The sequence below is a fragment of the Salvelinus fontinalis genome, chromosome 25 (assembly GCF_029448725.1).
Source record: "Salvelinus fontinalis isolate EN_2023a chromosome 25, ASM2944872v1, whole genome shotgun sequence".
NCBI lineage: Eukaryota > Metazoa > Chordata > Actinopteri > Salmoniformes > Salmonidae > Salvelinus > Salvelinus fontinalis.
Window position 1 is genome coordinate 2,008,252 of NC_074689.1, and position 144,179 is coordinate 2,152,430.

At 43.9% G+C, this 144,179-nt stretch overlaps 1 protein-coding gene across 1 annotated transcript; it reads left to right on the top strand.

The window, feature by feature from the left end:
* The first annotated feature begins 785 nt into the window (after positions 1-785).
* LOC129822742 (CYFIP-related Rac1 interactor B-like) lies at positions 786-64,029 on the top strand. The gene is made up of 12 exons (XM_055881114.1): positions 786-1,120; positions 20,128-20,219; positions 44,708-44,790; positions 45,146-45,267; positions 45,545-45,650; positions 52,346-52,485; positions 54,899-54,976; positions 57,091-57,207; positions 57,355-57,434; positions 62,295-62,421; positions 62,526-62,596; positions 63,243-64,029. The coding sequence occupies exons 3-12, from the start codon at positions 44,718-44,720 to the stop codon at positions 63,310-63,312; spliced, it is 984 nt and encodes a 327-aa protein (XP_055737089.1). The 5' UTR covers positions 786-1,120; positions 20,128-20,219; positions 44,708-44,717; the 3' UTR covers positions 63,313-64,029.
* Positions 64,030-144,179: the final 80,150 nt, after the last annotated feature.

Below are 144,179 nucleotides of genomic sequence, written 5' to 3' on the forward strand. Positions count from 1 at the left end.
TCGTTTTACTGTGGATATAGATACTTTTATACCTGTTTTCTCCAGCATCTTCACAAGGTCTGCTATTGTTCTGGGATGGATTTGCACTTTTCGCACCAAAGTACGTTCATCTCTAGGAGACACTCCACATGGCCAGACTTATAGTGGTTTTCTCCCCTTTTAATGCTCTTATGCTCATCCTTAAAAATGCCATAAAGTTTTAAATAGACACATCAACATACTATACAAACAAGAAATACAAATCACTTTTTTGATCTACTGCTCTGCTAACTAGCTAGCTAAAGATGTTTTATTTTTTTGTTGTAAATAGAGGCGAATATATTATCAAAACATCACGCCAAGTTAAGCCTCCACCAAACACATACTTAATTTGAAGTGTTTGTCAAATTCACTATGTTAAAAATGTATAGTGCAAAAACGATTGTAACCATTTTCGTGTTTGACCACTAGGTTTTATGGGTACTATGAGGTATCCATTGGCTAGCTAAGCGCATGCGCAGACATCTCGCCCCGAGCTGCGCAGGTGCAGGTCATCAACTCAAAGGCAAGCCTTCAATATAAAGTTGTTTTTGACGAAAATGAAAACGTGTCAGTTTGTCACTTTCACGCGGTTGGAGTAACAACATAATCAACTACTTATGAAAATAGCCCAAATCTAGGTTTTATCTTTAGATTTTTAGAAATTTAACAACTAAGGAAGAATGTTTCAGTTTGTCTTCTCTAACGCCTAACCCCAGCTGGGTCTGCTTGGTCTGCTTCAAAAGCTTCACCGGAAGTCTCGTGATTTCGCGCTTCTGGGTTTAGAAACTCTGTGTTGGCGAGCTCTGTAGTTACTCAATGTCGCCATAACATCGTCTACAAGCGTGATCGGGGATTTATATTGGTGAAGCAATTTCTACATATCGTCATACTAAATCATCCTTGCCTTAATCGTTTTTAAATGTCAATTTCAATGTGGTGACGTCAGAGTTGGGACGTCCCAAGGATCCCATTTAGATTTTTCCATGACGTTCCATTAACCGGAAAATAGCAGACAGCTGAAGCAACTCGTTATTCTTTGAGCTGCTATCGTGCAACCAGGTGGACGACGACTCCCTTTTCTCGTACTTCGAGCATCAAGGTAAAACCTTTATTTTTAATGATATTTGTTTAGATAGTCTCCAACACAATACTGTTTTGTTATTATTTATGTTGGCCAAGTAATTGTGCTGCTGTGATAGGAGTAGACAGAGTAGCCAACAGCAGGAGTAACATTCATTGGGGTCTGTGTTATTCTCTTTCTCACCGTTGTGTGTGAAAGTCATTGCCTGCAGTAGTCCAGAACATTGCAAAAATATAAGCATTTTGTTTCATGTAATATGGCTAAACATTTTAGTATGTGTCTGTTGGTGGTGATCGATAACTTCCTTCCTCTAAATTAATTCAACCCCCTGACCTTATGCATAGGCTGTTTTGCTCCATGAACGAAACTTATATGTGGAAGCACCTGCTTTCAATATACTTTGTATCCCACATTTACTCGTGTTTCCGTTATTTTACCTGTATGTAGCATGTCACGTTTGTGTGCAGATGCTGCTTCATCTTGTTGACAGAACATTCGTCGTAGTGCATTGTAGCCTAGCTACATTGCTAAAATATTACCGTATGTCTGGGTTTCTGAGCTATGTGCCAATACCTGGATATGATGTGATAAGCATTCATATGAATAATTTTCATCCTTTCTTAACCCCATTCCATGCCTTTGCAGTCTCATAGACTGAAAGTGCAAGTGAAAATGTTCAGAAAGTTAGTGTAATAATATCTTGCTGGTAATGTGACTAGGCTGTGGTATATTTACATGATGTTGAGGTCAACATCTGCTGTACAAATATCACATGCTTAATCTCAGTGCTCTGTATGTAGGCTATAGTGATATTACTTATAATAGCATACTTTCCCTAAAATGTTATACAGATCTGAGATGTTGTCTACAGAGACCCACAATGAAGTGTTATTATAAGTTACTAGCACATCTCAACAACCACATGATTCCTTTCACTTAGGAATGGCACTGTGATAGCGTAGCCTAAAGAGAGGGACACTGTGGTTCATTTTAAGACGTTGTCTCCATGGCTTACGAGAGGGTAAACAGGCTTTGCCAGCATGGCGCTTGTATGGGGCTAACACACCATTGCCTGTCCATTGTAGGAACAGATGCTGTAAATATAGGAATTCTCGCTGTGCTTTGTCAACCATGTGTTAGTACTTCTGTTACTACTGAGAGACATATAGCCCTAATCTTACTTTCATTTTCAGCAAGTTGAATCTAAAGTTACAAAGTGGGAGTTGTTCCTCTATGTGGGAACCCTGTGAATGAGTTATCACATAGCTGTAATTAATGGGTCATTAACCCAGAGTAAGATCATTTTAGATGAATCCCATAAGACCAATATACAGCCAGGCCCACAGTTAAGTAACAATGATGTGTGTTGCTCTGTCTGCTCAGCCTGGCTGGGTTTGTCTCCTTTATGTGAAATCACCATGAACGCCCCTCTGCAGTGGGAGCTCAGTTGAGTTGACCCAGTAAATTCTCTCACATGAATATCAATCTACTCATCCTGTATGGCACGATGACTCATATCTATGTGACTGCAATGCATTTCAGTTTAGTCTCAATCAATTCTGGAGCATCATTTCATAGTAATTTCTTTTTTTAGAAGATACACAGTATAGCCTACTCTACATACTCTGTATTCCCAGTATACAGTGCCTTCAAAAACTATTCATTACCACTTGATTTATTCCCCATTTTGTTGTTACAGCCTGAATTCAAAATTGAATGAATCAGTTTTTTTTCTTATCCGTCTACACACAATACCCCATAATAACAAAGTGAAAACATGTTTTGAGAAATGTTTGCCAAATGTATTGAAAATGAAATACAGAAATATGACAATTACATAAGTATTCACACCCCTGACTCAATAGTTTCGAGAAGCACCTTTGGCGCCGAGTACAGCTGTGAGTATTTTGGGGTAAGTCTCTAAGAGATTTGCACACCTGGATTGTACAATATTTGCCCATTATTCTTCAAATATTCTTCAAGCTCTGTCAAGTTGATTGTTGATCATTGCTTAACAGCAATTTTCAAGTCTTGCCATAGATTTCCAAGCCGATTTGAGTCAAAACTGTAACTAGGCCACTCGGGAACATTCAATGTTGTCCTGGTAAGCAACTCCAGTGAATATTTGCCCTTGTGTTTTAGGTTATTGTCCTGCTGAAAGGTGAATTCACCTCCCAAATTCTCTGTTGGAAAGCATACTAAACCAGGTTTTCCTCTACGATTTTGCCTGTGCTTGTGGCTGGATTCCGTTTATTTTTATCCCCCCAAAAACTCCATAGTCCTTGCCGATGAGCATACCAATAACATGTTGCAGCCACCACCATGCTTGAAAATATGAAGACTTGTAACGGTCCTGACCTGTTTTATGTTGTTTTTTATGTGTTTATGGTCAGGGCATGTGTTTTGGGTGGGCAGTCTATGTTATCTGTTTCTATGTTGGTTTTGGGTTGCCTGGTATGGCTCTTGATTAGAGGCAGGTGGTTTGCGTTTTCCTCTAATTAAGAGTCATATTTAGGTAGGGCGTTCTCACTGTTTGTTTGTGGGTGATTGTCTCCTGTGTCGTCGAATGTATGTACCATACGGGACTGTTTTGCTTTTCGTTTCGATGTCGTCTGTTTCCTGTCCGTGAGTTTACGTGTAGTTATGTAAGTTTATGTTCAGGTTTCGTTGACGTCGTTTTCTTGTTTTGTAAATTTGTAAGTGTTTTGTTTTTCGTGTTGCCATCATCGTCGTTGTAAATAAAAAGATGGCTTATTTCCCTACTGCTGCATTTTGGTCTGATGATCCTTCTCTCCTCTCCTCGTCCGAGGATGAGGAGAGAGACAGCCTTTACAGAATCACCCACCACGCTAAGACCAAGCGGCAAGGGAAAAATAAACGGAGTAAGGGACAGGAGAAGAAGGAGCAATGGACATGGGACGATTTATTGGACGGAAAAGGTGTCTACACATGGGAGGAGATCCTGGCTGGTAGAGATCGCCTCCCATGGGAACAGCTGGAGGCACTGAGGAGAGCAGAGGCTACCGGAGAGAGGAACCGGAGCTATGAGGGAACGCGTCTGGCACGGAAGCCCAAAAAGCCCGTAAGTAATTCCCAAAAATTTCTTGGGGGGGGGGCTAAGAGGTAGTGGGCCAAGGGCAGGTAGGAGACCTGCGCCCACTTCCCAGGCTTACCGTGGAGAGCGGGAGTACAGGCAGGCGCCGTGTTACGCAGTAGAGCGCACGGTGTCTCCTGTACGAGTGCATAGCCCAGTGCGGGTTATTCCACCTCCCCGCACTGGCAGGGCTAGATTGGGTATTGAGCCAGGTGTCATGAGGCCGGCTCAACGTGTCTGGTCTCCAGTGCGTCTCCTCGGGCCGGCATACATGGCACCTGCCTTACGCATGGTTTCCCCGGTTCGCCTACATAGGCCGGTGCGGGTTATTCCACCTCCCCGCACTGGTCGGACAACCGGGAGCATTCAACCAGGTAAGGTTGGGCAGGCTCAATGCTCAAGAGAGCCAATACGCCTCCACGGTCCGGTATTTCCGGCGCCACCTCCCCGCCCCAGCCTAGTACCTACAGTGTCTACACTACGCACTAGGCTACCAGTGCGTATCCTGAGCCCTGTTCCTCCTCCACGCACTCTCCCTGTAGTGCGTGTATCTAGCCGGGTGCCTCCAGTTCCGGCACCACGCACTAAGCCACCTGTGCGTCTCCAGAGCCCTGTACACACTGTATCTTCTCCCCCTACTAATCCTGATGTGCTTGTCCTCAGCCCGGTGTCACCAGTGCCGGTGCCTCGCATCAGTTACAGAGTGGGCTTTGAGAGTACAGTGTGCCCTGTCCCTGCTTCCCGCACTAGTAGGAAGGTGCTTATCCTTAGCCCGGTGCCTCCAGTTCCGGCACCACGCACCAGGTCTACAGTGCGCCGTATCCGGCCAGAGCCATCTGTCTCACCAGCGCCATCTGAGCCATCCGTCTCCCCAGCGCCATCTGAGCCATCCGTCTCCCCAGCGCCATCTGAGCCATCCGTCTCCCCAGCGCCATCTGAGCCATCCGTCTCCCCAGCGCCGTCTGAGTCATCCGTCTGCCAGGAGCCTGCAAAGCCGCCCGTCTGCCATGAGCCTGCAAAGCCACCCGTCTGCCATGAGCCTACAGAGCCATCCGCCAGACAGGAGCCGCTAGAGCCGTCGGCCAGACAGGAGCCGCTAGAGCCGCCGGCCAGACAGGATCCGCCAGAGCCGCCGGCCAGACAGGATCCGCCAGAGCCGCCGGCCAGACAGGATCCGCCAGAGCCGCCAACCAGACAGGATCTGCCAGAGCCGCCAGCGAGCCATGAGCAGCCAGAGCCGTCAGAGAGCCATGAGCAGCCAGAGCCGTCAGAGAGCCATGAGCAGCCAGAGCCGTCAGAGAGCCATGAGCAGCCAGAGCCGTCAGAGAGCCATGAGCGTCGAGAGCCGTCAGCCTGCCATGAGCGTCGAGAGCCGTCAGCCTGCCATGAGCGTCGAGAGCCGTCAGCCTGCCATGAGCGTCGAGAGCCGTCAGCCTGCCATGAGCGTCGAGAGCCGTCAGCCTGCCATGAGCGTCGAGAGCCGTCAGCCTGCCATGAGCGTCGAGAGCCGTCAGCCTGCCATGAGCGTCGAGAGCCGTCAGCCTGCATAGACCTGCCAGAGTCCCTCAGCCAGGATCTGCCAGAGTATATCAGCCGGGACATGCCCCTTGTCCCGGTGCTGGTGCTGCCCCTTGTCCCGGTGCTGCCCCTTGTCCCGGTGCTGCCCCTTGTCCCGGTGCTGCCCCTTGTCCCGGTGCTGCCCCTTGTCCCGGTGCTGCCCCTTGTCCCGGTGCTGCCCCTTGTCCCGGTGCTGCCCCGTCTCCTGGTGCTGGCCGTTTATTTAGGGGATGTGAGTTTTAGGGTGGTCATTGGGAGGGGAAGACAGAAGCGGGGAGTGACTATGGTGGTGTGGGGACAGCGTCCTGAGCCGGAGCCACCACCGTGGTCAACTGCCCACCCAGACCCTCCCCTGGACTTTGTGCTGGTGCGCCCGGCGTTCGCACCTTGAGGGGGGGGTTCTGTAACGGTCCTGACCTGTTTTATGTTGTTTTTTATGTGTTTATGGTCAGGGCATGTGTTTTGGGTGGGCAGTCTATGTTATCTGTTTCTATGTTGGTTTTGGGTTGCCTGGTATGGCTCTTGATTAGAGGCAGGTGGTTTGCGTTTTCCTCTAATTAAGAGTCATATTTAGGTAGGGCGTTCTCACTGTTTGTTTGTGGGTGATTGTCTCCTGTGTCGTCGAATGTATGTACCATACGGGACTGTTTTGCTTTTCGTTTCGATGTCGTCTGTTTCCTGTCCGTGAGTTTACGTGTAGTTATGTAAGTTTATGTTCAGGTTTCGTTGACGTCGTTTTCTTGTTTTGTAAATTTGTAAGTGTTTTGTTTTTCGTGTTGCCATCATCGTCGTTGTAAATAAAAAGATGGCTTATTTCCCTACTGCTGCATTTTGGTCTGATGATCCTTCTCTCCTCTCCTCGTCCGAGGATGAGGAGAGAGACAGCCTTTACAAGACTGGTACTCAGTGATGTGTGGTGTTGGATTTGCCCCAAACATAACACTTCGTATTCAGGACAAAAATACAATTTATTTGTCAATTTTTTTTTACAGTATTACTTAAAATACAAGTTATTTGTCTTTTTTTTTGTTGCAGTATTACTTAAGTTCCTTGTTACACACAGGATGCATTTTTTGGAATATTTTTTATTCTGTACAGGCTTCTTTCTTTTCACTCTGTCCTTTAGGTTAGTATTGTGGAGTAACTACAATGTTGTTCATCCTTAGTTTTCTCATATCACAACCATTAAATTGTTTTAAAATCAACATTGGCCTCATGGTGAAAATCCCTGAGCAGTTTCCTTCCTCTCCGGCAACTGAGTTAGGAAGGACGCCTGTATCTTTGTAGTGACTGGGTGTATTGATAAACCATCCAAAGCCTAATTTAATAATTTCACCATGCTCAAAGGGATATTCAGTGTCTGCTTTTTGTTTTACACATTACCAACCGGTGCCCTTCTTTGCGAGACATTGAAAACCCTCCCTGGTCTTTGTGGTTGAATCTGTGCTTGAAATTCAATACTCGATTGAGGGACCTTACAGACACAGATAATTGTATGTGTGTGGTACAGAGATGAGGTAGTCATAAAAAAATTGTTAACCACTATTATTGAACACGTAATCAGTCAATGCAACTTATTATGCGATAATTTTTTTTAAAGCACATTTTTACTCCTGAACTGATTTAGGTTTGCCATAACAAAGGGGTTGAATACTTATGGACTCCAGACATTCCAGCTTTAATTAAAAACAATTAATAAAAAAAAATGATTTACCACATGTGGTGTTGTGCGTGTGTGTAGATCAGTGACACAAAATCTCAATTGAATCTATTTTAAAATCAGGCTGTAACACATGGGTGTGAATACTTTCTGAAGGCACTGAAGGTCATTTAATTCATTATTTGTTTATCTGACATAACTTTATTACTTTAGAATAACACCACAATATACAGTCATCCCAGGAATCATAGCATTCCAAGACGAATATTTTAGACCTCTATGACTATATCATACCTGAGTTGGTTATTTTTACATTTAGATGTACATATCTTTATTACTATAGGCTACTGTTTTGTTGTTCAGTGCATTTTTAACAGCTGTACACTACTTTGTCTTTGACTTCAGCTTGGATTCGCAGGCTGTAAACCCATTTTCCATTCACTCCCTCAACAACTACTAAGCTATACTGGAATGGCGCCGGAGGGGTTCCTAACCAACCGTACTATTTTCTTAGTTTTTTCACATTGTTTATCTTATTTTGTACATACTGTTACCGTCTCTAATGACCGAAAATAGCTTCTGGACATCAGAACAGAGATTACTCACCTTGAATTGAACGAATCATTTTTCTTTAATGAGTCGGAGGAGAGGGATTTACTCCAGACACCCGAACAGGCCCTCATCCCCGTCATTTGCAAGAGAAAGAGAGGGAGATTTCGCGGATGGAAGATCGGGGTGCCTTGTGAGGATCCGGGTGGCTAATCTGCCTTTGCCATCGGTACTATTGGCCAACGTACAATCGCTGGATAATAAAGTGGACGTACATGTATATCCTACCAATGGGACATAAAAACTGTAATATCTTATGTTTCACCGAGTCGTGGCTGAACGATGACATGAAATCAAATCATATTTTATTTGTCACATGCAGATGTTAATGCGAGTGTAGCGAAATGCTTGTGCTTCTAGTTCCGACAATGCAGTAATAACCAACGAGTAATCTAACCTGACAATTTCACAACAACTACCTTATACACACAAGTGTAAAGGGATGAAGAATATGTACATAAAAATATATGAATGAGTGATGGTACAGAACGGCATAGGCAAGATGCAGTAGATGGTATAGAGTACAGTATATACAGTGGGGAGAAGAAGTATTTGATACACTGCCGATTTTGCAGGTTTTCCTACTTACGGACTTTCAGCTCCCTCCAAAGATTTTCTATTGGGTTCAGGTCTGGAGACTGGCTAGGCCACTCCAGGACCTTGAGATGCTTCTTACGGAGCCACTCCTTAGTTGCCCTGGCTGTGTGTTTCGGGTTGTTGTCATGCTGGAAGACCCAGCCACGACCCATCTTCAATGCTCTTGCTGAGGGAAGGAGGTTGTTGGCCAAGATCTCGCGATACATGGCCCCATCCATCCTCCCCTCAATACGGTGCAGTCGTCCTGTCCCCTTTGCAGAAAAGCATCCCCAAAGAATGATGTTTCCACCTCCATGCTTCACGGTTGGGATGGTATTCTTGGGGTTGTACTCATCCTTCTTCTTCCTCCAAACACGGCGAGTGGAGTTTAGACCAAAAAGCTCTATTTTTGTCTCATCAGACCACATGACCTTCTCCCATTCCTCCTCTGGATCATCCAGATGGTCATTGGCAAACTTCAGACGGGCCTGGACATGCGCTGGCTTGAGCAGGGGGACCTTGCGTGCGCTGCAGGATTTTAATCAATGACGGCGTAGTGTGTCACTAATGGTTTTCTTTGAGACTGTGGTCCCAGCTCTCTTCAGGTCATTGGCCAGGTCCTGCCGTGTAGTTCTGGCCCACGAGGTGAGATCTTGCATGGAGCCCCAGACCGAGGGTGATTGACCGTCATCTTGAACCTCTTCCATTTTTTACATTTTAAATTTTATCCCCCTTTCTCCCCAATTTTTCGTGGTATCCAATCGCTAGTAATTACTCTCTTGTCTCATCGCTACAACTCCCGTACGGGCTCGGGAGAGACGAAGGTCGAAAGCCACGCGTCCTCCGAAGCACAACCCAACCAAGCCGCACTGCTTCTTAACACAGCGCGCCTCCAACCCGGAACCCAGCCGCACCAATGTGTCGGAGGAAACACCGTGCACCTGGCCCCCTTGGTTAGTGCGCACTGCGCCCGGCCCGCCACAGGAGTTGCTGGAGCGCGATGAGACAAGGATATCCCTACCCGCCAAACCCTCCCTATCCCGGACGACGCTAGCCCAATTGTGCGTCGCCCCACGGACCTCCCGGTCGCGGCCGGCTGCGACAGAGCCTGGGCGCGAACCCAGAGACTCTGGTGGCGCAGCTAGCACTGCGATGCAGTGCCCTAGACCACTGCGCCACCCGGGAGGCCTCATTTTCTAATAATTGCGCCAACAGTTGTTGCCTTCTCACCAAGCTGCTTGCCTATTGTCCTGTAGCCCATCCCAGCCTTGTGCAGGTCTACAATTTTATCCCTGATGTCCTTACACAGCTCTCTGGTCTTGGCCATTGTGGAGAGGTTGGAGTCTGTTTGAGTGTGTGGACAGATGTCTTTTATACAGGTAACGAGTTCAAACAGGTGCAGTTAATACAGGTAATGAGTGGAGAACAGGAGGGCTTCATAAAGAAAAACTAACAGGTCTGTGAGAGACGGAATTCTTACTGGTTGGTAGGTGATCAAATACTTATGTCATGCAATAAAATGCCAATTAATTACTTAAAAATCATACAATGTCATTTTTCTGGATTTTTGTTTTAGATTCCGTCTCTCACAGTTGAAGTGTACCTATGATAAAAATGACAGATACACTGCCGATTTTGCAGGTTTTCCTACTTGTATCAAATACTTGTTCTCCCCACTGTACATATGAGATGAGTAATGTAGGGTATGTAAACATATAAAAGTGGCATTGTTTAAAGTGACTGAATAACATACAGGTGGCAGATTGTACACTGTATCGGCAGGATAGAACAGCAGACTCTGGTAAGACAAGGGGTGGCGGTCGGTGTATATTTGTAAGCAACAGCTGGTGCATGATATCTAAGGAAGTCTCAAGGTTTTGCTCGCCTGAGGGAGAGTATCTCATGATAAGCTGTAGACCACACTATCTACCTAGAGAGTTTTCATCTACATTATTTGTAGCTGTCTATTTACCACCACAAACCGATGCTGGCACTGGCGCTCAATGAGCTGTATATGGCCATAAGCAAACAAGAAAACGCTCATCCAGAGGCGGCGCTCCTAGTGGCCGGGGACTTTAATGCAGGGAAACTTAAATCCGTTTTACCTTATTTCTACCAGCATGTTAAATGTGCAACGAGAGGGGAAAAAACTCTAGACCACCTTTACTCCACACACAGAGACGCGTACAAAGCTCTCTCTCGCCCTCCATTTGGCAAATCTGACCATAATTCTATCCTCTTAATTCCTGCTTACAAGCAAAAATTAAAGCAGGAAGCACCAGTGTCTCGGTCAATAAAAAAAAGTGGTCAGATGAAGCAGATGCTAAGCTACAGGACTGTTATGCTAGCCCAGACTGGAATATGTTCCGTGATTCCTCCGATGGCATTGAGGAGTACACCACGTCAGTCACTGGCTTCAACAATAAGTGCATCGATGACGTCGTCCCCAGAGTGACTGTACGTAATATACCCCAATCAGAAGTCATGGATTACAGGCAACGTCCGCACTGAGCTAAAGGCTAGAGCTTCCGCTTTCAAGGAGCGGAACTCTAACCCGGAAGCGTATAAGAAAACCCGCTATGCCCTCCGATGAACCATCAAACAGGCAAAGCATCAATACAGATCGAATATTTTAACACTGTCAGTTCTGTAATATTTTAAGAGCATGTGACAATTAAGAGCTGCACTGTTAAGAAGTTACTGTGCATTTCACAGTAACTTAGTGGCAGTTAGTTGCCTGGAAGTTGCTGTGAATGTTGTATGCAATTTTTAATCACATTTGAGTCGCTACACATCATTGACCTCTGGGGGGGGGGGGGGGAACGCTGCAGTAAGGCCGTTTTGAATAGTAAAAAACATGCCCCCTTAGCTCATCTGACATAGTAAGATTGCCGGCCTTTAACCAATGGGGAGGAAGCGTTGCATCCACTCACTTTAATTATCAGTGATTACCTCAAGAAAAGGATATTTCAGTAGAGCCTAAAAATACACTGCTCAAAAAAATAAAGGGAACACTTAAACAACACAATGTAACTCCAAGTCAATCACACTTCTGTGAAATCAAACTGTCCACTTAGGAAGCAACACTGATTGACAATAAATTTCACATGCTGTTGTGCAAATGGAATAGACAAAAGATGGAAATTATAGGCAATTAGCAAGACACCCCCCAAAACAGGAGTGATTCTGCAGGTGGTGACCACAGACCACTTCTCAGTTCCTATGCTTCCTGGCTGATGTTTTGGTCACTTTTGAATGCTGGCGGTGCTCTCACTCTAGTGGTAGCATGAGACGGAGTCTACAACCCACACAAGTGGCTCAGGTAGTGCAGTTCATCCAGGATGGCACATCAATGCAAACTGTGGCAAAAAGGTTTGCTGTGTCTGTCAGCGTAGTGTACAGAGCAAGCAGGCGCTACCAGGAGACAGGCCAGTACATCAGGAGACGTGGAGGAGGCCGTAGGAGGGCAACAACCCAGCAGCAGGACCGCTACCTCCGCCTTTGTGCAAGGAGGTGCACTGCCAGCGCCCTGCAAAATGACCTCCAGCAGGCCACAAATGTGCACCTACAACTTGAGTGGAGTCCACCTGTGGTAAATTCAATTGATTAGACATGATTTGGAAAGGCACACGCCTGTCTGTATAAGGTCCCACAGTTGACAGTGCATGTCAGAGTAAAAACCAAGCCATGAGGTCGAAGGAATTGTCCCTAGAGCTCAGAGACAGGTTTGTGTCTAGGCACAGATCTTTAGCAGTCTTATGGCTTGGGGGTAGAAGCTGTTCAGGCTCCTGATGGTTCCGGACTTGGTGCATTGGTACCGGTTGCCGTACGGTAGCAGAGAGAATAGTCTATGACTTGGGTGGCTGACTGGAGACTTTGACAATTTTTAGGGCCTTCCTCTGACACAGCCTGTTATAGAGGCCCTGGATGGCAGGGAGTTGGCCCCAGTGATGTACGGTCAAATGCCAAGCAGTTCCCATACCAAGCAGTGATACTGTCAGTCAAGATGCTCTCAATGGTGCAGCTGTAGAACTTTTTGAGGATTTGAGTGCCCATGCCATATCTTTTCAGCCTCCTGAGGGGGAAGAGGCGTTGTCGTGCCTTCCTCATGATTGTGTTGTGTGTGTGTGGACTATGATAATTCATAACTTGAAGCAGTCGACCCACTCCGTTTCCTGCCTGTAGTCCACAATCAGCTCCTTTGTCTTACTGATGTTGAGGGAGGTTGTTGTCCTGGCACCACACTGCCAAGTCACTGACCTTCCCACAGGCGGTCTTATCGTCATTGGTGATCACTGTTGTGTCGTCAGCAAACTTGATAATGGTGTTTGAATTGTGCGCAGTCGTGGGTGAACAGGGAGTACAGGAGGGAACTAAGCACGCACCCCTGAGGGGCACCTCTGTTGAGGTTCAGCGTGACCGATGATTTGTTGCCTATCCTCACCACCTGGGGGTGGCCTGTTAGAAAGACCAGGATCCAGTTGCAGAGGGAAGTGTTCTGTCCCAGGTTCCTGAGTTTAGTGATGCGCTTGGAGGGCATTATGGTGTTGAACGATGAGCTTTAGTCAATGAACAGCATTCTCACGTAGGTGTTCCTCTTGTCCAGGTGGGAGAGGGCAGTTTAGAGTGCAATAGAGATTGTGTCGTCTGTGGATCTGTTGGGGCGGTATGAGAATTGGAGTGGGTCTAGGGTGTCTGGGATGATGGTGTTGATGTGAGCCATGACCAGCCTTTCTAAGCATTTCATGGCTACAGATGTGCGTGTTACGCGGCGATAGTCATTTAGACAGGTTACCTTGGCGTTCTTGGGCACAGGGATTATGTTGGTCTGCTTGAAACATGTTGGTATTACAAACTGGGTCAGGGAGAGTTTGAAAATGTCAGTGAAGACACTTCACAGGTCAGCGCATGCTCTGAGTACGTGTCCTGGTAATCCGTCTGGCCCCGCGGCCTTGTCAATGTTAACCTATTTGCAGGTTTTTACTCACATCGGCTATGGAGAGCGAGATCACACAGACGTCCAGGACAGATGGTGGATGGTTCAGTGTTGCTTGCCTCGGAGCGAGAACTGAGTGTATTCATTAGTTTTGCATCGAAACAAGATTTATTGGGAAAATTCAGCTAGTCTCTCCCCATTTTCGTCCTCTTGCGTTAGTTATGTTCCAACATTCCCTCTATCTCGTGCTAGAGTTATTAGCTCAGTTATTAGCTCAGTTATTTTAAAGTCTTTGTTCCAATAGTTTATATTTTTTTTCTATCTTTCCAATCAAATCAACATCTTTTTCTGACTCAAATAGGATTCCCTCCAGATTGCTCTGATGTCTAAAAGATTTCAAATAGAAATTTTGTGAAAATATCCACATTAGTTGGGTCAAAATGGCTTTTAAATTCTATGCCTGTATTTTTCCTGTGTGCACCAATTTATCGGTGAATTCTGTTTTTTAATTTTTTAAATATTTTTTCTCCCCTTTTCTCCCCAATTTTCGTGGTATCCAATCGCTAGTAATTACTATCTTGTCTCATCGCTACAACTCCCGTACGGGCTTGGGAGAGACGAAGGTCGAAAGCCATGCGTCCTCCGAGGCACAACCCAACCAAGCCGCACTGCTTCTTTAACACAGTGCACCTCCAACCCGGAAGCCAGCCGCACCAATGTGTCGGAGGAAACACCGTGCACCTGGCCCCCTTGGTTAGCGCGCACTGCGCCCAGCCCGCCACAGGAGTCGCTGGAGCGCGATGAGACAAGGAAATCCCTACCGGCCAAACCCTCCCTAACCCGGACGACGCTAGCCCAATTGTGCGTCGCCCCACGGACCTCCCGGTCGCGGCCGGCTGCGACAGAGCCTGGGGGCGAACCCAGAGACTCTGGTGGCGCAGTTAGCACTGCGATACCCGGGAGGCCCTTATCGGTGAATTCTGAAAGCTATCCAAGGATTGTTCCATAGGTTTAGGGAGTGACATTGGATCTTGAAGAATACGTTTCATTTGATTCCATATTGTTATAATGTTCATGACTATGATGTTGTTATTGTTCTTCGCTTTATCCTTGGGAAATAAAGAAGTAAAGATAAAGATTCTGGGGATGAGCATGCACATCTTCAATATGTACCTGCTGTTGCATTTTAACAATTAAAATCCTTGGGTGGCGAGTTGATGCCATTCCTAGTCTGGAAGGTTAAAACCCCCATCAGACTTAGGAAGATGTAAAACCTTCCTTTATATTCTGAGTTGTATTTTTCCTTGTAAAGTCTGTTATGACCGAGTATACTTTTTTAAAGGATGTATTTGGTGGGGTGATGGGTATTACCGAAAATACAGTACCAGTCCAAAATTTGGACACACCTACTCATTCCAGGGTTTTTCTTATTTTTTAAAAACTATTTTCTACATTGTAGAATAATAGTGAAGACATCAAAACTATGAAATAACACATATGGAATCATGTAGTGACCCAAAAATATATTTTATATTTGACATTCTTCAAAGTAGCCACCGTTTGCCTTGATGACAGCTTTGCACACTCTTGGCATTCTCTCAACCAGCTTCATGAGGTGGTCACCTGGAATGAATTTCAATTAACAAGTGTGCCTTGTTAAATTATTTGTGGAATTTCTTTCCTTAATGCATTTGAGCCAATTAGTTGTGTTGTGACAAGGTAGGGGTGGAATACAGAAGATAGCCCAATTTGGTAAAAGACCAAGTCCATATTAAGGAAAGAACAGCTCAAATAAGCAAAGAGTAACGACAGTCCATCATTACTTTAAGACATGAAGGTCAGTCAATCCAGAAAATGTCAAGAACTTTGAAAGTTCAGTCGCAAAAACCATCAAGCGCTATGAGGAAACTGGCTCTCATGAGGACCGTCACAGGAAAGGAAGACCCAGAGTTATCTGTTGCAGAGGATAAGTTCATTAGAGTTACCAGCCTCAGAAATTGCAGCCAAAATAAATGCTTCACAGAGTTTAAGTAAGACACATCTCACCATCAACTGTTCATAGGAGACTGCATGAATCAGGCCTTCATGGTGGAATTGCTGCAAAGAAACCACTACTAATGGACACCAATAAGTAGAAGAGACTTGTTTGGGCCAAGAAACGCAAGCAATGGACATTGGACCGGTGAAAAATCTGTCCTTGGCCTAATGAGTCCAAATTTGAGATTTTTGGTTCCAACCGCCGTGTCTTTGAGAGATGCAGAGTAGGTGAACGGATGAACTTCGCATGTGTGGTTCCCATCGTGAAGCAAGGAGGAGTGATGGTGTGGGGTGCTTTACTGGTGACACTGTCTGTAATTTATTTAGAGTTCAAGACACAATTAACCAGCATGGCTACCACAACATTCTGCAGCGATACGCCATCCCATCTGGTTTGCACTTAGTGGGACTCTCATTTGTTTTTCAACAGGACAATGACCCAACGCACCTCTAGACTGTGTAAGGGCTATTTGACCAAGGAGATTGATGGAGTTCTGCATCAGATGACCTGGCCTCCACAATCACCCGACCTCAATCCAATTGATATGGTTTGGGATGAGTTGGATCGCAGAGTGAAGGAAAAGCAGTCAACAAGTGCTCAGCATATGTGGGAACTCAACAAGACTGTTGGAAAAGCATTCCAGATGTAGTTGGTTGAGAGAATGCCAAGAGTGTGCAAAGCTGTTATCAAGGCAATTGGTAGCTACTTTGAAGAATCTCAAATATAACATATATTTTGAATTGTATAACACTTTTTTGGTTACTACATGATTCCATATCTGTTATTTCATAGTTTTGATGCCTTCACTATTATTATACAATGTAGAAAACAGTAAAAATAATGAACCTTGAATGAGTAGGTGTGTTCAAAGTTTTGACTGGCACTGTATATATCAACACTTTGGGAGAAATGCCATTCTGAAGAGATGTATTCTACCTGTAAGAAGATATTTCCATTTACTTGGATCCGTTTTCATTTTGTTGAGTAACAGGATAAAGTTATCTTCATACATTTGTTTAATTGTTTTCACTTATTAAACATCCTAAGTATTTTTTTTTTTTTTGTGGTCAACTTAGGTTTGCTGTAGATCATGAATTAAATTTTTTCCTATGTCCATTATTTCTTATTCCCCCCCCACGTAAATTTTATATCCTGAGATTTTAGAATATTCTGAAAACTATTTTTAGCAAGCTGGTGTCGTTTTCCATGTTGGATAAATCCTCAAATGGAAACTTAATTACGGGTTGTTACCATGGCAACAGCTTCCAGTTCCTTGTTGCGAGCGAGATGGGGCTTAGAGCTGAGGTAAACTGACTCACGCTTTTATACGAGGGAATGAAGATGATCATATTGAATCTAGAGCCGGTTATATAAGCCCCGGGGACAAAACGCAGCTTATCTCAACTAAGGACGGAAACTGAGGCAAATCTGTATGCATGGATGTGACAATTCAACATTCAATATGAAAACAAATTAGACAATGTGGAGAAGAATTGAAGCTCTGAGGCCGCCTCAATTCACAAAACAAGCTGGTGTGTGTGTGTGTGTGTGCTGCAGGGTTGTATTCACTAGGAACCTAACGGAAGAGATTACAGTTAACTCAAATGTACACTTAATTCAGTATAAACTAATGTATAGAATTGATTATACAACAGACAAAATTCACAAACGAGTCATGTCTTCAGTAGCGGTGCGTGGGTAAAATGACCGGGGAAGCCAAGCCATATTACAACCTATGTGTTGTGATACTTGCGTTGTTTGCTCGAGAACCTGTTAGTTCATATGCCTTGACACTGTGATGTACAGGCCTTAAGACAATAAGACAGTGGCATAATAAATTCAACCACACATGTTTCATTACAAAACCAAAGAGCAACATCTGTCTGAAGTCCACAAAACATATTGCACATAACAAACAGTTACATGACCTACAGCATGGTCAAGAAAGGTAATGTTTCTGACATTTTCGGTCTACTGAACAACTATTTATTTAGAACCATGGAGAGTTACTGCATGTCGCAAAGATAACAGGAGCTGCCTCCACTATTCCAGCACCATTTCAACATGATCAACAGTCATCTAATTACTGATGCTATGTCTAATACAGTGACAATTAAAAGATACCAAAAACAGTCCAATCCACGTAAGCTAAATATGTGGCTGTCCATGGTACTGATTTCTGTGTGTGGTGTGTGTGTGTGCATGCAAGTAGAAAAAATGTTGACTCACCCTAAACACCAATGCCATCCTCCACTTTCATCTTATCAAAACGGTATCTGACTGTCATACAATACACACTTTGTTTTTGTTGTGCTAGGCTACCTGGCTAAAATATTTGACAGCTAGTTAACATTAGCATACCACATCTAGCTACATGTTGAACTTCCATCTTCTCAGGCCAGGGGCATGATGTATTCATTTATGGTTGGATTAGGATCGCCGTTATAATCTTTGGCTAGTACAGAGAATGAAGTAAAACCACAAGTCCAAATCCCTATCACCTCCCATGTCTAATTTAGGAAAGGGACGATTTTAGCTAGCTAGCTAGCCAAAGGAGGACAACGACACAACGAGATGTAACAATACAATTTAATTTTTCTGTCAGTGACATTTGGCTTCTAATGTGATTGGTCTGAAGCCAAATCCAAACTGGCTTCCCTTTATACTTTTTTTTAGGGCACCAGGACCATTCACAGCTGAGCTCACTCAGTTTAGCTCAACGCTGATTGGCTATTATTTTATACATTTTCATCAAGGCAGCCTAAATGCTCGCTAGCTTCCCTTGAATTCAATGCTACAGGCGGCAACAATGTCATACTCTTTTCTTTTTACCAGACAGCATCAGATAGATACGCTACATATACTGAGACAGAGGGGCGCTGTTTCGTTCGCTCGGATGCATGATCCGGTGAGATACTGTACCTTCAGCCTTTTGCAAATTGAAGGAAATGTATTAAATACATAGAGACAAAAGATACATAATTTTTTATGTTTGTTTGTCTTGCCTTTTTTGTCATTTTGCTACTCTGACAGAATCGTCTCTTTCTGCTCATGAGTGAATCATTCTTATTCAGCATGATGAGGGAGAGGGAAGCTGCCACTGCTGTTGTTCCTCTCTAATACGCAACCTTACTTTGTGTCTTGTACTTACCATGTTCAAATTTCATACCCAGCCATTTTGAGTCTTGAGACCTCTTAAGACATATAAATGAAGACGTCTCGAGACATGTTTAAGACCTCTCCAGTGAGACCTACAGCCCCTTACAATGTTGATACGTCCCTCTTTAAAACCTACAGTGTATCATAAACAAATGGTTAAAAGAATGGTAGAAGAAGGGTATGACAGGGGTAATAAGGATATTCCATAGCCACCAGAGTAGTATTATGCAGGTATTTTTTTACCAGCCATCTCAAAGCCTAGATATATATATATATATATATATATATATATATATATATATATATGATGTTGACAGTTTGTCTCTACAGCTCAATCTTGGAGCGACTAGCTCGGTTGTTATAGGGGAAAGTCTCAGAGCTAGAAATCCAATCACGTTCATGCATGACCACCGGTAGTCCGTTATGGCAGGCCATTTGTTTGCAGCCTATTTGTATGCAGGCTGGTGTATAGTGGATAGTACAGCGTCCCAGTCCTAATCGCCTCGCAGTCTACTGAACCTGCACTCAACCACGTTCTGAAAAGCTGAAAAGGGCCAGAGAACTCAAAGGGGAGTGTGGTTGTGGTTTGTTTCAAGTAACCTTTTCAAATCCAAAATGGTAAAAATAAATAAAAAAAGATCAGGTTGAAGCGCATCTTGCCTTGAGGGTTCTCTTTACCAGTGATTATTTAAGGGTGACTATGCAAAAAACGTTTGTTGTGGACCATAGAACTAGAATTTATATTTCTAGAGTTGTGACAATGAAGATAGTTTCCCCCCATCTTGCACCTCAAACCATTGGCTGAGTTGATTGCAGTGAACACGAGTCTTGGTTCACTAACACTAAGGATGTTCTGTCGATTGTAGCCTCACAGGAGGTATGGACCAGGGAGTGTAGTGGAAAAGCCGAAGTGCACGCTAAATGAGAGGAAGTGTTGCACAATAGGAAGTGTTGTGTGTCTGTAGCCGCTGTGCCTCCCAGTTTCTATCAGACTGCTGCGACGTTGCCCTCAAGAAAACCCGTCTGCAAGAGAATCACGAAGGCCTGCACTTGTGACTAACTAGCCACCGTTGCTGTCCAACAAATTCTCAAACTCTGGTAACATTGTATTCATGTGGCCTCGAGGGTCAAAAGTGTTCGGTAAATCTATGGATCAGTGCGATGCATGGTCGATAAACAAGGTCCTAGAGGTTGGAAATGTGTGTTGTGGTCACGTGAATTGCTGGACCTGCTTACATGATGATTGGACTAAAGATAGACTGAGAGGAATAACTAGCGTTGAATATTGTTCAGGTGAAGTTTTGTCGTCAAAAGGTTTTGATTTTGAAGGAACAAGGAAATTAGATGTTGGACTTTATTGTATCTGTTTTGAGACTCAATGAACCTGTGTTTTCAGGACCCGATCTCCGCTGGAGGACTGTGAACTTGGCCACCTGCCAGGCTGGGCCTCCTTCCTCCTGACTGACACCTCCAGAGCTTCCTCTGCAGGTTAGTATCACCACAAAGTTGCCCGTAGACGCTGATCTCGGGTCAGTTTAGCATTTTCAACACTAATGGTTAATAGGAGGGGGAAGCCGATTCTACTGTAGTTCTGTGACTAGGGGAAACTTCACCCCGGAGCTATCAACACCTACCGCTGTCATGTCCTGACTCATCTAACCTGAGGTTTCAACTGCAAGACCACAGCAAAACATGCTATCTGCTACAAGGCCTTTCTATCTGATTCTTTATACCTCTCTGATTCTTTATACCTCAAGTGTAAAATAACTTAGTGGAACTTCAGCTCTAAGACGAGCATTGTCTTTTGAACTTTGGTCACTCTTAAGCATTGTTTTTCTCTTGATTTTAAGTTCCTTCAAGTTCCTGTTTGGATTATTTGGAGCTAGATGAATGCTTGTGTTTCACTTTTTCCCCATCAGGGTCACGATGTGTACGCTGTTTGTGTAATGCTGGTACGGAAATGAAGTGCGTTGTGGGCCGTGGAATGGGTCTGAGTAATGCGAGTGCCTCAGCTTCCTGCTCTATTCTCCAAGGCAGGGTGGCGGTGCTACTTATCTAACTAGGGTCGTCACAGGGTCACCGGCGATTGTCTGACCTCATAGAAGTGAAGCTGACCGCCAATTGTTTGAACGTGTTCTCGACCACAAACAAGAGCTTAGTCCAGGGGGCTTAGGTCTAAATGTTTTTCTGTCTGATTAATAGATACAGTTTGGCTGGGTTTCTGTCTGAACATTTGTGATTTAAACTGTTTATTTTTGTTATGCTAGTCTAGTCGATGTGAAATGACTAACTTGCTGTGCTTTAGTAGTGCTCAGTTGGTGAAGTCGCCCGCTCTGAGACAAAGTAGTTGTTGCAGCTTTTGTAGTTGTCGCGGCTTTTGTGGAGTAACAGGTAACAATGCTTTAGTGGGTGACTGTTGTCAATGTGTTCAAAGCGTCCCTGATTCAAGCTCAGGTTGGCAAGGAGAGGGACTGAAGCAACACTTTCACTTGGTTCCTGAACCGTTACACATTCAGTATTTTATATTCAAGGTAAACTGTTCTGATTTGGAGGCTTATGCGTGTGTTCGAATCTGGCTGTATCCAGATGGAGGATTTCACTGTTGTTTCCTTGTTTCCTCACCTACACAACAAGCTCTAGCCACATTTAAGCCTAGAATTTTCCACAGCTACACAACTAGCCTTAACCATATCTAAGCCTAGAATCTTCCACATCTCAGAGACAGTGGTACAGTCAGCATTAGAAATGGGTGTCTATGACTGAGTGACAACATCACTCCTGTCTTTATTAATTCCTGCATGTGGCATTTTCCCACCCCTTTTTATATTTTCCCTCTAGTCTCCTTGGAGACCGTTACGAGGGCTCAGTGGTGGAGCTGTCATTCTTGGGCCTAATCAGAGGTGTCATAGGATACTGTGACGTCACCTGCCCACCTCACCCACTCACCACAGCTTCCTACCTGTCTGTCTGATAAAGCTGCAGACAATCCAAGGCAAGCAGTCTAGGACTTAATAAGCAAATTTAATTTAATATGTTCTGTGTGGTGCCCTTAACCACCAAGAACAACACTTAAACGTGTCAGAAAATGACACCCAGTTTTGTTTTAATTTAAGTGTTTTATTGTTAATTAAACATATCTAAGACATTTTATATTGCAAACCATTTTTAAAAAACAAGATAGAACACGGTCAGTACCATGAAATTGGCTTGAGTCATGGTTTAGTGACATAATTTGAGACGTGGTTTAGTGAAATATTTTGAGTAAAGATTTTAAAAAATCATAAAGAAATGAAAGAAAATATAAAAAAATATTTATAGGACTGTCTTTCAATTCCATGTCACTGGTATTACCACACAACTTTCGACGTTCAACATCAAAATACTTCCAGGAACGCTTGCGAAACAGACCAAACAGACGAGGACCGGGTTTGGGGTTTGAGAAGTCAATGAGAGAAGTGAAAAGTTCTTCCTTAGTTGTTATATTTGTCGAAATCGAAAGGCACAGTCTAGATTCAAGCCAATGTCTTAAGTAGTTGAACATGTTATTACTCCAACCTCGTGAGTGACAAACTGACGTTTTCATTTTCTTCCAAAACAACTTCATAACAAAGGAGTGCCTTTGATTTGATGGCCTGCACATGCGCAGTTCGGCGTGAGATGACATTAGACCCGATGACGTATTTCTGCGCATGAGCTTAGCTAGTCAACCTTCGCCATGACACCGCTTACAAATGTGATAACTGCTTCCCCAATAGAAATCCCTTTTCATCTATCTTCAGTGATGGAAAAAGTACTCAATTGTCATACTTGAGTAAAAGTAAAGATACCTTTTTAATAGAAAATGACTCAAGTGAAAGTCAACCAGTAAAATTCTACTTGAGTAAAAGTCTCAAAGTATTTGGTTTTAAATATACTTAAGTATCAAAAGTAAATGTAATTGCTGAAATATAATTTAAGTACCAAAAGTAAAAATCATTTAAAATTCCTTCTATTAAGCAAACCAGACTGCACAATTTTCGGCACAAAGCATTTGTGTTTAGTGAGTCCGCCAGATCAGAGGCAGTAGGGATGAGCAGGGATGTTTCTCTAGATAAGTGCATGAATTGGACCATTTGCATTCTTTATAAAAGTGGTCAAATATAAAAAGTGAAGTACAGATACCCCAACAAACTACTTAAGTAGTACTTTAAAGTATTGATTACTTAAGTACTTTACACCACTGCCTATCTTCATGCTGTCTTTGGACAAGTCTTGTGTTTGTAACACAAGATGGAAAGAGCAGAGATCACATTTCTGTTTTGAGATTGCAAAATGTGACCTTTTCAATCAAGACAGGATAAATATATTGTTTCAGGTGATAAGTAACTAAACAAAACATATTTTATTCACTTTTTTCTCTAACTTTATTTCAAGTCAATCTAGCTTGCACTACAGAGCAGCTAGCTAGCTAAAAGCAAGGCCAGGTTGAAGATACAACTAGCTAGCTACCTCCACCTAATAATTATCATCGAAAACAAACTTCATTACTATCACAATACATTTAAACAGGAGGCAACAGTCATATAATATTATTGGCTTAACAGCCAATGTGTATTTGGAATGGGTATACAGTGGGGCAACAAAGTATTTAGTCAGCCACCAATTGTGCAAGTTCTTCCACTTAAAAAGATGAGAGAGACCTGTAATTTTCATCATAGGTACACTTCAACTATAACAGACAGAATGAGAAAAAAAATCCAGAAAATCACATTGTAGGATTTTTAATGAATTTATTTGCAAATTATGGTGGAAAATAAGTATTTGGTCACCTACAAACAAGCAAGATTTCTGGATCTCACAGACCTGTAACTTCTTCTTTAAGAGGCTCCTCTGTCCTCCACTCGTTACCTGTATTAATGGCACCTGTTTGAACTTGTTCTCAGTATAAAAGACACCTGTCCACAACCTCAAACAGTCACACTCCAAACTCCACTATGGCCAAGACCAAAGAGCTGTCAAAGGACACCAGAAACAAAATTGTAGACCTGCACCAGGCTGGGAAGACTGAATCTGCAATAGGTAAGCAGCTTGGGTTGAAGAAATCAACTGTGGGAGCAATTATTAGGAAATGGAAGACATACAAGACCACTGATAATCTCCCTCGATCTGGGGCTCCACACAAGATCTCACCCCGTGGGGTCAAAATTATCACAAGAACGGTGAGCAAAAATCCCAGAACCACACGGGGGGACCTAGTGAATGACCTGCAGAGAGCTGGGATCAAAGTAACAAAGCCTACCATCAGTAACACACTACGCCGCCAGGGACTCAAATCCTGCAGTGCCAGATGTGTCCCCCTGCTTAAGCCAGTACATGTCCAGGCCCGTCTGAAGTTTGCTAGAGAGCATTTGGATGATCCAGAAGAAGATTGGGAGAATGTCATATGGTCAGATGAAACCAAAATATAACTTTTTGGTAAAAAGTCAACTCGTCGTGTTTGGAGGACAAACATTTACATTACATTTAAGTCATTTAGCAGACGCTCTTATCCAGAGCGACTTACAAGTACATACATTCATACTTTTTTTGTACTGGCCCCCCGTGGGAATCGAACCCACAACCCTGGCGTTGCAAGCGCCATGCTCTACCAACTGAGCTACACGGGACCAAGAATGCTGAGTTGCATCCATAGAACACCATACCTACTGTGAAGCATGGGGGTGGAAACATCATGCTTTGGGGCTGTTTTTATGCAAAGGGACCAGGACGACTGATCCGTGTAAAGGACAGAATGAATGGGGCCATGTATCGTGAGATTTTGAGTGAAAACCTCCTGCCATCAGCAAGGGCATTGAAGATGAAACGTGGCTGGGTCTTTCAGCATGACAATGATCCCAAACACACCGCCCGGGCAACGAAGGAGTGGCTTCGTAAGAAGCATTTCAAGGTCCTGGAGTGGCCTAGCCAGTCTCCAGATCTCAACCCCATAGAAAATCTTTGGAGGGAGTTGAAAGTCTGTGTTGCCCAGCAACAGCCCCAAAACATCACTGCTCTAGAGGAGATCTGCATGGAGGAATGGGCCAAAATACCAGCAACAGTGTGTGAGAACCTTGTGAAGACTTACAGAAAACGTTTGACCTCTGTCATTGCCAACAAAGGGTATATAACAAAGTATTGAGAAACTTTTGTTATTGACCAAATACTTATTTTCCACCATAATTTGGAAATAAATTTATTAAAAATCCTACAATGTGATTTTCTGGATTTTTTTTCTTCCCATTTTGTCTGTCATAGTTGAAGTGTACCTATGATGAAAATGACAGGCCTCATCTTTTTAAGTGGGAGAACTTGCACAATTGGTGGCTGACTAAATACTTTTTTGCCCCACTGTATATAGGAATGGGTAATAGGTTAGTTGTTAAATATCCCATAAAGCCATCACCGAAAACTGCATATTTTCATATTTTTCCTGTGGTTTGGTAACATCCTGTTCTTTGACAGACTCTGGCTGGGCTGAAGAATACACAAAGTTTGGAGAATTGTAAAGTATGCGGTGTCCGTCTCACAATGGAGCCTTCAAGGGGGCGCGTTGTGATTCCAGTCCATTGTGGATGTCCCCATATGGCATTCGGCGCAACGTTATGCCTTAATCAGACCGATTTAATAAATTCTGCAGTCAAACTTTTTTTATTATGTAGTCCAACATTTTTAGTGGATATGTGTCCAACAAAAGTTCAACATTCACCTTTTGCTACTATTTCTGTCAAGTCTACACATACAATTTGATGCATACAAGGTAAACGCAGCATTCCAATGGAAATGAATGTGCTTCTGGTATACCAAAAGGCAATGATGCTGTCGGTCTGATCAAGGCGTAAGAGGTGATGTGACATAGCCTGAGGTAAAGCTTTTTATACAAAAAACAACAACTAGGCAATAGTGCCACCAGGTGGTGATGTAGAATATAAGGTATAACCTACATTTTAAAGATCTTGAGATATGATGGGTTGTGCATTTTGAATAGTTTGTACAAATAGGTTCATGACTATGTTTAACATGGTTTCTCACTGTCTAGTATTGTAGCTTTGCTTACTGGCTCCATGGTTTAGGTATATTTTACTTGCTCAGTGTAGTTTAGCAGTCTCTGTCGATTACGGCTCTTTGCTTCCAAAAGATTCCAAGGCCAGTGTTGACAACACTACAACATAGCAAATATTTATTCAAAGCAGACTTGTGGATTGTCTTGATGAAGGAGATTATATATATTTTTTTATTTGATGAGAACAGTACCTGAAGGCATTTTCCATGGGGAAAAATATAAATTACTTTTTTCTCCTGCAAACATATGGCCCCACATCTCCATGCATAGGTAATGGAAGATGATATCTGTCTGTGGTGGGTCACATGCAGAGTGGTTTAATGTGTCAGCCAAAGACACTATTTTCTCCACTAACTTGCTCTATTATTTATAGGGATGCACCGATATCACATTTTTGGCGATACCGTTATCCAATATTTGCCTTTCCAAAAACTCCGATACCGATAACCGATATTTAAAACTTTTAAGCATTCTAGTAGAGTTAAATAGTTGAAACACACACACACCCTGACCAAAAATGTATTTTGTTGGCATTTACGTATGACCCCATTTCACTTACTTGCTGTGCTGTTTCGTTGTTCAGTCGTTTCATTCTCAACCAGGATTTCATCACGCATGTCAAGCAGTGAAGTTTCAGCTCTGTCTGTCCGTGGCCTCTTCTGTCGTGGGTCCTCTTCCTCGGTGCGCACTGTCACTGTGTCCATTTCCATCTTGTTCAGCTGTGTCTGTAACATTTCACGTAAACCCTGTTTCTTGTCTGCGTCAAAGTATCTTGGATTTTGTCTTTGAGTTGTCTCACTGAAATGTTCTTACTCTTTCAAATGACTGCTCGACTTGAACTTGTTTAGTTATTTGAAGTGTGCGCTTAGCTTTTTCTGCTTTTGTTCTAAGTAGTTGCTGAACGTCTGGGGGTGATGCACTTTCAAATGAGTGATTAGGTTTGTGGTATTGAACGATTTCACTTTCTCCCCTCTGGAAATGATAGCAGCAGCGCTGTATTTTTCGTGGTGTCATTACGTCCTGTACCTACGTTATATAGGTATGCACGTCAGCTTTGACATCGGTTTTGCACATCGGCGTTAAACTATACATAGAGCCGATGTTGATATTTTTAGCTAATATCGTCCGATTCCGATATGCTTACCGATATTTCGTGCATCCTTAATTATTTATGTTTCTGAAGAGTTGACATGCTTTTTACCTCGGCAACCTCCGTTCCCCTGAGCATCACACCAGCTACTCTCTCTTTGTCTGTCTGTCTCTGTCTGTGTCTCTCTGTCTGTGTCTCTCTGTGTTACGAGAATTTTGTTCTCAATGTTCATAAACTGAACTTCAATTAACATACTCTGTCTGTTACTAAGATTTTGTAAGGTTCTTATTGAAATGAAATAGACAGAGGCCAGTCTACCATAGTCAGCATGTTTTATTTACCGAAGCTCTCCCCATCCTTACATGTACATTGGTTTATATACCTCTCATTTCGTCATAACTGTCCCTCCTCCTCTAAGACAATGACAATATAGTTCACAAGTCTTCTCCTTCTCATACATTGTCTGCCACCTGTTATACAATCTACTACAAGCCCAAGGTCTCTCCCCTCCCTGGGCGGGGACAGAATGTCCTGAAAGGAGCACAGTAGTACATCTTGTCTGTCGATAGCTCCTCTTATCATTTGTTTCACACTTGCACCCTGCTTGCATACTAAAAAGGCACAAAAAGTCCTTGTTCTAATTCTGATTAAAACTACACACATTAGATTTAGATTTAGATTTAGATTTATTTAGATTTATGAATTCTAATAAATGTCATACAATCATAGTGACAAGGTAGAATTCTATTAGTTATAGTTAAACGTTAAATGTATACATTATTTAGTCATTATTCATAAAAATCATAACACTCTGTCTCTCTCTGTTTCTCTCTCTGTGTTTCTCTCTCTCTCTCTTGTGGCAACAGGTCACAAATCTTGCTGCTGTGATGGCACACTGTGGTATTTCACCCAGTAGATATGGGAGTTTATCAAAATTAGGTTTGTTTTCAAATTCTTTGTGGGTCTGTGTAATCTGAGGGAAATATGTGTCTATTGTCATACATTTGACAGGAGGTTAGGAAGTACAGCTCAGTTTCCACCTCATTTTGTGGGCACTGTGTACATGGCCTGTCTTCTCTTGAGAGCCAGGTCTGTCTACGGTGGCCTTTCTCAATAGCAAGGCTATGCTTTCCAAAGCTTTCCTTAAGTTTGGGTCAGTCACAGTGATCAGGTATTTTGCCACTGTCTACTCTATGTTTAGGGCCAAGTAGTATTCTAGTTTGCTCAGTTTTTTTTTGTTAATTACTTGATACATTGGAAATAATTATCTTTTTGTTTTCTCATCATTTGGTTGGGTGTAATTGTGTGTTGCTTTCCTGGGGCTCTGTGGAGTCTGTTTGTGAACTGAGCCCCAGGACCAGCTTGCTTAGGGGACTCTTCTCCAGGACTCTTCTCCTTCTCTCTCTGTAGGTGATGGCTTTGTTATGGAAGGTTTGGAAATCGCTTCCTTTTAGGTGGTTGTAGAATTTAATCGCTCTTTTCTGGATTTTGATAATTAGTGGGTATCGGCCTAACTCTGCTCTGCATGCCTTATTTGGTGTTTTACATTGTACACTGAGGATATTTTTGCAGATTTCTGCATGCAGAGTCTCAATTTAGTGTTTGTCCCATTTTTGTGAATTCTTGGTTGGTGAGTGGACCCCAGACCTCACAACCATAAAGTACAATGGGTTCTATAACTGATTCAAGTATTTTTTGCCAGATCCTAATTGGTATGTCGAATTTGATGTTTCTTTTGATGGCATAGAAGGCCCTTCTTGCCTTGTCTCTCAGCTCGTTCTCCGCTTTGTGGAAGTTACCTGTGGCGCTGATGTTTAGGCCGAGGTATGTATAGTTTTTTGTTTGCTCTAGGGCAACGGTGTCTAGATGGAATTTGTATTTGTTGTCCTGTCTTACTGAGATTTACTGTCAGGGCCCAGGTCTGGCAGAATCTGTGCAGAAGATCTAGGTGCTGCTGTAGGCCCTCCTTAGTTAGGGACAGAAGCACCAGATCATCAGTAGACATTTGACTTCAGATTCTAGTAGGGTGCGGCCTTGTGCTGCAGACTGTTCTAGTGCCCTCACCAATTTGTTGATATATATGTTGAAGATGGTGGGGCTTAAGCTGCTTCCATGTCTCACCCCACGGCCCTGTGGAAAGAAATGTCTGTTTTTTGCCAATTTTAACTGCAGACTTGTTGTTTATGTACATGGATTTTATAATGTTGTATGTTTTTCCCCCAACATCACTTTCCATCAATTTGTATAGCAGACCCTCGTGCCAAATTGAGTCAAAGGCTTTTTTGAAATCAACAAGTTGTCTAAAAGGGATTGAATTTGTTGTTGCCTAATAGTTTTTTGGTAGGTTCCTACACTACATTCTTTCGATCTATAGCATTTCTTAAAATTATTCAGTTCCTTTGGCTTTGATGCCTCATGATTTGAGTATTGCTCTGTTCAAGTAGACTGTGATTTTGCTGTGGTCTGATAGGGGTGTCAGTGGGCTGACTGTGAACGCTCTGAGAGACTCTGGGTTGAGGTCAGTGATTAAAGTAGTCTACAGTACTACTGCCAAGAGATGAGCTATAGGTGTACCTACCATAGGAATCCCCTCGAAGCCTACCATTGACTATGTACAGACCCAGCGTGGGACAGAGCTGCAGGTGGTGTGACCAGTTTTGGTTGGTTATGTTGTCATAGTTGTGCCTAGGGGGGCATATGGGGGAGGGAGTGCTGTCACCTCCAGGCAGGTGTTTGTCCCCCTGTGTGCTGAGGGTGTCAGGTTCTTCTCCGGTTCTGGCATTTAGGTCTCCACAGACTAGTACATGTCGCTGGGCCTGGAAATGATTGATTTCCCCCTCCAGGATAGAGAAGCTGTCTTCATTAAAGTATGGGGATTTTAGTGGGGGGGATATAGGTAGCACACAGGAGGATTTTTTTTTCTGTTAAGATCATTTCCTTTTCAATTTCTAACCACATGTAAAATGTTCCTGTTTTGATTAATTTAATAGAATGAGTTAGGTCTGCTCCATACCAAATTAGCATACCTCTTGAGTCCCTTCCCTGTTTCACACCTGGTAGTTTGGTGGATGGGACTACCAGCTCTCTGTAACCTAGAGGGCAACCCTCGGGTCTGTCTCCTCTGTACCATGTTTCTTGAAGGAAGACAATGTCTGTATTTCCAATTTCTTTGAAGTTCAGGTTTCTGCTCTTTAGTCCAAAGGCAGATGACCGGTCTCTCAGTCTCTGTGTCTTTCTGTCTCTGTGTCTTTCTGTCTCTGTGTCTTTCTGTCTCTGTGTCTTTCTGTCTCTGTGTCTTTCTGTCTCTGTGTTTTTCCATCTCGGTGTCTTTCTGTCTCTGTGTGTGTCGGTGTCTCGGTGTCTCTCTCTCTGCATATCAAATTTTATTTGTCACATACACATAGTTAGCAGATGTTAATGCGAGTGTAGCGAAATGCTTGTGCTTCTAGTTCTGACAATGCAGTAATAACCAATGAGTAATCTAACCTAACAATTCCACAACTACTACCTTATACACACAAGTGTAAAGGGATAAAGAATATGTACATAAAGATATATGAATAATTGATGGTACAGAACGGCATAGGCAAGATGCAGTAGATGGTATCAAGTACAGTATATACATATGAGATGAGTAATGTAGGGTATGTAAACACTGTCCCGTCGATGTGGATAGGGGGGTGCTCCCTCTGCTGTTTCCTGAAGTCAACAATCATCTCCTTTGTTTTGTTGACGTTGAGTGTGAGGTCTCTGCATCTCCTCTCTATCTCCTCTGTGTTTGTCTCTGTCTCTCTCTCTCTGTCTCTCTCTGTCATTTCAATTCAAGGGGCTTTATTGGCATGGGAAACATGTGTTAACATTGCCAAAGCAAGTGAGGTAGATAATATACAAAAGTGAAATAAACAATAAAAATTAACAGTAAACATTACACATACAGAAGTTTCAAAACAATAAAGACATTACAAATGTCATATTATATATATATATATATACAGTGTTGTAACAATGTACAAATGGTTTCAGTACACAAGGGAAAATAAATAAGCATAAATATGGGTTGTATTTACAATGGTGTTTGTTCTTCACTGGTTGCCCTTTGTGGCAACAGGTCACAAATCTTTCTGCTGTGATGGCACACTGTGGAATTTCACCTAGTAGATATGGGAGTTTATCAAAATTGGATTTGTTTTTGAATTCTTTGTGGATCTGTGTAATCTGAGGGAAATATGTCTCTCTAAGATGATCATACATTGGGCAGGAGGTTAGGAAGTGCAGCTCAGTTTCCACCTCATTTTGTGGGCAGTGAGCACATAGCCTGTCTTCTCTTGAGAGCCAGGTCTGCCTACGGAGGCCTTTCTCAATAGCAAGGCTATGTTCACTGAGTCTGTACATAGTCAAAGCTTTCCTTAAGTTTAGGTCAGTCACAGTGGTCAGGTATTCTGCCACTGTGTACTCTCTGTTTAGGGCCAAATAGCATTCTAGTTTGTTCTGTTTTTTTGTTAATTCTTTCCAATGTGTCAAGTAATTATCTTTTTGTTTTCTCATGATTTGGTTGGGTCTAATTGTGCTGTTGTCCTGGGGCTCTGTGGGGTGTGTTTGTGAACAGAGCCCTAGGACCAGCTTGCTTAGGGGACTCTTCTCCAGGTTCATCTTTCTGTAGGTTATGGCTTTGTTATGGAAGGTTTGGGAATCGCTTCCTTTTAGGTGGTTGTAGAATTTAACGGCTCTCTTCTGGATTTTGATAATTAGTGGGTATCGGCCTAATTCTGCTCTGCATGCATTATTTGGTGTTCTACGTTGTACACGGAGGATATTTTTGCAGAATTCTCCATGCAGAGTCTCTCTCTCTCTCTCGGTCTGTGTCTCTCTCTCTCTGTCTATCTCTTCTGTTGATCTATGTCTGTCTGTTTTGTAGGGCAGGCCATATAAATTACAATATCACTGTTAAAGTGCCACTGCCTAAATTAATGTTGCGTTCTTCCTGTAGCTCAACATGGCACAAGGTGGCGCCCTAATCCAATTATTTGAACACTAGCCCCCCTTAACCCTTGACGCAGTACATGGCAAGATGTCTGCTAATCTGAGGCGTTACTGCAGTGTTTGAGAGCTCAGGAAATGTCCCTATTTTAGAGGATGGGCTGCAGCATGCATGACAAGATGTCAAACATTCTGTGTGTTCCACGGCTTTGAGACCCAACTCAGTTGGTAGAGCATGGTGCTAGTGACACCCGGCTTGTGGGTTCAATTCCTGCTGTGGCCACCCAAACGATAATATAATGCATGCACTACTGTAAATTCCTTTGGATAAAAGTGTCTGCTAACTGGCATATAGTACATTTTTTTTATCCAACAGGTTATGCTAATTAATCCAAAGTGGTTTTAGTAGAATGTTATCCACATTATGCATGTACATTCTATGGTAACGTCTCAATGTCAGGGTTGACGCATGTGTTGTTATGATTTTAGAACGTTTTAATTTGAGACGTGGTTGGCTTAATCCAGGGCGAAATTAAACTGTATACCCAAAAATATGTGGGAAGTGAAGACAGCTGTCAAAGGACATTGATTGAGATATTTATTTATCTGAGTTTGTTGTGGCACCTAAAGGATGTGTAGCTGAAGCTGGCATGCGTAATACCTCTAGCATGGCTCAGAGTTTGGGAGTGGTCGCTCTTCCTCCTCAAGGTCTCCTATGTACTTCTGTTCATCACCTCCAGAGGGCGCTCAATGCATTCTAAATCGAGAGACCAGTACGTGTGTACCGATAACTGTCATCTCCCCAAACCTCAGCAAGCTCCACTGTGCCCCACCCTTTATCTTGTGAGGGTTCAAAAACAAAAAAAAATACTGAAAAATCTATGTTACTTACATGTGCAGTGTACTGTATGTTCTTTTCATATAAAATGTAATACACAGTCTCTAAGAGATGCTGATATATAGGCCTATATTCTGCCGCCTATAAAGTGTGATACAGTATGCTGTGTTGCGTCCATGACTCGGACACAGTCAAAAGGTCATTTGTGTAATGATGGTTTGGGGCCTGCGACATGTGACCTACGATATGCAGCCTTTGCCCACCTTCACCCCTCACTAACTACCACCCCACAGGGTGTGGGGCTGTGGGGAAGTTCTGCTCTCTGCCCCATTACACCCTATGTTATAGCTGTCTGAATGGCGAGGTCATAGAAAGAGAAATCGGTGTGCTCAGCTCAAGTGTTTGTAGTAACAGAAAGTATTTGGGTGTCGGGTTCAAAAGGCGTATACTTGAACGAAGGAAAAACCAATGACTCACATCAACACCATCATCCCGGAAACCCTAGACCCACTGCCAATTCGCATACCGCCCCTACAGATCCACAGAGGACGCAATCTCAATTGCACTCCACACTGCCCTTTCACACCTGGACTAAAGGAACACCTATGTGAGAATGCTGTTCGTTGACTACAGCTCAGCGTTCAACACCATAGTGCCCACAAAGCGCATCACTAAGCTAAGGATCCTGGGACTAAACACCTCCCTCTGCAACTGGATCCCCCCCCCCCCCCCCCCCCCCCCTTGTTTTTACACTGCTGCTACCTGCTGTTCATTATCTACTTTACCCCTACCTGCATAGTCACTTTACCCCTACCTTAATGTACAAATGACCTTGACTAACCTTTACCCCCGCACATTGACTCAGTACTTGTACCCCCTGTACATAGCCTCGTTATTGTTATTTTATGGTGTTACTTTTTATTAATTTTTTTTACTTTAGTTTATTTTGTAAATATTTTCTTAACTCTATTTCTTGAAATGCATTGTTGGTTAAGGGCTTGTAAAGTAAGCGTTTCACCTGTTGTATTCGGCGCAGTGACAAACATTTGATTTGATTTTGATTTGAATTTATGTATTTGTTTAGCAGCAGAGGTCAGCGTAAACTGTCAACGATTCAGCGGCTGCCCTTTGTCAGAGTTGGGAGAGCAATTCATCCATATTTATAGATTACGCCACATCACAGTACTGCTTTGTTTTTTTCACAGTTATTATTTACATATATGATTTACATAAGTTATTTACATAAATGTTCTACTGTTTACCCACAAGAGCTTCAAAATGCAAAGAAATGCGCGACTGTTTGTTTACAGGCAGCAAACTAACAGAAGTTCTTCATTCAGGCCTCTAGGGCTCCCTGTAAGGAAGGCATGGGTAGAATATGCCTCTGTAACAGCAACTTTTCCCTATCACCTCCTCTCTTCTTAAGTGGCAGTACAACCACTAAGTCTGGCTACAGGGGACTTCTCATCACCAGTACTGATGTTGCTCCTGTGGAGAAGAAAAAAAACGTGAAGAATATTTCAGTCGGTGCGTGTATTTTTCTTTCTTCATGCACGGAGAGAACACCAGGTCTTATCCACAGCACTGCAGTGATCCTCAGGTTGCTCTGTCTTTATGGACTATAAATTAATCCCCAAATCCAGAACAAATTCAAGAAAACGTACAGTATTATATAGAGCCCTTATTGCATGGGACTTCCTTCCATCTCATTTTGCTCAAATAAACAGCAAACCTGGTTTCCAAAAACAGATAAAGCAACACCTCGTGGCACAACGCCTCTCCCCTATTTGACCTAGACAGTTTGTGTGTATGTATTGATATGTAGGCTACGTGTGCCTTTAAAAAAAATGTATGTAGTTCTGTCCTTGAGCAGTTCTTGTCTAATGATGTTCTGTATTATGTCATTCTGTATTATGGTTCATGTTTTGTGTGGACCCCCAGGAAGAGTAGCTGCTGCTTTTGCAACAGCTAATGGGGATCCTAATAAAATACCAAATACTGCCTCAACTACTCAGAGAGAGTCAGGGATTGGTACATCCATTTTTTTAAACTTTTGAATTAATGATATAGGTATAGCCATTGCTTCTTGAAGATTAGTGTGTGTGTTCCCAACAATTTTTACTATTGTTGTGACAACCAGAAGTCCTCAACAACAATGGTCAACCAAGGGAAATTCAGCGAAGTGAGGCTATTTGGCCAGTCCTCACTTCTAAAAAGTATATTTTAGGCTAAGGGGTTAGGTTTAGGAGTAAGGGTTAGATTATGGTTTAGGGTTAGGAGTTAAAGTTAGGGCTTTGGTTATGGTAAAAAAGTCCTCACAAGTATTGTAATACAAAGTCGTGTGAGCATACGTGTGTGTGTGAGCATGCGTGTGTGTGTGAGTGCGCGTATGTTTGTGTGTGTGTAGCCGACTGTAGTTGTTTCCATGGTTTCTGGCTTTGATCAGGTACAGTCCATAGAGTAGGGCTTAGCTGAATCTCCTGGTTTCATCCCCCAGTTCTCTCTGCTGCTTTGGTTGGTCGCTTTGGATTTCAAAGGTTTTATTTTTATCTTCAAATATGCAGCTTTAAGGATGAATTGTAGTTTGCCTCAATAATCTGATGAGTGTTGAAATGTTAAAGTAGTAGGCTACGTTGATGCAAAACGGGAGATAAAACGTGTGCATTGACTGCAGTAATGCTCATCACGGGGAGGTGTTGCGTGCCAGCCCCATTTTGGGAAGTGCTCCCCCATTTTTCTGCCTGTCATATCGGGCCAGTGTCAGAGAGCAGCGAGCTCCGGTGGGTCTGGTCCTGGCCGACTGGGCTAATGCGATGTGGCTTGTCACCCTGAGAATCTAGGTCAAGTTTAAAGCTGCCTCCCTCTCTGCTCTGCTTCCGCCACTGCAGTACTCTCCCCCCCTCCCCAAATACACCCCCACATATCATAGTCACATTTTTTTTGCATTTCCATCAAATATATTGTGCATTCGGAAAGTATTCAGACCCTTTTACTTTTTCAACACTGTTACGTTAGACTTATTCTAAAATTGATTAAATATTTTTCTTATCAATCTACACACAATACCCCATAATGACAAAGCGAAAACAGGTTTTTAATTTTTTTCTCTCACATTTATTAAAAATAAAAAAACAAAAATACCTTATTTTATTTTAATTTAAAAAAAAATTTATCCCATTTTCTCCCCAATTTTCGTGGTATCCAATCGCTAGTAATTACTATCTTGTCTCATCGCTACAACACCCGTACGGGCTCGGGAGAGACGAAGGTCGAAAGCCATGCGTCCTCCGAAGCACAACCCAACCAAGCCGCACTGCTTCTTAACACAGCGCGCCTCCAACCCGGAAGCCAGCCGCACCAACGTGTCGGAGGAAACACCGTGTACCTGGCCCCCTTGGTTAGCGCGCACTGCGCCCGGCCCGCCACAGGAGTCGCTGGAGCGCGATGAGACAAGGATATCCCTACCAGCCAAACCCTCCCTAACCCGGACGACGCTATGCCAATTGTGCGTCGCCCCACGGACCTCCCGGTCGCGGCCGGCTGCGACAGAGCCTGGGCGCGAACCCAGAGACTCTGGTGGCGCAGTTAGCACTGCGATGCAGTGCCCTAGACCACTGCGCCACCCGGGAGGCCCATAAAAATACCTTATTTACCTAAGTATTCAGACCCTTTGCTATGAGACTCTAAATTGAGCTCAGGTGCATCCTGTTTCCATTATTCATCCTTGACATGTTTCTACAACTTGGTTTGAATCCACCTGTGGTAAATTCAATTGATTGGACATGATTTGGAAAGGCACACAACTGTCTATATAAGGTCCCACAGTTAATGGTGCATGTCAGAGCAAAAACCAAGCCATGAGGTCAAAGGAATTGTCCGTAGAGCTCAGAGACCGGATTCTGTCGAGGCACAGATCTGGAGAAGGGTACCAAAAGATTTCGGCAGCATTGAAGGTCCCCAAGAACACAGTGGCCCTCATCATTCTTAAATGGAAGAGTTTGGAACCACCAAGACTCTGCCTAGACTTGGTCGCCTGGCCAAACTGAGCAATCGGGGGAGAAGATCCTTGGTCAGGGAGATGACCAAGAACCCGATGGTCACTCTGACAGAGCTCCAGAGTTCCTCTGTGGAGATGGGAAAACCTTCCAGAAGGACAACCATCTCTACAGCACTCCACCAATCAGGCCTTTGTGGTAGTGGCTAGACGGAAGCCACTTCTCAGTAAAAGGCACATGAAAGCCAGCTTGGAGTTTACCAAAAGTCACCTAAAGACTCTCAGACCATGAGAAACCAGATTCTCTCTCTGGTCTGATGAAATCAAGATTGAACTCTTTTGCCTAAATGCCAAGTGTCACGTCGGAGGAAACCTGGCACCATCTCTTCGGTGAAGCATGGTGGTGGCAGCATCATGCTGTGGGGATGTTTTTCAGCGGCAGGGACTGGGAGACTAGTCAGGATCAAGGGTAAGATGAACAGAGCAAAGTACAGAGAGATCCTTGATGAAAACCCGCTTCAGAGTGCTCAGGACCTCAGACTGGGGTGAAGGTTTAACTTCCAACAGGACAACAACCCTAAGCACACATCCAAGACAACGCAAGAGGGGCTTCGGGACAAGTCTCTGAATGTCCCTGAGTGTCCCAGCCAGAGGCCGGACTTGAATCTAAGAGACTATCTCTGGAGAGACCTGAAAATAGCTGTGCACCGACGCTCCCCATCCAATCTGACAGAGCTTGAGAGGATCTGCAGAGAAGAATGGGAGAAACTCCCCAAATACAGGTGTGCCAAGCTTGTAGCGTCATACCCAAGAAGACTCGAGGCCGTAGTCGCTGCCAAAGGTGCCTCAACAAAGTACTGAGTAAAGGATCTGAGTACTTATGTAAATGTGATATTTCAATTTTGTACTTTTTAATAAATTAGCAAAAATGTCTAAACCTGTTTTTGCTTTGTCATTATGGGCGTTTTGTCTGTAGATTTGAAGAGGAAATCAACAGGGATGGCTGGGCATCACTGCCGTAGTAAGAGTGGATCCTCACGCTGCTGCAGAGAGAGAGAATAGCATAGTAGTGGAATGTCAGCACTATAATCCCCCTGCAGCAATGAGCTGTTTTTATAGGACATCGCAGCAGACCCGGAGCCTCAAGTCTAGCAGTGTTTTTGGGGCGTTTCCATGGAGGGGGTACAGAGGTGTGTGTCTGTGTGACTCCAGGAATGCCATCCTGGGGTCACCATGTTCAATGGGCGTGGCACTGAATATTAGGATCTTCAGGGCTGATAGAGATCTCCTCACTCATGTCGTTATTGATATTCCTCCACTGTTTCATTCTCCTAGGCTGTGCAAGTCCCCTCTCAAATAAAAAAGTATATCTTTTATACAGGAATATTGTCAGTATAAATATTTGAGTTGTCATTTAGTTTAGAACATGACAGCAATTTGGCAAAAACCAAGATGCATTTTGCTCAGGGAAATTATTCACTTAGTGCTGGAAGCTGGAAAAAACATTCCTTCAATGCCTGTTCACCAGATCCCCTCGCTCCACTTCTAATCTGAAGGTTTTTGGCACATGACCTCATCTGTATTAATATATTCATGTGCTTTCAAGTCTTACCACCACTGTACCATCTCTCTCCAAGCTCGCCTATGATTGGCTGGCCGCTTGTTTTCAATGGCACTAGCTTTTTTTGAGTCCATGGATACAGCACATGGTGGTGGAGTGTGGCTTAGCCAATTGGAGAGCGTTGTTGGGCTCGCGGTTGTAAAGCAGTGCACCCTGGCCCTAGACGAACCCCCCCCCCCCCTCCTCCTCCTCCTCCTCTGTGAGCACACGATTGCCCAGTGGGGGGTCCAAAACAAAAATAACCACACCCTGTCCGCTGGGCCGGGACTCCCACTGACATATCAGAACCTCCAATACCAATGAATGGGCGCAAAACCACCCCCTTCCTGCTGTCTCTTCTCTTGCATTCCTCTACTCTCAGCACTGAATGTTCTACTCCTCTTCATCTCACATGATTTAGAGCAATGGATCATTACCACAAACCATTTACCAACAACCACGAGACAACCTACAGGGAGGTGGTGACAGCCTCTCAAACAACCTCACACTCAACGTCAACAAAACAAAGGAGATCATCATGGACTTCAGGAAACAGCAGAGGGAGCACCCCCCTATCCACATCGACGGGACAGCAGTGGAGAAGGTGGAAGATTTTTTTAAGTTCCTCGGCGTACACTTCACGGACAAACTGAAATGGTCCACCCACACAGACAGTGTGGTGAAGAAGGCACAACAGTGCCTCTTCAACCTCAGGAGGCTGAAGAAATGTGTCTTGTCACCTAAAACCCTCACAAACTTTTACAGATGCACAATTGAGAGCATCCTGTCGGACTGTATGACTGCCTGGTACGGCAACTGCACAGCCCACAACTGCACGGCTGGTGCGGTCTGCGCGACGCATTCCCGGGGACAAACTACCTGCCCTCAAGGACACCTACAGTACCCGATGTCACAGGAAGGCCAAAAAGATCACCAAGGATAACAACCACCGAGCCACTGCCTGTTCACCACGCTACCATCCAGAAGGCGAGGTCAGTACATGTGCATCAAAGCTGGGACAGAGAAACTGAAAAACAGCTTCTATCTCAAGGCCATCAGACTGTTAAACAGCCATCACTAACACAGAGAGGCTGCTGCCTACATACATACTTGAAATCATTGGCCACTTTAATAAATGGATCACTAGTCACTAATAATGTTTACATATCTACTCATCTCATATGTATATACTGTATTCTATTACCATCTATTGCATCTTGCCTATGCCGTTCGGTCATCGCTCATCCATATATTTATATGTACATATTCTTATTCCATCCCTTTACTTAGATTTGTGTGTATTAAGTAGTTGTTGTGGAATTGTTAGATTACTTGTTAGATATTTCTGCACTGTCGGACTAGAAGCACAAGCATTTCGCTACACTCACATAAACATCTGCTAACCATGTGTATGTGACCAATAAAATTTGATTTGATTTGAAAACCATTTCCCATTCGTCACTGGCACCTAGACTTTGGCTCAAAATAGAAACATTTTCAATGTACAAGTACAAGTTTGATATATATATTTTTTAGTTATCATCAATAGGTTTAGCTTTTCATTTGGTTTGAATGAGAACCTGGGGGTCTGTAATTCAACCATTCACCAAAATCATTTCTGCTGGCGTGGCAAAAAGCAAAAGAAAGAAAGCCTGTCCTCATTTCATCTCTCATTAGGTTTTTCATAAGCTGGAGGATCTTCTCTTGGACTTTGAAATGCGAAGCCGAAGCTACCGCAAATCCCCGTCCTTAAAATGACCTCAGTGTAGACTGAGCGAGGGAGCTGTGTGGTGGCACCATGCCTCATACTACTCCCTGAGAGGGGGCAGTAGAGGACTAGGGGAGAGGCATTGGGAAGGCCTAGTCATTCAACAACATGGTGATGTGACTTCACTCCTTCCCCTCCGTCTGGGGATAATCAACGAGGTGATTCCTCCCTTGTCTTCCCCTCTACAGTACTGAGCCGTCCAGGAAGACTCTTGTTGCAGGTGTTTCCGCTCTCCGAGGCTGACGTGACGAAACTCTCAAAAGCGTGAATACCAGCTGACATCTTCAAACGGTCTCTGTGGTCTCCACCTGCTTTAAGGAGACCGCCATCGTCCCAGTGCCCAAGAAAGACAAGGTGACATGCCCAAATGACTATCGCCCCGTCGCGCTCACCTCGGTCATCATGAAATGCTTCGAGAGGCTGGTCATGGCACACATCAAGGCCAGCGGTACACTGGATCCACTCCAATTTGCCTACGCTCCAACAGATCCACGGAAGATGCCATTTCCATCGCTATTCACATGGCCGTAACACATTTGGACAAGAAGAACACCCGTGAGAAGGCTGTTCATTGACTACAGTTCAGCATTGAGGTGCATGAGGTCTGATACCAACAGGCTCAGAGACAGATTGCTGAACACTTAAACTGTACTGACCACCTGCTCTGATTCTTCTCACCTTAGCACACACCACAACTGCTGCTACCAGATTCTTATTGTACTGCTCAATTTATACACTTGCCCGTCATCCCCCCTTCCCCAATACACGTGTAAATATTGGACTATAAATTATGCATTCCTGTATTACACTCATGCTAAAATGTTTATTCTATTCTACTGTCATTTACTTTCTTTGTATTCTTATATATTTTTTACTATTTCTTATTGTTGTCGCATTACATCGAAGTAACCTGCAAGTAAGCATTTTGTTGGACGATGTATACCATGCATATCCCGTACATACAACTAATGAGACGTGTTCCTCTGTAAAAGTATTCCTCTGTTCTTTTCCCTTCTAGCGCTGTCATCTCTCCTGTCTTTCCGCTATGTCGCTACCACCAGTATAAGGTAGTAGGGAGTTAGCCAGTGAGGTGTAGCAGCATCATTCAGGTCACGTTAACGGAGAGTGTTATGAAAGAGCCAGGCATGGCAGGTGACAGGTGGGTGTGCCCCAGGTGGGCAGTGGGTCACATGGAAACCGGTTCAGCGAGTGCAGGGAGAGGGAGAGAGATCATTAATGAAAGTTGCAGGGAGTACTAGTGTACAGGCGAAGACAATGTGTCCTCAATGCCTCCTTCAAATGATTACACCAATATTTGTTTAAAAGGATAATACTTATATTTATTCGTCGTGAGTTATTCAACCACAAGGAGGAAAAATGTAGTGACTAGCCTATAACTTTATCTTGTCTCTAGTCATCACTTGTCAATTACCTTGCTTCTGCGCTCATTCACAATCACTGGCAATTAATTTCAACTTGTCACTGAGCTTCACTCTGTCACTAAGCTTTACCTTGACTTTAACCTTAATCAGCTTACTCGGGTTTACCAGTACTCACTCAGCCACTGAGTTTGTTTTAACATGCCACCAGTAATCAGAGTATTCACCCTGTCACCAAGGTTGAATCTCTCAGCCATCTCCACCTTGTCACAAGGTGTCGCCAGTCTAGCTCAGTGTCACTACTAGCCAGCAACAGCACTTAAATGTCCAAGAAAATGTACCTTCAGGGACAATAAAGTTTTTCTCATCTTATCTTCTCTCTACCCCTGATCCAATGCCATTTCCTGATCCAATGCCATTTGAACATTGTCTCTCAGTACAGTACCAACCCAACAGGCCTCTGTGCTTTCTAGTTGTGGAGAGAAGGTGTTGTCTTGCCAGGCTGTCACTCCTGATTACATAACACACAACTCCAGGCAGGGAATCAGAAGGACCTATATCCCACTGGCTTCCTGGCGCGTGGCTCTCTGCTGATCCTAGATCAGCACCCCTGCACTGACATGCTTTCTAAATATCGCCAATAGACTGCAGTCATAAAAGGAGCAGTCAAAATACTGTCGGGGAAATCATGGACTTCTTTAGCTCCTGAGTCTGGGCAGTGTGAATGCTTCAGTTTGTCCCATTCTGCAGAACTGTACATGCTTGTCTGGTCCATATTTTCCATATTTATTCTATTTCCTCAACTTGGCTTTCTAGGGAATGACTCAGTGCTGTGACAGACAGTCTAAGTGCACCTCGGGACTGGAAAGTTTTGTGTTATACAGTAGCGCATACAGAATGTGTGTTCTTGTACCATACTCCAATTTTGCCCTAAATATGAGTCATTGGCCAGGAATGAACTGTATTAGGAACATCCATAAGGTGTGTGTGCGCACACAAAACACGGGACCCTCTTACCCGACAGTGTGTACAGCAGGGGTTCCCTCTCCCAGAACTCTACAACAGTGGTTTCCCTCTGCTCGGTTTGGAGGTTGGTTTACCTGTGTTTTCCAGGTACTGGGTGAATCTGTGTGCCTCATATTGACACTAGTGAGAGGGGCTGGGGAAGGATAGCGGGCTTAGTTCTCACACTACTCCTTCTGAGGTGAGATTATCTCCCCTCCCCACACACCCCTCTGCTTCTAGGAATCAACTGCCTCGGTTCCAGGAAATCTGACTGGTTGCAGACAACCAGAGATTGAAATTTCCCGTTTTTGAGTTCACTTGGCATTCATAAACAGAACAATATATTACATTTTTTCCCTCTTATTTTACCGGGTTAGTTGACTGAGAACACGTTCTCATTTACTGCAACGGCCTGGGTAATAGTTACAGGAGAGAGGAGGGGGGATGAATGAGCCAATTGTAAGCTGACCAAGAACACTAAGGTAACCTGCCTAAATGACTACCAACCCGTAGCACTCACGTCTGTAGCCATGAAAGGCTGGTCATGGCTCACATTCAACACCATTATCCCAGAAACCCTAGACCCACTCCAATTTGCATACCTCACCAACAGATCCACAGATGATGCAATCTCTATTGCACTCCACGCGGCCCTTTCACACCTGGACAAAAGGAACACCTATGTGAGAGTGCTATTCATTGACTACAGCTCAGCGTTCAACACCATAGTGCCCTCAAAGCTCATCACTAACCGAAGGACCCTGGGACTAAACACTTCCCTCTGCAACTGGATCCTGGACTTTCTGACGGGCCGCCCTCAGGTGGTAAGGGTAGGTAACAACACATCCGCCACGCTGACCCTCAACACAGGTGCCCCTCAGGGGTGCGTGCTCAGTCCCCTCCTGTACTCCCTGTTCACTCATGACTGCATGGCCAGGCACAACTCCAACACCATCATTAAGTTTGCTAATGCCACAACAGTGGTAGGCCTGATCACCGACAACGATGAGACAGCCTATAGGGAGGAGGTCAGAGACCTGACCGTGTGGTGCCAGGACAACAACCTCTCCCTCAATGTGATCAAGACAAAGGAGATGATTGTCGACTACAGGAAAAGGAGGACCGAGCACGCCCCCATTCTCATCGGCAGTGCTGTAGTGGAGCAGGTTGAGAGCTTCAAGTTGGCATCCACATCACCAACAAACTAAGAAGGTCCAAGCACACCAAGACAGTCGTGAAGAGGGCACGACAAAACTTATTCCCTTATTCTCTTAAAACTGCATTGTTGGTTAAGGACTTGTAAGTCAGCATTTCACTGTAAGGTCTACATCTGTTGTATTCGGCGCATGTGACAAATAAAATTTGATTAGGTGACCGTGAGAGGGCCAGATTGGGAATTTAGCTAGGACCCCAGGGTTAACATCTCTACTCTTACAATAAGTGCCATGGGATCTTTAGTGACCACAGAGAGTCAGGACACCCGTTTAACATCCCATCCGAAAGACGGCACGCTACACAGGGCAATGTCCCCAATCACTGCCCTGGGGCATTGGGATATATTTTTTTTTATGACCAGAGGAAAGATTGCCTCCTACTGGCCCTCCAACACCACTTCCAGCAGCATATGATCTCCCATCTAGAGACCGACCAGGACCAACCCTGCTTAGCTTCAGAAGCAAGCCAGCAGTGGGATATGGCATACCACAATGATCCACTTTTGCACTGGGAATCAGATCGTGATCATCAGATCAAGTCATTTGCTATAGTGAGGACAGTCATTGGTCAGGATCTGAACTCTGAACCCTGTTAGGTTCACATCTGAATTTATCCATGTGCATGTACAGGGTATGTGTGACAGAACAAAGAAGCTAATTTAACAGACAAGTTTGCATATAACGGCTGTTAGTAAACGTTAGACGTAAATGCTTATCTGCAGGGAATTGAGTAAAATGGAGAAGTCACACTCAGTTGGACTTGGTCTCTGAGGCAGAGTGATTCCCGTAAATTGTCCTCTATTTTAGGAGAGGTGGGCTTTTTGGGGACATCTGGTGGGCCAGTGCACGGTACAGGAAAACCACACAGGGTCTCAGAGGACCCATCGGGGCACATAGCAGGAACCAGGGCTGCCAGCCCCCTCAATACCACAGCATTTACTACTTCCCACTACTAACAAACCCATATATTTTGTGTACTTGCCTCCACTCATGTTAAACCATATTGTTGTGTTTTCTCCTTTTGTCTCAACAGGTATCGTAACATGGGGAACTTGCTAAAAGTCCTGACTTGCACAGATCTGGAACAGGAGCCCAATTTTTTCCTCGATTTTGAAAGTATGTTTTTTTTTTGGGGGGGGGGGGGGGTTATTTTATTACAATCCCTATCTACACACTTGAACTTCCAATCATACTTATTTTAGCCGTCCCCCTTCTTACCTCTCCTCACCCCAAGACGCTACAGAACCTAATCTATTTCCCATTTGCATCAATCAGCTCTTCTCTTAGCTATGCTGTTATTGTAGGATTGGATGTTCCGAACATGATATTACATTAGAAACTACCTGACACGACACTGAATTTCTGCATTGGAATAACAATTAGAAGGGAGATGTAGCCTAGCCTACTAGCCTATAGCCTCTCCCTATCAGTCATAGAAATACCCACTTGATTGTCTTCCTGTGTCCACTAGATGCCCAGCCCACAGACGCAGAACGAGAAGTGTGGGAGAAGGTGGACCTGGTGCTGAAGGATGCTAGGGGAATCCTGGACGAACTGCAAGCATACAAGGGAGCGGGTCAAGAGATCAGAGAGGTAAAATACTAAAAACATCACCAAACCTTCATTCATACAAGGGAGCGGGCCATGAGTCTCAGAGTAGGAATGCTGATCAAGGATCAGATCCTGTCCATGTCCATGTAATTGTAGTAATTGCGATCTAAAAGGCCAAACTGGTCGTAAATCAGCAGTCCTAATCTGAGACGCTTGATACATACAGCCCCAGAATTTGATTAAACTACTAACTCAGGATTAAACTAGATACTAACTAACTTCTGACTTTATTCAACATCTTGTCTTTCCTGTCCCCCAGGCAATCCAGAACCCCAACGACGAGGCGTTACAGAAGGCAGCGTGGGTGGCCGTGGTCCCCCTGGTGGGGAAACTCAAGAGGTTCTACCAGTTCTCACAGAGATTAGGTACGTACCTGGGGCCTGATTTTAGGATCAGTTTCTCCTTAAAAGATCACAATTAATAAAGATGACATGGACAGGGCGATCTGGTCCTAGATCAGCACTCCTATACGCTTGATGCATACAGCCCCTGTTCTGAGTCTCAAAACAACACCCACACCTGCCTGAGACTAGTGACGTGTCCTTCAGAGCTTTGTGTAAAAGGTCAGGTTCACTAGCTACAGCTTCTCTAGTGGTTATATGTAAGATACACACACTGCTCTCATGACCTTAACCGTCTCTATGCGCAATCACATCAGCGATATCGGCTGCTGAACTGCAGAAATTAACATGCATAACCACACACACACACACAAACATGCACAGTGCACACACTCCTAGCCATGGGATGGGATGCTTGCTTGCGTTGCACTCCGGCTAGATGTGATACCCACCTCCTCCCAGAGCTGAGGACTCCTCATTACCATGGAAAGGAATGTAAGATGGCGCCTGAGAAGAAGGCAGACGTTTTACGTGCCCCCAGCCGATTGTGTTTGTTTATTTGCGTTGTTTGTAACTTATGTTTTTGACTTATTTTCTACATAATGTTGCCGCTACCGTCTCTTATGTCCCGAAAATAACTTCTAAACATCAGGACTGCGATTACTGTCTGACGAGTCCAACGCGAAGGATATACTGCTTCCTTGAGAACAGGCCTCGATCCCTGTGATCTGCGTGAAGAGAAGGCGGAGAAAGAGGGGCCGACGGTCAGGCTGCCTTCTGAGAATTCGTAGGCGATCAAATAAACCCCCACTTCCCTCCATTCTGCTAGCAAACGTGCGATCTTTGGAGAATAAAATCGACGAGTTACACGGAAGATTAAACTACCAACGGGACATTAAAAACTGTAACATCTTATGCTCCACAAAGTCGTGGCTAAACGACGACAATATCAACATACAGCTGGCTGGTTATACGATGTACCAGCAGGATAGAACAGCGGCGTATGGTAAGACAAGGGGTGGCGGTCTATGTATTTTGCTCACCTGAGGAAGAGTATCTCATGATAAGCTATAGACCACACTACCTACCGAGATAGTTTTCATCTGTATTCTTTGTAGCTGTTTACATACGACCACAGTCAGAGGCTGGCACTAAGAAAAGCATTGAATGAGCTGTATTCCGACATAAGCAAACAAGAAAAAGCTCACCCAGAGGCGGCGCTCCTAGTAGCCGGGGACTTTAATGCAGGGAAACTTAAATCCGTTTGACCAAATTTCTATCAGCATGTTAAATGTGCAACCAGAACAAAAAGAACTCTGGACCACCTTTACTCCACACACAGAGATGCATACAAAGCTCTCCCTTGCCCTCCATTTGTCAAATATGACCATAATTCTATCCTCCTGATTCCTGCTTACAAGCAAAAGTTAAAGCAGGAAGCAGATGCTAAACTACAGGACTGTTTTGCTAGCACAGACTGGAATATGTTCCGGGATTCCTCCGATGGCATTGAGGAGTACACCACATCAGTCATTGGCTTCATCAATAAGTGCATCGATGACGTCGTCCCCACAGTGACCATACGTACATACCCCAACCAGAAGCCATGGATTACAGGCAGCATCCGCACTGAGCTAAAGGCTAGAGCTTATAAGAAATCCCGCTATGCCCTCCGACGACCCATCAAACAGGCAAAGCATCAATACAGGACTAAGATCGAATCGTACTACATCGGCTCTGACGCTCGTCGGATGTGGCAGGGGCTTGCAAACCATTACAGACTACAAAGGGAAGCACAGCTGAGAGCTGCCCAGTGACACGAGCCAACCTCTCCCTGTCTGAGTCTGTAATAACAACATTGAAGCAGACCACCATAGTCCCTGTGCCCAAGAACATTAAGGTAAGCTGCCTAAATGACTCCTGACCCGTAGCACTCACATCTGTAGCCATGAAATGCTTTGAAACGCTGGTCATGGCTCACATCCAACACCATTATCCCAGAAACCCTAGACCCACTCCAATTTTCATACCGCACCAACAGATCCACAGATGATGCAATCTCTATTGCACTCCACTCTGCCCTTTCCCACAAAAGGAACACCTATGTGAGATTGCTATTCATTGACTACAGCTCAGCGTTCAACACCATAATGCCCTCAAAGCACATCACTAAGCTAAGGACCCTGGGACTGAACACCTCCCTCTGCAACTGGATCCTGGACTTCCTGACGGGCTTCCCCCAGGTGGTAAGGGTAGGTAACAACACATCCGCCATGATGATCCTCAACCCGGGGGCCCCTCAGGGGTGCGTGCTCAGTCCCCTCCTGTACTCCCTGTTCACTCATGACTGCACGGCCAGGCACGACTCCAACACAATCATTCAATTTGCTACTGACACAACAGTGGAAGGCCTGATCACCGACAACGATGAGACAGCCTATAGGGAGGAGGTCAGAGAGCTGGCCATGTGGTGCCAGGACAACAACCTCTCTCTCAACGTGATCAAGACAACGTGTGTCGAGCACACCCCCATTCTCATCGGCAGGGCTGCAGTGGAGCAGGTTGAGAGCTTCAAGTTCCTTGCTATCCACATCACCAACAAATTAACATGGTCCAAGCACACCAAGACAGTCGTAAAGAGGGCATGACAAAATCTATTCCCCCTCAGGAGACTGAAAAGATTTGGCATGGGTCCTCAGACCGCAAGGCACTACAGAGGGTAGTGCGAATGGCCCAGTACATCACTGGGGCCAAGCTTCCTGCTATCCAGGACCTCTATACCAGGCGGTGTCAGAGGAAGGCCCGAAAAATTGTCAAAGACTCCAGCCACCCTAGTCATAGACTGTTCTCTCTGCTACCACACGGCAAGTGATACCGGAGCGCCTAGTCTAGTTCCAAGAGACTTCTTATCAGCTTCTACCCCCAAGCCATAAGACTCCTGAACAGTTAGTCAAATGGCTACCCAGACTATTTGCAGCCCCCCCTCACCCCCTCTTTACACCACTCCTACTCTCTGTTGTTATCTATGCATGGTCACTTTAATAACTCTACCTACATGTACATACTACCTCAACTCACCAGTGCCCCCATACATTGACTCTGTATCGGTACCCCCCCGTATATAGTCTCGCTATTGTTATTTTACTGCTGCCCTTTAATTACTTTTTACTTTTATCTCTTATTCTTATCCCCCCACAAAATGTAACTGCATTGTTGGTTAGGGGCTCGTAAGTAAGCATTTCACTGTAAGGTCTACGCGGCGCATATTCGGCGCATGTGACTAATAAAATTTGATTTGAGAGAGATAGAGGACCAGCAAGTCCGTCCCTTGCCGCTTCGCCGACCTTAACCCCTTAATCACAGTGGCGACTGGCTGAGACTGCAGTCAGTTAATGAACACAGTGGGCACCAGCCCACCAAGGCCATGTTGTGTGTGTTATATAATGAAGTAGGTTGTCTCCCCACGCATCCGTCCGTCCGCTCCACTGCTCTGACTCCGGGGGCCACCTTTGCCTCAGCTGCCTCCTGCCTGACATAAGAGATGCCCGCCGACCTTTTCCGCAGACTGGCTCAGCTGCAGACAGACAGAGAGGATGGCTGCTGGCTGAGAGATGGCTTATCAGACCTCGCTGTGTTATTACCCCCCAGAAATGTATGTTCCGAACATTAGAAACTACCTTCCACAATATTATAACTGTGTCGCTCATCGTTCAGGTTTAAGCACTTTAAGTAGTGCAAGATGTAGCTTAATTACTCAATAAATGTTAAGCTTCCACCAATAGAAGTGTTCAGGACAGGAGTCCATTGACGGCAGGGTTGGAGTGAATGTCTGCCAACCCTCTGACCCTCCCACCCATCCCCTCCTCTCCCAATGTGAACAGAGCTGAGCAGCGCCTGCCTAGTCTACGTTCCCACATTCCGCTCGCCTGCTCTTCCCGTGACCTGAAGGGTCCGTGATCCGTGATCAGACGCGCCCCCCCCCCCCCCCTCCCCCATCCTCCAGACTCCAGACATGGTAGTGTGCCTCGATTCAGATATGAGTCCTAAAAGCAGCCCCATCTCAACTTCTGTTGCGTCACTAAGGCCATTTTTAACCAGCCCTCTCCTCCTCGCTGCAGCAGAAGCAATGCGCTGTCCCAAGCAGATGGGGGTCATTACAGAATAGCCAACATGCTCAATTTACTGGCCAGCACTGCCAGCTCGCAGTCCGCCTCTGCAAAAACCTCTGTCTGCGAATCTCTGTGTGTCTATCTTAATAAGAGAGAATCATTTTGTCTGGTTTATAGCGGTGTGTATTATGTCCTTGTGCTCTACTGTAAGTGGTAAGAGTTGTAAATGGATCAGAGTCACGATTATGTGCAGCCAGGTGGAAGTTGGTGTTATTGTGCAACCAGATTACACTGTGTGTGTGTGTGTGTGTGTGTGTGTGTGTGTGTGTGTGTGTGTGTGTGTGTGTGTGTGTGTGTGTGTGTTTGGCTCATCCGGGTTATGTCATTATGTTAAATCTAGTTATCTTCGTGAGTCTAGACCGTGAATGCTTCTTCACTTTCTGACTGCAACTACATTTTCCCTCATGGATGGTTTTGCCATTGTTTATTCATGGTGAGCGTCTTGGTGCTTTCGTTAGCTATCTTGAGACATGGAAATGCAAACGGAAAAGCATTTGGGTGTCTACTGCGTTAGCTCACTCACCTCCTTTACAGAAAGGCAATGTTGGGAAATGCACAGCTGGCCAGGATACTAGTGGGGGAGTGATTATATTTTCCAATACCTAGCTTGTTACTACAGAACTGTGTGGTTTACCCCATTAAAGTCATGTAAAGTCTTCATATTTACTTACTGTCAAAACAATGGCAGGAAGCCTGGATGAATGGAGCACCTCCCACGTCTCTCATTACAATGAGATAATTAGATCATGTCTCATCTCCATCTGAATAGGTGATCTTTCATCCCCTTCCACCATCCCACCCCTAGAGACAGCTCTTCCCTTGACCCCTTCCCTTGAGTACAGTTGAAGTCGGAAGTTTATATACACCTTAGCCAAATACATTTAAACTCAGTTTTTCACAATTTCTGACATTTAATCATAGTAATAATTCCCTGTCAGGATCACCACTTTATTTTAAGAATGTGAAATGTCAGAATAATAGTAGAGAGAATGATTTATTTCAGCTTTTATTTCTTTCATCACATTCCCAGTGGGTCAGAAGTTTACATGCACTCAATTAGTATTTCGTAGCATTACCTATAAATTATTCAACTTGGGTCAAATGTTTCGGGTAGCGTTCCACAATAAGTTGGGTGAATTTTGTCCCATTCCTCCTGACAGAGCTGGTGTAAAGGAGTCAGGTTTGTAGGCCTCCTTGCTCGCACACGCTTTTTCAGTTCTGACCACAGATTTTCTATAGGATTGCGGTCAGGGCTTTCTGATGGCCACTCCAATACCTTGACTTTGTTGTCCTTAAGCCATTTTGCCACAACTTTGGAAGTATGCTTGGGGTCATTGTCCATTTAGAAGACCCATTTGCGACCAAGCTTTAACTTCCTGACTGATGTTGAGATGTTGCTTCAATATATCCACATAATTTTCCTCCTTCATGATGCCATCTATTTTGTGAAGTGCATCAGTCCCTCCTGCAGCAAAGCACCCCCACAACATGATGCTGCCACACCCTGTGCGTCAAGGTTGGGATGGTGTTCTTCAGCTTGCAAGCGTCCCCCCTTTTCCTCCAAACATAACGATGGTCATTATGGCCAAACAGTTATATTTTTGTTTCATCAGACCAGAGGACATTTCTCCAAAAAGTATGACCTATGTCCCCATGTGCAGTTGCAAACCGTAGTCAGGCTTTTTTATGGCGGTTTTGGAGCAGCGGCTTCTTCCTTGCTGAGCTGCCTTTCAGGTTATGTCGATAGAGGACTCATTTTACAGTGGATATAGATACTTTTGTACCTGTTTCCTCCAGCATCTTCACAAGGTCCTTTGCTGTTTTTCTGGGATTTATTTGCACTTTTTGCACCAAAGTACGTTAATCTCTAGGAAACCGATCGCTTCTCTTTCCTGAGCAGTATGACGGCTGGCTGTGTTTATACTTGCATACTATTGTTTGTACAGATGAACGTGATACCTTCAGGCGTTTGGAAATTGCTCCTAAGGATGAACCAGACTTATGGAGCTCTACAATATATTTTCTGAGGTCTTGGCTGATTTCTTTTGATTTTCCCATGATGTCAAGCAAATAGGCACTGAGTTTGAAGGTAGGCCTTGAAATACATCCACAGGTACACCTCCAATTGACTCAAATTATGTCAATTAACCTATCAGAAGCTTTTAAAGCCATGACATCATTTTCTGTAATTTTCCAAGTTGTTTAAAGGCACAGTCAACTTAGTGTATGTAAACTTCTGACCCACTGGAATTGGGTCATGCACAAAGTAGATGTCCTAACCGACATGCCAAATGTCGGAAGTTAACATACACGTATGTTAGTCATTAAAACTCGTTTTTCAACCACTCCACACATTTCTTGTTAACAAACTATAGTTTCGACAAGTCGGTTAGGACATCTACTTTGTGCATGACAATACATTTTTCCAACAATTGTTTACAGACAGATTATTTCACTTATAATTCACTGTATCACAATTCCAATGGGTCAGACGTTTACATACATTAAGTTGACTTTGCCTTTACCAATACAATTTGATTTGTGTTACAGAAGCGGCGCTGCACAGCCTACTGGGAGCCCTGACCAGCGAGACGTATGACAACCCCACACAGAACCTGGAGCGCGAGCAGGCGCTGGCCAAGCAGTTCGCCGAGATCCTGCACTTCACACTGCGCTTCGACGAGCTCAAAGTACGTCCCATGACATCTCTGGCCACCATTTCCTCAATTTAGCACAGAGTCCCCACCGTTCCCTCATTTCATCCATCCCTTGTTGTTATTCTAAGCTATAATAGCTTTGTGTGGTGCTGTTGTTGGCATGGTTAAGTTGTTACTATATACACAGTGTACCTATTCCTTCTGATAACGTGCGAGCTAACTCTGTTTGTTTGGCATAACGAGGTGTTAATACCCTGTTATTTAGGTGTTAGTGCTGTACACCATGAAGCCTCAGCCAATGAACAGATGATACAACTTGGATCCTGTCCAGGGAAGACTTGGTTTATAATACTGTAGTCTACACCAGTGGTATTTTAAACTTTTTCAGCCCTATTTTTTCCGACAGAATTTCTGGGGCCGCAATTGCTTTTGCAATAATTTCTCGTGGCCCCACCCTACCCCAACTATAATGACACAACATTATAATCGGTACTTTTTGATTTTTACATGAACAAATACATGAACAAATTCAATTCATTCTCATTACTAATTCCATTTTAAACTTTTATCAAAATGAAAAGAAACCAATAAATACATTTACTCAATAACATTGAATTTTTCTAATTATTTTTCTCCAACTTTTATGTATTGTCCCATACAGTAATCTGTACTCTTATTTATATATAAAAAAAAAGTGGGACATTTTTGTTGACCCCATTGCAGTTCCCCCCTGACTTTGAATACCACTCACTGGTATACACACTGCTGGAATGAATGGGAAGATCAATAGGATAGTGTAGTAGGCTGGTACTTTTTTTGCCAGCATCCCAAATGGCACTATATGCCCTATGTAGTGCACTACTTTTGACCAGGGTCCATAGGGTTCTGGTCAAAACTAGTGCACTATAAAAGGATTAGGGTGCCATTTGGGAAGCATCACTTGGCTAGGGCTCCCGTCTTCAACACACAGAGACATGCTTTATAGTTGATCCCGGGTAGAAACCCACAGATTGCTTATTTGTTTGAGTCACAGACAGATCCTCCACTTACAATCGCCTGGCCAAGTAGTCTAGCAAATGTGCCAGGGAGTCCTTAATATACGGACGTCAGATATAATCAAATGAGTTTTCATCCAGCTCGCAAGGCGTCAGAGCGAAATGTGTACACACACACACACACACACACACACACACACACACACACACACACACACACACACACACACACACACACACACACACACACACACCCTCCTACTCAAACTAGCATCCTGACACCCCCAGGCACTCCGTCACGAAACCCCAATTAACTAGCCCTCCTGCCTGGTACCCCCATACCCTGCATGAGCACTAAAAAAGCGTGAAAGTAAGGGGGTGCAAGGTGTCATGCCAGGCACCATTCATACATTTTTCAATCCCCATACGCCGATGACAGGCATTGACCTAGTTAGAACGCCTACCCGCCTGTCGTGTTTTTAAAGCCACTCACTGGTGAAATGGGCTGGTCTGGCACTAGCCACTAGCACTAGGTACCAATCTATTGTGGTGGGATTACCCTGCTTCTCGTGCTGGCCAGGGTTAATAGCGTGTTGCTAGGGGTAATTTGGGAGGCGTCTCAGCACATTGGAGGAGCAGGAGGTTGACGTGCTGAACGGGGCCCACTGATTGGCCAGGGGTTTATTAAAGGTAAGCTCCACTCAAGGCAAGGTCTAATGATCGTCTTTGTGGAAGGAAGCAGGGCAGCCGCGCTTCTTTGTTTGCGTCGATTGCTTCTAGAGATTTAAAATGGAGTGTGCCTACTCGACAAAGTAAGATTTGAGGTTGTGTTGCCAAATCACAATGTCACCGATGTTCTATAGCTAATCACATAGGGGTGCAAGCTACCCCTTCCCTCCCCCCTAAATCAGAGTGTCACCTCATGGCCTGACCTGTGACCTCTGACCGCTAACCTCCCTTTGTCTGGTGGTCCCAGTAGTAAGGAGCGCACTGTCTCATGTCTGTATTGTAACCACAAACCTCCACTATCTGTATAACAAGAGCGTCTCTAGTAGCCTCTCATCATCCTTAGTGTTGTTGACACTTCTTTCATACTTCCAAACAGACTGAGCCACTGCTGCACTGCTAAAGGGAACTAACAAGTATTTCATTCATTGACAGTTGAAAATAAATGTGTCCTATTATAAAGGACAAGCGAGGAAATATGAAGGGATATACATAAATAGAAGATTCAATCCTATCGATGTCCTTTTCATTCCATCTCCGTCCCTAGCAATGTATCTGCCTTGTTTGCTAAAACATCCTGTCATGATGGAGTATTTCAGAGAGCTGGACATCTGCTGCCGCATGCTGGGTGCTGTTCTAACTTCAGAAACACACACACACACACACACATACAGAGTCCTGAGAGTTTTCTGTTTGTAATGTACATGTTAATCCATGTGTTGCAGATGACTAACCCTGCCATCCAGAATGACTTCAGCTATTACAGGAGAACTTTGAGCCGCATGCGGATCAACAATACACCGGTGAGCTGACTACTGAAATCTAATCTGAGGGGCTGATGGTTCTTTCCCCCTGAGGCTACGGGCACAGATATTTTGTGTCCGATAATTACGGATTAAGTCAGCGGTTTTTGGACAACGAAGATGATTGTCCGTCAACAAACGCACAATATGTCAGCCTTTGTGCGTATGCCAGTCGTCCGAAAATAGTTTACTTGAGCCACTGGGGACTCAAAGGGAGTTTGAGGTGTTCACTTAGAGCACAGGGGTCGGAGCGGAGCGACATGCACCATATACATGATCTGAGATCCGTTGCATGTCCTCAGTCCCTCTGGGACTCACAGGCCTCAGTGGAACAGTTTGAGCATGATCTGAGAACAGTTTGGGGTCTGCACCACAGAGCCTCTGGGATACACTGGTGATAAGGGAAACCACCCAGAAAGACCCGGTGCCCCAGTCCTCTTCCCGCTTCATCAAGCTCAGGGGGCCAAGTGTTCATCCTGCATTAACATTACAGGCTATATAGGGTCATTATGGGCTATATGATAACTATTTCATGAGTAGATCTTGCACTAAGTCTATCATAAATACATTTAAAGGCAGTACAAGTTAGTTGTATCATCTCTAAACCCCATGTACCTCAGGGGTCAGTATTTTGTCCCCTGATATTTGAATCTTTTAGAAATGCTGTATCATTTAAACGAGATATATTAGCACGGCAAGTGTCTAAAGAACAATTCAGCCTCCTATCTCCGCACAGCCACACTTCAAAATGACAGCAAGTATACCATTTTCAATAGGACCAAGGACATCTGAGAAAGATCTGCATTTTTTTCAGTAGTTCTTTAGTGAATAAAGTAAACGCAATCTGCCCGTGTTCTCGAGACGCGCACCTGGGTTTTTATCTATACTGAACAAAAATGGAAATGCAACATGTAAAGTGTTGGTCCCATGTTTCATGAGCTGAAATAAAATATCTCAGAAATGTTCCATATGCACAAAAAGCTTATTTCTATCAAATGTTGTGCACACATGTGTTTTACATCCCTGTTAGTGAGCATTTCTCTTTTGCCAAGATAATCCATCCAACTGACAGGTGTGGCATATCAAGAAGAAGATTAAACAGCATGATCATTACACAGGTGCACCTTGTGCTGGGGACTGTAAAAGGCCACTCTAAAATGTGAAGTTTTGTCACACAACACAATGACAGATGTCTCAACATGAGGGAATGTGCAATTGTCATGCTGACTGCGGAATGTCCACCAGAGCTGTTGCCAGAGAATTTAATGTTCATTTCTCTACCATAATCCACCTCCAACGTTGTTTTAGAGAATTTGTCCAACCAGCCTCACAACCAGACCAAGTGTATCCATGCCAGACCAGGACCTCATCCGGACAAGGAGTATTTCTTTCTGTAATAAAGCCCTTTCGTGGGGTAAAACTCCTGATTTGTCTGCGTCCCTGCCCATTCATGTGAAATCCATAACTGTAACTTCGTAAAATCGTTTTAAATTGTTGCATCTTGCATTTATATTTTTGTTCACTACGTGTATCTGTAGCTTTATTCCCCCTACGTGAATTTGCCATTAACAAATGGCCCCAGACGGTCCGACTGTTCAAACCTGTCACTGCTAGAGCCCGTCACTGTGTCTCAAATGACACACCGTATTTCCTATAAAGTGCACTACTTTTGATCAGGGCCCATGGGGATCTGGTCAAAAGAAGTGCATTATGTAGGGAATAGAGTGCCCTTTGGGACGCTGTCTATCCATAGCCAGGCACTGAAAACTTTCTCCAGCCCAGCAGTACAGAGGAGCATTACTTAATTCTCAGCGTTCAGGCACTGTCTACTGGAATCACTCAGACATTTTGTACAAAGACACAACACTGTTCTGGTGGAAAATACATTAGTTCTTATTCAACTGTGATACTTTTTTCATGTGACATGTCTTGCCGTCCCAGAGGATTATTCATATTATTCCGCGTTCGAGAATAAAGGTTCAGTCTTTAAGGCAGAAAAATCATCACCTTACCGTTACTGAATATACAGTATTTCTCTACCAGCATCTACTTTCTCCATAATATTCAATGTTTGTAAAGTGACAACATTGATGAACTGTTCCTTGGTTTTTCAGACAGAGGGGGAGAATGAAGTCAACAACGAGCTGGCCAATCGGATATCTCTGTTCTACGCCGATGCCACGCCCATGTTGAAGACGTTAAGCGACGGCACGACAAAGTTTGTTTCGGAGGTAGGATCCCATCGAAAGTGGTTTCACAGCTTCCTTACTTAACAACCTTAATATCTGACACATTGCCCATCAATAATTGAAGTGACCAATGCAACAATGTGGTTTACTGTAGGAAACAACTTCCCGTTTCTCTTTCTGTTGGCCTAGAATAAGAACTTGCCCATCGAGAACACGACAGACTGCTTAAGCACGATGGCGAGTGTGTGCAAAGTCATGTTGGAAACGCCGTAAGTGATCCCATCCACTTCCTCACTAAATCAAGACAATGTCAATGTCTGCAGAATTGTGGATCTGGGCCCATATTCTTAGTTTCTCAGAGGAGGAGTGCTGATCTATGATCAGTTTTGCCTTTAAGATCATAAGGAAAATGGTGTAGGGCAGGGATCATCAACTAGACTCAGCCACAGGCCGTTTTTTTATTTTTTATTGAGCGGATGGTCAGGAGACAGGAACATAATTACAAAGAATTTCAATTATAATATAATATTTAACAAAAATATAATCATTTCAAACCTTGCTTACATTTGTATACGATCACATAAACTCTTTTTCAAGGCCCTGTCTTTCAAAGATAATTCGTAAAAATTCAAATAACTTCACAGATCTTCATTGTAAAGGGTTTAAACACTGTTTCTCATGCTTGTTCAATGAACCATAAACAATTAATAAACATGCACCTGTGGAACGGTTAAGACACTAACAGCTTACAGACGGTAGGCAATTAAGGTCATAGTTATGAAAACTTAGGACACTAAAGAGGCCTTTCTACTGACTCTGAAAAACACCAAAAGAAAGATGTCCAGGGTCCCTGCTCATCTGCGTGAACGTTCCTTAGGCATGCTGCAAGGAGGCAAGAGGACTGCAGATGTGGCCAGGGCAATAAATTGCAATGTCCGTACTGTGAGATGCCTACGACAGCGCTACAGGGAGACAGGACGGACAGCTGATCATCCTCGCAGTGGAACACCACGTGTAACAACACCTGCACAGGATCGGTACATCCGAACATCACACCTGCGGGACAGATACAGGATGGCAACAACTGCCCGAGTTACACTAGGAACGCACAATCCCTCCATCAGTACTCAGACTGTCCGCAATAGGCTGAGAGAGGCTGGACTGAGGGCTTGTAGGCCTGTTGTAAGGCAGGTCCTCACCAGACATCACCGGCAACAACATCGCCTATGGGCACAAACCCACCGTCTCTGGACCAGACAGGACTGGCAAAAAGTGCTCTTCACTGATGAGTCGTGGTTTTTTCTCACCAGGAGTGATGGTCGGATTCACGTTTATCGTCTAAGGAATGAGCGTTACACCGAGGCCTGTACTCTGGATCGATTTGGAGGTGGAGGGTCCATCATGGTCTAGGGCGGTGTGTCACAGCATCATCGGACTGCGCTTGTTGTCATTGCAGGCAATCTCAATGCTGTGCGTTACAGGGAAGACATCCTCCTCCCTCATGTGGTACCTTTCCTGCAGGCTCATCCTGACATGACCCTCCAGCATGACAGTGCCACCAGCCATACTGCTCGTTCTGTGCGTGATTTCCTGCAAGACAAGAATGTCAGTGTTCTGCCATGGCCGGCGAAGAGCCCGGATCTCAATCCCATTGAGCACGTCTGGGACCTGTTGAATCAGAGGGTGAGGGCTAGGGCCATCCCCCCAGAAATGTCCGGGAACTTCCAGATGCCTTGGTGGAAGAGTGGGGTAACATCTCACAGCAAGAACTGGCAAATCTGGTGCAGTCCATGAGGAGGAGATGCACTGCAGTACTTAATGCAGCTGGTGGGCACACATGTTAGTCATGTTAGTCACATGTTTGTGGAACTTGTTCAGTTTATGTCTCAGTTGTTGAATCTTGTTGTGTAAATATTTGTATGAACATATGTTAAGTGTGCTGAAAATAAACGCAGTTGACAGTGAGAGGACGTTTCTTTTTTTGCTGAGTTTATATCTCTCTATTATGCGTTGTAATACTTTGGAACAGGAACAGATTTCCAAAATTGAAATCACTTGGAGCCAGGAGTTGGAACCGGTTTAGGGAACAAACGTAAAAGAACAAAACATTTTTCGGAAGAGAATCAGAACATGTAAGGAAAGGGATCCATACTGTTCTGTAACAGAACCATTCTTTTCAAAGCATGGGAACCGGTTAATAAAGTTATTTTATGTTGCGGACATTTTTTTCAGTTCCACCAAAAAACGCAACAAAGAGCCTATCAAAGCCCCTCGTAGAAAAAAATTATTCCCGTAACATTAAATAAAATTATTAACCGGTTCCCATTGTCAAAAAGAAATTTGGTATTGCAACCTCTTTACAATAAGGAATTGAGACCCAGAAGTCAAGAGAAGTTTTAAGTGTTTATTACCACGGATGCCGTCAGCTGAGTCCATACATTTCGAAAGTTCACAACACATCTTATACTCTTCCCTTCTTTTGGTCACCACCCTCTTGTAGTTGTCACCTCCCCAGCTGTACATTTTATGACCCCAATTAGTTTTTTCAATCTCCCCTGTGGAATGTCCATGGTCCTCTCTTTGTTTAGCTCGATGTCAGAATCACACCGCGTCCATCTTCATTGTCCTGGGCCTGACCCTGCTCTTTGATCCTAGGCAATTTCCTCTTTTCTGATTAGGTCAACCTTTCCAAATTAGCATATAGTGGCATGTGAAAATATTCACTTCCTTGGCATTTTTCCTATTTTGTTGCCTTACAACCTGGAATTAAAATAGATTTTTGGGGGGTTTGTATCATTTGATTTACACAACATGCCGACCACTTTGAAGATGCAAAATATTTTGTGAAACAAACAAGATAGAAAACAAAAAAACAGAACTTGAGTGTGCATAACTATTCACCCACTAAGGTCATCACTTTGTAGAGCCACCTTTTGCATTAATTACAGCTGCAAGTCTCTTGGGGTATGTCTCTATAAGCTTGGCATATCTAGCCACTGGGATTTTTGCCCATTCTTTAAGGCAAAATTGCTCCAGCTCCTTCAAGTTGGATGGGTTTCTTCTGGTGTACAGCAATCTTTAAGTCATACCACAGATTCTCAATTGGATTGAGGTCTGGGCTTTGAAAGGCCATTCCAAGACATTTAAATGTTTCCCCTTAAACCACTCAAGTGTTGCTTTAGCAGTATGCTTAGTGTCATTGTTCTGCTGGAAGGTGAACCACTGTCCCAGTCTCAAATCTCCGGAAGACTGAAACAGGTTTCCCTCAAGAATTTCCCTGTATTTAGCGCCATCCATCATTTCTTCAATTCTGACCAGTTTCCCAGTCCCTGCCAATGAATAACATCCTGACAGCATGATGCTGCCACCACCATGCTTCACTGTGGGGATGGTGTTCTCGGGGTGATGGGAGGTGTTGAGTTTGCGCCAGACATAGCGTTTTCCTTGATGGCCAAAAAGCTCAATTTTAGTCTCATCTGACCAGAGTACCTTCTTCCATATGTTTGGGAAGTCTCCCACATGCCTTTTGGCGAACACCAAACGTGTTTGCTTATTTTTTTCTGGCCACTCTGGTACTTTCTGGTACTTCTCCACAACTTTGTCCTTGACCTGTTTGGAGAGCTCCTTGGTCTTCATGGTGCCCGCTTGCTTAGTGGTGCCCCTTGCTTAGTGGTGTTGCAGACTCTGGGGCCTTTCAGAACAGGTGTATAACTACTAAGATCAGGTGACAGATCATGTCACACTTAGATTGCACACAGTTGGACTTTATTTAACTAGTTATGTGACGTCTGAAGGTAATTTGTTGCACCAGATCTTATTTCGGAGCTTAAGGGGGTGACTACATCTGCATGCACCACTGTTCAATTTATATATTTTTTGAAATAAGTAATTTTTTTCATTTCACTTCACCAATTTAGACTATTTTGTTACATTACATGAAGTCCAAATAAAAATCCATTTACAGGTTGTAATGCAACAAAATAGGAAAAACGTCAATGGGTTGAATACTTTTGCATGGCACTGTATACAGTTTTTTTGGTCCAAACTCCATTAATACAGTAATTATTCACCAAACGGGATACAAACTAACTACAGTTTAACTTGAAATATATTACATTTTAACAGAATGTTAAATGTTGTTCTTTTCGGTTTTCGGTTCTGTTCCCTGAACCGGTTCCAACCCCTGATTCAAGCTGATTTGCTTATGTTTTTACAATATTGTATGACCCACAAAAAACCTAAGGGGCCAAATAAAATGACCCGCCAGTTGGGGAACCCTGGTGTGGGGTGTCCGTCCACTCTGCACAGAGCGGGTGAAAAATGTACTTTGGGGATGAAATTTCACATCTTTATGTTAGAAAATAAATGTTACTTAGACAAATATGATTCTTCGTGTTTTGAATTGTTCAGCGGTGTCTTTCTCTAACATATCATTAACATTATATCTAAAAGGTTGGATTTCATAACCTAATACATCCGATAATAATCACAGAGCTCTGAGCAGCAACTTTTAGGATTTTACATGTTGTGGTGGTCATCTGCAAAGTTGTTTTCGTGGGTTGCAAATAGCGAAATGAACATGACACAAAATTAATTTACTGTAAAAAGCTTTGAAAGTGAAAAGCTTGAGGGACGCTCAGTGCTCCATTGACATTTCACAGAGATACGCTTGTTTTTGTGAGAAATCTTCAAAAAAGAACAGGAATTTTGCATTAATATGAAAAGCGTATAATAAAATATGAAAATACTACATGTCATGTCTCAAAATCGATATCTATCTTACCTTTTATATTATTTTATGTCCTCAGTTAACCTTAATTCTCGCAGAACACCCAGTGTAACTGACATGATTTTCCTGATTTTTGACCACTTTTTTTCTCTGGCCTCCATTGATTTAGTCACCCTGATTTTGGATATCCTACAAGGGTAAAAACTCAAATAACTTTGAACGGATTATGATAGAGACATGAGGTTTGGACCATTGGTTTTCTTAGAGGAGTATCTATAAAATATGAACATATTATTTTACTCATTGGTCAAAAGATGCGTTTTTGATTGGACACCCTATTATATGGACAGGGGAAACTTTATCCGTGATCAGCAATCTCATTTCCTTTCTGTGTTTCCAGGGAGTACCGTAGCCGCTTCACCAGTGAGGAGACGGTTTCGTTCTGCCTGCGCGTCATGGTTGGCGTCATCATCCTCTATGACTATGTGCATCCTGTCGGAGCCTTCTTCAAGTCTTCCAAGATTGATGTGAGTGCAGGGTGGAGCTATGTCAGCAAGGCTCCCAGGATTGGCCACACACAAGCACACACACAACACTGATTAATCTCAACATGGTGTTTTCTGCTTCACAGATGAAAGGGTGCATCAAGGTCCTCCGAGATCAACCGCCCAACAGCGTAGAAGGCCTTTTAAACGCTCTCAGGTAAGGCCCACCTTGTATATAGCTGAACAATGCTTTTCTTTAACAGAGAATATATTTTACATAATACTATTGCAACCTTTTTCTTCTCACACTTTAACAGACAGTAGCATACTTACTGTGAAATAAAATACAGCCATATTTTGCCACTTTTCCTTCATTATTCCGTTTTTTCCCCCAACACGTTAAGAGGTATTAAAATAATGTGTTGTTTAGTGTTTGTGTTAAATGTGGAATCCCACAGTTTTAGATTATTGAAGATCAGAGAGGATTACATTTCTTTGAGCCCCGGCGCCCTGCTCTCTTCTTAAACCTAAGTGGCTCACGCTCTCGCAGCTGTTCGCGGCTGACACGGCCATTTCCGTGTTAACCGCGCACACATCTGCACATCACATCATCAGGTCCTTCGGGCACGCTCAGTCACTCTCTTCCAGTCACGTGAGGTCACTCCAGGGTCAAAGCCTCCCGCCTCCAGCCCTCTCTTCTCTTTCTTTCTGTCTTTCTGGGATTGCACATCTGTCTCTGAGTTCAAAGCTGTGATACTGTCATCAAGGCTTTCTCTCACACTCTGCAAGAGCAGTCGTGTTACGTTCACAGATCCTGGCACTGATCGCTCTGTCTGGTCTGTCTATTCATCTGTCTCTTGCAGGTACACAACCAAGCATTTGAATGACGAATCGACCAACAAGACCATCAAGAGCATGCTGCAGCAGCAGTAGGACTGAAACTCTGGTACAACCGCTCGCCTCACGCCCGGTTTCGGGAGACGTCGATGCTCTCTCCCCAACGCCGTCGGTGCACAGAATGTTGTGTTTTATTTTATTTTAAATGGAGAAAGAGCTGCACTTTTTATAATGCAAAATGCTACTGCCATTATGCACGTATTTTATGTGCCAAAAAGATGTTGCTGAGATTTAAATGTTTTCGATAAAGGCCATACAACAAGATGGCAGCTATGAAAGCATTGTGGGTTCTGTTGTTTTTTTAAAAATTATTTGAGTTTTTCCCTGTGTAAGAGATGGGAGTGCTTTGACTTGAACATTTTAAAAAGAGAGCTATATAGATAAATATATATTATTTTTTGTTTGATTTATTATTTAATGTTACATCTTCTGCATGACGAAATGACGTATTTGTTCTATTTAAAAAAAGTATGGTTCAAGTTTTATTTGTTTGCTCAGTTGTGTTCAATGTTCTGTTCTCTGAATGGTACTTGTCGGAATTAAGACGATTAAAAAGTTTGTACTGTTAATGTTTTATATTTTTTTATAGGTTTTGAGTGTATGCCATTTTTCATAGTTGTGTTGTATTTTTCCTTGAACATTTCAAACTGAGATGTGTGCAAATCATTTTTAAAGTTGTGAGTCTGTACTGTTGTTGACAGTATGTTGCCGCTGGGAAAAATAAACAGAGAACTCTTGTTTTCTACAAATGACTCTCTGTGCTTACCCTGCATATTTTCTAGAAAACACCATGTAGTCAAACTTAGCTAGAGCAAGAAAAACATTTTCTACACAACGAAATACACTATATATACAAAAGTATGTGGACACTCCTTCAAATTAATGGATTCGGCTATTTCAGCCACACCCGTTGCTGACAGGTATATACATTTGAGTACACAGCAATGCAATCTCCATAGACAAACATTGTCAGTAGAATGGCCTTACTGAAGAGCTAAGTGACTTTAAACGTGGCACCGTCATAGAAGGCCACCTTTTTAAGAAGTCAGATCGTCAAATGTATGCCCTGCTAGAGCTGCCCAGGTCAACTGTAAGTGCTGTTATTGTGAAATGGAAATGTCGAGGGGCAACAATGGCACAGCCACAAAGTGGTAGGCCACACAAGCTCACAGAATGGGACCGCCAAGTGCTGAAGCACATAGTACATAAAAATCGTCTGTCCTTGGTTGCAACACTTACTACCGAGTTTCAAACTGCCTCTGGAAGCAACGTCAGCACAATAATTGTTTGTCAGGAACTTCATGAAATGGGTTTCCATGGCAAGCAGCCGCACACAAGCCTAAGATCACCATGCGCAATGCCAAGTGTCGGCTGGAGTGGTGTAAAGCTCGCCGCCAATGGACTCTTTAGCAGTGGAAACGCGTTCTCTGGGGTGATGAATCACGCTTCACCATCTGGCAGTACGACGGACGAATCTGGGTTTGGCGGATGCCAGGAGAACACTACCTACCCCAATGCATAGTGCCAACTATAAAGTTTGGTAGATGAGGAATAATTGTCTGGGCCTGTTTTCTATGGTACGGGCTAGGCCCCTTAGTTCCAGTGAAGGGAACTCTTAACGCCACAGCATACAATGACATTCTAGATGATTCTGTGCTTCCAACTTTGTGGCAAAAGTTTGGGGAAGGCCCTTTCCTGTTTCAGCATGCGAGGTCAATACAGAAATGGTTTGTCGAGACCGGTGTGGAAGAACTTGACTGGCCTACACAGAGCCCTGACCTGAACCCCATCGAACACCTTTGGGATGAATTGGCGAGTCAGGTTTAATTGCCCAACATCAGTGCCCGACCTCACTAATGCTCTTGTGGCTGAATGGAAGCAAGTCCCCGCAGCATTGTTCCAACATCTAGTGGAAAGCCTTCCCCAAAGAATCAAGGCTGTTATAGCAGCAAAGTGGGGACCAACTCCATTTTAATGACCATGATTTTGGAATGAGATTTTCGATGAGCTGGTGTCCACATACTTTTGGTCATGTAGTGTACATTACGGGACGTTTGACTCACCAAAAAAACTTGCTGAAAAGAATAACATTAATTTGTTTATGGAGGTTCCAGTTTAATGGAACGGCAATAAACTGCTAGGGAAACAACAGATGAGTCAGTCAAAGGTGTATTAGCCCCCACCAGTTACTCTATCTACACACAACACATGGGAGGCAGGGCCAGAAGAGGTCACCATTTCTTCAATATAAGGCATGGTTGGGCAACTCTGGTCCTCGGCATCTGCAATGTTTGGTCGTTGCCATTCTTGCTAACTGATTTAGACCAGGGGCCTAAGAGTAGGATTGCTGATTTAGGATCAGTTTGGCCTTTTAGATCACAATGAATATGATTACATGGATAGGGGGACCTGAACCTGGATCAGCACTCATACTTTGAGACGCTTGATAAATAAGACATAGTGTGACATTATTTTACTCACAGCAGGTCGACGCTTCCAGTTCTGAAAATATGTGTTGGCGCAAGGTGCAGTTGTCTAAAGAAGGATGCTGCATAAACATTGCTAATGCAGGTTTTAAGGAGTCTGGCTCCAAGATAAAGGAGCCATTTTATATTTTTTTGCCATCATTTTGATTTCTTCATGTATTTTTTGAAGGACACTGATGAGAAAACAGCAAAGAAGTAGTGATTTGAGGCCAGAACAAATGGTTTAATATCATGTTTGATGGCACTTGGTTCAACGTTGACAGTTCTAATTGTGTCTGCTCTTTTTGTTGTTTGACCAAATTTGAATTATCGACATAACCTTGTTCTGTTCAATGTTCTCTACCTCTATGTACTCTACATATCCCAAGTTCATGTTAAGTTCAAAAGAATACAAGATCAAATTGCTGACACCATTCAACTTTAAAGCCAATTATCTCAGAATCATGTTTTTACAGATAGAACCTTGTAGTCCCAAGCTCTACTTCTTTCCTTGAAAATATTAACAGGATATCAAATAAATTCCATGTCCGCCCATTCAATCACAGAATGTGTCACCATGTTTGACTCATTGGCTTTCCCGTTTTATAATCCTTTCCTCATATGGGTCAATCTAAAAACATGGGGAGAATGATCAAGTCGTCACTAGTTAACACAGTCACAAAGTCATAATTACGGCTAAATTACGCCCATTTCTACAATTTCTCGAATTAAAATCTGATTTTAAACCTAACCTCAACCCCACTGCTAACCTTATGCCTAAACCTAACCTTCAATTAAGACCAAAAAGACCATTTCTGGCTGCGGAATCTGACTTTGTGGCTGTGTTATCTAGTGGAAACCGAATGATCAGTACACCCAGAGAGGAAGAGGCCAAGCGAGAGGGATAACTCTGCAACAGGTGGCGTATTTAAAAAAAAAAAAATGCCTCACCAAGAGAGAAGTTTTTGTATGGAGGTCAATGAGAGTGTCGAAATTTGTCAACTAAAAATGGAATGGCTTATTTGCTACATGAGGTTTATTTTATTATAGAAGTTGCGTAATGCTTAGGTTATTACTAGTGTACTGATATAATTTGGACACGTGACAACCTGGCAACTTTATTTAGAAGTTGTGCCTATTAGTGCTGTTCTTGGGACTTCCATACTCTAAACCCTAACCTTAACCGGTACCTTAGCCATTACAGTACCTTAACCATTACATTTCAACTTCAATGGAGGGTAGTGATGCCCCAAGGATCTGGATAACTATTGAGGTTATTCACACGTGTATCTGCTCTCACATTGGCTAGAATGGTCCCACTAGATCTTGCCTCCTCCTGACTGCCTTCCATTTTTTAAGACATTTCTTTTCAGTGGCCAATGGAGTATCTGGTCAATATAATGGAACATCTGTGGTGTACTTCCCTCTCCTTGTAGAGGGCATTCCAGTGACATTGCTCTCTTCTTTTGGGATCCTCCCTCTAAATTCACTTTTTTTCCTCTCATTCTCTCATAAACAATGTGAAGACCCTAACAGTAGAAACACTGAAATTCTTCCAAACTGGCTTTTTCTTTAATATGACATTGGCCAGAGAGAGAGGGAGAGTAAGTGAGAGAGGGGGCTAGTCCTTGGGTGGGCACTGCGGTATTATCTGCAGTATGTTAGAGAAACATTTAGGGTCAGAGAGATAGAGAGAGTCGAGATTTGAGGCCATAAACAAACGGTTTCATATGCTTGATTCTTGAACGTTAAAATTGGATTTCCCTTTCACGGCACTGCATTCTTGTCAAAATTGAGTTATTGACATACAGTAGCCTTGTTCTGTTCAATGTTCTCTACCTATATAGTACTCTATATATACCCACAATTTATGTTCAGTTCAAAGGAATACAAGATTTTAAAAAATCGCTGACACCATTCAAACCAATGAGGGTTTGGAACTTTGAAGCCAATAATCTCAGAATCATGTTTTTGCATGATCCTTGTAGACCCAAGCTCTCTACTTCTCTCCGTGAAAACATCAACAGGATATCAAATAAATTCCATGTCCGCCCATTCATTCACAGAATGTGTCACCATGTTTGACTCATTGGCTTTCCCGTTTAATAATCCTCTCTTCCTGATGGGTCATTCTAAAAACATTGAGAGAATGATCAGTATACCTCCCTCTCCTTGTAGAGGGCATTCCAGTGATATTGCTCACTTCTTTTGGGATCCTCCCTGTACATTCACTTTTTTTCCTCACATTCTCGCAAAAACAATGTGAAGACCCTAACAGTAGAAACACTGAAATTCTTCCAAACTGGCTTCTCTTTTATATGACAATGCCGGAGAGAGAAAGAGAGAGTGAGAGAGGGGGCTAGTCCTTGGGTGGGCACTGCAGTATTATCTGCAGTATGTTAGAGAAACATTCAGGGTCAGAGAGAGAGGGATAGACAGAGAGAGAGAGAGAGAGAGAGAGAGAGAGAGAGAGAGAGAGAGAGAGAGAGAGATAGAGAGAGAGAGAGAGAGAGAGAGAGAGAGAGAGAGAGAGAGAGAGAGAGAGAGAGAGAGAGAGAGAGAGAGAGAGAGAGAGAGAGAGAGAGAGAGAGAGAGAGAGAGAGAGAGAGAGAGAGAGAGAGAGAGAGAGAGAGAGAGAGAGAGAGAGAGAGAGAGAGAGAGAGAGAGAGAGAGAGAGAGAGAGAGGAGGAGAGCATGTTGATGGGTGTGTCCCTCAGCTCTGCAGTATCACTGCACTGGCAGAGACGGGAAGAGGGGAGAGAAGGAGGAAGGGCAAGGAAAGGAATAAAGAAGGGAGCGAGAGGGAGAGCAGGTTGGTGTTGGGTGAGGTCTTACATGTTTTGGATGTCCTTGAGGGAAGGAGAAAATCAAAAGGAGAGAGAGAAAGTCTAGGATGTCTAGTGAAAATGGAATGTGTAGCCTTTGCCCGGCCATGCAACTGTATCAAAGTACCTCAGTTCAGTTCAGATGCAAAATATTCGACACGCTCGTTGGGCGTGGAACCATCTCCCTTAGAATGGCACTCCGTCACCCTGACAACCTCCCAGCATGTCGTGGCAACCTTCTTCTTCTCAGGCCCCTCTCCCACTGTGACCCACAATGCAGTACCTCTCCACTCTCCTCTCTTCTCTCATCAGTTATCGTGAGGCTCCCATGGAGCTACAGTAGAAAGGATCACTGTGAAATCCGCATACCCTTTCTCAGTGGGAAAATAGTCAGACCGAGATCTAACGGTCTATTACTGTTGTTTTTTGGTTTGGTTGTGCATCATTCATGACCAATATGCCGCAAATCTTCAACAATTCTGATAATAATCGTAATTGACAAGATGTTACATTACAAAATGCTAATTTCCTTTAAATGCGATTTTGGTTCGCCTGTACAGTACCATGTACTTCCCTGGTGTTTTTAGGGTACTCTGCTCCCAATTGTGTATTCCCCACCTCACCTCAAGCAGATGGGCTAGAGAACAGAAAATAACAGAGGAGATGATGACCTTCAGGGTCTCCCGCTAAGCGAACAGAACATACTTACAGAGGCAGACACACAGAGAGACGGACAAGTCATCATGGCTTCCCTTTGGATGAGGGCTCCCCAGAGGTATAGTGAATTATAATGTTGGTCACACCCCATAGTCTTGTACATCTCTTTCACATGACCCCTATCACTCATTGTGGGTTTAGGAGTCTGTCACCATATGGCTTGCATTGTCACAGCTCTCTGAGAAAGGATCGGCATACAGTTGTTGTGGTTGGCCATATTTCAGGGTGACTGATAGGGCTTCACTGACAGCCAGTGAAAGGGCAGACAGAGGTCAATCTAGGGGAATTTTGAAACGCCACATTTCTGTGAGATTTTCTGATCATGCATGATGTCTCGAGATGGATGGATGACGGTTTGACCTGGGAACTAGATGATAGAGAATGTTTCACGGTACACACAGAGTGTATGTCATGACATGGAGGGCGATGGCTCATCCTGGTCCTAAATGGCTTCAATGGGTTTGATCACATTCTATCACTTTGGTATTGAATCAGGGCAGGTTATTATAGTACATGTATACTGTAGTTACGGTATAACATGGAAACCTGTTGGAAATGCCGACCTTGAGGGTGAAGGTCTCTATATTCAGAATGTCCTGTCTCTGTCAACACAGACACCCACTTTGTCTTTAGTACAGTGTATTCTCAGATCTGAGATGTGGGCCAAAATAGTGACAAAAAAAGACACTGGTTAACCAGAAGTTGCAACTGTCTGCTGCCCACTTTCATAAGAGCTGGTACAGTGTGAGCTCTGAGGGTGTATAACCATTTTTCCATCTCTGTGTGAATCACAAATGACACCCTGTTCCCTATATAGGGCACTACTTTTGAACAGGGCCCATATGGCTCTGGTCAAAAGTAGTGCACTATCTAGGGAATAGGGTGCTAATTGCGATGCATCCTCTGACACAAATTAGTGTTTGAGAAGGAGCTGTAACTGTGTCCTGTCAAGCTTGTCAAATCGAGCAACGAGAGTTACGAAATGGTGTTTCTGGTGTGACTAATCAATAAAGTGTTGATTTGGGCCCTCACCAGATTCCTTAAAAACCAATAACAGGTTCATTAACATTCATGCTTCAGGTAGACCGACAGGGTCCACTAACGCTGACCTCCCCTCCCTTGCGACACTAAAACAGTGGTGTAAAGTACTTAAGTAAAAATACATTAAAGTATTACTTAAGTATGTTTTTGGGGTATCTGTACTTTACTTTACTATTTATATATTTTTTTTTACAACTTTTACTTTTACTTCACTACATTCCTAAATAAAATAATTTACTTTTTACTCCATATATTTTCCCTGACACCCAAAAGTACTCTTAACATTTCGAATGCTTAGCAGGACAGGAAAAGGGTAAAATTCACGCACTTCTCAAGAAAACCTCCCTGGTCATCCCTCCTGTCTCTGATCTGACTCACTAAACACAAATGCTTTGTTTGTAAATTATGTCTGAGTGTTGGAGTGTGCCTCTGGCTATCTTTAAAAAATGTAACAAAAAAATATGGTGCCGAATTTGTAATGATTTATACTTGTACTTTTACTTTTGATACTTAAGTATATTTTAGCAATGACATTTACTTTTGATACTTAAGTATATTTAAAACCAAATGCTTTTATACTTTTACTCAAGTAGTATTTTACTGGGTAACTTTCACTTTTACTTGAGTCATTTTCTATTAAGGTATGTTTACTTTTACTCAAGTATGACAATTTGGTACTTTTTCCACCACTGCACTAAACAACGCTATGACCGTTTCATACGGGATGTGGTTTCGAGGGGCCTCCATCAGTTATGTCAACAAGGTGTGGGAGCAAACGTACAACTCAGATTATTTAAGGAAAGTCAGACTATTACAATTTTGAGAATGTTCACTTTATTTTCCAAGGTATGACGCTGACAGTGTGATAAAAATATGTGCTAAACTGAAGAGGAATAGCTGTCAGTTATTTCTCTGTAATGTGTATCTTCTTCATTTCAGTGAAAACCCAGCAGAAAAAAAACAGTGCTCTCTATCCGTAACCCACAACCTCCTAACACATTGCCCATCTGTTTCTCTAGAGAGATGGTTTCACTTTTCTGAGAAAGACAACGACTCTCCTCCGAGACCATCCGGCACTCCACACACACCGTTGCGCCGAAGTATCGCGGTTAGTTGATATGTATAATACCTACAGTTGAAGTCAGAAGTTTACATACACCTTAGCCAAAATCATTTAAACTCAGTTTTTCACTATTCCTGACATTTAATCCTAGTAAAAATTTGCCGTCTTAGGTCAGTTAGGATCAACATTTTATTTTAAGAATGTGAAATGTCAGAATAATAGTAGAGAGAATGATTTATTTCAACTTTTATTTCTTTCATCACATTTCCAGTGGGTCAGAAGTTTACATACACTCAATTAATATTTGGTAGCATTGGCTTTAAATTGTTTAACTTGGGTCAAACGTTTCGGGTAGCCTTCCACAAGATTCCCACAATAAATGGGGTGAATTTTGGACCATTTTTCCTGACAGAGCTGGTGTAACTGAGTCAGGTTTGTAGGCCTCCTTGCTCGCACACACTTTTTCAGTTCTGCCCACACATTTTCTATATGATTGAGGTCAAGGATTTGTAATGGCCACTCCAATATCTTGACTTTGTTGTCCTTAAGTCATTTTGCCACAACTTTGGAAGTATGCTTGGGGTCATTGTCCATTTGGAAGACCCATTTGCGACCAAGCTCTAACTTCCTGACTGATGTCTTGAGATGTTGCTTCAATATATCCACATAATTTTACTTTCTCATGATGCCATCTATTTTGTGAAGTGCACCAGTCCCTCCTGCAGAAAGCACCCCCACAACATGATGCTGCCATCCCCGTGCTTCACGGTTGGGATGGTGTTGTTCGGCTTGCAAGCATCCCCCTTTTTCCTCCAAACATAACGATGGTCATTATGGCCAAACAGTTCTATTTTTGTTTCATCAGACCAAAGGACATTTCTCCAAAAAGTACAATCTTTGTCCCCATGTGCAGTTGCAAACCGTAGTCAGGCTTTTTTATGGCGGTTTTGGAGCAGTGGCTTCTTCATTGCTGAGCTGCCTTTCAGGTTATGTCGATATAGGACTCCTTTTTACTGTGGATATAGATACTTTTATACCTGTTTTCTCCAGCAACTTCACAAGGTCCTTTGCTATTGTTCTGGGATTGATTTGCACTTTTCGCACCAAAATATGTTCATCTCTAGGAGACAGAACGCGTCTCCTTCCTGAGCGGTATGACGGCTGCGTGGTCCCATGGTGTTTATACTTGCGTACTATTGTTTGTACAGATGAACGTGGTACCTTCAGGCGTTTGGAAATTGCCCCCAGGGATGAACCAGACTTGTGAAGGTCTACAATTTATTTTCTAAGGTCTTGGCTGATTTCTTTTGATTTTCCCATGATGTCAAGCAAAGAGGCACTGAGTTTGAAGGTAGGCCTTGAAATACATCGACAGGTACACCTCCAATTGACTTAAATGATGTCAATTAGCCTATCAGAAGCTTTTAAAGCCATGACATAATTTTCTGTAATTTTCCAAGTTGTTTAAAGGCACAGTCAACTTAGTGTATGTAAACTTCTGACCCACTGGAATTGTGATACAGTGAGTTATAAGTGAAATAATCTCTCTGTAAACAATTGTTGGAAAAATGACTGTGTCATGCACAAAGTAGATGTCCTAACCAACTTGCCAAAACTATAGTTTATTAACAAAAAATTTGTGGAGTGGTTGAAAAACTAGTTTTAATGACTCCAACCTAAGTATATGTAAACCTCCGACTTCAACTGTATCTAGGCGTTGGTCGATCTGGTATGCGTCAGCAACGTCTGAGCAGAGGAACACGAATGATGTTATACCAATCTGGTGCCCGACTTGCAAAGTTGATTAATTGGTACGCAACCATTGGTTGACGCGTGCAATGTTTGAGCGTCATTTCGCTGAATATAATGTAATGAAACAGCAAGGAGCAGGTCTCGAACCCTCGACCTAGCCCAAGGTCCGGCGCGCTATCGACAGTGCCGCAAAAGCATGCTCGTGCGGCAGAGTCGATTTCCGCGCTTATAAACCCAGGTTCTTTACAATACATTTTAAATTAAAAGTCAATCTTAATGTGACCCGCCAGATTCAGAAGCTTCAAAACCCCATTAGAATTATTATTTTTTAAACCCCATTGATAACGCCATTAACTGTTTTACCCAAATTTAAAAAAAATAAAAAAAAGTTTTTAAAAAACTGAACATACAGTTATAATTTTATTTTACTTAGTTTTGGAGTCAAATGTAATAGTTTCAGTATAGTTTTCGTTTTTCAAACGGGTTTGTTAATTAATTTTTTTCAGTTTACTAAATCATTTCATGATAGTTTTTGTTTTTGTTTTAGTTTTCTATAATAAGTAGTGATGGGGAAACGAAACTTCCTGAAGCATTGACGCTTCCCAGCCAATTGTGTCGAAAATAGGTTCATTACTCGAGGCTTTGATCAACACAGTTTACACTAGTGGCACCTGCTTGTTCAAATAATTTTAGAGCAGCCAAACTATTAAAGATGACGTCCCACACGCTATAACCAAACAAAGCTGCGGACGTCATTGATCACGTGCTTCTGATAAAGCGATACAGGCATCGGCACACTGCTTTGAAGTAAGTTGCTTAGCGATTTTGACGCAAGGCTCAGAGCTCCGGTATCAAACGCAACATCACTAATAATAACCATAACACGAGCCAAAATGAGTCCCGGAAAATTGGGCAGATTGTGTACTACGTCATTCAGTTCGTATGATCCGTTCAGTCCTGCAAATATATATATTTTTTAAATGTTACGAATTGTGTGCTTAAGATGCCAGACTGCATCTTTAACGGGTCTTTGAAGAGCAGGTGCATGCCAGCGAAACCCCTAACAATAGATAATCTGTAATCATGGTTCGTTAAAGTAGATAGTTCAGACATGTATGAATTCTCTGGAACTAAGCAAGAAGAAACTGTGTGGAGAGAGAGAGAGGGCAAACAATACCACCTGTTTCTCTAAAAAAGTTTAGTGAATAAATCCCCCTAGAGTCAACTGACACACCGATGCGTCAATCTAAGTATCGTAATAAAACTTTTTTTTTACAAAACATGCGGGGAGGTTTTGGCCCGCTGGCCGCCTGTTGCTGACCCCTGCTGTACAGTATCTCATATCCCAATAGGGCGTCTTTGGGCGTTTCTTATTATACATACTACCATGCTCCACACTCCACCAATCAGGCCTTTATGGTAGAGTGACCAGACAGAAGCCACTCCTCAGTAAAAGGCACATGACAGCCTGCTTGGAGTTTGCCAAAAGGCCCCATAAGGACTCTCAGACCATGAGAAACAAGATTCTCTGGTTTGATGAAACCAGGATGGAACTCTTTGGCCTGAATGCCAAGCGTCACGTGTGGAGGAAACCAGGCACCGCTCAGCACCTGGCCAATACCATCCCTACGGTGAAGCACGGTATGGGCAGCATCATGCTGTTGGAATGTTTTTTCAGCGGCAGGGACTGGGAGACTAGTCAGGATCGAGGGAAAGATGATCTGAACAAGGTACAGAGAGATCCTTGATGAAAACCTGCTCCAGAGCACTCAGGACCTCAGACTGGGGCGACGGTTCACCTTCCAATCGGACAACGACCCTAAGCACACCACCAAGACAACGCATGAGTGGCTTCAGGACAAGTCTCTGAATGTCTTTCAGTGTCCCAGCCAGAGGCCGGACTTGAACCCGATCTCACATCTCTAGAGAGACCTGAAAATAGCTGTGCAGTGATGCTCTCCATCCAACCTGACAGAGCTTCAGAGGATCTGCAGAGATTAATGGGAGAAACTTCCCAAATACAGGTGTACCAAGCCTGTAGCTTCATACCCAAGAAAACTAGCTTGTTTTTGGTCTCAGGTTCAGGAATGGCTGAAGAATTGCAACATTTATCTGGAGCTAACTCTGCAAATATCACTGCTGAGTGATTTAAAAAGTCACAGTCAATAATATCGATCAATAATATAATAATATAATATATCTTTAATTTACTATATGTAGAATCTATGAGAATACAAAGGTTCAGAACTTTTGTCAAACATCACAGCACAGTTGAAAAATATATTGCAAATAGAAATAAAAACTGGATGGATGGAGTTCAGAGATAGATGGGGGGATTGAGTGGAGCTGAAGGATGGGACTAAAAACAAACAAAAGGGGCCTCCTGAGTGGCGCAATGGTCTAAGGCACTGCATCGCAGTGCTAGCTGTCCAGGCTCTGTCGCTCTGGAGACCCATGGGGCGTCAATTGGCCCAGCGCTGTCTGGGTTAGGGGAGGGTTTGGCCAGCAGGGATGTTTTTGTCCTATCATGCACTAGTGACTCCTGTGGCGGACCGGGCACAATGCACGGTCGCCAGGTGCACAGTGTTTCCTCCGACACATAGGTGCGGCTGGCATCCGGGTTAAGCGGGCATTGTGTCAAGAAGCAGTTGGCTGGGTTGTGTTTCGGAGGACGCATGGCTCTTGACCTTCGTCTCTCCTGAGTCCATACGGGAGTTGCAGCGATGACACAAGACTGTAACTACCAATTGGATACCACAAAAAATATATATATATTTATATATTTTTATTTCAACTTTATTTAACCAGGTAGGCCAGTTGAGAACAAGTTCTCATTTACAACTGCGACCTGGCCAAGATAAAGCAAAGCAGTGCTTTGAGTTACACATGATAAACAAATTAAACCATCAATAACACAATAGAAAAACAATAGAAACATCTATATACAGTGTTTGCAAATGCAGTAAGATTAAGGAGGTAAGGCAATAAATAGGCCATAGTGGTGAAAAAATTACAATTTAGCATTAACACTCGAGTGATAGATGTGCAGATGATGATGTGCAAGTAGAGATACTGGGGTGCAAAAGAGCAAAAAATAAATAACAATATGGGGATGAGGTAGTTGGGTGGGCTATTTACAGATGGGCTGTGTACAGGTGCAATGATCAGTAAGCTGCTCTGAAAGCTGACGCTTAAAGTTAGTGAGGGAGATATAAGTCTCCAGCTTCAGTGATTTTTGCAATTCGTTCCAGTCATTGGCAGCAGAGAACTGGAAGGAAAGGCGGCCAAAGAGGAGTTGGCTTTGGGGATGACCAGTGAAATATACCTGCTGGAGTGCGTGCTACGAGCGGGTGTTGCTATGGTGATGTCACAGCGGCGTGTATAAGTGGCAGAGGAAGTCAGGCGCAGGAGAGTCAAAATAGAGTGTAGCATGGAGTACTTTAATAAAAGTCCCAGTAATTAGCTCCATAACACTCACGGAAAAATATCATACAAAATCTGGGTACGAAGACCCAACGCACACCTATACACAAACAGCACAACACTTGACAACGAACAATCTCTGACAAACACATGAAGGGAAACAGAGGGTTAAATACACAACAGGTAATAAATGGGATTGACAACAGGTGTGTGGGAAGACAAGACAAAACCAATGGAAAATGAAAAATGGATCGATGATGGCTAGAAGACCGGTGAAGTCGACCGCCGAACACCGCCCGGACAAGGAGAGGCAACGACTTCGGTAGAAGTCGTGACAGTACCCCCCCCCTGACGCGCGGCTCCAGCAGTGCGTCGACACCGGCCTCGGGGACGACCCGGAGGGCGAGGTGCAGGGCGATCCGGATGGAGGCGGTGGAATTCTTTTAACATGGAAGGATCTAAAACGTCCTCCACCGGAACCCAGCATCTCTCCTCCGGCCCGTACCCCTCCCAGTCCACGAGGTACTGAAGGCCCCTCGCCCGACGTCTCGAATCCAAAATGGATCGAATAGCGTACGCCGGGACCCCCTCGATGTCTAGAGGAGGCGGAGGAACTTCACGCACTTCAGCCTCCTGGAGCGGGCCAGCCACCACCGGCCTGAGGAGAGACACATGGAACGAGGGGTTAATACGGTAATTAATGGGCAGTTGTAATCTATAACATACCTCGTTCACTCTCCTCAGGACTTTAAACGGCCCCACAAACCGCGGACACAGCTTCCGGCAGAGCAGGCGGAGGGGCAGGTTTCGGGTCGAGAGCCAGACCCTGTCCCCTGGTACGAACACCGGGGCCTCACTGCGGCGACGGTCTGCGCCAATTTTCTGGCGCCTTATGGCACGCTGAAGGTGGACGTGGGCTGCCTCCCAAGTTTCCTCAGCGTGCCGAAACCAATTGTCCACCGCAGGAGCTTCGGTCTGACTCTGATGCCAAGGAGCCAGAACCGGCTGATACCCTAATACACATTGAAAAGGGGTGAGGTTAGTGGAGGAGTGACGTAGCGAGTTCTGGGCTATCTCTGCCCAGGGCACGAACTTCGCCCACTCCCCTGGCCGGTCCTGGCAATAGGACCGCAGAAACCTGCCCACATCCTGGTTAACTCTCTCCACCTGCCCATTACTCTCGGGGTGAAAACCTGAGGTAAGACTAACCGAGATCCCCAGACGTTCCATGAACGCCTTCCAGACCCTTGACGTGAACTGGGAACCCCGATCAGACACTATATCCTCAGGCACCCCATAATGCCGGAAAACATGTGTAAACAGAGCCTCCGCAGTTTGTAAGGCCGTAGGGAGACCGGGCAAAGGGATAAGACGACAGGACTTAGAGAACCGATCCACAACGACCAGGATCGTGGTGTAACCCTGTGAAGGTGGAAGATCAGTCACAAAATCCACTGACAGGTGCGACCACGGCCGTTGAGGAACGGGTAAAGGCAAAAGCTTACCTCTAGGCAGGTGTCTAGGAGCCTTGCACTGGGCGCACACCGAACAGGAGGAAACATAAATCCTCACGTCCTTAGCTAAAGTGGGCCACCAGTACCTCACATCAAGACAGCGCATCGTCCGACCTATCCCAGGATGACCAGAGGAGGGTGATGTGTGAGCCCAATAGATCAATCGGTCACGGACAGCAGACGGAACGTACAGACGACCAGCTGGACACTGAGGAGGAGAGGGCTCTGCACGTGACGCCCGCTCAATGTCCGCGTCCAGCTCCCACACTACTGGCGCCACCAAACACGACTCTGGGAGTATGGGAGTGGGATCCATGGGTCGCTCCTCTGTGTCATACAGCCGAGACAATGCGTCTGCCTTGACGTTCTGGGAGCCTGGTCTGTAAGTAAGCGTAAACACAAAACGAGTGAAAAACATGGCCCACCTTGCCTGGCGAGGATTTAGTCTCTTCGCCTGCCGGATGTACTCCAGATTGCGGTGATCAGTCCAGATGAGAAAAGGGTGATTAGCCCCCTCAAGCCAATGCCTCCACACCTTCAAGGCTTTTACGACAGCTAACAGCTCTCGGTCCCCCACATCATAGTTACGCTCCGCCGGGCTGAGCTTCTTCGAGAAAAAAGCACAGGGGCGAAGCTTCGGTGGCACACCCGAACGCTGAGAGAGCACTGCTCCTATCCCAGCTTCGGATGCGTCCACCTCTACTATGAATGGCAAAGAGGGATCCGGATGAGCCAACACAGGCGCCGAGGTAAACAGAGCCTTCAGTTTACCAAAAGCCCTATTCGCCTCGACCGACCACTGCAAGCGCACCGGTCCCCCCTTTAGCAGTGAGGTAATGGGAGCTGCAACCTGACCAAAACCCCGGATAAATCTCCGGTAGTAATTGGCAAACCCTAAAAAACGCTGCACCTCCTTTACCGTGGTTGGAGTCGGCCAATTACGCACGGCTGTAATGCGGTCGCTCTCCATTTCCACTCCTGAAGTGGAAATCTGATGCCCTAGGAAGGAGATGGATTGTTGGAAGAACAAGCATTTCTCAGCCTTGACATATAAATCATGCTCCAACAGGCGACCAAGCACCCTGCGCACCAAGGACACATGCTCAGCGCGTGTAGCAGAGTATATCAAAATATCATCGATATACACCACTACACCCTGCCCATTCAGGTCCCTGAAGATCTCATCTACAAACGATTGGAAGACTGATGGAGCATTCATCAACCCATATGGCATGACCAGGTACTCATAATGACCTGAGGTGGTGCTAAATGCCGTCTTCCACTCATCACCCTTCCTAATACGCACCAGATTGTACGCACTCCTGAGATCCAATTTTGTGAAGAAGCGGGCCCCGCGCATTGACTCCATTACTGTATTAATCAAAGGTAGCGGGTAACTATATTTTACCGTGATTTTATTAAGGTCTCGATAATCAATGCACGGGCGTAAACCGCCATCCTTCTTCTTCACAAAAAAGAAACTCGAAGAGGCGGGTGAAATGGATGGCTGAATGAACCCCTGACGCAGGGATTCAGAGATATAATTATTCATAGCCACTGTCTCCGCTTGCGACAGAGGATACACATGACTCCTGGGATATGCAGCGTCTACCAGGAGATCTATCGCACAATCCCCCTGTCGATGGGGTGGTAATTGAGTCGCCTTCTTTTTACAGAAGGCGAGTGCCAAATCGGCATATTCTGGGGGAATGCGCACGGTGGAAACCTGGTCTGGACTTTCCACCGTAGTAGCACCAACGGAAACCCCTACACACCTACCTGAGCACTCTCGCGACCACCCCGTGAGAGCCCTCTGTGGCCAAGAAACAGTGGGATTATGAGTAGTTAACCAGGGTAGGCCTAACACCACAGAATACGCAGGGGAATCAATAAGAAAAAGACTAATCTTTTCCTTGTGACCTCCCTGCGTTATCATAGACAAAGGTGCGGTGACCTCCCTGATAAACCCTGACCCTATTGGTCGACTATCTAAAGCATGAATAGGGAAAGGCATATCAACAGAAACAACAGGAATCCCTAAACTATGAGCAAAATTTTTATTAATGAAATTCCCAGCCGCGCCTGAATCTACTAGCGCCTTATACTGGGAATGCAGGGAAAAATCCGGAAAGGTGACAGAGACAAACATAAGTGCAACAGAGGGCTCTGGATGAGTATGGTGCCTACTCACCTGGGGTGATGCCAGAGTGCCCTGCCTGCCTTCTCTATTCCCAGAGGAACCAACCCGACACCGATCAGCAGTGTGATCTCTGCGATCATAGATGGTGCTCGAGCGGGTACCCCCTCCGGTCTCCCGACGCACCGTCCCTCCCAATTCCATTGGTTCGGGAGAGAGGGCGCGGGAGGATGGAACAACCAGACCCCGATCTAGACGTCCACGAGTAGCCAGTATGTTGTCCAGCCTGATGGACATGTCCACCAGCTGGTCGAAGTTAAGGGTGGTGTCTCTACAGGCCAGCTCCCGACGGACGTCCTCACGTAGGCTACAATGGTAATGGTCGATCAGGGCCCTGTCGCTCCATCCAGCGCCGGCAGCCAAGGTCCTAAACTCCAAAGCAAACTCCTGGGCACTCCTCGTCCCCTGCCTCAGATGATAGAGAAGCTCACCCGCCGTTTTTCCTTCGGGAGGATGGTCGAATACTCTCCTGAAATAACGGGTGAACTCCTCAAAATGGTCCAACGCCGCATTCTCCTCTCTACACACAGCGCTGGCCCACTCCCGGGCTCTCCCGGTGAGGCATGAGACGAGGGCGGAACTCTTCTCCCGGTCGGATGGTACTGGGGAGACCGTGGCCAGATATAAGTTCAGTTTAAGGAGGAAACCCTGGCAGCCAGCAGTATCTCCGTTGTAACCCGTGGGTAGGGGTAAACGGATTTTATTAGGTTCAGGTGGGGAAAACGCGTTAACGGTAAATCCCAGTTGTGGCAGTGGAGGCGCTGGAGAAACTCCCTGTCTCTCCAAGCGATCCATATTCTGGACAATACGATCCATGATGGCGCTCAAACAGTCAATCTCCTTAGCTTGTTCCATAACGCGCTTTTCCACCTCCATGGCCGTCGTGTCCTCTCCTGCTGACTTCATATATAAGGGTCAGAGATTCTGTCACAGCGGCGTGTATAAGTGGCAGAGGAAGTCAGGCGCAGGAGAGTCAAAATAGAGTGTAGCATGGAGTACTTTAATAAAAGTCCCAGTAATTAGCTCCATAACACTCACGGAAAAATATCATACAAAATCTGGGTACGAAGACCCAACGCACACCTATACACAAACAGCACAACACTTGACAACGAACAATCTCTGACAAACACATGAAGGGAAACAGAGGGTTAAATACACAACAGGTAATAAATGGGATTGACAACAGGTGTGTGGGAAGACAAGACAAAACCAATGGAAAATGAAAAATGGATCGATGATGGCTAGAAGACCGGTGAAGTCGACCGCCGAACACCGCCCGGACAAGGAAAGGCAACGACTTCGGCAGAAGTCGTGACAGGTGACCAGTGAGCTGATATAAGGTGGGGCTTTACCTAGCAAAGACTTATAGATGACCTGGAGCCAGTGGGTTTGGCGACGAAAATGAAGCGAGGGCCAGCCAGCGAGAGCATACAGGTCGCAGTGGTGGGTATTATATGGGGCTTTGGTGACAAAACAGATGGCACTGTGATAGACTACATCCAATTTGCTGAGAAGAGTGTTGGAGGCTATTTTGTAAATGACATTGACAAAGTCAAGGATCGGTAGGATAGTCAGTTTTACGAGGGTATGTTTAGCAGTATATGTGAAGGAGGCTTTGTTGCGAAATAGGAAGCTGATTCTAGATTTAATTTTGGATTGGAGATGCTTAATGTGAGTCTGGAAGGAGAGTTTACAGTCTAACCAGACACCTAGGTATTTGTAGTTGTCCACATATTCTAAGTCAGAACCATCCAGAGTAGTGATGCTAGTCGTGCGGGCAGCAATCGGTTAAAGAGCATGCATTTAGTTTTACTTGCATTTAAGAGCAGTTGGAAACCACGGAAGGAGTGTTGTATGGCATTGAAGCTAATCTGGAGGTTTGTTAACACAGTGTCCAAAGAAGGGCCAGAAGTATACAGAATGGTGTCGTCTGCGTAGAGGTGGATCAGAGAATCACCAGCAGCAAGACCGACATCATTGATATATACAGAGATAAGAGTCGGCCCGAGAATTGAACCCTGTGGCACCCCCATAGAGACTGCCAGAGGTCCGGACAACAGGCCCTCCGATTTGACACACTGAACTCTATCTGAGAAGTAGTTAGTGAACCAGGCGAGGCAGTCAGGCTGAAGTGCACCCTTGACCAGCTCAGAAACCAGATTGCATAGCGGAGAAGGTACGGTGGGATTTGAAATGGTCGGTGATCTGTTTGTTAACTTGGCTTTCGAAGACTTTAGAAAGGCAGGGCAGGATGGATATAGGTCTGTAACAGTTTGGGTCTGGAGTGTATCCCCCTTTGAAGAGCTTTCCAATCCTTAGGGATCTCAGACGATACGAAAGAGAGGATGAACAGGCTAGTAATTGGGGTTGCAACAATTGCGGCGGATCATTTTAGAAAGAGAGGGTCCAGATTGTCTAGCCCAGATTTGTAGGGATCCAGATTTGCAGCTCTTTCAGAACATCAGCTATCTGGATTTAGGTGAAGGAGAAGCGGGGGGGGGGGGGACGACTTTGGCCAGTTGCTGTGGAGGGTGCAGAGCTGTTTGCCGGGGTAGGGGTAGCCAGGTGGAAAGCATGGCCAGCCATAGAAAAATGCTAATTGAAATTCTTGATTAGCGGAGATTTATCGGGGGTGACAGTGTTTCCTAGCCTCAGTGCAGTGGGCAGCTGGGAGGAGGTGCTCTTATTCTCCATGGACTTTACAGTATCCCAAAACCATTTGGAATTTGTGCTACAGGATGCAAATTTCTGTTTGAAAAAGCTTGCCTTTACTTTCCTAACTGACTGTGTATATTGGTTCCTAACTTCCCTGAAAAGTTGCATATTGCGGGGGCTATTTCATGCTAATGCAGTACGCCGCAGGATATCCCAGTTTAGGTCACCTAACAGTACAAAGATAAATGGTAGGCAATCAATTCACATATGGTGTCCAGGGCACAGCTGGGGGCTGGGGGGGTCTATAACAAGCGGCAACAGTGAGAGACTTATTTCTGGAAAGGTGGATTTTTAAAAGTAGAAGCTCGAACTGTTTGGGCACAAACCTGGATAGCATGACAGAACTCTGCAGACTATCTCTGCAGCAGATTGCAGCTCCACCCCCTTTGGCAGTTCTATCTTGGCGGGAAATGTTGTAGTTGGGGATGGAAATTTCAGAATTTTTGGTGGCCTTCCTGAGCCAGGATTTAGACACGGCTAGGACATCAGGGTTGGTGGAGTGGGCTAAAGCAGTGAATAAAACACACTTAGGGAGGAGGCTTCTGATGTTAACATGCATGAAACCAAGGCTTTTACGCTTACAGAAGTCAACAAATGATAGCACCTGGGGAATAGGAGTGGAACTGGGGGCTACAGGGCCTGGGTTAACCTCTACATCACCAGAGGAACAGAGGAGTAGGATAAGGGTATGGCTAAAGGCTATAAGAACTGGTCGTCTAGTGCATTGGGAAAGGAGAATAAAAGGAGCAGATTTCTGGCCGTGGTAGAATAGATTCAGGGAATAATGTACAAACAAGGGTATGGTAGGATGTGACTACAGTGGAGGTAAACCTAGGTGTTGAGTGACGATGAGAGAGTCACTGGGGGCACCAGTTAAGCTGGGTGAGGTCTCCGCATGTGTGTTGGGTGGGACAAAAGAGCGATCTAAGGCATGTTAAGTGGGACTGAGGGCTCTACAGTGAAATAAAACAATAAAAACTAGCCGAGACAGCAGTAGACAAGGCATATTGACATTAGAGAGAGGCATAAAGCAATCACAGGTGTTGATCGGGAGAGCTAAGACAACAACGGGTAAATGGGTCAGTTAGGTACGTACAGGACCTGAGTTCGAGGCTGGGGCTGACAGATAAACAAAATGAGGTACCGTGTTATTGAAACATTCCAGGGGGCATCAGCTGTGTAGCCGAGTGATCATAGGATCCAATGAGCAGCAATAGGTGAGTCAGGGGGCCGTTCGGTAGTCACTACTACACTAGGCGAGCGGGGGACACGGCATTCAGAAAGCTAGCAGGCCGGGGCTAGCAGATGGTTCTTTGGCGACATCGTAATGGAATAGCCTGTTGAGAGCACATCGGGCGATTACGTCGGCAGACCAGTCGGGATGGATCGGCGGGGCTCCGTGACGACAATAAAGGGTCCAGGCCAATTGGCAAAAGAGGTATTGTAGCCCTAGAATTAGCTGTTATATGGGCCTAGCTCTAGGCTAGCTCAAGGCTAACTTGTGTTTGCTTCGGGACAGAGGCGTTAGCTAACAGTAGCCACTCGTTTGCAGCTAGCTAGCTGCGATGATCCGGTGTAATGATCCAGAGCGGCAGGAATCCGGTGATGTGGTAGAGAGAAGCAGTCCGATATGCTCTAGGTTGATATCGCGCTGTGCAGACTGGCAGGTATTGTCCAAGCTTAGGCTGGCTGGTGTCCGAGCTAAAGGTGAAGACAGCTAGCCGTGGCTAACAAAGACTAGTAGCTAGTTAGCTGGCTCCTAATGGAGGTTCCAGTTATAAGGAATAAAAATAGAAGATCCGTACCACATTGGGTGAGGCGGGTTGCAGGAAAGTATATTTCGTTCGTAGATAGAAAGTGAGATTAAAATATATATGAAAAAAACGTCTATTTACATTTTATTTATTTATTTATTTATTTTACCGTTATTTTACCAGGTAAGTTGACTGAGAACACGTTCTCATTTGCAGCAACGACCTGGGGAATAGTTACAGGGGAGAGGATGGGGATGAATGAGCCAATTGTAAACTGGGGATTATTAGGTGACCATGATGGTTTGAGGGCCAGATTGGGAATTTAGCCAGGACACCGGGGTTAACACCCCTACTCTTACGATAAGTGCCATGGGATCTTTAATGACCTCAGAGAGTCAGGACACCCGTTTAACGTCCCATCCGAAAGACGGCACCCTACACAGGGCAGTGTCCCCAATCACTGCCCTGGGGCATTGGGATATTTTTTTAGGCCAGAGGAAAGAGTGCCTCCTACTGGCCCTCCAACACCACTTCCAGCAGCATCTGGTCTCCCATCCAGGGTCTGACCAGGACCAACCCTGCTTAGCTTCAGAAGCAAGCCAGTAGTGGTATGCAGGGTGGTATGCTGCTGGCATACATGGCATACATGGGATAGGACACGGGATAAGACAAAGGCAAACACACGTCCGCCTGCTACGCCATCTTGGTTCCAAAAAAAAGGTTACATTTAAAATAAAAATGGTCCTCATGAGAGCCAGTTTCATAGCGCTAGATGATTTTTGCGACTGCACTTGAAGAAACTTTCAAAGTTCTTTACATTTTCCCGCAAATAATGTGAAAGACATTTACAATATAGGGAAAAAAACTGTAGCTCTTGACGAATACTAAATAAGGATCATATGAGAAAACACTTTTCCATCAAGGAATTATCTCTGCAGTGCATATAAAACATTGCATCAATCAGCTATTTGTTAATTTTCTTGGAAACTACAACAAATGGAGGGAAGACGAATGGAGAAACGGACAGATGAAATAGAAATGAATAAAAATAACAGATTAATAATGATAGTGAAAGAAAATAAACTCAAAGACAGACCATATGAACAATATAGCAATACAATAATGATGATGAACATTCAACTCTTAAGACGGGTCCATTATAAATATCCCTAAAAAAAAGGGGTCAATGCAAATAGTCCAGGTGGCCATTTGATGAACTGATGGACTGTCATTTCTCTTTTCTTATTTGAGCTGTTCTTGCCAATATATGGACTTGGTCTTTTACCAAATAGGGCTATCTTCTGTATACCACCCCATATCTTGTCACAACAACTGATTGGCTCAAACGCATTAAGAAGGAAAGAAATATCCCCATGAACTTTTAACAAGGCACACCTGCTAATTGAAATGCATTCCAGGTGACTACCTCATGAAGCTGGTTGAGAGAATGCCAAGAGTGTGTAAAGCTGTCATCAAGGCAAAGGGGGGCTACTTTGAAGAATCTCAAAAATGTAATATATTTTGATTTGTTTAACACTTTTTTGGTTATTACATGATTCCATATGTGTTATTTCACCCTAGAATGAGAAGGTGTGTCAGGTTTGTCCAAACTTTTGAATGGGGCTGTATGTATATTTACAAAAAATATATATGGGGGATTGGAAATGATGCAGACAATTACGTTGATGGAAGCTATAATTTATCTGCCACATTAAAGCTGATCTACCCCCCCCCAAAAAATAAAAAAAATGTTCATTTTAAATTAAGGGGAGAACTATCAGCAACCAAACACTCAGTAATGCACATAGTGGCAGATAATGGCAGACATGCTCAATTTCAAAACACAGTTGTAGATCTTTTTCCAAATCACTTTATCATTATCATAAAGTTTTCAATTCATCGTCAGTGAGGATGACATTGTTTTTTCTTCCTGTTTTTAATGTGTTAAAAATACATACTTGGTTTTTAGAACGGCCCTCACACTATCACTACACATGCACTTCCAGTTGCAGTTTTACTGTAATCAACCTTACTTGCGTCCCAAATGGCACCCTATTCCCTATATCAGGGGTGAGCAATTCCAGTCCTCGAGGGCCTGATTGGTGTCACAGTTTTGCCCCAGACCCAGCTAACACACCTGACTCCAATAATCACCTAATCACGATCTTCAGTTTTGAATGCAATTTGATTAATCAGCTGTGTTTGCTAGGGATGGAGTAAAAGTGTGTCACCAATCAGGCCCTTGAGGACTGGAGTTGCCCACCCCTGCGCCTATATCAGGGCTGCCCAACCCTCTTCCCGAAGATCTACTGTTTGTAGGTTTTCATTCCAACCCTAATTTAGCATAGCTGATTCAGCTAGTTAAGGTCTTTTTGAGCAGCTAATATGTAGAATCAGGTGTGTTAAATTAGGGTTGAACTGAAAACCCACAGGACAGAAGATCTCCAGGAGGAGGGTTGGGCAGCCCTGGCCTATGTGGTCCACTACTTTTGACTAGAGCCATAGGGGCTCTGATCAAAAGTAGTGTATTGTATTAGGGAATAGCATGACATTTGGGATACAGGCCTGTTCTGTTACAGTGGCAAAACCAACTTCCTCAGAGTCTGGTTCAGAAGGGGAGGTAACCGTTTACTGTTAGTCTGGAAGGCATAAATCCTAGTGAGACCCCTGATGACTGTGCAACTGTGGTTGAGGTCTCCAAAATGGAGCTTAGTCCTCAGCTGTCTCAATACTGAGATGTCCGATGGAACATCCGAATGAGATGTCTGGGTGTATGAAATCTCCCTGGGTGGGCTCTCTCCCAGCAAACCAGATGATGTTTCACCTTGGCCTTCCGTTTCAGTGGTGGTACTGGTACAGTTTCTGTGAAAAATTCCGATAAAACAGGGAAGTCCAAGCTACCACAAAGGGGAAGTGTGAGAAAATAGGGCACCATTATACTGTTTTTTAAATTGAGACCAACAATCTAACAATGCAATTACGAGGCAGTGTAACACACGAAGTCAGTGAATTTACGATAACTGAATGTATTTGATATTTAAATATTTTTTATTTAACTTAGTTGTTCTATTTAGTAACACAACATTTGCTATATAAATAATTTGTACAATTTCTGAGGTCAACATGTCGTACTTTATATCCAAATTGTATTCAGCACTTGTATTCAGAGTTTCCAGGGGTATGTTCCAAACAGCACCCTATTCCCTATACAGTGCACTACTTTTGACCAGAGCGCTATGGGCCCTGGTCAAAAGTAGTGCACTATAAAGGGAATAGGGTGCCATTTGGGGGACACGGCCAGTTCTCCCATGACAATGACCCATGTGGTACTCTGCTCTGGTCTGTTGTGAGTGAAAGAGTAAGTGAGAGAGAGCTCAGGTCAGCACGGCTGTTCCTCCCTGATCACATTACTGTAATCAATCCCCATGGCAGTAGTTATCTAGCACTGCCCACGCTGTTCAATTTTATGTCCACCCTTAATACCATTGCTCTTTCTCCCATTGACTCATCTTTCATTAGGTTAGAGTGGAGCCTGGTTCCACCCTGGCTGTCTCACTTCCATGCCATTCATCCACTGCCTCTGCTGTTTTCTCTGTCCAGGGAAAAACAACCATATACGTATGTCTCCTAGAAGCATTTCAGTTTTAAATAACAGATGGGCGTTTTACAGTCTTGTTGTTCTAGTACAGCGTTTTTCCTCCAGTACCTCCAACAGCACACATTTCTGTTGGAGCCCAAGATAAACTCACCTGATTCAACTCATTGAGGGTTTGATGATTAGCTGACAAGTTGAATCGTATGTGCTTGTCCGGAGCGACAACAAAAATGTGTGCTGTTGGGGGTACTGGAGGACTGGAGTTGGGAAACGCTGTTCTAGTCTCTTCTTGTTTTTTGTAAGGAGGTAAATACGTTTTCATGTAATGTATTCATTGGGGATTCTCTGTCCTTGGCATGATAGCATCCGAGCCATAATGATAGAGTATCTATCTATTCTTTGCTTGGGTAGTGGCAAGCATGGTTTGGCCTGGTTGTACGTGTACGCGAGATCCCTTGTGAAAAACAACTCCTCACAAGGTTGTTTCCCCATAATGTGATGTTAATATAGTAATGGAAGTGTATTTGTTTTGCCCAGTTGACGAGAAAGAGGAAAGGTGTGCTCTTACTGTACCTACCCCGCCCCCTCTCTCTGTCTGTCTCTCCCTCTCAAACACACACTTGCATGCACGCATATACACACACATGTACGCACGCACACACACACACACACTTTACACTCCATGCATGTAACCTGTGCCTGCAGGTGGAGCAGTAGCACCAGTATTGGCTTCTTTCTGTATGTCAGTCATTTGGCCTCACCCAGAATGGAAGAGGTGCTGACTGTAACACATTCCCTCTGGCCTCTCCCCTCCGCTGCATTGGGAAAACACTGACTTAGCTCGTATGATAAACCTGTCTCTAGGGGTTAGCGAGGCTAACTTCACCACTGCTGAAAACACCCTCTCCCCACCCTACCACTGATGAACTACTGCACTCACACGTACAGTAACCAACAGCCATATAAAAGAAGTTCACATAAATATGTGTTATGGAACTATGGAGATCCATTAAAAGGTACTGATTTTCAGGTGCAGCTCGTTGAGGGTGGATAGGATACATGTACTTTGGGTATTAGAATGTCTGGGCTGGACTTTAGGACATCTCTACATTGCAGTATACTATGGAAATGACCTAGGTATCAATTGGATTTCTTGTAAAAAGAAATGGTGTTGTCACGAATGAAATAAAATATATATTTTTTTAGAATATGTATCGGTAAATACTAATATCATTTCCCCCCTAGCAAAATGATGTCTCACTTTCCACACAGTGCCAGAACCAGTGGATGATGACAGTAGGTGTGATGGAGAGTGTTTCAGCTCCCATGCAGTCCGAGTGGCTGGAGTGTAATGTGATGACTGTCCACTCCCTGTTGCTGGGAAGGGAGGGGGAGGAAGGAGCTCCCCTCTGCACATTACAATCCGTCTGCGCCCTTGCGACACTGCATGCCACCGTATCAAATCCCTCCCCCACCACCACACATGAATAATGCAGTGCAGTGTGCCTCCTTGATCGTTGCAGCCGACATGCCATCTGCGGAGTCAACTGTTGGTGGCAGGTAACCTAGCGGTTAAGAGCGTTGGGGCAGTAACCGAAAGGTCGCTGGTTTCAATCCCTGAGCTGGCAAGGAGGGAAAATCTGCCGTTCTGCCCTTGAGCAAGGCATTTAACCCCAAAAACAACTGTTTCCTGGGTGCCGTTCCATGATCCTCTCCGATTCAGAGGATTTGGGTTAAATGCAGAAGACACATTTCGGTTAAATGCATTCAGTTGTGCAACTGACAAGGTATCCCTTCCCTTTCTCAGGCAGCGGGTGTATCAGATCTGTGTCTGTCTCGATTCCTATCCTCGAGCTGAGCCTCCCTGTTAGTGAGAGCAAGCAGACGGAATGGGGGCAATTGGTTACAAATAGTTACGTTAGTGTGTGAAACCGATGTCATCTCACACAGAAAGGGATATCTCTTATGCAGTGTCTGTGAGCTTCAAGTTAAAAGCTTTGGTTTGTATATAAAGTGATTGTCATAGGGACAGGAAAAGCAGGGCAGGAAATGTAGTCTTCGTGGGGATGTTTTGTGGCTAAAATGCAACCGGTATGTTTGCAGTGTGAACACGTCGCTACCGGTACAGTATGAGTAACCTTGTGTTCTCTTTTTTCAGGTTTACACAGGTCTGGTGTTGTGTCTACCTTACTCCTCTGTTTGTAAAGGACATGCTTGTCTTCCCCTGACAGGAAGAGCTAAGGAGCTACAGCTCCAGTTCCTTATCTCTTCCTTATCTGACTGTCCAATCATGCATCACCTTATCTGACTGTCCAATCATATGCTCCGCGTCACCTCACGGCTCCTCACAGATCCATCAGGTGATGACAGCAACTCAATTACTCACTAGATGCCTACATGAGACCATAGCTTTGTGAAGTACTATTATGTATAATTTATCAGGTGTTATGGTGTTGAGCAGTGTTATGCACTATCATGTCGCTCATTCATGACACTGCATAAACAACTGATATGATGTGCTACTTGAAAACGACTTGAGCTCAACTGCCATACTGGACAAAATGACATCCATTCTCTAACCCTCAGGCTGGATAGAACTAAAAAGGGTTATATTCCTTGCTTCATACACTACCGTTCAAGAGTTTTGGGGTCACTTAGAAATGTCCTTGTTTTTGAAAGAAAAGCTTTTTCTTTTGTCCATTAAAATAACGTCAAATTGATCAGAAATACAGTGTAGACATTGTTAATGTTGTAAATGACTATCGCAGCTCGAAACTGCAGATTTTTTATAGAATATTTACATAGGCGTACAGAGGCCCATTATCAGCAACCATCACTCCTGTGTTCCAATGGCATGTTTTGTTAGCTAATCCAAGTTTATAATCTTAAAAGGCTAATTGATCATTAGAAAACCCTTTTGCAATTATGTTAGCATAGCTGAAAACTAAAGAACTGGCCTTCTTTAGACTTGTTGAGTATCTGGAGCATCAGCATTTGTGGGTTCCGTGCACAACTGAGCAAGAGGACAAGTACATTAGAGTGTCTAGTTTGAGAAACAGACGTCTCACAAGTCCTCAACTGGCAGCTTCAGTAAATAGTACTTTGCAACTCTGCCTAGAAGGCCAGCATCCCAGAGTGGCCTCTCCACTGTTGACGTTGAGACTGGTGTTTGGCGGGTACTATTTTGCAGGTACTAATGAACCTTCAGTTTGTTGGCAATTTCTCGCATGGAATGGCCTTCATTTCTCAGAACAAGAACAGACTGACGAGTTTCAGAAGAAATTCTTTGTTTCTGGCCATTTTGAGCCTGTAATCGAACCCACAAACGCTGATGCTCCAGATACTCAACTAGTTTAAAAAAGGCTAGTTTAATTGCTTCTTTAATAAGCACAACAGTTTTCAGCTGTGCTAACTTAATCGCAAAAGGGTTTTCTAATGATCAATTAGCCTTTTAAAATGATAAACTTGGATTAGCTAACACAACGTGCCATTGGAACACAGGAGTGATGGTTGCTGATAATGGGCCTCTGTACGCCTATGTAGATATTCCAAAAACAAGGACATTTCTAAGTGACCCCAAAATGTTTGAACGGTAGTGTACATGTACACGATGGACTGCAATGGTCTTATTACATTGTTATTTTGATGCATGCTGACCAGTTATGTGTGTGGCCTGTGTGACCCTATGAGGCCCCTCATGGGAAGAGTAACATCTGCTACTGTAACCGCACATGGGGCGTCAGAGTTTACTTAACAGGTTCTGACACAGATAGCTATCTGCCGGAAGAAGAGCCAGTGGAAAAGGCCCTGGCAATGAGAGGCCATGCAGTAATGTAGTGTGGTGGGAGACTAGGGTTGTGTCCCAAATGCCATCGTATTCCCCATAAGGCTCTAGTTAAAGGTAGTGCACTATGTAGGGAATAGGGTACCATTTGGGATGCATCCTATGGGCTAGTAACTGAACAGATCACTGAGCACTCTGCTTGACCGGCATTGAGTTATTGGCTCGAGATGGAGAGGCTAGGGAGGCCAGGGAGACCTTACACTCAGACCACTAACCTACTGTATTGTACACAGAACATCAAAACACAGCTGTGAGAGAGACAGGCACTTCCTGTCGGATACAGTGTAAGTAATTGATATAGTCGTGATTGTCAAAACACGTTTCATATATGTTTCACCATAGAGAGAACTGTGAATTCAACAATTTTTTTCACGCACTCGCCCATCCCTTTTCCACAAACCCATATATTAAAATGTCCTGTATATATTTCTGCTGTACTGTATATCAAAGTCGCCGGCCTCTCGGCTCTAACAGCTTATGAAGCTGTCCCCATCATTCCCCATAGGCTTACAAAACTCCAACGTACCTGAAATTAAAGCTTGAACATTCAAGCATCTCGTCCATCCTTTGATAGCCAAGCATGAAGTATGTCTCAGTGCTTTTAGCATTCCCGTATTCTTGCATATCTACATAGACTACATAGGCTTCACATTTGAACTCTGTTTACTTAGCTGGTATAGATAGATATCAGGGCCCATATTCACAAAGAGTCTTAGAGTAGGAGTGCTGATCAAGGATCAGTTTTGCCTTTTAAATAATAGTGAATAAGAGGGGGGACCTAGATCAGCACTCCTACTCTGAGACACTACACTCTCAGAAAAAAGGGTTCCAAAAGGGTTCTTCGGCTGTCCCCATAGGAGAACCCTTTTGGTTCCAGGTAGAACCCTTTATGGTTCTAGGTAGAAACATTTTGGGTTTCATGTAGAACCCTCTGTGGAAAGGGTTCAACATTGAACCCAAAGGGGTTCTACCTGGAACCAAAAAGGGTTCTTCAAAGGGTAATCCTATGGGGGCAGCTGAAGAACCCTTTTTGGTTCTAGATAGCACCTTTTTTTTTCTAAGAGTGTATGAATAGGGGCCCAGAACTATAGGATACAGTGCTTCAGTACCATAGACCACAAACACCAAGATAGCTGGAAGAAGACAAGGTATTGGTCATCCATCGGAACCAGCCACCTGTTAAAAGAAAATAGGCTACTGTATAGGGTTATGTTTACGATGTTGCAATACTATAATAGACAGTGTATACTCTGGAGAGATGATCTTTGATCCTGGCTTACACTCAGCCTAAGGAACAATGCCAAGTCAGACTGTTATTCACTTCCCCCAAGAGTTTCCCCTCAAAGCTAAACTCCAGCCTGCACTCCCCAAACCCCATCCTAAAGGTGTTTTATGTTTATTTTTCTTTATGGTTAGTCTGGTATTGTTTTTGTTTTCGATTTTTTGTTTCTTGTTTTTCTTTTATACAATTGTTAAGCGACGTTGGGTCCATGAAAAGTGCTATATAAATACCATGTATTATTATATTACTATTATAATCCTCCTGTAACACGGGTGGTATTTGTCATGTTCCGTTATTTAACAGGCTTTTGATGTTTGTTTGACCTTTGAGAGGGTCACCTGGTAGGATTGTAAGAATGGTTTCTTTATTGGTCATGACCAGGGGCCTCATTTATAAAACGGACTTACGATCAATTTTGATCTTAAGTATGACTTACACAGAAAACCGCGTATAAGTAGTTATTTATAAAACCTTACTTGCACGTGGAAAGTCTAGACTTGACGTGATTGATTTTCCTGCTGTTTATGTATGGCTATTCTTCTTCTTTTTTGAAGACGAGCAACACGTATTATTCGGTAGACTAAATAGTGGGTTGAAAAACAAAGCCAAACGAGTAGCTTGGAAGTGTGTTGCCGCTGCAGTGAATGAGGTGGGCAGCAAGACATAACAGTGGCTGATGTGAAAAATAAATGGTCTGACCTTAAACTGCAAGGGATAAAAAGAATAGTCATACATAACCGGCAGGAAAATCACTTACGTCAAGTCTAGACTTTGCGTAGAGATAAGATAATTTCCACACCAAAGTAAGGTTTTATAAATAACTACTTATACGTGATTTTCTGCATAAGTCATAATTAAGATCCAAATTGACCTCATTCACTACAGCGGTGACACACTTCCAAGGTACCTGTTTGGCTTTGTTTGTCAATCCACTATTTAGTCCACCGAGTAATATTTGTTGCCTTCAATCTCCTTTACCATCGCCGTGATCTCGTCTTCCAAAAAGTTAGCTTTTCTCTTTTGGTCCATGGCTCTTCCTGACTAACGTCACACCCTGATCTTTTTCACCTGTATTTCGCCCATCTTCCCCATTATCCCCTGTGTATTTATACCTGTGTTCTCTGTTTGTCTGTTGCCAGTTCGTCTTGTTTGTCAAGTCAATCAACGTTTTTTGTATCAGCTCCTGCTTTTCCCCAGTCTCTCTTTTCTCGTCCTCCTGGTTTTGACCCTTGCCTGTCCTGACCCTGAGCCCGCCCGCCTGACCACTTTGCCTGTCCTGAGCCCGCCCGCCTGACCACTCTGCCTGCCCCTGCCCCTGACCCTGAGCCTGCCTGCCGTCCTGTACCTTTGCCCCTGTTTCTGTAATAAACATTGTTACTTCGACACAGTCTGCATCTGGGTCTTACCTTATCCTGATAACTAAATCCTCATTTGTGCTTGTCACGATCGCGTTGACATGAACAAGAGGACCAAGGCGCAACATGATTTGAATACATCTTCTTTTTTAATAACAACGACGAAGATGAACACTACACACTTATACAACACTAACGAAAACAACAAACGATCGTGAAAACTTCAAAACGTAAGTGCACACACAAACTACCTACGTCGAACTATACATATACACAAACAATGACCCACAAACAGCTAAAGCCTATGGCAGCCTTAAATATGGCTCCCAATTAGAGACAACCGAAATCAGCTGTCTCTAATTGAGAACCCATTCCGGCCACCATAGACTTTCCTAGAACTACACCCAACATAGACACAGCTAGACACATACACTCAACACAAAACCATAAACTACAACAAACACCCCCTCTACCATATAATACCCCCAAAATACACACATACCCTATGTCACACCCTGACCTAACTAAAATAATAAATAAAACAAATAATACTAAGGCCAGGGCGTGACATAACCCCCCCCTTAAGGTGCGAACTCCGGACGCACCAGCACATAGTCTAGGGGAGGGTCTGGGTGGGCTTCCTTCCACGGCGGCGGCTCCGGCACTGGTCGTGGTCCCCACACCACCATAGTCATAAGGGGCAGCACCGGGATAAGGGGCAGCACCGGGATAAGGGGCAGCACCGGGATAAGGGGCAGCACCGGGATAAGGGGCAGCACCAGGATAAGGGGCAGCACCAGGATAAGGGGTAGCACCAGGATAAGGGGCAACACCAGGATAATGGGCAGATCCTGGCTGGATGACGGCTCCGGCGGATCCTGGTTGGACGGCTCATGGCTGGCTGACAGATCTGGCTGCTCATGGCTAGCTGACGGATCCGGACGCTCATGGCTGGCAGACGGATCTGGACGCTCATGGCTGGCTGACAGATTTGGACGCTCATGGCTGGCTGACGGCTCTGGCAGATCCTGTCTGGTTGGCGGCTCTGGCAGGTCCTGTCTGGTTGGCGGCTCTGGCAGATCCTGTCTGGTTGGCGGCTCTGGCAGATCCTGTCTGGTTGGCGGCTCTGGCAGATCCTGTCTGGTTGGCGGCTCTGGCAGATCCTGACTGACGAATGGCTCTAGCGGCTCCTGACTGACTAATGGCTCTGACGGCTCGGGACAGACGGGCGGCTCTAATGGCTCTGGACAGACGGATGGCTCAGACGGCACTGGGCAGACGGATGGCTCAGATGGCGCTGGGGAGACGGATGGCTCAGACGGCGCTGGGGAGACGGATGGCTCAGACGGCGCTGGGGAGACGGATGGCTCAGACGGCGCTGGGGAGACGGATGGCTCAGACGGCGCTGGGGAGACGGATGGCTCTGGCCGGATGAGGCGCACTGTAGGCCTGGTGCGTGGTGCCGGAACTGGAGGCACCGGGCTAAAGGCACGCACTTTCAGGCTAGTGCGGGGAGAAGGAACAGGGCATACTGGACCCTGGGAACGCACATTAGGCCTAGTGCGTGGGGCCGGAACTGGTGGTACCGGACTGGGGACACGCATCTCAGGGCTAGTGCGGGGAGCAGGAACAGGGCATACTGGACCCTGGGAACGCACATTAGGCCTAGTGCGTGGGGCCGGAACTGGTGGTACCGGACTGGAGACACGCATCTCAGGGCTAGTGCGGGGAGCAGCAACAGGATGCACAGGACTCTGGAGACGCACAGGAGGCTTAGTGCGTGGTGTCGGAATTGGTGGTACCGGGCTGGAGACACGCACCATAGGACGAGTGCGTGGAGGAGGAACAGGGCTCTGGAGACACACTGGAAGCCTGTTACGTGGTGTAGGCACTGGTGGAACTGAACTGGGGCGGGAAGGTGGCGCCGGAAATACCGGACCGTGCAGGCGTACTGGTTCCCTTGAACACCGAGCCTGCCCAACCTTACCTGGTTGAATGCTCCCCGTCGCCCGACCAGTGCGGGAAGGTGGAATAACCCGCACCGGGCTATGTAGGCGAACCGGGGACACCATGCGTAAGGCTGGTGCCATGTATACCGGCCCGAAGAGACGCACTGGAGACCAGACGCGTTGAGCCGGTATCATGGCACCTGGCTCAATGCCCAATCTAGCCCTACCAGTGCGGGAAGGTGGAATAACCCGCACTGGGCTATGAACACGTACAGGAGACACCGTGCGCTCTACTGCGTAACACTGTGTCTGCCCGTACTCCCGCTCTCCACGGTTAGCCTGGGAAGTGGGCGCAGGTCTCCTACCTGCCCTCGGCCCACTACCTCTTAGCCTCCCCCAGGAAATTTTTTGGGCTGACTCACAGGCTTCCTACCGCGTCGTCGTGCTGCCTCCATTCGCCGGTATCCCTCCTCACACTGCGCCAGAGAATCCCAGGCTGGCTCCGGCACTCGCCCAGGGTCGATCGCCCACCTGTCGATCTCCTCCCATGTAGTGTAGTCCAGATTACGCTCCCATTTCCATTCCTCTTTGTGCTGCTCCTGTTGCCGCTGGTCATGTTGCTTGATCCGGTATTGGTGGGTCATTCTGTCACGATCGCGTTGACATGAACAAGAGGACCAAGGCGCAACATGATTTGAATACATCTTCTTTTTTAATAACAATGACGAAGATGAACACTACACACTTATACAACACTAACGAAAACAACAAACGATCGTGAAAACTTCAAAACGTAAGTGCACACACAAACTACCTACGTCGAACTATACATATACACAAACAATGACCCACAAACAGCTAAAGCCTATGGCAGCCTTAAATATGGCTCCCAATTAGAGACAACCGAAATCAGCTGTCTCTAATTGAGAACCCATTCCGGCCACCATAGACTTTCCTAGAACTACACCCAACATAGACACAGCTAGACACATACACTCAACACAAAACCATAAACTACAACAAACACCCCCTCTACCATATAATACCCCCAAAATACACACATACCCTATGTCACACCCTGACCTAACTAAAATAATAAATAAAACAAATAATACTAAGGCCAGGGCGTGACAGTGCTAGCATTCTATAAGGGTAAATCGCTGATTGTAAGGCACGTTCAGGTGCTGTCAATTTTAAGTTCATTTGAGATACATCACAGGTGCGCAAATTACAAATGGGCTTCTTAGAACCTGCGTAAGCAAGGTTGTTTATGCTCAGTATCTTTTATGAATCAAACGTAAGCACACCGTCGGAAATGATCTTATGACTAAGTTCAAGTATAAATCTACGAACATTTTTATAAATGAGGCCCCTGGGCCCTGAGATTGACCTGATCTGACAAGGCAAATTTGAGCAATGACAAATTTTTATCACAATATGTTTAGCTTCACAGCTTCAAAGACCAAAAAATATTCCCACTCTAACTGAATCGGCAACCAACCTCAGACACCCATTTAAATTAAACTTAGACACCCATACAGACCCATAAAGACTGAGGTACCTACTGTACTGTATATGCATGTCACTCTGGTTCTCTCAGACCTATGCTTTTCAGGGAATTTAAAGACCAGTCAACAGAGCAGAGAAGTACCAGAGGGGCTTGGCTTAACAGAAAGCGTGTGAAAGCTTTATGATGCCAGCAGCAGATAGGATCACGCCTTCTCTCCTTTATTAGAGCCTTTCACTGATCCACAAGCTCTATTTCCTATTCGGGGATGTCGTTTGTCAAAGAGATCCCCCCCGGAGCCTGCTGAGCTGGGGTGGATTCAAGAGTTTCCTCTACTGCTCAAACGGTATTACCCCAATTCTCAGATTTACCCCTTTCTCATTCACAAGGAGGAGAAAGCATTTAGAAAAGATTGATCGCCTCTCACGACTAGTCGCCTTCATTCATGAGTCAAGGGCCTAATCTCAACTGGGAGGGAAAGCGAGAGGGCCCAATGAGAAAGAGAAAGGGGCCAATGTTCTTTATCAAACACAAAAGAGCCAAAGCAATTTACGGATTCAAAATACATATCTGATAGGATTTCAGAGCGCATGTAAGACTCTGCATCAAATTATGCTTAAAGAACCGAGGTAGGCTGTGCTCAATATCTTGAACAAAAAATAGTAACGTACACGTACATGGCTCCCTAAATATCCTTATATCTTATTATAATCCTTACATGCTTTATCTTCCTCTGATTTTCTGCACATTTCATCGTTAAGACGTGCACACAGAAAAATGAAAACAACATCTGAGAAAAACATGGCTGGGCAATGAGAGGCATTAAAAGAGCAGTAATGGGGAAGCTGGCCTCGCTCAGCCTTAGCCCAGTGACCCAATGAACTGCCTGTCACAAGGAAGAACGCCACTGGCTGCCTGGCATCTAGCGCTGACCTCTCTGTTTTTTTCCCCTTCTCTCTCTCGCCCTCTCCACTGGCTGGTATCTAGTGCTCCCTCTCTCTCCCCTCCCCCCTCTCTCTTTCTCTCCCTCTCTCTCCCCTTCCGAAAAAAAGATTGCAGGCAGAGTGCAGTATAACTGCTGTTGGAGTGCAGTCTAGCTGCAGTATGCTGCAAATATTGCGTCCAAAATAATACTGTTTTGTTAATTACAGTAATGTTGCAGTGTAACTGCAGTTACAGTGCAGTATAGCTGAAGTTCAACTGCAGTACACTGCAGCTATTCTGCAATTACTGCCTCCAAAATAGAACAGTTGACTGCAGTTACAACACTTTTACTGTTAATTTTTTTGAAAGGATTTTTCCCTCATTCTCTCTTTCTGTTTCTCTTGCTCTCTCTCTCTCCTTCCTCTCCACTGGTTGGCATCACTCTCTCCCTCTATCCCACTCTGTTGCTAACAGCTCAGCTACCGCACCAGTGGCAGTGGCCTACTTTCTCCCCAAACAGCCAAACACAGCCAGAGGAGAATCTGATAAATAACACCGGCCCTTCTAACTGGTGGGCCTTTGCTCTACTGGTGCTGTTGCTAGGAGACAGTACCAGGCTTCAAATTTGGATCAGATGCACAGCACCTGTGTTCTGGTCTCCAGCACAAACAGGAATAATGCTACAGGAAAAACACAGACTAAAACCAATGCCACATTTCTGGCCACTAGAATGAATCCGCATATCGTACAGTAAGTTTTAGCGTGTATGTTAAATGTATGAAAATGTCGTTTTTTTCTGGTGTACACAAGAGAACATTGACATGTCATTGTGTGGTGACGACAGGTCATTCTTTGGATACAGATGTGTTCTTTTTAGCAGAGAGCATGAGTGCAGGTGTTGCGGCATCTGGTACCCAGGTTACTTGCCATAGCGTGGCACAATAGGTAGGGCCCTCATAAAAAAATATTGCCGTTTTGAAACTGCAGTAGAAATACAGTAACTGCAGACGATTTCGATATTTTGGACGCAGTAATTGCAGAATAACTGCAGTGTACTTCAGTTGAACTGCAGTTATACTGCACTGTAACTGCAGTTACACTACAAAATTACTGTAGTAAAAATGTTGGATGCAGTATACTGCACCCTGACAGCAGTTATACTGCACTCTGACTGCTTTTCTTTAAAGGGATGTGCACTTCCATACGTTTGGGCACACACAGCATGAAAACACATGAGGAAAATCACATTTCACATGTGATTTTGGAATACTTCACATTTGATGATATTTCACATGTGAATTTTCATAACCTTTCATGTTGATTCAAATTGACACATGAATATTTTTCAAATGATATTTCACAAGTGATGCCCTGCAAACAACAATTTGTCTCCAGAACATCACAAAATAGTCACATTGTTTACAGCTTACATATTTGACACATGTTGTATGTTCATTTATACAGTAATTATTCAACAAGTCCTCACCTCAGATTTGAACTCACCACCTCTTGATTCCCAGCATTCTGATCTTCCTGCTATGCGACCATGTCTGTGTCAATGACTGACTTCACCTGTATTACCACACTTTGGACTTCCAAGTAAATCTCAATTTTGTAAGAAAAACGATTATATTTATCATAATGATTCAGGAGTAACATTAAAACGGAATAATATGGCCCACCATCATTGGACAACTCCACAGAAAACCCTAAGATTTCTGAAATAAGTCAAATCAATACATTGAGAGAATAGTCAGATTAACTGATAACTAAAATAGCAGTGCAGATGGCACGCTTTCGCTAAGTTCAGAGATGTATTAGAGGTCATGAATGTGTAGGGGACTTGTGAGACTTTGTGATGCAGCAGAAATATCAGTGTACCCTAAATCTAGAGGTTGTCAGTTCAAATCCCAGGTGGGGTGAAATTGAACAGTCAGTACTACGTGATCATGTCAAATGTAATCATATTGACATTCGTTAAAGATTTGAACACTATTTTACAGCATACCACTTACCTTAAAACTCCCTTTCCATTTAATTACTTCCATTACAAACATATTTTGCAGTGAAAACATCACCTCACGTGTAAATTGCAGATTCACAAGTGAAAAACTTTCACGCGTGATAATCGAATTTGCATTGTCACATGTGGAATTGCATGTGAAAAACCCACAAAGAGACAAGGCTGTTTAGGATACCAAGGTTTTAAATAGAAACACATCTGATGGACCATGAAGTGGTAAGGTGGGAGAAATGAAAACAATCGAAGCGTTTGTGATTATATAACTGTGGATTTGTGGGGCATTAGGATAATCTCCCTGGCCTTAGTGTTTATTATACAGCTGAGATCCAACAGCTGCATCCAACAGCTGCCTCTTACACAGTTAACCATCTAAAAGCCTTCTGACTTGTTGATTTACATACCTGTAATTTAGACCAGTTTCTTCCCAGTCAAAAATATGTTGAGAGGATATCATTCCTTCAGTCAGGTCAGTGTTTGAAACGCTAAAGACTGTGATAAAGTGTCAGAACCAACTGTACAGTAAATCAATTTCCTCCCTAGAACAAATGACACCATATTCCCTATTTAGTGCACTACTTTTGACCAGGGCCCACAGTGCACCATATAGAGAACACGGTGCCATTTCGAATGCAGTCTACGTCAATATACCTTAAAGGTATACTTCGGGATTTTGGCAATGAGGCAATGAGGCCCATACACTTCCAGTCTTCCGAATGCAGTCTACGTCAATATACCTTAAAGGTATACTTCGGGATTTTGGCAATGAGGCAATGAGGCCCATACACTTCAAGTTATTGCGCTAATGCTAGTTAGCATTGGCTCGCAAAACTACCTCTAACTTCCTTCATACTGGACACAGAGACATAAAAATGGTATCCATAAGTTCATCTGACTCTGGGGAAGTAGATACAGGGCCTCATTGTCAAAATCCCGAAGTATCCCTTTAACCTCACTCAGGGCAATGGTCCGTCAAATCTCCTGAGTAGCGCAGCGGTCTAAGGCACTGCATCTCAGTGCTAGAGGCGTCATTACAGACCCTGGTTTGATTCCAGGCTGTATCACAACTGGCCGTGATTGGGAGTCCCATAGGGCGGTGCACAATTGGCCCAGCGTCGTTAGGGGATGGCTAGAGTAGGCTGCCATTATAAATAATACTTTTTTTAACTGACTTGCCTACTTAAATAAAGTATACATAAAAAAAGTGAATCAGTGGGGTAGATGTGCAGCAAAGCACAGTAAAATATTGTAGAGAATGTTAAAATCATCCAGTCTAGCTGTTTGATTTGTCTGGGGCAAGGATGATGCCAAGGCAGGTGAATTATATGGATCTTTTTTCTGCTTCTGGCATTTAATGTTGGGTTTATAGGGTGAGCCTGACGTCCCATTTTTGGGTACCCCCAGTACCCTATTCTATATACCCCAAGCTGTGTGCTGTTTCACCGGTCATATGCTCCATGGCTCTACGAGGGTAGATTACACTGTAAGTACTGTAAGGATGTGAATGCCATGTCTCACTCTCTTCAAAGCTTTTTCTCATTCAAAATACACTGCTCAAAAAAATAAAGGGAACACTTAAACAACACAATGTAACTCCAAGTCAATCACACTTCTGTGAAATCAAACTGTCCACTTAGGTAGCAACACTGATTGACAATAAATTTCACATGCTGTTGTGCAAATGGAATAGACAAAAGGTGGAAATCATAGGCAATTAGCAAGACACCCCCAATAAAGGAGTGATTCTGCAGGTGGTGACCACAGACCACTTCTCAGTTCCTATGCTTCCTTCTGCAGGTCACCACGTGCAGAATCACTCCTTTATTGAGGGTGTCTTGCTAATTGCCTTTAATTTCCACCTTTTGTCTATTCCATTTGCACAACAGCATGTGAAATTTATTGTCAATCAGTGTTGCTTCCTAAGTGGACAGTTTGATTTCACAGAAGTGTGATTGACTTGGAGTTACATTGTGTTGTTTAAGTGTTCCCTTTATTTTTTTGAGCAGTGTATATACCTCTCCGGGGCATTGCACTTTCATATGATCGGCTTGACGAGAGGGTGGGTTGAGCGGAAGGCATGTTGTGTCTGAGCTACACTGTGAATCTGACTAACGACAATCTAGGGAACGTGATACATACTGTAGGGCAGGCTACTGTGTGGTCACGGGGCTTATACAGCACTGTACTGTTCTAAGGCTTCATATGGAGCGCTTGTGCAATCAAATGCATTTTCCTTTTATTTCCCTTCCATGTGTTCTGTTGTCGTTGTTCAGACCAGCCTCGATTGATGGAAAAGTCTATTCAAAATGTCGTAAGGTACACCTCCACACAAATACAGGAGCATTACATAATCTGAATGTCGACAAATGTGACACGGCTGAAGTATAAGCGTACACAGACGCCCTGCGAATCCTGATTGACAACTTTAACGACACGCTTGTGTCTGAACCACTAAGGTAAAGGCAGAGTATAAGGATGGATCAGCAATGTCCGAAGAGGTGACTGGGTGTCTCTTGGTCACGGGAGAAACAGAAGTGGCACAAGTCAGTTCAAGGTCACGTAATTGAAGGGGTCACAAACCTTCACCTCTTTATCCCCAGTTCCTACTTCCTGAATTTTTGTTCTCCCTCAGAGACACAATGCTTTTAACCTTGACGTGCTCCTTTGCTTCTCACTAAACAGTATTTCCACTGGAGAGCATTCAGGACCCCAGTGGTTTGCACTGATGTCACTATTAAGGGAAAGGGGATACCTAGTCAGTCGTACAACTGAATACCTTCAACTGAAATGTGTCTTCCGCATTTAACCCAATCCCCTCTGAATCAGAGAGATGCGGGGGGCTGCCTTAATCGACATCCACATCTTCAGGACCAAGTGAACAGGAGGGTTAACTGCCTTGCTCAGGGGCAGAACGACAGATGTTTTACCTTGTCAGCTCGGGGATTCTATCCAGCAACCTTTCGGGTTCCTGGCCCAAGGCTCTAACCACTAAGCTACTGATCTCCTGTTGCAAGGCACTGGGGACTGTGATCAAGGTGAAGTACAGACAGATCAAAGAGAGAACAACTACCCTCAGATCTCATCAGCACACTGGGCAGCATATTTTATTTTTAACCCCAGCCCCGTTCCCACAGGCCTTTTGCCTTTTGGTAGACCATCATTGTAAATAAAATAAAAACGTCTTAACTGACTTGCCTAGTTAAATAAAGGTTCAATAAAAAAAAGTTAAAATAAATGCTCTAAAAGGGAAAACTGACCCAAGATCAGCATTTATACAACAAACTATTTTTGCTGATCTAGGATCAGGTCCTCCCTGTCCATATAATTGTATTTATTATGATCTAAGAGAAAACTGATCCTGGACCAGCAGCACTCCTACTCTGAGACTATTTGAATACGAGCCCATGTAGATAATCAGGAAGATTATCAGCCAAGCCAAACCAGTTTCCATTCCCGTATAGAAGATCCCTCCTTGATTACACTCCAAGCCTCAGATAGGTGATATACGCCGGGCACGTTTGGTTTGGGATTACAGTGTCCTGTCAACTAACGTTACGGTTGCACACATTCCACTGTGACCTTGGGTATAGCTGTTTTGGAACTGTCAGGCAGAGTACCAGGGCAGTGTGCCTGGCATGATTCCTGGCAAGGTGTCCTTATACCCATGACTCATTTATCTCATACAGTATATCCCTCCACATCCTCTTCCATCCTCACTTGCCACACCACGGTGTCTCTACATTCTTGTAGTTCCACAGAGGTCAGTCCTTGGATCCAGTGATGGTCTCTGGTCACTATAGTTGATTTCAATCACTTTGGCACATTTTTCAGATTTAAGTGGTATATTTTCAAAACTCTAAACTGATAACATGGGTAATGGCCCCTATCTTCTGTTCAGAATTTTTGATTGTGCATTCATTGGGGTTTCACACATCTTTCACCCCGGAGTCATTCATGCAACATTTTCTGTGAAATACCATCTGAACATTTTGTTTAGTCCCCAATACATCAGATAATGATATGGCTCACTATTTGGTCATTTTAACAACCATGTAATCAAAGAGCAAAAAATACAAGATGCGCATTTCAAAACTGAAAGAATAACAGATGGTAAATATAATTTCACAAAGTATTTCACTATAACATACACAATGTTTTTTATCATTTGTATCCAACGGCAGGTTGTGAGCAGGTTGAGAAATATGTCAGTCTTACAGTTTCATTATTCTTATACAGTACAAACGTAGGATACATCATCAGAAATAGGGGTGTTGTAAAGCAGTTGGCTACTGTTATCGGTTTTGAGCAATTTGATTAAGTGATTGTTGATTATATTGTTAACAGAGTTTATGTGAGTTTACGTTAATTAGCTAGCTATCAGCAAGTGGTAGAGAACATATAAAAAAATATATATGCTAACCCCTAACATGTTCATATAAACGTTTTTTGTAGTTTTAGTATGTTTCTCTGACTCCTTACCTGTAGAATAAAAAAAATATATTAGCAGTAGTTGAACTAGCTAAACTGCCTAGCAGCCATTTCCTCAACTGCTTGTCAACCGTTGCTATGGTATGGTGAGGAAGACGTCACATGCCCGTTCGTCTTCTTGTTGTAAATTGTAAAGGACAGTTAAAAACAATTTTTGGGGAATAACAAAATTGGTAGCTATATACAAATGTTGTGCACTCACCTCCACATACACTTTATATCCTCCTTCAGTAGTTTGACTATTCAATGAAATATAAAAATATCCTGCAGGAATGTCAAAATCCTGCAGGTTTCGGTCCTTCAGGATTCCTGCAGAAATTGTTATGGTTCTACAGGAATTACCATATTTGTGCAGGACAAGTCATACTCCTGCAGGAGCCCTGCAGGAACATCAAGGACTTCCTGCAGGATTTTGTCAATCCTACAGGGTTCCTGTAGGACACAATTCCTTCACAAAGGGTCAAATTCCTACAGGACTGTTTTGTGAGGGTGTGTGTGTGTGCAAGTGTGCGCATGCATAAGTGAGTCATATGATTGGATTCTTAGAGTACATGCATACTAATGTATGTCTGTACCTCCACAGCAACTGCCTGTCTAACGCCATGGGACTGTTGTGTGTTATGTGAAGGGTGGTTGCCATTGCAATGAGGAATAGGTAACCTTCTTGTCCTGGATGTCAGTCTGCATGTCTGGCGATCCTGTTCCCAGGCACAGTGCAGTACAGAGCGCCACGCATCTAGTTGATTTACAGGCTTCTCTGAGGAAAACCTAAACCTCGTGGGCGCAGTACCCCGGTCTCCTCCGGGCTACTCCTTTCCGGCCTCCCGTGCCCCTTATGGAAATATGCAGAGGGCTATGGGGTTAGCAAATTCATTGCTCTGAATGTACTATGTGCGAGCTCGACCCGTTTGATCTCAGTGTGGCATTTGTCTCTAATAAATTAACCAGCAATCAAGGCTATTTACTTTGGTTTGGGGCTATTTGAGCAGGCATCATTAAATGGCCCAAATTCAAGTGTTTACGAGAAAACGTGGCCTTTGTCCTCTTTAAGGGGGATTGGGGCTCTTTTTAAAGCCTGAAAGTGCAACACAGGGGTTCTAGTTAGGATTGCTCTTAGCCTCTGGATGATGATCTTTGAGGAAAAAAGCATTTCACTTTTTAATGAATGCATTGTGGAGCTAGTGTTCATTCACATCAAAGCCATCGGTTCCAATATAAACGAGAAAGTCCGGGTCCTTATTGCAAACAGAAGTCTCAGCGTTATGGTCTCGCAATACAGCCGTCCCATTGCAGTCATTAAGGGATTTACGTTGAGCTACTATGTTACCATTTAGTCCAGATGTTCAGAGAAACCTTGGAAAGCAGAGCATTAAACACCACTTGTTACATTGGATGCTGTGTTATTGTGAAGTATGGGAATACCTGTGGGGAAAACAAAATGGCTATGGTTAAGTAAGGAATAAGAGTTCTATTTTATGACCTGTAAGACATAATATAATATTGGAATTGAGAACAATAAAAAATGGCATGTGTTTAAATAAACTGCTAAGAAGGTGGGGGCGTTTACCTTCAAATTTCCCAAAAGGTTCCATGTCCCTAATATGGAGCTATGGCTTTCAATGAGTCAGATTGCACTACCCTAGAAGATGGATATAGTATACAGTAATACGGATACAGTAGTTCTACCACGACCAGCTCCCTGTCTAAATGGTTCACACCATAGCTGCGGGAAGTAAAGGTGCTCAGGGTGCCTGAAAAATCAGAACAAAAAATAAATGTAATACAAAAAAAGTCGTCCACTGGGCCTTTAATAGTCCTGTATTAGCAGACCGATATATCTGTCTGCAGTGTGAGCAAAACATTTTTGGTTCTGAGCCAGGGTACTGTAACCGTCAGCCCAGGATCAGAGGCCCTGACACTACTTGTATTGCCTGTTTTGCAGGAAGTGAACCGCTTTCATTTCAGAGAAAATAGAGGAAAACTAAGCTTCCGGAGAACCTATCATCCTTTCACTCCCTCCTCTCTACCTTCTCTTCCTCTGTATCCGCTGCTAAAGCCACTTTCTACCACTCTAAATTTCAAGCTTCTGCATCTAACCCTAGGAAACTATTTTCCACCTTCTCCTTCCTCCTTAATCCTACACCCCTCCCCCTCTCTGAGGACGACTTTGTCAACCACTTTGGAAAAAAAGGTTGATGACATCCGCTACTCATTCACTCTGCCTATTAAGTCCACTGGTCTCACTCACACAGAACTACCCTACGCCTTGACCTCTTTCTCCCCTCTCTCTCCAGATGAAATCCTGTGACTAGTGAGGTCTGGCCGACCGACAACCTGCCCGCTTGACCCTATCCCCTCCTCCCTTCTCCAGACCATCTCTGGAGACCTTCCCTCATCAACTCATCGCTGACCACTGGCTGCGTCCCATCTGACTCCTCAAGAAACTAACACTTGACTCATCTGGGTCGGCAGGTAACCTAGTGGTTAGAGCGTTGGGCCAGTAACCAAAAGTTTGCTGGATCAAATCCCTGAGCTGACAAGGTAAAAATCTGTTGTTCTGCCCCTGAACAAGGCAGTTAACCCACTGTTCCCTGGTAGGCTGTCATTGTAAGTAAGAATTTGTTCTTGACTGACTTGCCTAGTTAAATAAAAGTTAAATAAAAAAATAATAATAAAAAAACTACAGAACTTTTATGTCTCTGATCAACTTTCTCGTTATCTCTTTCAGAACAATTTTCTTGACCCTAACCAGTCAGGCAAGACGGGTCACTCAACCAAGTCTGCTCTTCTCTGTGTCACGGAGGCTAAAGCTGACTCTCTGTCCTCCTAGATCTATCCACTGCCTTCTACACTGTGAACCATCAGATCCTCCTCTTCACCCTCTCAGGGCTGGGCGTCTCAGACTCTGCAAACTCTTGAATTGCATCCTACCTGGCAGGCCGCTAATACCAAGTGACGCGGAGAGGATCTGTGTCTGCACCACGTACTCTCACTACCGGTGTCCCCCAGGGCTCGGTTCTAGGCCCTCTCCTCTTCTCTATACACCAAGTCACTCGGCTCCGTCATATGTGACTCGTTTCAGGAAACTAGGCGTATGTGGCGCATCACTACTTAGCAGGAGAGGCATTTGAACGTAAACAAACAAAGAAATCTAAATCTGTTTTTTTTTTCAGAAAAGCCTTCTGCAACATGTGAACTTACATGTGTCTTAATAAAACACTTGTATGCCATCTGTTAATACGAATAAATTGTTAAATTACGAGGCTAGTTGGTTTAGCCACAGAAAAAGTGTAGGAACCTTCCCGCAGCCATGATTGGCTGAGATAATGGTTGGGCTGGACATGCAGAGAGATGAGTTTGGATTGGTCTGCCATGTAGCATGCTTCTGTCTATAACATGAGCTGGTCAGTATGAGTAGGTAATCCTTTCTAACGCTGCTTTTTTTAAAGATATCACTAAATCATTCAAGGGCCATTTTCTCAAAAGTGAGATGACAAATTTATAAACTTTCAAAGCAGAATTACTGTCCCATTGTCCCCCAACTGTAGTGTATGATATACAATTTTCTAGCTCTGAGTCTCTACTTTTATCCCATGTAAAAAAAAAAAGAAATTCAAATTTTGCTACATAAGACCGAATCGAGCCGGTTGGTCACATATCCTCACATGGTCTCTCCTATCATTGCTATGTGGATGACACTCAACTACTTTCTCCTTTCCCTCTTCTGACACACAGATGACGACACGCATCTCTGTGTGCCAGGCTGATATCTCAACTTGGATGTCGGCCCACCACCTCAACCTCAACAATACTGAACTGCTCGTCCTCCCTGGGAAGGCCTGCCCGCTCAAAGACCTCTCCATCACAGTTGACAGTTACACAGTGTCGCCCTCCCAGAGTGCAAAAAACCTTGGCGTGACCCCTGTCGTTCTCTGCCAACATCAAAGCAGTGACCCGCTACTGCAGGTTCATGCTCTACAACATCCGTAGAGTACGACCCTACCTCACAGAGGAAGCGGCGCAGGTCCTAATCCAGGCACTTGTCCTCTCCCGTCTGGATAACTGCAACTCACTGTTGTCTGGGCCCCCCACTTGTGCCATCAAACCCCTGTAACTTTTCCAGAACGCAGCAGCCCGCCTGGTTCTCAACCTTTCCAAGTTCTCTCATGTCACCCTGCTCCTCCGCACACTCCACTGACTTCCAGTTGAAGCCCGCATCCACTACAAGACCATGGTGCTTACCTACGGAGCAGCAAGAGGAACTGCCCCTCCCTACCTTCATGCTAACCCTACACCCCAACCCGAAAACATCTGAAACCCTACCTCTTCAAACAGTAGAGCCTCCCCCCAATATTTGTATAAAGAATACACACTTGCACTTGACCCCCCCCCCCCCCCCCCCCCCCACCCGTTCTAGCTCTGACTCTACTGATGGCCACGTTATTGAGGGAAAATGTACTTTCTATGCCTGTGATATGTGGTTGTCCCACCTAGCTATCTTAAGAGGAATGCACTAAATGTAAGTCGCTCTGGATAAGAGTGTCTGCTAAATGACTAAAATGTCAATGTAAATTTGCAGCCAAATCACCATTGCTGTGGTTTACCGTCATTGGCTTCCTCTTAGAGATGCATCAGTCAACACTCCATTACAGGTGGTCGAGGCGTCTCACAACCCACGTCACACAGCAGCAGCAGCAACATGCAGCCTAGCTCTCTGTGTAGTTTAGTAGTCACTGAACATGAGCAGGCTTCCATCTGGCCAGAGGTTAACTGTATCGGTGTTCAGGAACTCTTTGAGAATCTAGTGCCCCTACAGAAAAGCAACAGAAATGATGTCTCATCGTCTGGGACTGGAGTCTGGCTGAGCTCTCATTTCCTGTCTCTAACAAGAGATCATGGCTTGCATCCCAAATGGAACCCTATTTGTATAGTGCACTATTTTTGACCAGATCCCTATGGGCATTGGTCAAAAGTAGTGCACCATATATAGGGAATAGGATGACATTTGGATTGAATCCCCCGTCTCTGTAAGAATCTGACTGAGGGGCACAGAAAACGACTAATTCTGTTTCCATGTTAAGTCGGTGTCCTCCTCTCCATTCACCTTTAACACAGTGTGTGATTGTAGAAATTAAGTACTTGATCATTGAGTTAGAATAACATGTCCTACATGCATGGATATTAGACGAAACTACACTGGAGTACAGTAAGTCAGTGTTTGTACTATAACTAGTGTCCAAGTCTGTTATGTTCTGTTTGCATAATGATTAACCATATAGAAAGGTCAACAGGGAAAAATGGTACACTAATTATGACCTTATACACACTGTGATTATGGCCGTACTAACTGCAGTAGTTCCTAGTAGCCTAAATGTACCGCTAATATGTACCTGGTGTGTATACAGTACATGATAAATTGATTGCCAATTAGCAGCTACCCCGGATAACAACACAGCTATCATGGAACATATCTCCTCCCCTGAGGCATCGAAGAGCACTATAATTGACAACAATTAGCTGTCAATGCAATGCATTATACCCGAAATGAACTGCCTCAGTAAGAAGCCTACAGAGCAGTATATTTAGCTTTCACAACACCCAAACCCCATAACACTGTCCTGGTGAGACTGCAGGCTACAGCATGGTGGTCTCCAGGATGATATGAATGATGGGCTGTCTGAGGGGGTCATCTATCCAGAAAGAGGCCCTCCTGAAGAGACATCCATGGTCACTCACAACACAAGGCCAGCAGACCCTGAGGACGCTTGTCTAATATCCGTCAGAACACATTATCACAGCACTGTCTGGCCTGCCTGTCTCTATCTCTGTGAGTGTGTCTCCCTCTCCGTGGGACCTGATGTATGTCTGTTGTTGTGGTTGTGTCTGGGACAGAATGCGGTTTATGGGGTCTGACAAATGCTTTACAGTAGTCAGGAACAACTCTGCTTTAAAGACCTAGTGCAGTCAGAAACGTTGTGTTTTATATATATTTCCATGATATAAGGTTGGAATAATACTGTGAAATTGTGAAAATGATGATAATACCCTTTAAGTGTGAGAGCTGTTTGAACATTTTCTGCCTGTTTTGGCCTACCATGGTGACATCACCATGCAGTAAATTAGTTAATAAACCAATAAGAAAGAGTTCCAAATCTCTCTGCCAATAACAGCTCATTTAAAATGTTCCCCTCCCCAATCAGATCACTCCAAAACAGTCCTAGCAGAATTATTGCTTGAGAAATTGCAGTTTGCTAAGGGGCTATTTTTGTTTCTTAATGACCTTTTTAGTTGAAAAAAATCCCAGTAACCAGGTTTCCATCCAACCGTTCAATAAAAAAAATGTCAGGACAGGCCTGATGGAAATAGCTAATTTGTCGGTAAACTTTCCAAATGTCAACATAACAAAATACACTAGACAAGGTGGGACCTTTTTGTGTCTGTAAAATTCTTAATGTGAGAAATGGCGTTGGAAATTAAATATTGATATAATAATCATCATATCAAAGTAAACTCGGAGTCAAGCGATGACATGTTGTGTGGTCCTCCCACTATGACTCGGAAAAGCATACAGTTTATTAGGCTCCAGATAATATAAGTTATGATAAACTTCACACGGTGGTGAAAGTGCACGGTGATGACCTTGATGCTCCTTTAGAATAAATATTCTGGTGACATGATGATCGATGCTTGGCCGCAGTCTGACAAATTAAAATAATCTTGCTCTTTTGTCCATAATAATCTCATCATGTAGGCTATACCCACACTGTATCTGCAAGCTATTGACTAGAGTGCACGTGCAAATACCAGAGTGGGCACATTCCCTATATAACGCAACATATTTTGTCAGAAAACCATCAGTATAGTTGAGAATGCGATGCAATCTTTTTACGTGCACTACATCATCACACACAGACTTTTACCGGCAACAAGCCTGCTAACTTGGGACACATTTGTTTGAGTTCACACACATAGTGGATATTTATGAAGCAGTTTATGGGGAATGTTGACCTCGTAACACCACTCACATTGCAAGCTGCTACATGGAAAAGTACCAGGGTAGTTTTTCAATATACAGTGGCTTGCGAAAGTATTCACCCCCTTGGCATTTTTCCTATTTTGTTGCCTTACAACCTGGAATTAAAATGTATTTATGGGGTGGTTTGTATCATTTGATTTACACAACATATCTACCACTTTGAGGATGCAAAATATTTTTTTATTGTGAAAACAACAAGAGATAAGACAAAAAAAACAGAAAACTTGAGCATGCATAATTATTCATCCCTCAAAAGTCAATACTTTGTTGAGCTACCTTTTGCAGCAATTTCAGCTGCAAGTCTCTTGGGGTATGTCTCTATGAGCTTGCCACATCTAACCACTGGAATTTTTGCCCATTTTTCAAGGCAAAACTGCTCCAGCTCCCTCAAGTTGGATGGGTTCCGCTGGTGTACAGCAATCTTTAAGTCATACCACATATACTCAATTGGATTGAGGTCTGGGTTTTGACTAGGCCATTCCAAGACATTTAAATGTTTCCCTTTAAACCACTCGAGTGTTGATTTAGCAGTATGCTTAGGGTCATTGTCCTGCTGGAAGGTGAACCTCTGTCCCAGAGGTTTCCCTCAAGAATTTCCCTGTATTTAGCGCAATCGATCATTCCTTCAATGCTGACTAGTTTCCCAGTCCTTGCCGATGAAAAACATCCCCACAGCATGATGCTGGGGATAAGGTTCTCGGGGTGATGAGAGGTGTTAGGTTTACACCAAGCATAGCGTTTTCCTTGATGGCCAAAAAGCTACATTTTTGTCTCATCTGACCAGAGTACCTTCTTCCATATGTTTGGGGAGTCTCCCACATGCCTTTTGGCAAACACCAAACGTGCTTGCTTATTTTTTTCTTTACCAAACAAACACCAAACGTGCTTGCTTATTTTTTCTGGCCACTATTCCATAAAGCCCAGCTCTGTGGAGTGTACGGCTTAAAGTGGTCCTATGGACAGATACTCCAATCTCTGCTGTGGAGCTTTTCATCTCCTTCAGGGTTATCTTTGGTCTCTTTGTTGCCTCTGATTAATGCCCTCCTTGCCTGGTCCGTGAGTTTTGGTGGGCGGCCCTCTCTTGGCAAGTTTGTTGTGGTGCCATATTCTTTCCATTTTTTTTATAATGGATTTAATGGTGCTCCGTGGGATGTTCAAAGTTTCTGATATTTTTTTATAACCCAACCCTGATCTGTACTTCTCCACAACTTTGTCCCTGACCTGTTTGGATAGCTCCTTGGTCTTCATGGTGCCGCTTGCTTGGTGGTGCCCCTTGCTTAGTGGTGTTGCAGACTCTGGGGCCTTTCAGGACAGGTGTACATATACTGAGATCATGTGACAGATCATGTAACACTTAGGTTGCACACAGGTGGACTTTATTTAACTAATTATGTGACTTCTGAATGTAATTGGTTGCACCAGATCTTATTTAGGGGCTTCATAGCAAAGGGGTGAATACAGTTGAAGTCAGAAGTTTACATACACTTAGGTTGGAGTCATTAAAACTCGTTTTTCAACCACTCCACAAATTTCTTGTTAACAAACTATAGTTTTGGCAAGTCGGTTAGGATATCTACTTCGTGTATGACATAATGTCATGGCCGTCGTAAGAAGTAGACCAAAGCGCAGTGTGGTGAGCGTACATATTCCTTTTATTTAGGATGACGCCGACAAAAACAATAAACAATACAAAAACAACCGTGAAGCTTAAGGCTATAGTGCCACAAACAAAGACAACTTCCCACACTGAAAGGAGGGAAAAGGGCTACCTAAGTATTGTTCCCAATCAGAGACAACGATAGACAGCTGTCTCTCATTGAGAACCATACCTGGCCAAAACATAGAAATACAAAATCATAGAAAACAAAAACATGGAATGCCCACCCCAAATCACACCCTGACCAAACCAAATAGAGACATAAAAAGGGCGTGACACATAAGTAGTTTTTCCAACAATTGTTTACAGACAGATTATTTCACTTATAATTCACTGTATCACAATTCCAATGCATCAGAAGGTTACTACATACACTAAGTTGACTGTGCCTTTAAACAGCTTGGAAAATTCCAGAAAATTATGTCATGGCTTTAGAAGCTTCTGATAGACTAACTGACATTATTTGAGTCAATTGGAGGTGTACCTGTGGATGTATTTCAAGGCTTACCTTCAAACTCAGTGCCTCTTTGCTTGACATCATGGGAAAATCAAAAGAAATCAGCCAAGACCTAATTGTAGACCTCCACAAGTCTGGTTCATCCTTGGGAGCAATTTCCAAACGCCTGAAGGTACCATGTTCATCTGTACAAACAATAGTACGCAAGTATAAACACCATGGGACCATGCAGCCGTCATACCGCTCAGGAAGGAGACGCGTTCTGTCTCCTAGAGATGAACATACTTTGGTGCGAAAAGTGAAAATCAATCTTAGAACAACAGCAAAGGATCTTGTGAAGATGCTGGAGGAAACAGGTACAAAAGTATCTATATCCACAGTAAAATGAGTCCTATATTGAAATAACCTGAAAGGTCGCTCAGCAAGGAAGAAGCCACTGCTCCAAAACCGCCATAAAAAAGCCAGACTACGGTTTGCAACTGCACATGGGGACAAAGATTGTTCTTTTTTTGGAGAACTGTCCTCTAGTCTGATGAAACAAAAATAGAACTGTTTGGCCATAATGACCATCGTTATCTTTGGGGGAATCAGGGGGATGCTTGCAAGCCGAACACCACCATCCCTACTTTGAAGCACAGGGGTGGCAGCATCATGTTGTGGGGGTGCTTTGCTGCAGGAGGGACTGGTGCACTTCACAAAATAGATGGCATCATGAGGCAGGAACATTATGTGGATATATTGAAGCAACGTCTCAAGACATCAGTCAGGAAGGTAAATCTTGGTCGCAAATGGGTCTTCCAAATGGACAATGATCCCAAGCATACTTCCAAAGTTGTGGAAAATGGCTTAAGGACAACAAAGTCAAGGTATTGGAGTGGCCATCACAAAGCTCTGACCTCATCCTATAGAAAATGTGTGGGCAGAACTGAAAAAGCGTGTGCAAGCAAGGAGACCTACAAACCTGACCCAGTTACACCAGCTCTGTCAGGGGGAATGGGCCAAAATTCTCCCAATTTATTGTGGGAAGCTTATGGATGGCTACCTGAAAAGTTTGACACAAGTTAAACAATTTAAAGGCAACACTACCAAATACTAATTGAGTATGTAAACTTCTGACCCACTGGGAATGTGATGAAAGAAATAAAAGCTGAAATAAATAATTCTCTCTACTATTATTCTGACATTTCACATTCTTAAAAATAGAGTGTTGATTCTAACTGACCTATTTTTACTAGGATTAAATGTCAGGAATTGTGAAAAACTGAGTTTAAATTTGGCTAATGTGTATGTAAACTTCCAACTTCAACTGTACATATGCACACACCACTTTTCCGTTGTTTTTTTTGTGCATTTTTTGAAAGAAGTAATTTTTTTATTTCACTTCACCAATTTGGACTATGTTCTGTATGTCCATTACATGAAATCCAAATAATAATCTATTTAAATGACAGATTGTAATGCAACAAAATAGGAAAAACACAAAGGGGATGAATACTTTTGCAAGGCACTGTAAAAGTCATATTTGAGCTGATATAAATCAGATAAACATCAAAGTAAAATGAATACATACTGTACTATTCTGATAAGTATAATTGGCTAAAGTTATTTTGCTATGGTAATACCCTGCATCTTAGGGTGGGCGAGGTAGATCGTATCCACAGATGTTTCATCTACTCAGCAAAGTGTGGATTAATATGTGGATGGACAGCCAATTGTGTTGAAATGGAAAAACGCACTGCTCCGTTAAATATAGAAATTCAGGTATGTAACATGTCCACCTAGGCAGTAGGGCAGCTGCAGTTTCATGGTCCTGATGGCAATCTAATATGAGCAGAAGTTATGTCAGAGTGTCACGCTATACTAGAAACATTCTGACGTCCATAGATCCTTTGTATGGCTTTCAATGGCTATTGATAGATTTAGCCTGCTTGACTCCTTCAAAACAGCTGGAATGTACAGATTGGCTACTCAACTCTGCTCTCAGACTTGAACTTGAGGCTCTTTATGAGGCCCTTTGAAACTGAATAGAGTAGAGAAGTGAGAGACTGGGGGTCTATAAAGGAACCCTCTGGGCCCCTGTGCATAGTCATAGTGTGTCCCTCCCGTCCTGCTTCATGCCGAGGGGTCCCTGGGTGGGTGCTGACACGGGAATGACATCACCAGGGGGCCCTTTGTGCTTTTTTTTGGGGACGGTTGGAATTTGCACACGAGGGGTGAGCAGCGCTCTATCTCCAGATCTGAGTGGACACAGCACATTTAAAAATCCCTAACAAGTGTCAAGGCATTCATCGGAAGAAGAAGAGGAATCGTCAGACCAAAATGCAGCGGGATACGTGTTCATCTTTATTAGCTAAACTGACTGAACACTGAATACAAAATAACAAAAAAAAATTGCCGAAACAGTTCTGCAAGGTGCAACCAACACTAAACAGAAAATAACCACCCACAGCTAACAGTGGGAAATCAGGCTACCTAAGTATGGTTCTCAATCAGAGACAACGATAGACAGCTGCCTCTGATTGGGAACCATACCAGGCCAAACACATAGAAATACAAAACATAGAACAACATAGAACACCAGACATAGAATGCCCACCCAAACTCACGCCCTGACCAACCAAAATAGAGACATAAAAAGGATCTCTAAGATCAGGGCGTGACAGTACCCCCCTCAAAGGTGCGGACTCCGGGCCGCAAAACCTGAACCTATAGGGGAGGGTCTGGGTGGGCATTTCACCGCAGTGGCGGCTCTGGTGCGGGACGTGGACCCCGCTCCACCTTAGTCTTGGCCCACTTAGGTGGCGCCTCTGGCTGCTCCGGACAGGAGGGCGACTCTGGCTGCTCCGGACAGGAGGGCGACTCTGGCTGCTCCGGACAGGAGGGCGACTCTGGCTGCTCCGGACAGGAGGGCGACTCTGGCTGCTCCGGACAGGAGGGAGACTCTGGCTGCTCCGGACAGGAGGGAGACTCTGGCTGCTCCGGACAGGAGGGAGACTCTGGCTGCTCCGGACTGAAGCCCGTTGCTGGAGGCTCCTGACTAGAGGGCGTCGCTGGAGGCTCCGGACTAGAGGGCGTCGCTGAAGGCTCTGGACTAGAGGGCGACGCTGGAGGCTACGGACTAGAGGGCGACGCTGGAGGCTCCGGACTAGAGGGCGACGCTGGAGGCTCCGGACTAGAGGGCGATGCTGGAGGCTCCGGACTAGAGGGCGTTGCTGGAGGCTCCGGACTGACGGACTTCGTTGGAGGCCTCGTGCCATAACTCCTCACTGGAGGTTTTGTGCCGTGGATCCTCACTGGAGGCTTCGTGCCATGGATCCTCACTGGAGGCTTCGTGCCATGGATCCTCACTGGAGGCTTCGTGCCATGGATCATCACTGGAGGCTTCGTGCCATGGATCATCACAGGAGGCTTTGTGCCATGGATCATCACAGGAGGCTTCGTGCCATGGATCATCACAGGAGGCTCCGTGCCATGGATCACCACTGGAGGCTTCTTGCCATGGATCATCACTGGAGGCTTCGTGCCGTGGATCATCACTGGAGGCTTCGTGCCATGGATCACCACTGGAGGTTTCTTGCCATGGATCATCACTGGAGGCTTTGTGCCATGGATCATCGCTGGAGGCTTGTTGCCCTGGATCATCACTGGAGTGGAGAGACACACAGGAGGCATGGCTCTGGGAGAAGGCACAGGACTCACCAGGCTGGGGAAACATGCAGGAGGGTTAGGGCTTAGCACAGGCACAGAACTCACCAGGCTGGGGAGACATGCAGGAGGCCTTGTCCTTGGCCGAGGCACCAGATGCACTGGGCCGTGAAGGCGCACTGGAGATCTCAAGCAACGAGCCTGCACAACCTGTCCTGGCTGGATACCCCCTGTAGCCCGGCAAGTGCGGAGAGTTGGAACAGGCCGCACTGGGCTGTGCTGGCGAACCGGGGACACCGTGCGTAGGGCTGGTGCCGTATAACCCGGGCCGAGGAGACGCACTGGAGGCCAGATGCGCTGAGCCGGCATCATCCCTCCTGGCTCGATGCCCACTCTAGCCCGGCCGATTCGAGGAGCTGCGATGTAGCGCACCGGGCTATGCGTGCGCACTGGGGACACCGTGCGCTTCACCGCATAACACGGTGCCTGCCCGGTCACTCTCTCGCCACGGTAAGCACGGGGAGTTGGCTCAGGTCTCCTACCTGACTCCGCCAATCACCCCGTGTGCCCCCCCCCCCCCCCCCCCCCCCCCCCCCCCCCAAAAAAAAACCTGTGTGACCCCCCTCTCGCTCACGTTACCTCGAGCCAATTCCTCGTAGTGTCGACGCTCCGCTCTAGCTGCCTCCAGCTCCTCTTTCGGACAGCGATACTCTCCCGGCTGTGCCCAGGGTCCCTTGCCTTCCAATATTTCCTCCCATGTCCAGGAGTCCATCAACCTCTGCTCCCTGTTACCCCGCTGCTTGGTCCGTTTGTGGTGGGTAGTTCTGTCACGGATGAATAGGAGTGGAAGGTAGGAGTCAGGTGCAGAGAGCAGAGGGTTCAAGAAAAATAGGTACTTTTATTCCGGCACAAACGGTCATGCCCAAACACAGGGCGGAAAACACTGACCAACCCAAACACAGGGTAAAAACGGTCCGGAGCACAAAACCACCGCCAACACTAAACGTGAACACAAAATAATCCCGCACAAACTAGAGCGGGCCTAACAAGCTTATATAGGCTAGAAAATCAAGAAAACACAAATAGGAACAGGTGCAACCAATAAAACTAAACTAACAGAAAAGGAAAAAGGGATCGGTGGCGGCTAGTAGGCCGGTGAAGACGACCGCCGAGCACCGCCCGAACAGGCAGGGGAGCCAACTTCGGCGGGAGTCGTGACAACAAGATTAAAACCACAGGGCAATCATCTGTCAGTCCACATACACCAGCTACAGGACTGAGAACTAGCTACTGAGAATCCCATAGAAACTAAAGCCCACTAGCCAAGCCACCTCCCATCTCCCACATTCACACGCAACATGGGCATCCAGCAGTGGCGAACCGCAAAAGCCTTTTACGCCCTCAGAGAAGGCCTAAGGATTTATAAAATGATTTATAGTTTTTGTTTAACATCTTTAGGAATTGGGCTATATGAATAGGGCTAAATGGAAATGTTTCTTACAAAAGAAATGTGGAAAGCATTATGCATAACCATGGTAGCAATTAAAAAGAGATTATGGGAAAATGATTAGACTAAAGGTGAGGACCAGTGGAGGCTAGTGAATTGAAAGATTGAGGAGGATGGGAGACCCACGGAATAGGTGCGAAACGCAAGGAGACGACAAAGTGTGTTTCAAAAATCGTCAAATACAATTTTTTTCAACCTAAAGCATTTAATAAAGACATGTATAGTACAATGAGGAATGGGAATGAGAGGGCTACTTACACCGTGTGGGAAAGGGATCACAGCAGTGACTGAATGAGGGTATGAGGCATGAGTTGAGATGTTCAGAGGCTTGACCAGTGAGCAAAAGAGCTAAGAATGAGTTAGTCCAAGCAAGGAGTAAAATCAATCTTTGATGTGTAATAATGTGAATGGGTTTGTGTGTGATTGACTCTACATACAGTAATGAGAGAAAATGTATAGGGATACTCACAGTGCTTGGAGGGGAGACATTCAATGTGCCAGTGGATGATCGGGCACATGAGACGTGGCATCAGTTCATGTCAGGAGAAAGTTGACAATGGCAGTAGAGTGGAGTAGTCATCACCTCTTAGTCAGGGAACCGGAGGGGACTTCGTTGTAAATACAAATAGCAGATGCATTCCATTACAGCTGTGCCAGTGTAGGTTTTGGACAACAAGTCTCTCTATGAAGTTAAACTCAGACATCTCAACATTCATAAAGTCAAACACAGATTGCACATCTCGCCCACTTGACACATCAAAGCCCAAGAAACACTCCTGAATAAAGCCCTGGTCATCCACATACCTGACGATAACTGACAACTGCAAGCAGACTGGTGCCACCATAGGTCCCAGGTAATTTTTACCTCCTGGGGCCCGGAGTTTTTCCTTATATGTTAACCTAACCAGGAAAATTCTGGACCCTATAAGGTATGACAGTGATTTATCCGTTGTAAAAAGGTTTTATATGGGCTATGATAGAACCAGTTTTTCCTAATCAGGTCACATGTTTTTTTTAAACTCCTGTGGGGGGGGGGGGGGGGGGGGGGGGGGGGGGTGAAAACCCTGTTAAACTGCAGCTACCTTACATTTGTTCATATACGTTATATTTAGACTAGATTAGGAGGGGGAATTCCTCTACCCAGACACATAGACAACAACTGATAGACAATAGAACTCACAGGGCTGAGCTGGCATTACGCATGTTTGCATCATGGAGGCCTATGTATGCAACGGTAGGCCTTATCAAACATTTACTCACACCTGTCATCACTATTACGTTGATTGATTAATTCCATTTAATACTTTCGGATTAAAAACATATAGGCAGCGTAGCAAGCCCAATTTTGAATATAAACTAAATGTCATCACATTCTCATTTTCTCCTGACACACAAATGGACTATTACATAATGTTACCAATTAGTTTACCCTGACCAGATGGACAGGGCGCACAGGCTGTAACGTTATGCAGCTTCTCATTTTAGTAGCCTACAGTTGATCAGACTGAAAAATGGTCTCGTTTTCATCCCATACAGATGTAAGATTTCTAGAGTTCTACCTAGAACCAATAGAGTCCTACTTGGAACCAAAAAGGGTTATTCAAAGGGTTCCTCTATGGGGACAGTCGAAAAATCGTTTTAGGTTCAAGATCACACCTTTTTTCTATGAGTGTAGCTGTGCCATTGAGGAACTAGAGCAAGCACACTTGTAGTTGTTAGTTTCGAACACAGCCCTGCATCAACGCCTTTACACAACTACTGTTGTAGTTGACGCAATCCAAAAATGGTCCATTATAACCTGAGTCAGGTGGGCATCATTTGAAAGCTTGTTCGATTACCAACATGACTAGCTAAATTATAAAATACAATCTTACAGTGTTAGGCTTTCACAAGGTAATTCAAAGAAGCAGATCATAATTTTGGTGTCATGAGAGCTGTAATGTATATGCAGGGAGTCAGGAAGCAGGTGAGCTTAATAATAATAAACATGACAAAAACAGTAAACAGGAGAAGCATACGGAAAATAACAAAAAACAATACTGCCTAATTACGGAGGCTGCCGAGGGCTATATGAAGGGAGAATAATCTGGGTGGTGCTTAACGATGGGGAGCAGGTGTGCGCATGATGGTTGCCAGGTGTGCACAATGAGCGTTGCCAGGACCGGTGGTTAGTAGACCGGTGACTTCAAACGCTGGAGGGAGGGAGGAGGAGTATGAGTGACAACTGTATTCAGATGCGTGGTCCCCTGTACATTTTACTACATGATTCCATATGTGTTATTTCATAGTTTTCATGTCTTCACTATTATTCTACTATGTAGAAAATAGTACAAATAAAGAAAAACCCTGGAATGAGTAGGTGTGTCCAAACTTTTGACCGGTACTGTATGTTTGACTTCTGCCTTCTCAAAGGCCTAGACACGTCACTCCTTGCGAGAGGGGATTAGTAGTGTGCGTGTGGAAAGGAGTGGTTTTGTAGAAAGCACTCTGCTATTATAGGTTAGACGTTTTGATTGAGCAGTGTCTTTTTTGTTTTGTTTCTTACCACGCAACTACCGTACAATGAACTACCATATTGCGAGAGTTTGGACTTCCTGTTTGAAGCAAGAGGATGAGTCTGAGTTGTATTTTACTGTTAGTTTTACACAAATAATTATACATTTTCAGTTATAAAATTATCCATTTTTGATTTTGTATTAAAAGTACTGATGATGGGTGTACTGTTGCTTCATGCGTTGTACTGTGACTGTCCTCCACGTTAGCTACCGCCTGCGACATGACCGTGATACAGCTGCCTTGATACAGCTGCCCAGTAGGAAACACATCGATACAACACTGGTGCACTGGTCGCCGGCTTATCGACTCGTTGTGCAGCCCATTCAGCCACGCAAAACGGTCTTGAGTGGAAACAAATCTGCCCAATTAGCTGATTCGCTTTCCATTCACCCACTCTTTTCGACACACCCACTCGCCCCATACTCCAGTCGCCATATTAGGCTCCAGCTACCCATACTTTCTCCTGAGAGCGTGAGCAGAAGCCTAGTTTTCCCACAGTCTTGCTAGCTTGTGTTGTAGTGTGCGGCGGCTGTAGCCATAAGAAGGATGTTTTTGCTAATTTGATAACATCGTCCTTCAAGATTAACTTTAAACATTTTAATAAGTACATTTTCAGATCATCATTTGATGACCGACACCTTTTTTTGCAGCTCGCTTGTTAGCTATCTATTTGAAAATAATGCAAAAAAATAAATAATGTGAAACATTGTTGCATTTAAACTTTAGATCACCGGTTACTTTGTGTGCAGAACGTGATAAAATATGTTTGCAACGGGAAGTAATAGTTGTTCTTTCGTACACGGTGTGTGCATGTTACGGTCGCTGTCCTTTCAGCACCAGGAGCCTGTCAACTTTGATGTGCCACTTGTTGTAATTATTTATCCCCACTGGCATCTAGGGATGCATAGACAATAATTCTGGTGACTATTCTCTTTTAGGAAATGTTGACATTGATTATCACTGACGGTGGAAATTCTTGTCTCTGTTGGGTTGGAAGAGCACTTTTCCTTTAGTGTAATTTGTCGTCTTGAGGGTCTCCAAGTTGACTGTGTCTTAGCGGAGAGGGAAACACAAACACACATATTACAGGATTTGAAGACAGTGGAGAACAGGTAGGGATATACACACAGTAAGGGTCTGTTGCCTTGTAGCACCCATGGCTGCGTAGTTATCCCATTACATCACTGGCAAGCAGCCCAGTCTCTGAGCAAGATGTTGAGTGGAAACAAATCAAGGTCATGCTGGAGGAATCCACCAAACCTCATTTAATTTCAAATAATCTCTCTCCCTTGCCCTGTCACTTGACCTGTGGGCTTCTTTATAAATAGATGATTGGTAAATGGTTTCGGTTAAAGGTTGGGCCGTGTTGCTCAATTCAACTTCACAGCCTCCCAGAAATGTTACATGTTGACATTTCTCCACAATCCAGGATGCCATCAAGAAAGAAAATGCTCTATAAATGATATTGCTCAAGTTTACTATCGCGGAATTTAAAGGATGTAAGTTTTATGTTCATACACACAGTGCATTCGGAAAGTATTCAGACCCCTTGACTTTTTTTGTTACAGCCTTACTCTAAAATGCATTAAATTATTTGTTTTACTCATCAATCTACACACAAAACCCAAGAATGACGAAGTGAAAGCAGGTTTTTAGAAATACTTTATTTACATAAGTATTCAGACTCAAAATTGAGCTCAGGTGCATCCTGTTTACATTGATCATCCTTGAGATGTTTCTACAACTTGATTGGAGTCCACCTGTGGTAAATTCAATTGATTGGACATGATTTCAACCTCTCTTTCGTATCGTCTGAGATTCCCAAAGATTGGAAAGCTGCCGCGGTCATCCCCCTCTTCAAAGGGGGAGACACTCTAGACCCAAATTGCTACAGACCTATATCTATCCTACCCTGCCTTTTTAAGGTCTTCGAAAGCCAAGTCAACAAACGGATTACCGACCATTTTGAATCCCACCGTACCTTCTCCGCCATGCAATCTGGTTTCAGAGCTGGTCATGGGTGCACCTCAGCTACGCTCAAGGTCCTAAACGATATCATAACCGCCATCGATAAGAGACATTACTGTGCAGCCGTATTCATCAACCTGGCCAAGGCTTTCGACTCTGTCAATCACCACATTCTTATTGGCAGACTCAACAGCCTTGGTTTCTCAAATGATTGCCTTGCCTGGTTCAGCAACTACTTCTGTGATAGAGTTCAGTGTGTCAAATCTGAGGGCCTGTTGTCCGGACCTCTTGCAGTCTCTATGGGGGTGCCACAGGGTTCAATTATCGGGCCGACTCTCTTCTCTGTATACATCAATGATGTCGCTCTCGCTGCTGGTGATTCTCTGATCCACCTCTACGCAGACGACACCCTTCTGTATACTTCTGGCCCTTCTTTGGACACTGTGTTAACTAACCTCCAGACGAGCTTCAATGCCATACAACTCTCCTTCTGTGGCCTCCAGTCCTCTTCTGGTTGTGCCGGGTGGAGATTATAACAGAACATGGCCAAGATGATCAAATGTTCATAAATGACCAGCATGGTCAAATAATAATAATCACAGTAGTTGTCGAGGGTGCAACAAGTCAGAACCTCAGGAGTAAATGTCAGTTGGCTTTTCATAGCCGATCATTGAGAGTATCTCTACTGATCCTGCTGCAGAGAGTTGAAAACAGCAGGTCTGGGACAGGTAGCACGTCCGGTGAACAGGTCAGTGTTCCATAGCCGCAGGCAGAACAGTTGAAACTGGAGCAGCAGCATGGCCAGGTGGACTGGGGACAGCAAGTGGACTGGGGAATGCCAGGTAGTCCTGAGGCATGGTCCTAGGGTTCAGGTTCTCTGAGAGAGAGAAAGAAAGAAAGAGAGAAAGAGAGAATTAGAGAGAGCATACTTAGAGAGAGCCAACCCAATACTCTGGGCGGTTCTGACTTAGAATATGTGTACAACTACAAATACCTAGGTGTCTGGCTAGAACGTAAACTCTCCTTCCAGACTCACATTAAACATCTCCAATCCAAAATTAAATCTAGAATCGGCTTCCTATAATCGCAACAAAGCATCCTTCACTCATGCTGCCAAACATACCCTCGTAAAACTGACCAACAAATTGGATGCAGTCTATCACAGTGCCATCCGTTTTGCCACCAAAGCCCCATACATTATCCACCACTGTGACCTGTACGCTCTCGTTGGCTGGCCATCGCTTCATACTCGTCGCCAAACCCACTGGCTCCAGGTCATCTACAAGTCTCTGCTAGGTAAAGCCCCGCCTTATCTCAGCTCACTGGTCATAGCAGCACCCACCCATAGCACGCACTCTAGCAGGTATATCTCACTGGTCACCCCCAAAGCCAATTCCACATTTGGCCGCCTTTCCTTCCAGTTCTCTGCTGCCAATGACTGGAACGAACTGCAAAAATCACTGAAGCTGGAGACCCATATCTCCCTCACTAGCATAAAGCACCAGCTGTCAAAGCAGCTCACAGATCACTGCACCTGTACACAGCCCATCTGTAAACAGCCGATTCAACTACCTCATCCCAATACTGTATTTATTTATTTATCTTGCTCCTTTGCACCCCAATATCTCTACTTGCACATTCATCTTCTGCACATCTACCATTCCAGTGTCTAATTGCTATATTGTAATTACTTCGCCACCATGGCCTATCTATTGCCTTACCTCCCTTAGCTTACCTCATTTGCACTCACTGTATATAGATGTTTCGTTTTTCTACTGTATTATTGACTGTATGTTTGTTTACTCCATGTGTAACTCTGTGTTGTTGTAGGTGTCGAACTGCTGTTGTTCTCAACTAGCCTACCTGGTTAAATAAAGGTTAAGTAATTATGGGGTGTCACTGTAATTGGGGCCAGAAGAGGTTCCCAAGGACTTGTCTTACTGGATATGCAAATCACTGTAATTGGGGCCAGAAGAGGTTCCCAAGGACTTGTCTTACTGGATATGCAAATCTTCAGTCCAGGCGTAACTTCCATGCTATTCTTAGTGTTGTTGCACAACCTACACATGAAACAGGGGGTTAACACCTCAACATACAGTGCATTCGGAAAGAATTCAGACCCTTTGACTTTTTCCACATTTTGATACATTATAGCCTTATTTTGAACTGAATAAAATAACTTCCCCCCTCATCAATCTACACACAATACCCGATAATGACAAAGCAAAAACAGGATTTTAGAAATGTTTGCAAATGTATAAATAATAAAAAACGGAAAATATTACATTTACATAAGTATTCAGACCCTTTACTCAGTACTCTGTTGAAGCACATTTGCCAGCGTTTGGCAGTGCTTTGTGTGTGTGTGTGCTGTGACCGTAAATATCTCCAGATCTCAAGACGTGGATTTGTGTGTTTACTGTACATGTGTACTCAATAGACTGAAAGCTAATCTTCAAATAAACATTGAAGAAGGACAATACAATTGTTGCTCATCTTCAAACATATCTTTTAAGGATCTTTGAAGAAGATGCATCCTAATACGAATCTTATCACTACTGGATGAAGTTGTGGAGCGACATTAATCATATTACATTTCTAAGGAACTAGACTATAGGGAATCATTTATACAGTAATTTATACGGTGATTTGTTCTCTTGGAAGACAACAGATGGTTTTTGTTTCAGTACAATAACTTTTTCTTTAATGGTATTTGCCAAATTCTGGATTTTCTTTTTGTGACAATTTACAATAAAACATATTGTATGTTGTTGATGTTGTACACATTAAACTTTATCCACAACTTTATATTCCATTTTGTGCGGAAGGACACAATTTCATGTATACAACATCTAAAGACCTGTATTATTATACTGAGAGCATTTCCGTTTCTAAAAACACGCATTTGGGTGTTTCTGGAGCTTTTGTTCATTTTTATATTTTAGCCCCAATACTGCAGAACGAGGATCACTGGTTGGGGTCAGTTTCTGAAAAACAAGTCAAATTGCAAAAAAGTGTCTGGACACTTCAATAACATACCGTTTACATCCAAAATACAAATTTGGTTGTAAAAAAGTAAACTTCTCCTTTAATGAGACAGTGTAAACAATAAGGGTTTAAATAGGCCAGATCATTTCTTTAATAAGCAAAGGCAGTTATATTGCTTTCAATAAGGGCCGCATTAGACATCGATCGACATCCTTGATACTTTACTCTAATGTGAGGTTGTACTCAATTGACTGAACAGCAGCACTTGCTCCTGTCTGTCATTTTCTACTGTGCATTTATTTGTTTAATAACCTTCTTTTTATATATATACGCAACTCACTGAGTAGGCTATATTTCAAAAAGAGGCGATCATTGTGATCTTAAATGTCACATATCAACCTGGACTCAGGAGTAGACGTAACTTAGTAAACGAAAATCAGGGACACACAAATTAGTATGATATGTTATGTTTGGTATGGTATGTATTAATTTGTGGATGTCCATCATCCATTTCGTTTGATATGTTGCGAATTACAATTCTTATGATATGACCCATATCAAAAAATACTATATTGTATACTATGTTAGGAATACTATTTCACTGTAGTGTTTTGCAAACTAGTATTTACTGTAGTATACTGTACTATACTGTAGTATTTACAGTTTACTATAGTATAAATACTGAAGTAAAATGGTTTATATACCATAGTAATTACTGTAGTGTTTTGCAGACTGTGCTATACTGTAGTATTTACTGAAGTGTTTTTGTTTAATAATCTTTGACATAGAAGTGGGCGGCTTTCTCCTTGAGGAAACCTACTAGAGAGATACTAAAAGAGAAAATGTTCCATAACCTGTAGATAAGTAGGTAAGTAGGACTGGGTTCTGAACGGAGAGTTCCACACTTCTGCTCTTTTCTATAACCTGTAGGGAACTCAATATATGGTCTATACTTGGCATGTAGGTCGCTCAATTATGGGTGGCGCAAATTGGAATATGCTAACAGAAGGAATCTCTACTGACGGGTAGACAGAATGTGTGTATCGCCTGGGGATGAGTTTCAATGGAGACACTTTGATTAGCTAAATCCTAATGCCAATGTGTAGAAGCTGTGGACTATGATTCTATTTCTCTCTCATGCTGGGAGCAAGGGCCATTGGTATAACAAGACTCACATTTCGAGAGAGTATACACACTACAGCTCGCAATGCAACATGCCATTTTCAAGTCACTTTCACTGCGCAGTGAAGAGACAACAACATATCATACTCCTTACAGAAAAAAAACATGAATTTCACATGTAATAATGTGATCTTATGTGAACTTAATGTGATAACATGTGACAACATGTAAAAGCAACATGTGATAACATGAAACTACACTTGTGAAAACATGATCTCATGTGAAATAAATGTGACAACATGGAGATGCAACATTTCAACATGTGATACTATGAAACTACACATTTGAGCACATGACCTCATGTGAAACGTGGCAACATGGGGATGTAAAATTTCAACAAAGGTTTTTAACATGTGAGAAAGTAATTCCACATGAGAGAGTTAGATTTGCACATGTGAAATTGCTCATTAGTCTTTTTTCACGATAAAGTTTTTCACATGTTAATTTGCATATTTAAAAAAATTGTATTAGGTTCCTCATTAGCTACTGCTAAAGCAAAGCAGCTACTCCTCCTGGGGTCCACAAAAATCATAAAACATATAATACATAACAGAACTAAATTTTTATTTAAAAAATAGTCAAGCCTTATTTTACCAGGTAAGTTGACTGAGAACACATTCTCATTTACAGCTATGACCTGGCGAATAGTTACAGGGGAGAGGAGTGGATGAATGAGACAATTGGGAATTTAGTCAGGACACCAGGGTTAACACCTCTACTCTTACGATGTGCCATGGTGACCACAGAGAGGCATACATTTAAAATGTATACACAGTTTCATACATTTATGCCTTCATAATTAAGTGATTCATAGACACTACTGAAAGCAAGTGCAACACACGCAAATGGAAATGCAATTGCATGGAGGGGTGTTGCAAATAGGCTGACACTTTCGCTAAATTCCCCCGATGTGAATATAATCACCTTTTATCACTAAATCCCCTTGACACAGTGGGGTTTTTTGGGGCCCGACGGACACATTTTCCTTGGTTAAAGGAAGAAGAAATATTGAGCATATCTAGAGACCTCTTCTTCCCTCGCATAGAAGACTCTCAGCGAGTCACAGACAGCTGTGGAGCGTAGCTTTAAAGTGCTCTGAAAAACATGTGGCTACCTTCTTTGGAGTTCAATGAAACAGTCTATTTGGGTCTAGACATTGTGTGGAACACCATCTGAATCGACAAGATTACACACAGTCACATTTAGACAGCAATAATCTGGACCCTCACGCCTCAAGACTTTGCTTAATCACCGAGTCTTTCCCTGTGGTTTATGGGAAAGAACCGTCAACTCCTTAAATGGTATAACCTCAAAAACATTTAGAAATCCCTCACGGTTTCTTGATATGCACCATGCAGCATTCTGTGGCTGGCTGTGGGGTGTCTGTATACAGATGAAGGGGCTCTAGCTGTGACAATATTTCATGTGAATGTCCTACATCTTCAGCACTAGCAAACCCATTTGCCTTTTGTGGTGTTGTGGCGTGGGGAAGGCAGATATAGGCCAAACTTTTACTCTTACCCCTACTCATAAGGAGACCTTAAAGGTCCACTCAAAAACTATCTTTTGGTATATGTTTCATTATTATTATTCATTATTTCATTGTTTCATTCATTGTTGATATAATCCTAAAATGTTTTGCATGTCAGCAATCAAGTTTTCAAGATACATAACTTTCAAAATACAGAAATACAGCCAGTATGATGCTGCATTTTGCAATTTTTTTTCAAGAGAATCAAAGTTCAGAAGAAAAAATATATAGAAATAGTACTTCCTCATTTTTATTTTTATTTTTTATTTATCCGTTATTTTACCAGGTAAGTTGACTGAGAACATGTTCTCATTTACAGCAAAGACCTGGGGAATAGTTACAGGGGAGAGGAGGGGGATGAAAGAGCCAATTGTAAACTGGGGACTATTAGGTGACCGTGATGGATTATGATATGATGTTGCTTTGAATCTTGGTCAACTTTCACATGAGATGGTTTGAAACATCAAAGAGTTGAGCATCACTCCAATGTTCGGCACAACTAGGTCCTCTTCATGTGATCAAGAGATGACTTCCACCTCTGCAATAGCTTCACAGATATTCTGATAAGGTCTAGAGATCAGGAACTGCCATCAATCAAGCCAAACATTGTGTTTCAACATAAAACAGAGGCAATATATTGTCCACTGAAAACATCATTCCTAAATGAATCCTTTATTGAATAGCTGACAACGACATATGAAATTGAACATGATAAAATGATTATCCTGTCAATCAAAGAGAGACATTTAAACATTGACAGAGCAATACAAGAAGAGCGATTTAGAGGAGGCACGGCTGGATGAGTCTCTGTTAAGTTTCAGCGGCATATGGTGGTGATATAATTTTAGTGCAGACACTCAAGTAAATCTGCTTAAACATTTTCCAGATGGCAGAGCAGCATAGGTACAGTACAGTGCTTCAAAGTGCTTACAGTACAGTACAGTGTTGTATGAATATATCAACTCAGAGCTCTGGGCCCTGTATTCAAAAAGCATCTCAGAGTAGGAGTGCTGATCAGTTTCTCTTTTTAGATCATAATGAATAAGATTGTATGGACAGGGGGGACCTGATCCTAGATCAGACACTTTATTAACATTGTACGGAAGTGGGCTAAATCAGGGTCACAACAGAGTGTTTCAAATCTACTCTGAAACAAAAGTATACACCTCACACACATGGTTATGGGCTTAAAAGAAGAAGACACCTGTACCAAGATATAGAGTTAAAATTTATTCAATTTGGAGTTTGCATCCCAATATTACACTTTATGTACATCACAGAAGACTGAAATATAACTAAACTGTTTGACATAGAAACATCGGCTTTTCTGCATTTAGAAAATAAAGCATTGTTTATTAATTAAGAAAAAATATGAATAACATTCCAAGTGTCCCGAGGGGAGATCTGAAGGGCTTGATGTTAGGCAAACAGTTATCTAACTCGTCCCTATCTCCAAGAGGACAGAGTGGTGTGAAAAAAGAGGCCTAATAGTGAAAATGTCCCACCTCATTACCACCTCCCTGTGTTGCCATAATGGAGTGTCCACGGCCCTTAATGGAACCAACCTCCCACCTCCATAGTCCCTATTCACTCACTGTCATCATTCACGGCCATCACTTCCTCAGAATATAATGGTTTTAGAGGGTCCCTTTTATCCCATTGTCTCTGGGCCTCTGTGTCCTCTTCCTATTCGGAAGCCCAAACTGGAGAAATGGCCCTGTTTAGCGGGGCTTGGTGCCTGACCTCTGAACCTCTCCTTCAGCTTTGTTTTGGGTCTCTGTCCCCCTTGCCAAGGCGAATCAGACCCAGGTCGGCTCATGGAGAAAGGGAGCCACTGGGTGTCTCATTGTTTTCGCATTCATTGCATAGACAAGTGGGCCCCAGAGTGAACACCTACGCTCCTCATAGCCACACACAGTCCAGGGTACATATCCACACAAAGTGAAGCTCCTGTTAGGCGAGCAATGCATTTGAATTGAGAGAGGGGTTCAAAGAACAACCAACAACGACATGGGAATATTCGATAGGAGAAGACCATGCAGTGCATCTCGCCATTGTATTTGTGGAACGTTTAGGGGCCCCACATCAAATGTTGTCGTGCAATGCAATGCTATGCAAATGCAATAATATCATATAATAATGTGCAATAACTCATCAGAAAGTCATCAAAAGTGATGTGAAAGGTGTTAAAACTTTGACTGTGCTTCATATGCATCACGTGACAGAGTAGCTTAAATGAATACTCACAAAGCCAATATGTTGCCTTTCATATACTCCGCACCACTACTATTCCGACAGGGAGGAGAGGTGATCCTTCAAGGCAGGCTGCTGTTCAAGGCAGGGATGCCAGCCACCTAGGCTGTGGTTCTCTGGTTCTGGCTCTGTGCTTTAGGTGGCAGGAGAGTACCAGGGGGAGAGGGCTTAGTTAGTTCGACCTCACAAGCAGGGTCAAGGGGTTGGGTGGACGACTGCGAGGAGAGGAGAGGGCTGGAGAGTGATTAGGAGGCAGCTGACAGGCCACGCAGCACAGCAGCCAGCCCTACCACAAACTACACACAACAATGTTCCTGCCATGGCCCAGGACTAAGGATTAGCACACAGTGGCTTGGCAAGGATGGTCACAATCCTCTCATATACACAAACATGCTCAGTAATTATATGCTAATTGAAAATGTATTTAAATTAGTGTGCCAAAATAATTTAGAAGATAGTATCAAACCCACTACCCTGGCTTTGTAAGCACCATGCTTAAACTACAGTCTCCTACAGATACATTTGATCCTTTAATCCGGAGAAGGTTAAAATAGAGCATTTAACACCCCCTGTAGATTTATTGACTACAGTCCACCATATGAGGAGAGGTAGAACACCTCACAGGACATTTCACTGTTCCATTCTCTTCCTGGCAAGCAGCATGAGATGGTGAACTCTCTAAAGAGATGGAGCTCAATCAGAATCCCTATGTAGAATACCCTGTGTAGTGCATTACTTTTGACCAGAGCCCTGTAGGAGCCCTATGGGCTCTGGTCAAAAGTAGTGCACTTTCTAAGGAATAGGGTATCATAGGGACTGAGACCCGAGTGTTTTAGTAATAGTCTCCACACAGACAGTTGGAGGTAGCCTCAGTGCAAAGCTAATAAGAGCTTCATACCAGGAAAATATACATCTCTGTCCGCGTGCTGGCAGGGTGCTGGCAGAAATTAGTTGCTTTCAATTGTTTCTCCTCTCGAGGTTTTGCAGATAAAACAGCTGGAAGCTTAATAACGGATATAGGGTTTCCTGGTGTATGACTTGATCATGACCTGGTAAAACAGCATGTTACATTTAAACCGATTAGACTTAGATAGAGCTCTAACGAGCCAGCACAGGTCTGACCTGTGAGGAGAACGCAATAAAGACAAGCAGGTTATTACTGCTGTCACAGCATTGGATTCACAGGGATGCCAGTCTAAACAGACAGCCATTTTACCAGATGCTGCTGCCTGGCCTTCCCTCTCCACAATGACCTAACATCACAGTGGAGACTTTGACATTGTGAACAGTAGCGGCCATTTGTTGAAGCTGCGGTGTCACAAACAGTATTAGGAGGGTTATTCCACCAATTAGGTGCCTTCTGATTAGTGTAACTTCATGAAAAAAAAACGTTTTTATTTCACCTATTTCACCTATATTCTGTCATAAAGAGCACATTAGAGGTTAACAAGGGACAACATGAAATAATAGGAAAACGTCATTTTTCAAAAAGGAAAACTTTACAATATATTATGTTTTTTGTCAGTACGTTGCATTCAATGGGAAAAGATGACTGTCACATTGTTGACGTTTTTGACAGAACATTGCATTCAATGGGAAAAGATGACTGCCACAAGGGTTAGGGTTAGACATACAGACAGATACACAATTCTATGGGCAAATTATTGAAGACAAACATATACATTCACAGACAGACAGACAGACATATACATTCCCAGACAGACAGACAGACAGACAGACAGACAGACAGACAGACAGACAGACAGACAGACAGACAGACAGGCAGAGTGTTAGAAAAACCAGACAAGACAGGCAGACAGACAGACATATACATTCACAGACAGACAGGCAGAGACGTATACTGTACATTCATAGAGAGAGACAGACAGACCGACAGAGACACTCACAGACAGACAGACAGACAGACAGACAGACAGACAGACAGACAGACAGACAGACAGACAGACAGACAGACATATACATTCACAGACAGAGAGACAGACAGACATATACATTAAAAGACAGACAGCCATATACATTCACAGACAGACAGACAGACATATACATTCACAGACAGAGAGACAGACAGACAGACAGACAGACAGACAGACAAACAAACAAGACAGAGAGTGTTAGAGAAACCAGACAAGACAGGCAGGTAGGCAGACAGATAGACAGACAGAGACAGACATTCACGAGAGAGACAGACAGACAGAATGCTGCAGCTCTGCTAATTGTCAGATGGGGGAGGAGAAGAGGTAGGGGAACCATGTGGGTAATTCGGGGGCCCTGCCTTGATTGGGTAACTGATTTATATTTTGGGGGGGATAAACTGCATAAAAAATAAATGTGACTGGTCAATTGTGTGAGTCAGGGGCTGGGTCCAAGCTCACAGGGGGCCCATGAGTCAAAAAACAAACAAAAAACAATTACGTTGTTATTAATCGTTTTTCATTTAACCACAGAGGATTAATAGTTTCCAAAAAGTTACTGGATTATATTTTTATCACAAGTGCATGCATACAGGAAACACCAACATAAAGTGTCTTAAAAGGGTGTTGGGCCACCACGAGCTGCCAGAACAGCTTCAATGCGCCTTGGTATAGATTCTACAAGTGGACCTAAACCATGCCAGGAAAATGCCCCCCACACACCATAACATAACATTTGCATCCCTCATTTATTCAAGTGTTTCCTCAATCTTGGCAGTTACCGTTTGCCTACAGTCGAGAAGGCCACAATTTGACAGTGTGTGAATCAAATATAGAGCTTGTTGCGTCGTGGCCATAGACATATAATCCATAGAATTTTTTTGAACCTCTTACCCTGGCAATTTGAGTGTTAAACTCATGGGTACACTGGCAATGTCTGCCAGTCCTGACTTGAATGGGAACTGCCATCTATGGATTGTATTTCTATGGTTGGTTGCGGCTATCTGTTTGCCTTTTGCAGATTTCAAAATACAATTGCAGGGAAAATGTAAAGAATGGAAAGAAAATGTCTACTGATGAAAAGAGAAGATTAATCTGTCTGTAGAACCAAAAATGTCACCACAACTTCCGTTTACTTGCGAACAGCAGTACTATTTTTCAAAGTAGCTCATCTTGAGATATGCTATTGCCAAGAGGAGCGAGTCGGCCATCACCGTGAAGGGTAGTCATGGCTTCATCTTCAGGTGAGTCAGTGTGCCACTGGACACTGTATTTAGTATCATACTGTAGCCTGTAGTACTGTGTATGTATACTGAACAAAAATATAAATGCATCATGTATAGTGTTGGTCTCATGTTTCATGAGATTAAATAAAAGATGTCAGACATTTTCCACACGCACAAAAATCTTATTTTCCTAAAAAAAAACATCCCTGTTAGTGAGCATTTCTCCTTTGCCAAGACAGGTGTGGCATATAAAGAAGCCTATTTAACAGCATGATCATTACTCAGGTGCACCTTGTGCTGGGGACAATAAAAGGCCATTCTAAAATGTGCCGTTTTGTCACACAACACAATGCCACAGATGTCTCAAGTTTTGAGGGAGTGTGCAATTGGCATGCTGACTGCATGAATGTCCACCAGAGCTGTTGCCAGAGAATTGAATGTTAGTTTCTCTACCATAACCCGCCTCCAACGTTGTTTTAGAAAATTAGACAGTACGTCCAACCGGCCTCACAACAAAAGACCACGTGTAACCACGCCCCCCCCCCCAGGACCTCCACATTAGGCTTCTTCACCTGCGGGATCGTCTGAGACCAGCCACCCGTGTCAGGTTTTGGCCAAGACTGTTCGGGTTTTGGTCACTGGATGTCCCCATTGCACCTTTTTTGTACCTTTTGTTTTTCTTGCTCTAATTATTGTTTGCACCTGTAGGTCATTCCCTTGTTAGTATTTAAACCCTGTGTGTTCCTCAGTTCCTTGCTCAGTGTTTGTAAGTTAGCACCCAGCCCCAGCCCAAGCCTTGTTTTATACAGATATTTCTCTTGTTGGATTTTCCAGAGGTTCTCTGGTTTAGTTCTTGTGTATTATTTGAGTAATCTTTTGAGGTTTGTTTTTCCCTGCTGTTTTTTACCACTTTGTGGAGTTTCTTTTGTATTTTGGAGGATTTCCATTTTGTGCCTCTTGGCTTTATTTTTGGACATTGTGGATTTAGTTTCTTTGCCTGAAGATTTTGTTATTTTATTAAACCACCATCTCTAGTACTGCTGTGTCTGCCTCATCTTCTGGGTTCTGATGATTATTAGTGACTGTTTCTCGCACCGGGTCCTGACAACCCGGACAGCTGATGAAACTGCAGAGTATTTCTGTCTGTAATAAAGCCCTTTTGTGGAAAACTAATTCTGACTGGCTGGGCCTGGCTCCCCATTGAGTGGGCCTATGCCCTCCCAGGCCCACCCATGGCTGTGCCCCTGCCCAGTCATGTGAAATCCATAGATTTCGGCCTAATGAATTTATTTTAATTGACTGCAGTTCCTCTCCAGCTCTGCCAAGTTGGATGGGGAGCGTCGGTGCATAGCTATTTTCAGGTTTCTCCAAAGATGTTCGATTGGGTTCAAGTCCTGGCTCAGGCTGGGCCAGTCAAGGACATTCAGAGACTTGTCCCGAAGCCACTCCTGCATTGTCTTGGCTGTGTGCTTGTCCTGTTGGAAGGTGAACCTTCGCCCCAGTCTGAGGCCCTGAGCGCTCTGGAGCAGGTTTTCATCAAAGATCTTTCTGTACTTTGCTTCGTTCATCTTTCCCTCAATCCTGATTAGTCTCCCAGTCCCTGCCACTGAAAAACATGCCCACAGCACAATGCTGCCCACACCATGCTTCACCGTAGAGATGGTGCCAGGTTTCCTCCAGATGTGATCTTTGGCATTCAGGCCAAAGAGATCAATCTTGGTTTCATCAGACCAGAGAATCTTGTTTCTCATGGTGTGAGATTCCTTTAGGTGCCTTTTGGCATACTCCAAGCGGGCTGTCATGTGCCTTTTACTAAGGAGTGGCTTCTGTCTGGCCACTCTAACATATACCATGATAGGTGGAGTGCTGCAGAGATGGTTGTCCTTCTGGAAGGTTCTCCCTTCTCCACAGAGGAACTCTGGAGCTCTGTTAGAGCGGCCATCAGGATCTTGGTCACCTCCCAGACCAAGGCCCTTCTCCCCCGATTGCTCAGTTTGGCTGGGGCAGCCAGCTCTAGAAAGAGTCTTGGTGGTTCCAAACTTCTTCCATTTAAGAATGATGAAGGCCACTGTGTTCTTGGGGACCTTCAATGCTGCAGAAATGTTTTGGTACCCTTCCCAAAATCTGTGCCTTGACACAATCCTGTCTCAGAGCTCTACGGACAATTACTTCGACCTCATGGCTTGGTTTTTGCTCTGACATGCACTGTCAACTGTGGGACCTTATACAGACAGGTGTGTGCTTTTCCAAATAATTTCTAATCAAGTTTAGAAACATCTCAAGTATGATCAATGGAAACAGGATGCACCTGAGCTTAATTTCAAGTGTCATATCAAAGGCTCTGAATACTTATGTAAATAAGGTATTTGTATTTAGAAATTTGCAAACATTTCTGAAAAACAGATGTTGCTTTCTCATTGTGGGGTATTTGTATGTAGATGAATCAGGAATTGTTTTTATTTAAACCATTGTAGAATAAAGCTGTAACGTAACAAAATGGGGAAAAAGTCAAGGTGTCTGAATACTTTCTGAATGCACTGTATATATACACTGCTCAAAAAAATAAAGGGAACACTTAAACAACACAATGTAACTCCAAGTCAATCACACTTCTGTGAAATCAAACTGTCCACTTAGGAAGCAACACTGATTGACAATACATTTCACATGCTGTTGTGCAAATGAAATAGACAATAGGTGGAAATTATAGGCAATTAGCAAGACACCCCCAATAAAGGAGTGGTTCTGCAGGTGGTGACCACAGACCACTTCTCAGTTCCTATGCTTCCTGGCTGATGTTTTGGTCACTTTTGAATGCTGGCGGTGCTTTCACTCTAGTGGTAGCATCAGACAGAGTCTACAACCCACACAAGTGGCTCAGGTAGTGCAGCTCATCCAGGATGGCACATCAATGCGAGCTGTGGAAAGAAGGTTTGCTGTGTCTGTCAGCGTAGTGTCCAGAGCATGGAGGCGCTACCAGGAGACAGGCCAGTACATCAGGAGACGTGGAGGAGGAGGGCAACAACCCAGCAGCAGGACCGCTACCTCCGCCTTTGAGCAGGAGGAGCACTGCCAGAGCCCTGCAAAATGACCTCCAGCAGGCCACAAATGTGCATGTGTCTGCTCAAACGGTCAGAAACAGACTCCATGAGGGTGGTATGAGGGCCCGACGTCCACAGGTGGGGGTTGTGCTTACAGCCCAACACCGTGCAGGACGTTTGGCATTTGCCAGAGAACACCAAGATTGGCAAATTCGCCACTGGCGCCCTGTGCTCTTCACAGATGAAAGCAGGTTCACACTGAGCACATGTGACAGACGTGACAGAGTCTGGAGACGCCGTGGAGAACGTTCTGCTGCCTGCAACATCCTCCAGCATGACCGGTTTGGCGGTGGGTCAGTCATGGTGTGGGGTGGCATTTCTTTGGGGGGTCGCACAGCCCTCCATGTGCTCGCCAGAGGTAGCCTGACTGCCATTAGGTACCGAGATGAGATCCTCAGACCCCTTGTGAGACCATATGCTGGTGCGGTTGGCCCTGGGTTCCTCCTAATGCAAGACAATGCTAGACCTCATGTGGCTGGAGTGTGTCAGCAGTTCCTGCAAGAGGAAGGCATTGATGCTATGGACTGGCCCACCCGTTCCCCAGACCTGAATCCAATTGAGCACATCTGGGACATCATGTCTCGCTCCATCCACCAACGCCACGTTGCACCACAGACTGTCCAGGAGTTGGCGAATGCTTTAGTCCAGGTCTGGGAGGAGATGCCTCAGGAGACCATCCGCCACCTCATCAGGAGCATGCCCATGCGTTATAGGGAGGTCATACAGGCACGTGGAGGCCACACACACTACTGAGCCTCATTTTGACTTGCTTTAAGGACATTACATCAAAGTTGGATCAGCCTGTAGTGTGGTTTTCCACTTTAATTTTGAGTGTGACTCCAAATCCAGACCTCCATGGGTTGATAAATTTGATTTCAATTGATAATTTTTGTGTGATGTTGTTGTCAGCACATTCAACTATGTAAAGAAAAAAGTATTTAATAAGAATATTTCATTCATTCAGATCTAGGATGTGTTATTTTAGTGTTCCCTTTATTTTTTTGAGCAGTGTATATATATATATATACACTATATATTGAACAATAATATAAACTCAACATTCCACAATTTCAATGATTTTACTGAGTGTGCATTCCGTCTATAGCAACCATCCCATAGCCTACATTGCATATGAAGTGTGACTGCCTTAAGACATTTAACCGTGGACAAAATGCCCTCTTTTCTTCTTTTGGTTGTCACAACTGCATACAAGTGGAATCGGACAGTTGGTCACTACCAGGTCAGCAAGCAGCTGGTGCCGCTTTTGTTATAGCAAGAGAAGGAACGGCCTCCCACTGTGATAAGTACCTTTCAGCAGTCTATCGGCAGTAAGATTCTCAGTGTGTTTCATTTCACCTGGAACAATCATTTCAGTAACGGGTGCAAAAAAAATCCATCTGATTGGATTAGTGTAGAATAAAAACATTTGTTATTTATCTTTGTGTAGCATAAGATTAATCAACCCTACACCAACCCTAATCCAATTAAGAATTAATGAATTTTTGTCATCTCCCCACTACATGGCAGAACGGTAGGCCTGACTTGAAGCCTGCCCTAGAGTTAAGGTGCTTTTGAGTTACATCGGAAAACGGTTGAGGCTGGAAACACAGCTCATGGGTATGGGATCGTTCAGCAGACACTCTTCACAGTGAAAACTTGGTCCAGCAGACAACAAAGCCCTTCTTTCATAAAAATTATTACCTACAGCCCTTACATAACCATGACTCCCCCAAGCATTGCAATTGAGCAAGCCAACCATCCTTCCAAACAACCCATTGTGACCATATAGGGATGCCATGTGTTCAGGTTCAGCTTTCTGTGGCTACAGGAAATGGCTTAATTCATTCTCAACATTGTTCTTCATTCTCTTCCTGCAGTTACACAAAAACACTGTATTCAACTCTCTGTGGAATGGTCAATTCTTAACATAAAGACTTGTTAAAACGCAGGGCATTGTTAAAGAATGTCCCTGGTAGGCCATGCATTGGTAGGCCATGCATAAACATTTTGAATCTTCAAACATTTTAAATTTGAATTAAATTGGCCCAAAAGCATTTTTACCTCCATTGTACACAATGATCTTGCAGATGTAGAAACTAGGAACCTGAGGAGGATATCAGTCACATTCTTTTAGATTGACTTGATACTTGAAACTGTCTGTCTGTCTGTCTGTCTGTCTGTCTGTCTGTCTGTCTGCGTCTCACCAATTTGCCTCGTAGAATTGCCTGTCTGTCTAACCCTATTTATTTATTGAACCTTTATTTCACTTTATTAACCCTAACTGCTAACCCTAACCCTAACCATAACACGATTGGTTGACGCTCATCTTTTCTCATTGACTGTAATGTGTTGACAAAAACGCCAACCCTGTGACACTCATGTGTTCCCATTGAATGCAATGTATTGACAAAAATGCCAATCCTGTGACACGTTTTCCCATTGAATGCAATGTATTGACAAAAATGCCAATCCTGTGACACGTTTTCCCATTGAACGCAAGGTATTGACAAAAGGTGCACGTAACGGTTTCAGACGGCACTCTATCCCCGCTCTTCGAGAGAGAAAGTTACTTCTTTTTTAGTTCGGTGCGGCGATAGAGTAGTGTTTGAACTAGGGCTAAGGTTTATACAGCTTAATGTTTTACAGCTTTGTCATACTGTGTTTAATTTAAAAATCACTTGTTTGAACAGTTCATATATTTTACATGTGATAAGACCACACAGAGGGCCAGAGATAATTACAGACACCTGTGATAATCTGAACGACGCAAAATGGCCACTAGAAAGTTACCAGAATTTCAGTAACCCTAGACAGGGGGAATGGAAGTTTTTGTGCACAGAAAAGGGCCAAAAGAGTAGAACCAGCTCTCCGCTTTTACACTATGATTTGACTATTAGATGTTCAATGTTTCTTTTGAAAAACATTTTTAAAAAGTAACAGTTTCACCATATTAAAATGAGAGTTCACTTCACGTAGCAGGGTTGAAATGAGGGACAGGAGTTACTTTACCTTAAAAACCTATTATATTAAATAAATAATTATCTTCAGAATTGACTTTGTCAAAGAAACAAAATAACTAGGGGTTTACAATGATGGTGAAAACTTGGACAAATGCTGGGGTTAAGTGGGTGGAAATCTTCCTAGAAATCACAGAGGGACATGTCAAAACGCTGTCTTTATTCATATAAAAACATATTCAGATTTATTGAATTTTCCATTTGGTCTATATTAAAGGGCACTTAATTTAATATAACATGCTTTTAAAATACTATATTTGTGCACATATTCTACTTCAATTATCAAAGGGACAAAAAGCACTCATTCGGGAAACTTCCCAGGAGCTCTTTGATCACTACATGGGGCCAGAAACTGAAATCTAAGCAGCTTCTGTAGATGAAGGGATTTACGTTAAGGGTTAAGTCTTTGGGCTGCTGGGAAGAAAGAGTGTCTGAAATGGGGAATTAATGAGAGGAATACAATTCTTTGTGGTGTGAAAATGTTTGCTCCAAAAGAGGACTAAGAAAATCGTAGGTAAATCTCTTCATGTTGGCCACATACAGTCTTGTGTAAACACCGCGGCCTCTCTACTGTGACAGAGGGCGCTTAACTACGACTGTGAGAAGGACTTTAGGTTTAAGTGGAAGCAGAATGGTTCAAATACAGGTCGTAAGGATGGATTCCACCCATGACTGAAATAATAAGGCTGTTACCATGTTGCCACTGGACCTGGCTGCAAGGTCATTGGAAGGTGAGTTCTCCTGCTATGAGCACTCTGATTTCATCGTGCGGGGCGATCATTTACTTCGCGATCCTTTGCCAAACTGTTCTTCTCAACGTGTTCATTTTGTGACGCATGCATGATGTTACTGTATGCCTCCCTCTAAGCCCACCCCCTACCTCCTGCCTCTCGCAGTTGGCGTTCCACCGTCATGGAATTTATGATGTCATCGACACCACATAGAGCATACATTCACCTGGTTTCCCGGGCAACCCTACCACAGTAGTGGTTTGCCTTTTTCCTCCCTTGCATATGCCATAAGATTTACTCCATTAAAACCTGAATGAATGTTTTACAAGTTGGAAGGGAGTAACCAGCTGTACATCAAAATGTTGATTCAAATGTATATATATTTTTTAGTATACCTTTACTGGAGTTTTCCTGCTTTTCTTACAGGGTGGGAATATGAAAAAAAGTGCCCGCAACTGTCCAAACAATGAAAGGATATCAAGCACAATGTAATTAACCTAGTTAGAGTGTTTGTTTTTTACTGAGAATGTTATAGCCTCCCCACTGGGCACAGACGTCAATTAAACATCTATTCCACATTGGTTCAACGTCATTTAATTGAAATGACGTGGAAACAACGTTGATTCAACCAGTGGGTACCTACCAGCAGTGTTAGGATATGTGGTAAAAGCAGGGCATATTTTGTCCAGTGTATTCATAAACAGAGGACACTTTGTAAAAGGATTCTAGGAACAGCGGAATATGGAACAGTGAACACGTGTTCATACACATACACACACTACTCAACCACTTGTAAGAACTGTCTCTGACTTCCAAAAGGTTGGTAATGGCAGTTCATCGAGGCTGTACTTGGCTCAATGCGCAAACCTTTTATTTATTTGGTACGACAGCAAAACATGGTTTGACTTTCCTCTCTCCAATAACACACATGCACGCACGCATGCACACACACTCTCTTGGCACTTGGCCAGGTCTTATGTGTGAGTGGCATGACTGGGTATCCCCATGGCAACAGGAATGCTAGCAGGCAGTGCCATGAGAGCAGCTGGTAGGTAGTGGCAGATTACTCCCCAAACAGATTTACTGGCAGTCAAGTATATACTGTGCCTTTGGAAGAGTTGAAGAATAAATAAAGGAAGAAAGGGATCTATTAAACGTGAAGAAAAACAATAAAAGATTTGTAGTAGCCCCACTGAGTTAAAACTATCTCTCAATGGGTCCAACTGGTCAATCTGTCATTCCGATCAGCAGGAGATTATTTGGGTAGTAAGGAAGGGGTATATGCACGTTAACAGAGAGATGATAAAAGACATCAATGGCCTCTAATAGTATTGAAAGAACTGGGTGTGGAATCTTCGGACAAGAGTTACTAATCAGCCTCCTCAATTAAATCTCTGTAACGGCTGCATTTTATGTGCAGCACTAGTGTAATTTTCATGGGCTCTCGCACTAATTGTGGATGAGCCAGCCACAATAAATAGCTGGCATGTCATTTTCATTCATCTTCACAAATAGATTTATTGTAGGACTGTCATCGTGCCCAGACAGTTGACCTGTGAAACAAGCTTCTTTGAAGATTTAAGAATGGTCTTCATTGACCTGGAGAGCGGGTGTAGGTTTACATGAACTGTTCCAGCTTTATGCACTTCTAGTAAGAAAATGTGTGACATGTTCCTGTTCTATT

Excerpts from the sequence above, each read along its gene's own strand:
- LOC129822742 (XM_055881114.1), top strand. The coding sequence starts at position 44,718 with ATGGGGAACTTGCTAAAAGTCCTGACTTGCACAGATCTGGAACAGGAG. Across the intron at positions 44,791-45,145 it reads TTTTTTCCTCGATTTTGAAA|ATGCCCAGCCCACAGACGCA; the intron begins GTATGTTTTTTT and ends TGTGTCCACTAG. Across the intron at positions 57,208-57,354 it reads CGACAAAGTTTGTTTCGGAG|AATAAGAACTTGCCCATCGA; the intron begins GTAGGATCCCAT and ends CTGTTGGCCTAG.